At 42.3% G+C, this 125722-nt stretch overlaps 1 protein-coding gene across 1 annotated transcript; it reads right to left on the reverse strand.

The window, feature by feature from the left end:
- Positions 1–3517: 3517 nt before the first annotated feature.
- st6galnac5a (ST6 (alpha-N-acetyl-neuraminyl-2,3-beta-galactosyl-1,3)-N-acetylgalactosaminide alpha-2,6-sialyltransferase 5a) lies at positions 3518–77897 on the reverse strand. Its single transcript, XM_034104665.2, has 5 exons — positions 77533–77897; positions 76604–76831; positions 28969–29381; positions 9963–10070; positions 3518–6466 (listed from the first exon to the last, which is right to left on the reverse strand). Exons 1-5 carry the CDS (start codon positions 77545–77547, stop codon positions 6208–6210), a joined length of 1023 nt encoding a protein of 340 aa, XP_033960556.1. The 5' UTR covers positions 77548–77897; the 3' UTR covers positions 3518–6207.
- Positions 77898–125722: the final 47825 nt, after the last annotated feature.

Genomic DNA, 125722 nt, shown 5'->3' on the forward strand with positions numbered 1-125722 from the left:
TACCGTAGGCTACGGCTATTATCACGAAGCATGGAATGGATCATTTTATTTTATTTTCATTTGGGTATGAATTATAATGATATTCTGCAATCCCTTGCAGTTAAGCACAGTGTCATCCTTAGCCAAAGCCACTTGATTCGGCTACTGAAAATGCACGGTTTGAAACGTAGTTGAGTAAAGTTAGAACGATATTGGCAGATTCGGATTTCACGGATCAATAACTCATGAACAACACGTTATTCAGACACAAATTACGTCTCCTAGGTCCCGTGGTAAGGTTGACAACGAACTACAATCACATGTTGATCAAAAAAAGCCAATATGCGCCGTCCTCGCTCCGAGCTGGACACATTACATTGGTCTCTGTCTGCAGCCGGAGAAGAAACGAGTGCTCAGGGACCGTCTGCGAAGTGCAACTCCGAAAAAAGAGAATATAATAATATTCAATCACTTTTCAAAAGTATATTACTACCAAACTCATTACACACATCAATAGTCTTCTGTTGCTCATACTACATCAGAGAGTTTGGAATAATTGTGGTGAATATTTATACTGTATAATAGTAACGTTATTGAAGATGATGCCATATTTATTGAAGATTTTACACTATAAATATTCACCAAAATTATTCAAAAGCACATTCTTCCAAACTCTCTGCTGTAGTATGAGCAACATGAGACTATTGATGTGTGTAGTGAGTTTGGTAGAAATATACTGTAGAATAGTGAAGTGATTGAATATTATTGTATTCTCTTTTTTTGGAGTTGCACTTTGCAGACGGTCCCTGAGCACTCATTACTTCTCCGGCTGCAGATAGAGACCAATGTAATGTCTCCAGTTTGGAGGACAGCACGTATTGGCTTTTTTTTTTTTTATCAAAATGTGATTGTAGTTCGTTGTCAACCTTACCACGGTACTTAGGAGACGTAAATTGTGTCTGAACAACGTTTTGTTCATGAGTCATTGATATCGTTCCAACTTTACTCGACTTGTTGTCACTCAGTCATCAGTTTCTATAGACTATCTGGATTTAGTTATTGCGTAATAATTATTGTGTTCCCACGAATTACTAATGCGTGGGAACATAATAACTAATTCGTGTTAATATTTTTCTCACCAATGTCACCAGGGGGGCTCCGTAGGTTTCTCCAAAATGACCTACCCCACCTTTAAGGCATGCCCAGCTCAGTCTAAACTTATTTTAAATCACATATAAACTTAACATCTGTCAACTTTAAATTGACATACAGCTTGTAAATAATCCCCAGAGAGGCTTTTAAAATGTGGTTTTCTTTGTGTTGCAGTCTCGTATTTCACAAGACATTGGACCCCAGCCTCTATACACAATCTTAAACAATACGCTGGCAGCAGATGCAATAAATAAATTAGAGCTAACCTATCTCAGATGGATTGGTTGGTTCTTAAACCCACTTCAAAATCAACTCAATTTCCTCTGCGCCTCTCGTTGCTCCTTCAGCACTCGCAGACGGGATTGGATATATTCTCCTTTCAGCCCGGTGATGTATTCTCCTGTCTCCTCTGTCACTATAGATTCAAAATGCTAATAAAGATCTGTGTCTGTTTTCCTTCACACCTGATTTAGTTGGGAGAAAACCCAGTGACGGGACAATATCAGAGCAGCCATTTCCAAAGAGACGCAGAGACTGAGCAGTGGAAGCAGGATGCTCTGAATGTGTCACACAGGTTGTTCAAACGACAATCTCTATCACCAGTGAACACACACACACACACTGCTTGTTGTCTTTAATGCTGAACAACATTGACATTTCGTCCCATGTGGCAGCCTGCTATATTTAATGGTTCATGCACTAACACACAGAAGCACCCACGTGCTGGTGGGAGACGGTGTGCGCCTGACAGGTTGTTCAATTCACAGAACAACTCTGGATTTCAAACTGCTCTCCTGTCAGCCAGCCTTTGAAATGTCAATCATTCCCAGCAGTGATGATAGTAATTTCAGCAGTCAAAGATGCTCCTTCTCATCAGCAACAATAGCGGTGGCATATATAAAATGCTCCGTGGCTCTTCTATAGTGTGGGTTTGAATTTAAATATTTGCTTAGCTCAAACTTGAGAACAGAAATAAAGGAGAGAGTTCCACAGTTCGGTGAAGCCCGGATATGAACAGCTTTATGTTCCTAGTCCAGATTGCATTGTTTTATTTATGCAAACTCAATTTTACACCAAGAACAAAGCAAAGAAGATCCAGCTGACACAAACAAAATGCGTTTTTTTAAGCACACAGTAGGAAGTCATTTTGTTATGCTGGAAAGCCACGATGAATATTAAAATGCATGAGATCTAAAGTTTATGTTTGGCCTTGAAGGCAGTAGTTTTAGTAACGGTGCTCTATAGCAAAAATCTACGTTCAGTCTCAAATGGAAGATTTTATGATACGATTTAAAAGCTCCAGAACAACTTTTTACCTTAAGGTGAGTCAATTAACATTTTTTTATTTTATAGACTTTGCATGGCAAAACAAATCCTTTTTTTTCTTCAGTGAGATCTCATGGTCTTCATACACCTGTTGTCACATGACCAAAGTTCCATACTTACTAGCTGAAAACAGAAAAGCTGCCGTTCAAGACTGAGACCTGGTTAAAAGCTCCAGTGAGTGCACCGTGACTTAAATTGAAGATGTAAAAAATAAAACGCCTACATTTTCATCTCAGTCTTATGATACTTTATAATGAGAAATCAATCCTCCTTAATGCACGTTAAGCACATTTTATTGATCTGTCTCCCTATTGAATTGTTTATCCTCCTTTAACGCATACTTGTATTCCCTTTATCGTCCCCTGATGTTTGCTTGATCTATGTTACCCTCAGTTTATGAGGCTGTACTTTTCCAAACACAAAAGAGAGATGGTCCAGCGCTCGGCCATGAAGTCGGTCAGATGTTTTTAGCTCGTGGGAATAATGGCCTTGTAACGCCGCATGTCTTCCATTATAGTTTCAGTGTGACTGATGAGTCTGAGTCCGATGTCACGAGCAGACAGGGAGACAGAGATTGAAAAGTAAGAATCACAGCTGCCGTCAGTGGAGGGTGAAGGTGAGTCACTGGCCTCCCCTCCATGTTTCATCTTCATGTCTGAGGGCTAACACACACACACACACACACACACACACACACACACACACACACACACACACACACACACACACACACACACACACACACCCCATGTATACATCACTTCAGGGGACATTACATTGACTTGCATGCATTTCCTGGAGACTTATCCTAAACTTAACCATAACATGCCTAACCCTTACCCTTAACCTAACCCTTACCCTAATTCTAAACCTAACCAAGTCTTCACCCTAAAATTAATGATTCACCTTATGGGGACCTCCATTTTGTCCCCATAAGGGAGGTGAGTCCCCACACGTGACTGTGTAAACAGATGTAGGTCCCCACAAGTATAGTAATGCTAGGACACACACACACACACCTTGTTTTTGTTATCTATAGAAAAACTACTGAATGCGGGACTGTTGGTAAACATGTTTTATTGAGTGGAATGACACATTTCCATCATGTGCAAACAAATCCTATTAACAACATCAGAGCTAAGTTATTATCAATTAGTCCTTCAAAAGGAAATACATTTTTAACAGTTGAGTAACCCTTTGAAAGGCATGTTCGTCATTATGAGCAATGGGACTTCTTCTGAGAGTACAGACTGATACCACTGTCATGTCTGTACAGTACAGTACAGCTGAGTCTGCAGCTGGTTAGCTTAGCATAGAAACAGAAATGAGAGCCAGGCGGCGGAGGAAGACAGACTGAAATCCTATATCAGTTCAAATATAAATACCATAGTCCTAAAAACACTCAAATGTTCAGAATTCAAGATGTTACTTAACTAGTTTTATCAGCAACATCTACCTAAAGTATCAGAAGGAAAAGACAGCGACCTGCATGATGGCTCCTCTCAATGCGGTAGGATTTTATATAATTCTGTTTTTATAACATACAAATACACGTGACAGTATTTAAAGGATTCATCAATGAAGAGCCAAATTGAGATAAGCGTCGAATAACTTTTCCCTCCTTGGAATATAAGCAGAAAGTAATATAACAGAGGAATACTCTAGTACAATTTTGACATACTTGTACTTTACTTATGACAGCACTTAGTTAATATACTTGGTTATATATACACCACCATCCAAAGATCACTAGGTTGTACATTATATTTAAAGTTTTCTTCTATAAAACACAGGTTGATGTTTTATCTTTCGTGCTGTTTTTCTTGGCTGGGACTAAAAGTAGTCCCCGGTGTAAGCCCCCGGTAAAACCGCCAATGGGCTTGTCTTTCACTTTTCACTTCATGCTAAGCTACTGGAAGCATCTGCTGGCTTCAGCTCCATCTTTACTGTACAGATATGAGAGATACGTCAAACTGAATATCTGCACGAAGAGAGTAATACCAAACCTTATCCATGAAGCATTTGAAGTGCTCACTGGTGTCACCTTGTCGGTCGCGAGGCTCCGTTATACAGTTATACCAATTTAATATCTGTTGTTTGTACAAAAGCAGGAGTCTGAAAATGTCACCGTGGGCTCCGGGAAATGGTGACTAATTTCTGACATTTCAGAGAACAAACAATTAAACTAAAATGAAAATAGCTTGCAGCCCAAAAAGACAAACCGAGTGTGTGTATCACTCCGCCGAGGAACCCTGCCGTGCACTCAGATGAGTAAACCAACACATCTCTGTGTCTCTCCTCGAGCAGCAGGACTCAGTACAGTAGCATCACCCTGCAGCTCTTTGCGATGGATGCAAAGTAATCGCCGCGTCTACGATGTGTGAGCGCCTCCGTGTCCGACCCACGGCATTCCTCCTCTCGTTACTTACATTACAGAGATGAGGGGGAAATCAATACGGACGCGGGACCATTAAGATAAGCACAGGTCTCGTCGCTTTCTGCCGACACCCGATTCTTATTCATGGAGGAGAACATGGAGGATCTCAGATCGAGGAAGGGCTAGTCCACACTCCATCAAATGAGAGGAGAGTGCTACGCAACACAAGAGACGAGAAGACGGACACGTCACACACTCGTCAGTTTAACAAAAAACTGCAATTTTCCTGCGAGGAGATTGAGGCCGCAGACGAGCGCTGTGGAGCAGGATGGATGGCGCCGCTGCATCCCTGCTCTCCATTTTAATCTCCCACTTGTCTCGTGTGACATGGCTGTGTGTTTAAATCTGCCTTGTAGCTTTATAAATTGCTCGATTAGGTGCTGACAGGAGCCCACAAGGCCTTATGATACATACGTACGGGCCAGGAGGCACACACACACACACACACACACACACACACACGAGATAAAACCTTCCAGCATGTCACTCAGCCGGGGCGCGGTGCAAAGTTTGACACTTGAGTTTACAATGCGCACGTCTGAAAGGCAGTCCAAATGAAAGTCAGGGAAGGGATTCATACCGGATGTTTTGTTGCACGGCACAAAGAATCTGATCCAACTTGACCTCTTCACATTTTGAGTACAGCGAGAGAATTATGGTGATGAATCATACTTGGACTTTAACCACACTATTATAGTTATTCGTGTGGCACCGTCTCCAGCGCCACATCGTTAGATTAGGTACATTGCAATGGTGTTCTTTCAGAGCACTGTGAATTCTGCAAAGGTCCTTCATCCAGCGGGGGCTCTGTGGAGAGCCCAAACTCAAGTTAGTATCCGCTGCGATCCCTCAGGTACACACACACACACACACACACACACACACACACACACACACACACACACACACACACACACACACACACACACACACACACACACACACACACACACACACACACACACACACACACACACACACACACACACACACACACACACGAGGAGGATCCACAGTAAGACACTGCATGCATTGAGAGCGTGTAATGATGTTTCTCTTTGTATAAAATCACTTTACAAAGTTGTACGATGGATGTTCAACTTTGAACTCATGACACCGAACACACTGCTGGAGCTGGAGAAATGTTGGCACCAAACATCCAGCAGGACTCTTCTTCTGTGGTAACTATATCTTGCCTTCTTCATGTTTCATCCTTTGATAAGTGTCCAGCAGCCTTCAATGCAAACACTTCCCCGTCTGTAGTCTCTTTCCTAGATGAATCTCTAAAGTATGTTTCCCCCTCCCAACACAGGTCACGTCTTCTGGGGTACCAGGGGCGCCGCCGTGGCTGTGGCTTCTAGAGTCTGGTTGGCTGGGAGAGGAGGGGGTGTCCAGTCGGGCTGGTAGAAGTGGATGTCAAAAGTCCGAGCCCACTTGGCAAAGACCCTCTTCTCCGTGATGAAGCGGTGGTGGCTGCCCTTCCGCCCGCGCTCATGGGAGATGTACATGGCGCACTCGTCTGGACCCCGCGGCTCGTAGTAGTGGTACGGGACGGAGTGTTGCTGCGGCTCCCTGCGGAAAGACAGAATAATTATAATACGTTTATTTAGTGTTGGGGAAGTACTGAATGTACTCTCCCAATGGTAACAAAGGTATCCCAACTGTAGCTGAGTACATGACAGGGTGTCTGATTACCCAGAAGAGCATCAGGACTGTTTGAGGCATACGATAGCTATGGAGAGAGACATATGACAAGCATGCTCATTTCTGACGTGGGCCTTGGATAATACTTGTACCAAATGCTCTGTACTGTATGTGATGACTACTTCCAAGGATAATAAATACATGTATCCTGATTATTGAAGCTCAAGCTCAAGCTCAAGAAATGGATCAAAAAGAGAGAGAATCTTTGTTCCTGAAACTTTCAGAGTCTCTTTCCACAGAGGGGACACATGTTGATGTAGAAGAGACGTGAAGAAGAGGGGACACATGCTGATGTAGAAGAGACATGAAGAAGAGGGGACACATGTTGATGTAGAAGAGACATGAAGAAGAGGGGACACATGTTGATGTAGAAGAGGGGACACATGTTGATGTAGAAGAGACATGAAGAAGAGGGGACACGTGTTGATGTAGAAGAGACATGGAGAAGAGGGGACACATGTTGATGTAGAAGAGACGTGAAGAAGAGGGGACACATGCTGATGTAGAAGAGACATGAAGAAGAGGGGACACATGTTGATGTAGAAGAGACATGAAGAAGAGGGGACACATGTTGATGTAGAAGAGACATGAAGAAGAGGGGACACATGTTGATGTAGAAGAGACATGAAGAAGAGGGGACACATGGTGATGTAGAAGAGACATGAACAAGAGGGGACACATGTTGATGTAGAAGAGACATGAACAAGAGGGGACACATGGTGATGTAGAAGAGACATGAAGAAGAGGGGACACATGGTGATGTAGAAGAGACATGAACAAGAGGGGACACATGTTGATGTAGAAGAGACATGAAGAAGAGGGGACACATGGTGATGTAGAAGAGACATGAACAAGAGGGGACACATGTTGATGTAGAAGAGACATGAACAAGAGGGGACACATGGTGATGTAGAAGAGACATGAAGAAGAGGGGACACATGGTGATGTAGAAGAGACATGAACAAGAGGGGACACATGTTGATGTAGAAGAGACATGAAGAAGAGGGGACACATGGTGATGTAGAAGAGACATGAAGAAGAGGGGACACATGGTGATGTAGAAGAGACATGGAGAAGAGGGGACACATGGTGATGTAGAAGAGACATGAACAAGTGGATTTTGCATAACATGTCCCCTTTAAGGAATACTACAGTTTTTATTCTGTCTCGTTTGTTTTTCAGAATTTAACGACACACTGCATTTCGCTGTGCGACCCCGTGTTGCAGAATGACAGGAAATGATCCTTGTTGTACGAAAGTCGTGGTAGAGTATGTCATAAAGTAATGTAATTAAAATGTTATGCTGTAGTATGTCGTTAAAAGTCATGGTACATTAATAAAAAGACTTAGCAGAAAGTCACTGCATAGTTGTCTACCCTTCATTAAGAATTTAAATAATGTCGACAAAACACATTATCAGTTGGATCACATCCAGTCACATCTGCAGACTTCACTTGTAACGACTTATTGCCAAATATGAGCGTCGACAACCATTTGTTCAAAGAGACGAACCGACATCTCTCCTCATTATAAGATTGGACTTGTGCCTATACCAAAATGATTTAATCAATCAGCAGCGGGAACAAAGATATACCGAGCATTTTACAGTTTGTTCTTTTTTATTGAGAAATATAATAAGATTTGTTCCTTGTCCAATAAAATCCCTCAATTACAGCGTTGGCTGAGATGAGAGAGACGTGAGCTATTCAAACCATTAAACTCGGCTAATGAGATGCTTGTTGAGTTGTTGCTATAGGAGCAGGACAGTCCCCCTCAGCTATGTATCCCATAATGCTTTGCATGTGTGCTGAAGGGGAGCAGTGTCCTGGTCATGTTATTTTAACCTGCTCAGTGAAAAGAGAGGGAAATATTATTTTGTTCTGAGATTTATGAAAGGTAAAAAATGCCCTTTTCTTTTTTCAAAATACTCAGTGGGAAAAATATCAGCGGTTCTGACCTTGGATTATTTAACCTGGATTTTGGTTTTGTGTTCGCTCTGTTTTAAAGTAAGTTCCATTTTGTTTGTAATTGTCTGATTATTTCCATTTCCTCCACATGGCCCATACTAATATGTTTGGTATAATGGCCTCCCTGTAAAGATGGTGTCCTCTACCTCCAATAACAGACACACTAAAAGCTCCTTCATGAGTCAACAACTTCCCGTTCCGAGTGTTTTCCCTATAATCAAGTTGAAAAATATGAAAAAGGTATGTCAAAAAATCCAAATAAAAGTCGTTTTATTGACTGTTAAAAAAAGTCTTAGAATGTCGAAAAAAAAAAATGAAAAGTCATGAGATATTTTTTAAATGTTGAAAACCAAGTTGTAGTATAGCGTGTCGAAAAATACTTTGTTTAGTGTGTCCAACATTTTTGAAAGAAAGTCAGAGTATAGTGTGTCGAAATAAAGTCATACTGTAGTTAAGTATGTCAAAACGAAATGTCACCGTCTAGTATGTTGAAAAGCAAGTTACGGAATAGTACATATGTCAAGATTTAGAAAAAAAGTCATAGTACTGTATGTGGACAATTTTGAAGAAAAGTTATAGTTAGTATAGTTAGTATAGTTAAATGTCAAAAAAGTCTAAGTAGTCATAGTAGGACGAAGAATATGTTGAATTTTCTGTAAAATAATCATGTCAAATGTACTGCGAGCCGAATCTCTCTTGTGGCTAGAGGGAAGCCTGTCTGCACAGATATGACAGAACACGTCATTCTGCACAGCATGTTGAACAAAGCTTCTTCACACATTGCCATGATGTGGCCACACAGAGGAGCAGAGTGAGAGCCCCACTCTCTCTTTTATCTCACATGCACACAAATACTAAAACTCTGTGAGAATAATTATTCTTCATTTTTACTAATCTTCAGGCAATTTAAGCAATCAAAAATCACCTGCAGTCACAGTGACACTTTATCTATCAGCTGCCTGCATACATTTAGTTTCAATCTTTCTTATCAGGGCGATGTGCTGCTATGCATTTCTATACGCGAGCGACTGCATTTACACCTCTGCTCAGAGATGGCAAAAGTACAGACATCCTTTCCTCAAGTAGAAGTACAGATACACATGTTTAAAAATACTCTGGTAAAAGTAGAAGTATTGACTAAACTTCTTTACTCAAGTCAAAGTAGAGAGGGCTTTGAAATGTACTTCAGTAAAAAGTACCCATAACTAGCAGCTGTTTTAAAGAGTACCTGACCTCCCTTTATATTAATAGAACAATAATGTCATTGTTAGCTAATGAATGTTTCCATGCCGACCGACGGCAACAAGACAACGCTTCCATTGGTCCCTCTTCTTTAGAGAAGACCAGTGATGGAGTTAGAGAGCTGATGGTGTTTCACATGCAGCTCCACAGCTCACCTGCAGAAGTCGGGGGCCACCATGCCGTACACGTTGATCCGGTCGCACAGCTCCAGGGCGATGGTCATGGTGAACCAGCCGGTGCTCAGCCAGGAGTTAGAGACTCTTCTGCAGAGGAGAGAGGATCAGGCAGTTAGATGGATTTCATGCGTGGGAGATCACGAGGATTACAAATGGACCTCGTTGGATTTTTTTGGAATGTGATTAACTGGGATAGATATTTAGAAAATCTCACATTGGCATATTATGGCAGAATAAAGATTCATCTCGATCCAGAGGTCGATTTTTCTGACTGCAAGAACATTCCTCGCAGCTTCATTAAAAGACAAATCTATCCTACGTATCGATGGATACAAATGAACCCTGTGAAATAATCAAACCCTCAATCAGAGAGCAGTCGGGGTTTGCATGTGGTGCAGGAAGTAGAGAAGACAAAGCTGCAGAACCATCTGCTTCACACTGGAGAGTTTTCTGAGAAATGCTATTACGAAAGAAATATGAAATTATTTTGACATAGAAGTCTCTCTACATTTAAATGCCCGTCTCATAGGGTTCTGTCAGATGAAGTAACACAACAGCCTGACTATCACGCATGTTTCAAGAATCCCTTGTTGGTTTTGAATAGATTTAATGGGCTCCAGTCATAACACTTCCAACACCACTCCTAAAAGGACTAAAAAAACATCCAGTTCAAAGTAAAATACTCAAACTAACGCTAAACAAAATAACCAAAACTTTGATTTTGGGGATTTGAATGAATAAATAAGCCCGAATCAAAGTTCGCTGAAAAACGCAGAAATGAGAACATGTTGAAATATAAAAGCATACTGTTTATCAGAAGCTTCTGTTATTCAGGCTGTGGAATAAAAACATTTAAAGTCGCCTTTAGAGGGTTTTCAAGTTAAAGGGATAGTGGAAATTGAACCCCAAATAGTTTCGTTTTAACTTATATACAAGCATAATTACGTACCAAAACAATCACACCTGATTAAAAAAATATAATAATTGCCTTACGCATGTTAGAAGCACTTTATTGCAGCTTCCCCGAACTTTTTTAGAAACGAAATGATCGATTCAGCCAAACCGGAAGTGAGGAAAACTCAGGAAGACGAAACGATAACAAACCATGGCACCTATGCAGAATGAACGTGGAAGGGCAAATATACCAGACAAAGAAGAAGGATTGCACGAGGTATCCAGTGATGATAGCGAGTCAGAAACATCCTCTCGGCTTTCCTGCGAAAATGTAGTTTTAGGAACTGAATCTGAATCCGGTTCAGTAAGCGACGATGGTGAGAATATTGAGCCAGACGATGGACCATTACGTCCTTATTTGTTCGAGCCCGAGGAGATGGAGTTAGTTCACGGCATGGGCAATGGCGAGGATGACCAGGACCAGGCGCCAGATGATGCACCCCTACGCACAAATAATCTTGACTGGTAGGTCCCTAAGCATAGCTCACGCTAGGCGCTATATTATATATTGCAAAAGTTGGCATGCATGCACTGTAGGCCTATGGCTATGCCCGAGGATGACTGCATGTAGGGTACATTTCATAACATACCAGGGTCAGGTTCACATAAATTATCTTGTCACATTTATTATTGTATATGTAACAGCCTTATGGGCATTAATTACATGAATAAATGTAAATGAATTGTATACTAGCATGATATACAGCTAGAGCCAATCGGTCTTTTGACGTAGTATGGTCCTAATCCTAGGCTAGCCAGGCTGCCTGTCAAGTGTAGGCTGTACTCACAGTACTGTTAGTCTATCATGTCTATATGATGACTGTAGTGTACACTTCGACACTGTGTACCGGATTATCGGATGACGAGGCCTCCGGTCGCCTAATCGACAGGCAATAAATGGCGTTGTACACAATGGTACAGGCTAATGATGCATTAAATCAGCCAGAAAACATAATAAAATACTCGTTTCTTATGTATTCCACTTTCAATTTGAGCTAGAGACAGAGGAATCTCGAAACAATCGTCAGTAAAATGACGGGAGCACACGACTGCCGAAGTACTCGTCAGCTTCGGCTCCGTGAAGTTTGCCCGTGTTATCTGAACAAATTTCACCCACTGACGACGAATGGCTGGGTTTCTTGGAAACGCATGCGTCGAAACGCCATTCTCTGCATTTGCTGTCGCACTACAGCCTTACAAAACACATCTATTCACCATAATAAAGGTCGGCTATTCACATGAAAATTCTATTGAATGTCCGCCAATGTTTGTGCCCGTCTTCCTTACAGTTAATCACTGCAAGCGTTCTTCAATTAAATGCGACTTGTAATTGGAGTTAAAGTTGAACGCGTTCTGCAGAGTTGGGAGATCAGTGTCCCAAGATGCCTCCAAATATGTCAAAGTATGGCTGTAGCACGGGCAGAGATGGAGTACTCGAGTCCTGGACTCGGACTCGAGTCGGACTTGAGTGCCGATTTTCGGGACTCGTGACTCGACTCGGACTCGCGCACTGATTGACGCGACTCGGACTTGGACTCGTGAATTCTCGCACAGGATGACTCGGACTCGGACTCGTGAATTCCCCCCCCCCCACGATGACTCGGACTCGACTCGTACATTGACGCTCCGACTTGGACTCGGACTCGAGCACATTTTCTCTGGAGTCTGATGTCCTCTATCCTGTATGGCGAGTTCACGTACTGGGCCCCGCTGTTCCAGTCTAGAGATGTCTAGAGACACACCCCGCATCGTGCTGTATGCTTTCACACATTCTGCTTCCACATTGGAAAAGAGCAGCGCAAAATGCTCTTATGTGGAAACAATATAGAAGAGAAGGCTCCGTAACACATTACTCTAAGGATCGAGTTCAGACATATAGGCTGTCTTGAACACTATCATCAGAGTAACGTGATCTAATCAATAAATAAAGATTCAGCCGATAACGAAAGCACATACTTAACATGCAGAATGACGTCATTTTGCATGCTAAGTAGCCATGTGCTTTCTGGGGATAAATCTTTATCGGTAAACTGATTTAACCCGTAAAAGTTCCTTCAAAATAAGAGTCCCGATCTTATTACTATCAAAATAAAAGTGCAAAACGAAAACTTTACCATAGGAAAATATTGGCATACAAATATAATCACTTCTCTAAAAGGTAACTCATTTTAAATATAGTCTATTTATATATAATAATAATATTAATATTAGAAATAAGCTTTATATTTGTATAGCACCTATTACAAGAATTGTAGCCAAACTCGCTTCACAGCAGTTCAATAGACAGGATAACAGCAATGTAGAGGAGCAGCTACATTTCAAAACATATATCCACGAAGATTAATACATGAAGACTTGTGACTCGGACTTGACTTGGACTCTTCTTAAGTGACTCGGAATTGGACTCGGACTCGAACACAGGTAATGATGACTCGGACTCGGACTCGACTTGGACACTCCTTGGGTGACTCGGACTTGGACTCGGACTCGACTACGACTCTCCCTTGGTGACTCGGACTCGAAGAGCGGTGACTCGAGGGTGACTTGGACTCGTGAATTGGTGACTTGACTACAACACTGGCACGGGGTAGCAAACCATCCGCATGATGACCTATGAGCATGTTAGCATTTAGCTCAAAGCAGAGCATGGCATCTAGCTCCTGTCTCACAAAGCAGTTGGGAGGAAAACGTGATGCCGGTCGGCTCGAAGCCACGTCTGTAATCGCTGCCAAGCACAGTCATGCAGGAGGTTTAGCTGCTGTGCACTTTTGGAACCATCAGCATTCATTAAATACATTTATCATTTCCAAAAATGAATCACAACTGCTCTTGTTCTCTCGCCCACAGTGTGACATATTAAAAGTACGAGCTGATATAACGGCATTCAGCAGGGATGAGTTTGAGTCCTTCAGCTGAGTCCTTCAGCTGAGTCAGCCCAGCTGTGGTCCCGTCACGCTCAAACAAACCTCACTGGGACTCTGCCAGGGGACCAGTGGAGGTGTTCCGCTACCAGGTGTATTTTAAGATGGCCTCTTTGGAAACGTCCTTACAAAAACAAATATAAGTAAAGCCTGCAGCCTTTACTTGAAATGCTGCAATACAAGTTAAATAACAATGAAGGAGGAAGGAAATGTGTTCTACTTAAAGCACATCATTTATATTATGTGATCTTCCTCATCAAATATTTAAAGAGGGAGCAGGGCCAACTATAGCACACAGAGTCATTTATGAACGTAATTATAGGATTGGTACGATTTGTTCTAAATGTCATGGAGATCCGTCCAATAGATGTTACGCTTTTTCCATCAAGTGATGAACGAACAGAGAAAGTGTCAATCAAAAGTTATTTCCATCCTACCTTTGCTTTGAACCCTTTAAAGGTCCCATGTCATGGCCATTTCTACTGATCATAATTCCATTGTTGAGCTCTACTGTGTGACAACCCTGTGGTTGGCCACCAGGTGGTGCTGCTGTGACCGGTGTGTTTCTTGTAATCAGTGATGGGACCCACCTGTGGCGCTGATTCCAGGAGATAAGAGGGCTGCAGACAGTGTTGGGAAAGTTCACTTTCTAAATGAACTAGTTCAGTTCACAGTTCACACATTTGAAAATGAACTAGTTCAGTTCATAGTTCATAATTCAAAATGTTGAACTAAAGTTCATGGTTTCAAAAATGAACTAATTTATAGTTCATAGTTATTTTTTCAATACGTTGCTGCGAGCTATTATTTGTCTCCTGTACGATGTTAATGGGCCATTTCAATGTTTACAATATCCTCAGAGGGCCGTACAAGTTATTGACCTCTGCTTAAAAAAACTAAAATCACAGCCCATTCATTTCATTCTGTGCAAAGACAAAGCAACCTCTTGATCCAGATATCTCACCATGACTCGCGCATGCACGTGCACGTGCAGGGTGTGGCGTGACCACCAACACAGAAAGATATGGACACAAGATGTGTGCAAATGTATTTAGTTTCCTATCCATGTGAACATGATTTAAGTGGGGGGGACCTAACCTCCTCTAGGGGGGTCCGGGGAGCATGCTCCCCTGGGAAGATTTTATTTTAAATGTTGAAGTTAAAAGCATCAATCTGGTGCACTTTGAGAGCAACATTAGAGATCTATGGACACATCTCTCAACACCCAAACACAACTGTAAGCAGATTTTCTTTTAATTTATGGATATTTGACAAATCACTCCCCTTTCAAACTGTATTCTTCTTTATTAATAACTGTCATATAGTATTTTATACCTGTTTACTTTATTCTCTTGTTTTTTTTATAACTATAATGATCATATAAAGATGTGCCTTTACCTCACTGGTTGGAGAAAAAGCTTCTTATATTCGTTAGCATAGCTAGCTAACCAGATGCTAATGATAACAACACAGTTATTGACTGTCTGATCAGTATGACAGATGAGCAGATCGCCACTGGGCTTTCAGCTAAAGACACAGACACGCAGAAACTACGGCATGTGTATGGACTTATCGGTACTGCAACTTCTGAAGTGCTGGAGTGGCGTTCTGGTGCTCTCCGTCAGAACTGCACCCCTGCTGTCAGTCGAGACATATACCACGTGATGACACGTTAGGCTCGTGTTGTGTTCAAGGACCCTGACCTTGGCCAGGAAAAACAGGCACTTGCTTGTTTAATTTTTTTGCGGTCTAGATTTCTTTCATTTTTTGCGTGTGTTTATAAATTGTCTCGCGGGCCGTATACGGCCCGGAGGCCGGAGGTTCCCCACCCCTGCCGGAGACTCTGACTCTGAGCGAGTGCTGCTGCAGCTGCTCTCGGCTTCGTCCATACTAATTCATTCATTCATTCAATGCTCGCCGGTTCCGCGGTTCCACATTGTTTGTTGTGAGGAGTCTGATATATTTAGTATATTTATATTTTAGTGCGACAGCCAGGGGTGACAGGCGCGTACGCGTCTCAGGCAGCTTGCTGTTGCCAGATTGGGTGGTTTTCCGCATTATTTTGAAGCCTGTTTACGGTGTGTTTTAACTGGGTTTTCGGCTGAAAGGCATATGAAATCTGGCACACTTTTGAACGCCGTTATAATACAGTGCTGAGAATGAACGCACTTTTGAACGCCGTTATACAGCGCTGAGAATGAACGCGTTCTCAATTACGTTCATCTAGCGGAAATACAGTACGTTCAGTTCACGTTCGCCCAAAATATGAACGCGTTCATGAACGATCGTTCATTGAACGCGTTCAGGTACATCACTGGCTGCAGAACAGGCTCTCGCTCGCTCTCAGCTGCCCTGCTCGCTGCAGCAGGACACCGCTCCGCTGTTCTGGTTTAGTGTTGGTTGTAACCACTGTGTTGCATAAAATAAACGATTGTTTTGGGCAACTCCGGGGTGGAACTGTTGTCCTTATGTTGCAAGCAGAGCTAGCTTGTAACTACTAAAATAGATTTAAATTGTGCAATTTTCCAAAATCACATTGGTTTCTCTCTCTCTCTTTTACTTTTTGTCGCTGCTTTTAATTGAACTATTCACATCTTAAACTGCACTGTAACTTTTATCCATGTATTTTTTCTTTTAATGTTTATTTTATTAGCTTTTCTTTTTTAATACTTAATGTCTTTCATTTTTTGTAAAGCACTTTGAATTGCCTTGTGTTGAAAAGTGCTATATAAATAAACTTGCCTTGGTTTCTCAAACAGCATCTCTGAATAGTATGTGTATTCACTCTCTGTCCTACACCGCTTGTTGGAGCTCCTGCCCCCCCCCTCCCTGTGAGCCCAGTGTGCTCTGATTGGTCGGGACGTTGCGAGGCTCATTGCTGCGAGGAGCGGACAGGTTTCCTGGTCGGCGATACAGCGAGAACAAGCGAAACTCATCCTGAGCACACACAAACACTCACAGCCGAAGTAAAAACGATAAGTGTGGCTTGATATCGAGTAAGAAAAAGCTTTATAACGCCGTGAGAATGGGTCTGCGGAGAGAATTTCTCCGCCATCCCAACTCGTCTATTACCAGCGTTCAGGGAGCTATGCAAGTCAATGGGGACTCCCTATAGTTAGCCAAGGGATCCTGGTGTGTGAGGTGCTCCGCGGATTGGACCATTTGGGTCATGTGCTGTTGATGTGGGTGTTCACACGTCACAGAACCCAGGAAGCAAACAATGGAAAAAGAGAAATCTCCAACGAGGTGTTTTGGGGCAGCACAGACTGTGTTAGAGTTTTACTCGCTACAGGGTGTACTTTGAGGGTTTTGACTCTGCAGAACGTTCACATGCATAAAAACCTTCATAACAAACAAGGGGACGGGTACTAACCGGGAAAGCATGACACGGGCCCTTTAAACATGCGTTACAATAAGCTTTCCTGGTCATCATTTGTTTTTGACTGCCGTAAAGAGCAGCGAGGAGATGAAGTGCAGTTTGACAGATCTGCCGTTCTCTCGACCACCTCTGCTTTCACAGAGCTTGCTACCGCTCCTCCTCTGTCCCCACACACACTCTCCACACACACTCTCAGCATCCACAGCAACTCAGAGAAACGAAGCTCGGCTTGATAAGAAAAGTGTTGACAAGAACAACCAGGCAGCCTTCTCCTCACTCGGTTGATGAGGGTGACACATTCTGAGTGGAGGGTTAGCCAGGCTGCTTGTGAGCCGTTTCTCTTATTTCTCACAGAGGCAGCAGCGTAGGGGGGGCAGACAGACGGAAAGCTTTTAAATAGAAAGCCTGCTGAGCATTTGAATTCTGAGCATTTCCCCCTGCCGAAGGAGAGTGCAATAAAAACCACATCTTCCTGGGACACTTTAGAGGAGGTAAGGAAATGTTAAGAGCTTCTTTAAAAACAGATATAAAGAAGGACTTTGGTAACAGACATACTAACAGTCCACTACCTTTCCAGATATGATCTGAATGTGATACAGGACAGGTACACAGTATCATCTGAATGTGATACAGGACAGGTACACAGTATCATCTGAATGTGATACAGGACGGGTACACAGTATCATCTGAATGTGATACAGGACGGGTACACAGTATCCTCTGAATGTGATACAGGACGGGTACACAGTATCATCTGAATGTGATAGGACAGGTACACAGTATCATCTGAATGTGATAGGACAGGTACACAGTATCATCTGAATGTGATACAGGACGGGTACACAGTATCCTCTGAATGTGATAGGACAGGTACACAGTATCATCTGAATGTGATAGGACAGGTACACAGTATCATCTGAATGTGATAGGACAGGTACACAGTATCATCTGAATGTGATACAGGACGGGTACACAGTATCATCTGAATGTGATACAGGACGGGTACACAGTATCATCTGAATGTGATAGGACAGGTACACAGTATCATCTGAATGTGATACAGGACGGGTACACAGTATCATCTGAATGTGATACAGGACGGGTACACAGTATCATCTGAATGTGATACAGGACGGGTACACAGTATCCTCTGAATGTGATACAGGACGGGTACACAGTATCATCTGAATGTGATAGGACAGGTACACAGTATCATCTGAATGTGATAGGACAGGTACACAGTATCATCTGAATGTGATACAGGACGGGTACACAGTATCCTCTGAATGTGATAGGACAGGTACACAGTATCATCTGAATGTGATAGGACAGGTACACAGTATCATCTGAATGTGATAGGACAGGTACACAGTATCATCTGAATGTGATACAGGACGGGTACACAGTATCATCTGAATGTGATACAGGACGGGTACACAGTATCATCTGAATGTGATAGGACAGGTACACAGTATCATCTGAATGTGATACAGGACGGGTACACAGTATCATCTGAATGTGATACAGGACGGGTACACAGTATCATCTGAATGTGATAGGACAGGTACACAGTATCATCTGAATGTGATAGGACAGGTACACAGTATCATCTGAATGTGATAGGACAGGTACACAGTATCATCTGAATGTGATACAGGACGGGTACACAGTATCATCTGAATGTGATAGGACAGGTACACAGTATCATCTGAATGTGATAGGACGGGTACACAGTATCATCTGAATGTGATACAGGACGGGTACACAGTATCATCTGAATGTGATACAGGACAGGTACACAGTATCCTCTGTGAGGATGTTCTGAATAAAGCCTAAAACACATGATTTAGATGAGGGCTGTGTGGATATTAATTTGATTTCAAGAGCATTCTTTGAACTTGAACAAAGTGCATTCAGAATATGAAACTGAATGTGGCTCTTTAGCAACAGTTTGCAATAATGGAGTGAAGATCATAGAGATGCATAAAGACAGTCTAAACGTCTGGTGGGAAAGAAAGACAACTGCTTAAACATTAGGAAATACTTCATAATCAATATCCATCCATCTTCTCCCACTTATCCGTGGTCGGGTCTCGGGGGTAGCAGTTCCAGCAGAGAGCCCCAAACTTTCCTTTCCCTGGCCACATCAACCAGCTCTGACTGGGGGGTCCCAAGGCGCTCCCAGGCCAGCGAAGAGATATAATCCCTCCCCCTGGTCCTAGGTCTACCCCTTGGTCTCTTCCCAGCTGGACGTGCCTGGAACACCTCCCTAGGGAGGCGCCCAGGTGGCATCCTAACTAGGTGCCCGAACCACCTCAACTGGCTCCTTTCGACGCGAAGGAGGAGCGGCTCAACTCCGAGTCCCTCCCTGATGACCGAACTTCTCACCTTATCCCTAAGGGAGACGCCCGCCACCCTGCGGAGAAAACCCATCTCGACCGCTTGTATCCGCAATCTCGTTCTTTCGGTCATGACCATAATCAATATGTTGTTCCATATTTGCACATTGTGCATATACAGTATACAAGGTTGTGTCCAGTGGTGATATTACTGGTGTGAAAACGTAATCTTGATCAGAGTCTACACGGCTGCATAGAAAAGAGAAACTTAGTGAGAATATTGCCTTGTTAAAACTGGTATATTTTGTGTATGTTATTTCCAATACCTCTGTGCTTTCAAGTTAATAGTATTAGAGAAATGATGCTAAAAATTTTATTAAACATGTGTCCTACATTTGTATCACTGTTTAGCATAATATTTTAATAGATCATTTTAGGTTTTCACAACACAGTAGCTTTCATGTCATCGGGTCCAATTACTATGAATCAATGCAGCATTATAGAACTATACTGGACGAGTAGGACACAGCTCTTTAGTGGATTCTAAAGTCTCTTCTATTTTATATGGATTTTTTAATGTAAAATTCAGTAACAAGACCAGAGTGAATGTCAAATATCAGATAAGATAAGACTTTATTCACTAAAATGCAGCAAAAAGGGAAATTGAACATCCACAGACAACATGAAACGTAGAAACATAGATGGTCACACAATCAATGCAATTATTATTAGCAGTATTCAGTAGTTCGTAGTGCAACAATTAAAACGTAAAGCTAACCGATATGTTCCATTGTGGCAGTTGTTGAGGGAGTATTTAATCAGAATACATTTCTGAAACATTCGGACACTGAAATAACAAAGCCGATCGTGAATAGAGCGATTTGAGACACACCCTAAGTTTTGTTCTTTTTCAGCAGTGAAGCAAACAACAATCGTCTTCCTCTATCGCCCCACTCCGACCTTTAATACAACGACATTGTGTACAAAAAAATATCTCCAAATGGACACACCCTGCTGTTTTACCGTGTTGCCAAACAACACCAAAACCCTCTGAATCAATGTGTGCCCTGCACCGAGTGATGAATAGTGTCTGATATTCATCTTTATTAACGTCTGTGCCGGGGACACACATCAGCGTCTGACCGAAGCGACGCTATCGCTGCCCAAGCACAGACTTCTCATTTTCATTTCATTACGACAGGACCCAGGTTGTCTGGAACATGTTGATTTGTTTTGATATGCAAACACAACACACACACACACACACACACACACACACACACACACACACACACACACACACACACACACACACACACACACACACACACACACACACACACACACACACACACACACACACACACACACACACACACACACACACACACACACACACACACACACACACACACACACACACACACACACACACACACACACACACACACACACACCAAATTAGAAAACTTCAAAGTTCAAAGGGCAACATGTTGTCATCAAGCCGTCTTCGTGGATGCGCGGAGGTCTTAGTCAGGAGGCGTGCAGCAGCTAATCTCCCTTAAGAAGTCTTCCTCACTTCCTTGTTTATGAACATGCTGATGAATAATGTGGTGTGAAATGTCAAGCTCTTAGCTTCAATGGCTGTCTTTAAAGGACTGGAAGCTAGCTGTGAGTGGGAAGAAGGATGTATGCCGGCGAAGGAAAACGTCTCGTCGTGTTTACTCAGTTCTGAAAGTCTAGCAAAAGCACCCCGTTAATGAGTTTAACTGCAGTCTGACCCTCGGGTGCTCAAATCGTATTTCTATTCAAAGAGCGAGGAAAGAGTGCTCGTATCTAATAAAGGAGACGCTGTTTTCATAATATTGACGCTGAAGTTGATTTGCAACAACACCCAGCAGGCATGTTGTCATTTACTTTGAGAAAGATAATCTAACAGAATCAAATGAGTGAAGAAGTGTAAATCTTTCTAATTACGAAGCTGATGAGAGAAAGACACTCGTGCTGCTCTTTGGTTATTCTGTTGTTGTGTTGTGATCTTTTCTAAAGAGCAGGTGCACTTTACTATCATGGTGTTTATGTTACCGCTGAGGGGTGAAGGTCAAACCAAGGAGTTGGAGCTGAACACCCGTCGTCGTAGTAAATGCACCCCGGACACCGAGCTTAGGGCTAGTTTAGAAAAGCAGATTCTTTGTTGCGAAAGGTCGCATTAGAAGAAGGCACAGTTTACGCTCTAATGACTGCAGTGATTAGAGGCAGTTTGGTGTTGATACTGATTTATGGTACTTCCCTTCTGTCTCGACGTGACTCTCAGCTCCCGTTATGTTGCATTGCTCAGGCGTGAACGCGTCAAGAATAAAGCTTACATTTCTTTTGCTTTGCAATCACTTCTCACACAGTGTTTTTGTACTTCTTAGCCAATATAACCATATTTATTTGTATATGTTTTCTAATGTGTCTTGCTTTACTTCGCTGCAGACTTTCCTGCTCCTGGAATGCTTTGTTTTATTAAAATAAACATATATTACAGGCTACTTTTTGTTCTTTTCAAGTCTTTGCATGCTCTGCACCTGTGCTGAGAAGGTACATCCACACAGGTAACGTATATTCTTTGGGCTGATTAGATGTTTTTTTGTAGTAGTTTCCTTCAAATTGTAGCAAAATTCCAGAGCAGAATCTCCAATTTACTTTTATACTACTTTAATAAAAAAGAACGACCTTTAAAGGTTACTCTTACACTTTGTTGAAACAAGAAATTATGTCTTTTGAAAAATGAAGACTTTAGAAGATACCTACCGTACTTTTCGGACTATAAACCGCGACTTTTCCCCCCATTTTTTTTGTACAGCTAACGGCCACTAGGGAACCTCCTAAATCTATGGATTTCACAGGTAAAATTAACCACCTTTAATGCTATGGGCTCTATGACCGGTCCGCGCCCGCCACCTTTAAGGGCGGGCTCCAGCAGGAAAAGCTGGAGGCCGGAAAAGAGTGAGACAGGTCGCTCGCCAAAGTAAAAGTGGAACCGAGAGACAGAACGAGAGCAAGACAGACGGACAATTTAGCTGCTGCGGCTTATATGCAGGTGCGCGTTATAGTCCGAAAAGTACGGTAACCATAATTGACTCTGTAGAGTCTCCTCAGTTTAAGTAAAGAAGCCCTGTTCTACTTTTTGGGGTTGTTCCCTTCCCTGTAGTTTGTTAAATACGTTTGTGTGGATGGTCTACAAAGGCTACATTCCCTGTGTTCCCTCCAGAGGGACTTTCTCTCCCACACACTCCTCCGCTGCCTGAAACACCTCCATTGGACTCCTATGTTTACTTCTGCAACATAATGACATCACATGTTACACTCACGCTTCTATTGGCTAGCGTTACACATTAGAGGTTTCTCAATACTCAAATTTCCCCTCCTCGACTCCTCGGTCCTCCGGTAGTGACCCAGAAATGAATTTCAGCGCGCCATTTTGAAGGCCTTCTAATTTCTCTAAATGCACACCGAGGATCGAGCGTCGAGGAGGCTCTCTGGAGGAGCTCTAACCGAGGATACACTGATGGTTCCTCCGCGGATGCATTTCCGGGAACGGTGGAGGCGTGACGCACGGCCGGACTTATCTCAGCCAATCACAGCTCTGCATGCATCCCCTGGATATTATTTTAGAAACTGCTTTAATCGCGAAGCGATGTTTCCAGAGAGAACAGCTGTGAGGTCCGTGCAGAAAGCAGAGCAGTGTGTAGAATGTATATCACTCAGTATAACAGGCCTACATTATTCTCTTTATTTGCTTTAGTTTAGTAGAAATCTACAAACAAAGAGTCCATATTTTTCTAAGACCATTTAGTGCTTCACATAATAAAATACACAACGACTGTAGCCTGATTATGCTTTAGGAGCTGTAGGTGTGTGTGGTACAGTGTGTAGGTGTGTGTGGTACAGTGTGTAGGTGTGTGTGTGGTACAGTGTGTAGGTGTGTGTGGTACAGTGTGTTGGTGTGTGTGTGGTACAGTGTGTAGGTGTATGTGGTACAGTGTGTAGGTGTGTGTGGTACAGTGTGTTGGTGTGTGTGTGGTACAGTGTGTAGGTGTGTGTGGTACAGTGTGTAGGTGTGTGTGGTACAGTGTGTTGGTGTGTGTGTGGTACAGTGTGTAGGTGTGTGTGGTACAGTGTGTAGGTGTGTGTGTTGTACAGTGTGCAGATGCGGCGGACAGACAGGTCTCAGTTGGTTTGGTGTCCTCTGCTTACTTTTAATACTTTTAATACTTGTAAATACAACTTTTGGCCCGTAATTTCAATTCCCCATTTCAGCGACCAGAGAGAGAGGGGGGGGAGATATATCCAGTCTCTGATTGTGTTACGTTATTATGAGAGTGCTCTCATACTTGTTTGATTCTGAAATTGTATATATTTATATATATATATATGTGTGTCCCCGCATCTGTAGCCTGTTATTGTCTCATTACACCGCACTGTGAATGAATCAAAGTAAATATAGAAGTGGTCATGAACACATCTGTCCCTCAGACAGAGGGCTGCTGCCTCCTGTCATCATTAATGGACGTCTCTTTAAAATGACCGCTCAGAGGAGAGGAGTTCTCCTTTCTCTAACCGCCTGCTGCTTCCCCTCCTCTCTCCTCGGCTCCCCTCCTCTCTCCTCGGTTCCCCTCCTCTCTCCTCGGCTCCCCTCCTCTCTCCTCGGCTCCCCTCCTCAGTCCTCGGTTCCCCTCCTCTCTCCTCGGCTCCCCTCCTCTCTCCTCGGCTCCCCTCCTCTCTCCTCGGCTCCCCTCCTCTCTCCTCGGCTCCCCTCCTCTCTCCTCGGCTCCCCTCCTCAGTCCTCCGCTCGCATCTCCTGTGGGCGGGACTAAGTATCGAGGATAGGAGTCGAGGAGGGGAGTCAAGGATGGGACATTTAAGAATTGAGAAGCCTCTATTATACGTGATAGGCTTTTTGAAGCAAGGAGACATGTCAAAGTAGGGCACAGCATACACATATGAACCTGATTTGTAAATGTAAACTCCACAGTCTATTGTTCTCTGTTGAATACGAGGCCTTCTGTTTCTGCTCTCGTTCTCCTTTTGACCTTCAAAGTCACCCCAGTTTAGTTTTGCAGGACTGTCAGTGCTTTCAGCATTTAGGTTTACTTTGAAAACGGTCAAACTGTCCCTGAACTGAATGAACCCGACACGTCCACACTTTGTTCCAGCACTAAGCTACTTTCCCCAAATGAATCAAGTAGAAACCTAACAGTAAAACATAGTAAGACTGTAAGTGATTAGAACAAAGCATTATGGGAGGAGCATACAATCATGTATATAAAAAAAAGGGATAAAAAGTAATTAAAAAAGCTAATTTGCCTTTAATCATCGGTTGAGGCTCAATCAGGCAGTTGAACACGGAGGGACACCTGCTTTTCATTTCTCCTCTGCCCGCTTTATTAAAATGCGTGGATGTGACACCATCCCACACCGTCTTAATTACCTTTACTGAAACGGCATAACCCATAATTACAATTACTGGCTTGCAGGGTTGCCGATCGCACACTTGATTACCCAGAACCTCTGCTATTACTGCAGCTCACACAGCTTCACAGTCCTGGAATAAACTATAGGATTCATTCTATAAATGCGTTAAAATGTTATTTCATGCCAAAAGCTTCCTTTAAACTTGAAACCATCATTAAAAGGATGTGAAAGCACTGAGGCTTTCTTCCTCTCTCTCTTCCCACGCTCCACAGAACTGAAATGACCTCAAATAAGCCCCACGGATATTAATGCCAAATGCTATGAAAAAGATAACGGTACATCAGAAGCTCGCTGTAAACATTTAAACACTTAACATGAATGAAGACACGGATCCTGAAGGAGGTCTCGGCCATTCAACACATCCTCAACTTTTTCTCCCTGACATCGGTCTCAACGCTGGAGTCAGATTCAGTCTCCAGCAACACTCCGGACCAAAGGAGAGAGACTAACAGTGTGTGTGTGTGTGTGTGTGTGTGTGTGTGTGTGTGTGTGTGTGTGTGTGTGTGTGTGTGTGTGTGTGTGTGTGTGTTATAGCATTTTCATTAAGTGCTAATGGCCTCAAGACTCAGGACTCAGCTAGGACTCATTACATCTGAGCCCTCTAACACTGCTTGAGAAAAGACGCTGCAGAAACTCAAAAAGACTTTCATTTGTACGTCACACGTAAACAACACATTATTTCTTCTTTTCAGTATATTTTACATTTACTTTGAAACATTTCCCTCGGTGAAGTCCCAGCAGGAAACATGAACTCGATACACTTTCATTACCCAATGGTGCCTTTCTAGTTTGATTTTCAAAAACAAAAGACAGATGGTGATGCACCGGCGTGTTTCGCAGCACCTCTTTTCACCCTCTGTCTGAAACCAGGGCTGTTGTGATTGGTTATCTGCTTAGAGATGTCTCACCCTTTGTCTATCTCGTATAATGCGTTGGAGCGTTAGCCAATAGAAGCGCCAGTGTTACATAGTGATGTCATTATGTTGCAGATGTAAACAATGGAGCTGTTTCAGGCAGGGGGGGGGGGTGGAGAGAAACTCTGGGGTTTTAGTCTTTGCACCATGACATGCACAAACAGCTATACAACACACTACAGCAGGGGTTCCCAACCTTTATTGTGCCAAGGACCGGCAGATCCAATACAAAATAAATCGCGGACCGGTTGTCAATTTGAACTGATTTTAATATTTACTCACCACCAGCAGCAACAGAGGCTAATTGTATGTAACAGCCTGAACAAATACTAGAACAATATGCATCCAAAACATATTAACAACGTTTAAAAAAGAACCGGTGTCGTTTTTAGTTTTTTCAGAAAAACGGAAAACCAAAAAATCGACGTTTTGGTTTTGTTTGTATGATTTACGGATAATCCAGTGATGGGAAAACGAAGAGAAGGCGCATTATGAAGGACATGTCCGGTCGCCAGGGTGTGTGTGTGTGTGTGTGTGTGTGTCTGTGTGACACTGGCATTTGTTTTCAGAAGATATTATGATAGTGTCGTTCGTTCCGGTGCACTCCGACAGCATTTAGAACTACATCGAGATTAAGATTAAACTAACTTTTTATGGGAACACCCGCATATAGGCCACCTATGGAGTTAGCCAGATGTGTGTAAATTACTGTTCATGGTCATTTGAAAACAAATGCCGGTGTCGGACAGACGCAAACACACCGAACACACACATGCGCGCGCGCACACACACACACACAACACACACACACACACACACACAACACACACACACACACACACACACACACACACACACACACACACACACACACACACACACACACACACACACACACACACACACACACACACACACACACACACACACACACACACACACACACACACACACCACACACACACACACACACACACACACACACACACACACACACACACACACACACACACACACAGCTCTCGGCACGCTGGTGCTGCACTTCTCAGAGGCGGAGTTACACGTCCCGCTGCCTCCTGATGCTGCCTGCAGCCATTTCATGAAGTGAGGAGGCTTTCCTTCTGTCAAACAGCTGCGGGCAGCAGATACCGTGAGAGTCCCAGACATGAATTCTTAGATCAAGGCAGACTGGTTTACTCTCCTGTTTTGCCAATCCGGTGCTTAAACATATAGCTCTACACCCCTGGCCGACATGTCCTTAAAATGAAGTCCGAGTTTGAAATACATCTCAAATAATGTGTGCACTGCCCTTTCCCCACATAAACACCACAGTCTGCAATTAAACGGTTGTCTCCTGTGCGCTCCTCTTCCTACTTGGCGCACCGGTAACTTTCTCGTGCGCTCGAGAGGCTGAGCCGCCGAATCCCTCGGAACATCATAAAAGCCATTTCCAACGGTTTTCTGGTGGAAGACTAACTAGGCTACTGGATGAAATAATATGACTGGTATAGGTGCGAACATTAAACACTTTAAAAATATTATGATAAAATATTTTTATATATTTATAATTCTCAAATATTACGATAAACTCACAGCTATTTCGCGGCCCGGCAGTAACACCTCCGCGGACCGGGGATTGGGAACCCCTGCACTACAGGACATGGGACAACCCCACAAAGCAGAATAGGCCCTCTTGTGATCTAATGGCAGGACAGTATGTGTCTCCCTGATGTCAGGCGATGATTCGTTTGTCACATAATATCACTTGACACTGGTTTTAAATAGAAACCTATCCTTGCGTTCTATATGCGAAGCTGCCTCTAAAGCGTTATGTTAGCAGGCTTGCATGTTGCACTTTGAGTGTTTCTTCACCTTGGGCGAAAAGTGAAACCATTACATTCAAACCATGAAGACTGACCACTTCAAGAAATAGACTTCTGGAGCCCTGAGGAGAAACTCGTATCACGCAGCCTTCCAACTGGACTAATATCAACCGGCCTGTGAACCTCACGCTGCGGCACATGTCTGCCTCCTCTAGCAGGTTATCTGAGCAGGAGCTATTTGGCCAAATCATTTCCATAAATGCATCATAAAAGTAAGGTCATTTATTAAAGAATTGTGGCACTGAGAAATATTTACTGGTAACCAGATGGACAGAAATCTAACTGTGCTTCGAGCACTGATTATAAATATAATAGGCTTGAAAATGCTACACAACAAGATGCTCTTATACCCAAAAGCATTACCACCATATAACTGTCACTGTTATTCAAGTCTCCAAAGATTCAATTAATTATCAGTTCATGTGCGAAAATACTTTCAAGGTCACAATACTCCAATGCCATCTTGTCACTAAGTTTACTGAAATGACTGCGTATTATTTTTCGCCATGGTTATATATTTTATTACTGTGTGCTTTACTTTTTTATTATTTCACATTTCATTTCTTTTCTTTTCTTACCTGCTATTCAACTTTAGCTGAAACATGGCAAATGTCCTCGCTGTGCGACTAATAAAGGATTTCTGATTCAGCAGTTCTTTTATTTATTTTCAATTGATTGATTATTCAGTAAAGTAAAAAAACACCTTTTCCCAAAGCTCTAAGTGAAACATTTATTCCAAGGACTCCCAAATCACATTAGTCAAATAAAAGGCAGCAAAATCACACTTGAGAATCCTGTACGAACAGATGTTTGAAATATTTTCTTTACATGTTGCTTATCCTCTTACTTGGAAAATGAGGACTGATTTTCTGTCAATCGACGAATAGTGTAATCGAATCATTATTCAAACACGCTGTCCACAAAAACTGAATGCATTCCTGTATTTGACATATCACTTGAGCTCATCATGTTAATGTCGCAGTTTTAGCCTTAAAGGGTGATGTGCAATATGTGCAATATATATAGATATACCTGGCTGCTAATAAAGGTATTCTGATTCTGAACTCTCCCTCACCTGTCCTTGCCGGTCTCCTTCTTGAAGAGCTCGTCGAACTGCAGCATCTTCTGCCAGGAGATGATGTAGACTTTGAGTTTGGGCAGCACCTGGTTCATCAGCCTCAGGTTGTTGTACACCAGGCCCTTCCCGTCGCGCCGCATGTAGCTGCTGGGGCCCCAGAAGATGAACACGGTGTCCTGGCTGGCGTTCAGCAGCTCGTGGCGGCTCCTCAGGACGCGCTGCATGCTGGAGTGAGCGACCACGCGCAGGGACGTGCGCCGGCCCACGTCTCGGGCGAAACCCCGGGCGGTGGGAGCGTCGTTCATCCGGATGACACACTCCGATTGGTCGATCTCTTCCCCCCGACCTCCTCCAATCAGGTGACCCGAACTCGTCACCAGGGCGCAGGTCTTGCAGTGCATCCTGGGAGGCTGGGGAGGGAAGAAAAACAGAAAATAGATAAGATACGATAAGAATAAGATAAAGGGTACTTTATTGATCCCAATTTGGGACATGTTTGCGTTGCAGCAGCATACTGTAAAAAGACATGGCATTGTACGATAACAATTAAAAGAAGTATGTTTGGAAAATACTGAATGTACTCTTCCAATATCAGAGTACACATGATAACAAAGGCCCTACGTAGCTGTGGACATGACAGGATGTCTGATTACCTAGAAGAGCATCAGGACTGTTTTAGGCATACGATAGCTATGTGATGAACATGATGATTCAGCCTCTATGGAGAGAGACATATGACAAGCATGCTCATTTCTGACGTGGAGCTAATCTGAACTAAACTGCTTTGAACCGGTATTCCTCCATCTTGTGACTGTGTAACTCCCTCTCTTGTTTATCAGCATGTGGAGGACACTGTTCAGGAACTAGTTGTCCCAAATGTCTCTGTGTGTGATGACTACTACTTCTTGAGAGGATAATAACTACATGTATCCTGATTATTGAAGCTCAAGCCGGTGACGAGTGATATTTTTCTAACATTCCAAAATGTAAACATCTCAATAGAAATAAAATAGCATTAGAATAAAAAGTTGAAAATATACATGAAAAGTACAGTAATAGAACTTTCTTTTGCTAATATGATGTTCTGTGAATTGAAATGTGTGGCCTCTTTATTCCCGGTGAAAGCACTCGCAGCTGAACTTTCAGTTTGTTCTCCATATTTTCAGTTTTTCTTCCAGAAGTCACAATTGCTCTGAAATGTGTGTTTAGCCCCGGTTTATACAGGAATATGCAAAGCAGACAGGAAAGCACACCGAGGGGGTGTGGTAAAAAGCCTCGCTGTGTGTTTGAGGAAGAAAATGCTTTGTTGACAAATGGGTAGTGGCAGAGCCTCCTGGGGACGTGTAGCTTGTCATATTGCTTTTGCGATAGGTAGAAACCCCGGGGTCTTACAAAGGATTCACCTTACATCTTTCTCCCACTCACACACCACAGAGGAATGTGTGTTTACCTCAAAACAACAGGCCGGGTGCACAAAGCGCATGTTGCATTCTTATCAAATATCAACCTAAAGTACATATTATATGAAACTCAGCAGCTCTAGAGGAATACTGTGGAAGATGTTACGGATGATAACATCACATGATAATTATGTGAAGTTATGAACTGAATATCTTCTGGTTTCAGCGGCTTGTTAGCTAAGAAAGCAAGCATTTTAAATGTAGCATAATGTTTAATGTCCTGTCCCATTTGTTCTGGACTCCATCCACAAAAGATAACATCTGAACTATAACAAGATAGAAGTATTGAATTGTGGATATTATGACATGTTTCACTATTTCCTGACAACAAGAGTAAAGTTCGACCAATAATAAGAACAAAGTATCAGCCCATCATCAGAAGAGTCATTGTATTTGTTTTTTATAAGGACATCTTGAGCGTTTTGTTGGATTATATGACTATAAAGTATTACAACAATACAGTACAGTTATATGTCATCATGTTGTTGTTAAAGACCCAGCCACAGTACACTGGAAGTCGTGCTTCTGCACACACACATGTATTATTAAGAATGTGCCTTTTTCTCTCTGTGCATGAACATTAATCATGACCATAAATCTATGTATGTAAAGCTGCTCTACATGTTGTGTGTGTGTGTGTGTGTGTGTGTGTGTGTGTGTGTGTGTGTGTGTGTGTGGACTAGCATTACTATACTTGTGGGGACCTAAATCTGTTTACATAGTCACGTGTGGGGACTCGCCTCCCTTATGGGGACAAAATGGAGGTCCCCATAAGGGGATCATTAATTTTAGGGTGAAGACTTGGTTAGGATAAGGCATGTGTTGGTTATGGTTAAAGTTAGGATAAGTCTCTAGGAAATGCATGTAAGTCAATGTAATGTCCCCTGAAGTGATGTATACATGGTATGTGTGTGTGTGTTGTAATTCCTCATGTACTTTTTATGCATGTGGGTGCAGAGAGGAAGGTGTGAAAGAGCGTGAAGTAAAGCGATAAAGCGAAAAAAACAATATCCCCCCTTGCACTGAGCAGCAATGATATGCAAACCAGGCCCTGCAGAGCCCTTTAATGCGCCCTGCACTATCTCCCCAGCAGAAGTATGATGGTTATTTACATTCTAATAGCCATAACAAATTTACATTTCCATGGCATTAACAAGAACAAATGATCATAGCTGGATGCGAGTGTGAGTGGGAAGTGCGTCGTTATCACCCTCATCTGCTGACTTTGACTTAGTGTCAGATCACCAGACGAACGGCCTCATCTGGCTAATGAGGCCTGGAGGAGCGGCGGCACAGAGAGGAAGGTGTGAAAGAGCGTGAAGTAAAGCGATAAAAACAAAGAGAAAGAAAGTCTGGCTTAATAGAAACAGATATATGGAGGCAGTGAGAGCCACCCTGGTGCCGTAGTGTTTGATGAAACGTCGAGCTAATGAGGTCCTAGCGGTCTACACCATCGCCAGCAGCAGCATCCATCCATTCCTCCCATCCATTCCTCCCATCTTCCTCCTTCTCCCACCTGGCAGCCAATCTGGCCACAGAGCTGCGGCACCAGTGGAGCAGGTCAGAAATCCCATTTTCACCCGGGGGCTTTTAAGTGGCTCCGCAGACGCTATTCTCTCTTCCTCTGTCTCACGGAGAATTTAAGTGGGGCTTCGCTGGCCAGAATTGGCCTCTTCAGGGAGCTCCGCCAGGCTATTACTGAGAAATAGGCTGGATGTCTGGACTAGCCTCACTATTTTAGCCGGAATTACGTGACCCATCCAATATGGAGGATTGGTGTGAGGCGATTGAGTCGATGTAGTGTATCTCGTTGCCGGTGCACAAGAGAATACTAAAGATCGGATCAAATGTCTGTTCGAATACAAATCCAATCAAATATTATTTATAGAGCCCATTCTCACAAAACCCATCTCAGAGGGCTTTACAGAGCAACAAACATGAATGAAAATGTAAAATGATATGATAAAGTTACAAGATGGAATATAAAATACAAAAAACACAAACAGTCAAATAAAACACAATATTTAAGGCCCAGGAGGATTACATTTAGCTGACGCTTTTATCTAAAGCGACTTACAATAAGTGCATTCGACCAGGAAGACACAAACTTGAAGAAAACAGAATCATATAAGTAACAGGTTTCATAGAGCCAAGACATTTCAAGTGCTACTCAACTGGCTTTAGATAAGCCAGTCCTTTATTAGTTTATAAGTGCTTTGTTAGTAATTCTATCGCTCGAGGTGGAGTCGAGAGAGACGAGTTTTCAGTCCGGAAGGTGTGTAAGCTATCTGCTGTCCTGATGTCAATGGGGAGCTCATTCCACCATTTTGGAGCCAGGATAGCAAACCCACGTGTTTCTGCTGATGGGAACTTGGGTCCCCCTCGCAGCGAGGGTGCAGCGAGCCGTTTGGCTGATGCAGAGCGGAGTGCACGCGCTGGGGTGTACGGTTTAACCATGTCCTGGATGTAGGAAGGGCCAGATCCATTCGCAGCATGGTACCGATGTTAGTAGGTTGAAACCAGCCCTAACTACATGCTTTATTAAAAAGGAAGGTTTTTACCATTAAATAGCATCTTCATTCTTAATGATAATGAACGGTGTCTGTGTGTTCTGTGTGCGTACAGTTAATCTTGTTGTTTTTGGCTTGATGAAAACTGAAAGGATGATCATTTAGTTGTTTACTTCCGTACTTAATTGTTAATGACGATGAGCTGTTTAATTCTGTGTCGTGTGTTTATTGTGTGTAATAAATATGTGTTTGGGCGGCAGGTAGAATTGCCAATGCTAATGGTTGTTCATGCTAATGCTAATAGCTGGTGCTTATGGGGATTCTAATAAAGACATGCTGCCCATCGTTCCTAGAGACTGGACATGTCATTCAGATTGATTTCATCCTCGACAAAACAGCAATGAAATCTGTGCTCAATTATTCATGTGATAAATGGTTCATAATTCACATGTATCATTAATGTGTGTGTGTGAAATCGCTGGCTTTGTTCTTTCATTCACAACAAACTACCTTTGATCCTTTTTATGAGATTAAAAGTGCAGGTGTTTGGGTTTTCTTTTAAAGTGAAGGATATCAGTGTGCCGTTGATCGAAGCTGCAGGCAGCAACGTCACACAAATGAATATCCAATCAAAATTCATTCGGATTAACATTAGGCTATTTCCGTCTGACTGGAGGCATACAAATAGACATAAGAAAGAAGAAAACATTTTGTCAGCTTTGCACAAAAACAAACAAAGATTTATCAGTGATAAAAGCAAGTCAAAGTAGTTTAGCATCATCTCGTAAGTGGTTGCCATGACAGTACAACTAGACCTTTCAAGAAGCATAAATAATTCAGCATCGATGCATGTACGGCACAAATGTATAAGTCAACCGTGCCCTCGTGTGAGGCTGAGGCTCTCCTTCAGGGACGATCAATATCTATCTTTAATCTGATGCATTGTCGAGGAGCATGAAGATCAAATATCAGAACCAGAATCCGGTTTAAGTAGTCTAACGCATCCAAGGAACTTGATTTGGTGTGTCGCGGATACATGAATACAATAAGAGGAATTAAGTGGACAAATTAAAGAACAAATATTTTACTATCTTTGAAAAGCTTGTAAAAAAACTATTTAAATGTCAACAATGATAAAAAAAATGTTGACAAGAATAGAAATAAACAAAAAAGTGAGGAATGAAGGAAATGACAATTGAGCTGAAAAGAAAAATATGTCCAGTGTATCAGTTAATAATTTAAACAATATTTGATCGTTGTGAAGCTGCATGTGAAGTTTCATAATGAGTCTTCTTGCCTAATAGTGTAACCTTGTCCCACTTGGTGCAAACACCGGGAGCCTGCCCTGGTTTCAATAAACAGCACATCCATCCACCGCGTCCGAGTGAAGGTACAAAGACACCGACAGACAGTCACACGAGATACAGGGTCCCGCGATTCAATGAAGTCAGACTGAAGCACTCCTTCGTGCTCCAGTCAATCCTCACAGTAAGCACAGAGCTGAGTCCCAGGTCAAATGCACGCTGAAGGCTCCTTGAGCATGTTTTCTCTCACTGATTGTGCCGTTATGTTAAATGTTTGTTTTTCATGTATTGTGTCTTGACATCTGTCTATGTTGATGTTACACATGGAGCTGCTGTCAAATTTCAGACTTGATCTGACCATTAAAGTATTATCGTATCGTACATATCTCCGCTCCGCCCTCCTGTTTCCTCTTTCTGCCCGGCGACGCCTCGCTCACAGGGAAACGTCTCTGACCAGCCCGGCTCTCTCACCCGAGGAGAGCATGGCTGTCACAGCGGAGGGGATTAACCTTGAGAAGGGTGGAGGATGAGAGGACGGGAAAGAGAGAGAAAGCTCTGGTCCTGGACCACCTGGGGGACCAGAGACAATGTTCTGCTGCTTATTAAGCTCTGACCTCACATGTGTGTTTCCAGTGTTAATAGGTTTGTTCTGGAACGCGCTGCACCATTAATCAACAAAAAGTGACTTACTATTAGATAATACAAGAGGTGGGAGAACTATGCAGATCTTGTACTTAAGTAAAAGTAAAAGCACCAGAGTGTAGGAATACTCAAATGTTACTCAAGTAAAAGTATTGGCATCTAAATATACTTTGAGTACCAACAATTAAAAGAACTCATTCTGCAGATTTGAATGGCGCTCTCCCTTTCCCAGTGATGCATCAATAGTCATAATGAAGTCAATTGAAATTGGCCATTACGAGTATTTTACTTTATGCTACTTGTGTATTATTTGATGCCAATACTTTTGTACTTTTATCAAAGTAAGATTTTTAAATACAAGACGTTTACTTGTAACAGAGTCTTTATGAAAATGTAGTATTAAAGTCAAAAGGTGCTCAGGGCCCTTCGCTGCCCATGGGTAACACAGACAATAATTGGTGGTTAAAAGTCACTTGGGTCTTGAAGGGGCATGAAATCAGCTTTAATTCCTCACCCGAATCCCCCCCCCCTCTCTCCCCCAACTCAGCTGCGTCCCCAGAGGAAAAGACACACTTACACTGCAGTGAACCATTACGCTTGACGTGAGCCATACCCCCTCTGAGCGGAGAAATGGCATTGGAGTGTTGCTATTGATTTTGTGTTGGTGGATGCAGTGGGGAGGGGGATCGAGCGAGGGCTTAAAGGATGTGAAATGGAGGATATGGACGGTAAATGCTGGCGCTGAGAGGCGGCAATCATGCAGCCCAGCAGGACGCCGTCTGGCTGTCTCGTGTTCAGAGATACACAACAACAAAACAGAACATTCTCAGCCTCCTCAGGGCCCCCGGCCTGACCTTTAGGCTCCTCAAAGACGCCTCTGTTTCTGCTGCTCCCTCAGAGGAATGCCTTCAAACCCACAGTCAGAAAGTAATGCTGGCTGGAGGCAAACATGCTCTTGTAAGTTGAGAAAAAGAAAGCGAAAAGGGGGAAATTCTGAGCCGAATATACATATAGGAATCTGTTGTTGTAGGTCACGCTGCTCATGTGTTGCGGGGCGGTGGATGTCCTTCATGGCCCATGGGTTACATTCTCCAGTGTCGTATGTGTGACGAAAACAAAGAGAATACATGGAGAGGAAGGAAACAGCAGTACAACATGTTAGCACCACTCATAGAGCTTCCTGGATGAAGGGTCCCTATTACGCTTTCCCCTTTGCTGTAGTGATCTGTTGTCGGGCATGTAAGTGGTCTGCAGAGGGAGTTTCTCTCCCACACACACACAGTGCTTTTTGAAGAGCATGGAAACATGTCACTGGGGGCACAAAATACTTATATATTAATTAACAGATCAACCTTTTTGATAATCACTTGATCGTTTTTTAAAGCAACAAATGGCAGAAAAGGCTTTAGAGGCCAATTAAATATGGAGAAGTTGTGCTTCTTGTCTGCTTTATATTCCATCTGGTAGATGTTCTGCTATTTAAACTTGACAAATAAAAACTTGATGTTGAAATATTCCCAATAGACTGACCAACTATTCCCTCCCTGCAGCTACGGCTAACACTGCAGAGCAGCAAACAGCTGCATAAAAGAACCAATATGATGAAAGAAATCTTCAAACACCAACAAAGCGAAGGAGGACAGGCTGGTTGGGGAACATCACAACACTCTGAACATCCAGCTGTTCCTAACAGGGCGGTGAAGTTACAGCAAATCTCTCAGGGCTGGATCCAGCTGATATTTGCAATGCTAATGGGTTGTTTCATCATTCAGTAACGTTGCCTTTGAAAAGGGCCATAAAAAAGCTCTGGAAATCACATAAAATGGGACAAAAATGCCCTGAGTAATAAGCTAACTTCTAATTGGTTCCTGCTGTGAGAGCCAGTGCAATATGAGATGGTAAAAAGGAAGAGGGGGGAAACGGGAGGATAAAGAAAATAAATAGACGGTGTAGAGAATGAATGTAGAGATAACAAAACAGAGAAACAAAGCGGCATTTAGAGTTGGAAGCTGCGCAGGAGGAGCGGATGTGAGAAGGCGGGACGAGTGCAGTTACCAATTAGAGTCAAAACTGAACAGCTGGAGGCAAAAACTGAACAGCTGGAGGCAACAACAGAGCGGAGGAACAAGTGAGCAAAAGCAGCTTTATTTAGAGGGGCTGCAAGGCACGGGGAAGGCTGTGTGTCCGGCAGCACGCTGACCGCTCATTAGAGAGGGCTGAGAGAAGGGCGAGCGCTAGTGAGAACTAATGAACACGAAGAGGGGAGGAGAAAGAGGAGGGAGAGGAGGGGAGAGAAAGGGAGACATCGAAACAGGGGCAATTAGAGATCCAGTGATGGGCGGAGGAACTCCAGGCTGACAGCTCGACCCTCTGGTCTTAATTAGGGCAGAGCTTTTTGTGAGCACCTTCCAAAAGAAGACATCTTTGATGGAGGGCAATTATCTACTTCACTGTTTTTCTTTGCAGCATCTGGCCTAGAAAGAGAGCAATAGAAGTTCATAGATGGAGGTAGAGAGAGGTTTGATCATCTAAAGGGGAAGATAGTTGAAACGAGAGCTGAGTCCGTCCACAGCATTTGAAGAAGAGGAGAGATTGGCGGCCGAGCTCTGATCTTCAAAGCAAGCAAGAGCGTAAAGAGGGCTCTTCACTGAGTGGGGTGTGTGTGTGTGTGTGTGTGTGTGTGTGTGTGTGTGTGTGTGTGTGTGTGTGTGTGTGTGTGTGTGTGTGTACCTGTTTGTGATCAAAGTCAAAGTGTTCGGCCAACGGAAAGGGAAACAGTTTACAGAACATCAAACCGTCCCTGTCCCTCTGTCACACACACACACACACACACACACACACACTAAATTAACCACCTTTAACTCTATGGGCTCTAGGACCGGTCCGCGCCCGCCACCTTTAAGCGGCGGGCTCCAGCAGGAAAAGCTGGAGGCCGGAAAAGAGTGAGACAGGTCGCGCGCCAAAGTAAAAGTGGAACCGAGAGACAGAACGAGAGCAAGACAGACGGACAATTTAGCTGCTGCGGCTTCTATGCAGGTGCGCTTTATAGTCCCAAAAGTACGGTAACCATTTAAAATCCATCCTGGACAAACTAATGATACAACATTTCCTCTCGTGTGCTCTTTTATTGAGTAAAGATGACTATTTTTGGAAACGTTCGTAGCATTAGTAGTTTTCCTACAGGAAGAAGAAAGAAGAGACAACGTGTTGGACTGTATTCAAAGGAAATAGAATAATAGCTTTGAGAGTCTGGAAACTTCAGATCACGTGTTGAGGTCAACATGTTGTCGTCATGCACACAACAATTACATATGTGTTACGTTCAGGAGCAAAGATAAAGATAGTGCGAGTCCTTCCTCCAGCGACAGGAAGTGTCCTGGTTCCGTCTCATCACACCTGCCGGTATTCGCTCCATCTCTTATTCATTTTCACCGAGGCCCTTACAATGACAAATGCATTTTGAGAGGTCTCCGTGTCAGTATGATCTGTGGCAGACTTGCAAATCAGAGGTTGGCAGCCGCAACCCGGATGAATTGTGTTTGGAAGTTATTGTGTGTAACAACAACACTGCTTTGCACAATATCACTCAACGAGACAACGAGCTGCAGAATGGCTCTGATGCAATGTTTACAGTCGGTCGCTGTGCTCAACATTTATCTATTAGTCACAACAGAACCATAAAACCCGAGTGCGGGACTACTTCATCGGGAGAAAACCAATGTCACCAAACCAACTGTCCACGTTGGTTTGGTGAAGACAATGTTTACATGACCACACTTTCCTTCACTGGCTTCGTGAGCAGATTCCTGAGGTAAGAAACATAAAAACAGTTCTAATGCAAAACTTTAAAGAGGACATGCTGTGCTCATGTTCAGGTTTGCGACATGTCTCCATGCTTTAATGCTCAAAAAGATCTTTCGTTCAGCACCTCTAGCCACGTACAATGTGTTGGAGCACGAGCCAAGAGGCAAGTGGTACATTGATCTCACTATGTTCTCGAGGTAACCGGCCGTCTGTGGCTCAGTGGATAGTGTGCTGGACTTCAAATCAGGAGGTAGCAAGTTCGAGTCCCACTGCAGTCAGCATGTTGTTGTGTCCCTTCAGACACTTCACCCCAAATAGCTCCTGTGGGGATTGCCCACAGTACTGAGTATTAAACGTATCTTGTGGAAATGTCAATTGTATTGTGCACAACTTTGTAGAAATCTTACTTAAATCAAGAGCTCGCAAGAAGACATTCCTTCATACTAAGAGGTCAGACAATTGGGAACTGCAGTTGCCGGGTATAACAGGTAGGCAGTAGAATATAATACAAATCAAAGAACACCAAATATTATGTCGTCAACACTGACCACAAAGTTGTAGCATCATCTCTGTGCACTGTGTCAACAAGTGACCACAGTGCTTCCACTAGTTATACAGGTCTTACGAAAGTTAGGTCTTACTATTGCTGTGTCCGCCCACACTGAGGCCACGTCTTCGCTTCCTTCTCACAGTCTGCTCCCTAATGTAAAATGTATCTGAAGCCTCTGCAGGTCACGTGCAGCCCGACTCTGCCCTGAAGGCAACGATGTGTCATTAAACCTTAACTCTCCTCACCACCTTCGCAGGAAAGGTGAAGAGAAGAATGTTGCATCTCAGGTCTGCTCTCTCTGGATAAAACGTGATTCCTCCTCCTCCTCCTCTTCCTCTTCTTCACCTCGTCAGGTAAGGTAAACCCGGAGCTTGCTGTGAGTTTCTATTAGTCTGAGCTGCTGGAGAGTGTCGAGTCAGTGGGAGTGTGGAGACAATCGGGTTGCGCCTGGTTACAACACTCTCTCTTTCCCTTAATGGCCTCTGTATCAGCCTGGTGCAATCGGTACATTGCAGCCACTGCTTGTCTCTATAGCCTCCACGCAGAACGAGGGGCTTCTGTGAGGACCACCCACCCCTTCCCTGTAGGAATGATTGCCTGGGCATGAATACAAACGAATCTCCCTCCCTTGCCTCCTGTATTCTCACTCTGAAATTGCAGCAGGAGGAGAAGACGGAGGAGGGGAAAGCAAGTAGGGAAATGACAGAGGGACAGGGAGATGGGTGGAAAAGACAAAAAGCGAGAGGGAGGAGATGACAGACGGCGGCGGGCTGAGGAAAGGAGTGGCTTTGGAGACCAAGACATGTAGGGCAAGGCCTACGGAGCGATAAAAGCTTTCAGGGGCTTCCTTTGATGACGGAAAAGTAAGAAACGCACAGTCGTTGCTTCACAGCAGCGCCGCATGATGATATCTGATGAGGTCATGATGTGACTGTGAAACAGCCGACTCAGGAACTTCATTCAAACAAGAGCTGCACGACTTATTAAATGGTGTAATCTTTTTCTTTTAAAACATTATTCACATTATCATTTAAAATGTATTGAATTAAGCATTGGTTCATTTTTAGGAGGATCTGTACAAAATAAGAATTCCTTGTTGAGTCTGTAGAAGCGGCGTCTCTACGGCTCCACAGCAATGCATTGAGATGTCTTCCCATATGCTGCCTTTACAAAGCTCTTACTGACATGTGGATATTGCACAGGTCCATAACGCGATATCAATTCAATTACAAATCAGTGGAACCCCTCGTTAAAACATCTGCACGATCTCTCCTCCCAAGCGAGTCAGACAGTAAAGGTTCCAAGGACGGTTTCACAAGTGAGCTCGCCTTCATCAACACCACATCTAGTTTGATTATGAGAAAGTTAAACATTATGTTTATGATGAGGTATAGAAGGCTTGGGTGCTGCTTGCATTTAACCAAATACGGTTCACATTTGTCGGTTCTGCTTAAAGAATCGGGTTCTTATCGGTTCTCCTTTTTTTAAGGGTTCAAAACAAGGTTACATGCTTATTTCACATTAAAAAAAACATTTAGCCTACATAGCTGAACTTAAGACACTAAGTTAGGGAGAAAGGGGGACTATGAATGTATGTTTTTTTCTGTTTTTTATATACATGTATGTGTATGTAAATGTGTGGGGGTATGGTGTAGTTTATATATAATATGTGTGTATATACTGTACATATGTGAGTATATGGGTACATGTATTATTGTTATTATTATTATTTATTTCCTTATCTATTACATCTTTTTAATTATCTTTTACTATATAGTATGGGGGGGGGGGGGGGGGGGGGCAATATCGAATTTATGAAACCTTTACTCAAATTTATATTAATTTTCACAATTGACTCTAAACTGTGGTTTATGAAACTGAGTTGCATTCAGTTAATTTGGTTGCTGTTATTAAATAAAATGATTAAATAACAATCTTTTCATTATTTCTGCCATTCACAAGTTGATTTTGAATCTTCCTATAATGCCATGTTTAGGAACCAGAACACTGAAACAAGAATTTTCGGCCTTTTGGATTTCATTATGCCTTGGACCTGGTTATTGGTCCCAACCCCTCTGCGTGGGCTGATATGTTCCCATAATCCTCTCAGATCAGTTGCTAGGACTCGTCGTCATGGTTATCACTCGTAAACAATGGACTGAATCGATACTAGAAGATGATCTTATTAAGAGTTTGGCGAGAGGAATGATTCGGAGAGGTCTGAGCAAAAAGGTGCGAGACATTATTTCATATCACGTCCACTGCAAAAGACTAATTTCTAGAGGAGATGGAAATAAAACTGAAAGATAGAAGGTGCAGTATCTTTCTGGCTTAAAAAGGTGCATACATGTGTGTTAGGGACAGCGGGAGTGTGTTTAAATATGGAACCGTTAACCGTCAAAGTTTGTTATGAACAAGGGAAAACAGGCAATTTTCCACCAACTTCTTTCTCTTCCTTCCGGCTGTTAAATCTTGGAGTGCAAGTGTAATAAATCCCATTGATGGAAATCCCAAAGGAGCAATTATTGTTGTGTTCTCGCAATATAACAACAAGCCCAAGAAAAACAAAAATAAGACATCAATAAAACATTGCCAACACTACAGTCCTGTGGAGAAAAGATTGGCTTCCCCACAACACTTTAAGTACACAATATTCTAGTTGGAGTTTGTCCATTGTGTGCTGGAGCAGAAGATAATGAGAGACAGTTACCAAGAAGAAGGGTGTGTGTGTGTATATATGTTAAACACCAGCTGCCAGTGACAACACTCGTCAAGCAGAAAGAGTCTCCTGGGAGGCGACAGATTTCATATTTGCAAGCAGGACACGTGGGAGAGTCTTTCAACATCCACAGTGCAAAAAAAAAAAGTACATTTACTGAAGTACAATACTTAAGTACTATTTGACATAGTTACTTTACTGAGTATACAATCCATGGTACTTTACAAATGACTACATTTACATCACTACATTTTTCTCCCAGCTGTAGTACTGTAACTTTACCGATCAAGTCTTTATAAAAACATTACAAGCTTTAAGAAAACAATTCCACATTATAGATCGAGTCAGTGGTTTCTAAATCTTCTTAGAAAAAAGTAGTGCCTGATCAAGGTCCTTTTTCAGATGTGTGTATCCATCCACCTGTTTTTAGGTGCACTTACCATGCGTTGAAATGGAGGAAATCTGCAGTTCAACCTAAATAGTCAGACAAGAACTACTAGAGATAAGGAACAATGCAAGGATGAGAAAGTAAAGCCAAAGCACAGAAACGATGTTTAGTTCAAAGAGGGTTACTGCACTCAACATATAATTTAAAGACAGGGCAGAGGTTGAAGATATAAAGAGATTCCTGAAGAGCAGCGGTCGTATGTTTTAACGTGATCGTGGTGTGGTTGGGGATTCATTCCTATTTATCAGTCTTTCTTTTACACGAACAGTGACTTGAGGAATAATCTGTTCAACTATTTAGTTTGATAACCCTGATTTCTTTGGGTTGTCTGCTCATGTGGCCATCTTGGTTGTCGTTTTTTTTTGTCATTATAGTGTTTAAAAATAAGATAAGATACTAAAGGAAAAGAAAAGACGGAAAACTAATAAATTACTGTAATGCTGTCCTGTTAAATCTTTGTACTGATACTTTTACTTTAAAGGTAGGGTATGTAATTTTGGAGAAACCAGCCCGAGTGCGCTAGAATTTGAAAATACAACCGGAAAAATCTGCCACTTCCTTACAGAGCCCCTCCTCCAACACACACGAACGCGCACATGACCAATGAGGGCACGAGATAAGTTTGTGCACAGATGGAAGGCTGACAGGCAGGTAGGCCATCCAGTTACTTTAGCGGGCCGGCTCAGATGATTGGTCGTGCTTTTTACAGTACGCACGGCTTCCATAGATGAAATGTATGTATTTATTGTCAAAGCATTTAATATATTCATTGCTATCGGGATGTTAAGAGCATTCCATGGAATATAACAACAAGTGTTTCTGAAATAAATTACCCCACCTTTAAGTGAAAGGGACCTGAATACATCCTCCGTCGCTAAGAATGCAAATTACTATATAAATCAACATTATTATTAATTTATAATAACGCTCCCATCTGTATGATAAAACGTGAGGTCCCAATGTGACCGAGTGGAACTTATTTTATGTTGCAATCCCAGAGACTCAGTACTTTAACAGGAAAACACTGATATAATGAATCCCAACACTAAGGTTTATTGCCACGGTAATGCCTATTCATTTGCTTAATGGGTGCGCTCCTGAGATGTGATAATCGCCAAACTGGTGATGAGGAACTTGTCAAATGAGCGTCACACTCTCACATGTTCCTCACGTCAGTAAATGGCTGCGAGGAGGTAGTTTGCCTCAGTCTTTCAGCCCCATGATGATCCTCCCGCAGACACACACCGGGCTCGTTAGTCTAATCCTGAGTGGATTCTGCCTCGCAGGAATTCACAACAACACAAACAATGTGTGCATGTAAGCCTTCTGTCGGGAGCGGCTCCCACGACGTTTCATCTCCTAACGAGTCCTGATCAGCGCTCTCACGTTACTGCGCGCTGAAGGAAAGGTGAGCCTCGCACAGACGCAGAGCTCAGGTCCTTCCCTTCAGCAGAAGAACCAGAACAACAATATAACAAGACATGACCTCACCATGTAACACTCTCACTTTTCTATCGGCTAGCGCTCCGACACATTGTATGTAAGAGGCTAAGGGGCGGGACATCTCTAAGTGGTTGACCAATCACAACAGAGCCGGCCAGCTAACCAATCAGAGGAGACTGGGATCTGGTTTCAGACAGAGGGTGAAAAGAGGTGCTGCAGCACAGGCAGTATGAGAACAATAAAGAGCTGTTTGAACATTAAAGCATGGAGACATGTTCCAGTAGAGACACTACATACTCAGGGTTCATACACTTTTTCACCAATGACTTCTCAATGACCTTTACCTCATTTTCCATGACCAAAAAAAAATGACCACTGAAAATGGTTTATTTGAACATGGAACAGGAAAATAAGGTCTGCATATGAAACATGTTGTGCCTATCTAAAACAAATCAAATAGTAGGCTATAGCTTCTACACGCTAAAGCAACTGTAGTCAGGGATGCAAACTCATCAGGTATGAAAAAGGTGACAAGGATCCGACCCCACGGAATATCGGCTTTAAAACGAGGAATAACAGATGATGTTAGCAGTCAGAACAACTAAAGCAGCAGGTAATAACAGAAACGCCAAAGAGTCACATCTAATAGAAATATATAAAAGCATTTATTGTAATTGTGTAGCAGTCAGTTTATAATTCTGGCAGCACTGTTGAGCATTTTGAAAATGTGTTTTCATGCCTCTGTGCAAGGCTTAGTCTTTCTATCTGTAAAGCCACTGGTGTAACTAAGTTCATAAACTCAACAAGTACTATACGGGGGTACAGTTTTGAGATACTTGTACTTTATTAAGTTTTTCAATGTTTTGCTACTGTGTACTTCTACTACAGTTCAGAGGTACATGGTGTACTTCGACTCCACTACAGTTCAGAGGTACATGGTGTACTTCGACTCCACTACAGTTCAGAGGTACATGGTGTACTTCGACTCCACTACATGTATTTAATACCTTTAGTTACTTTACAGATGTGAATGAATGATGTGAAATATCAAGTGTTGAATCAGACTTTAGTTCCACCTGGAGTAAATCCACCAGCTACCCTGCAGTATACAAAGTCATTCAAACTAGCTGCACCTTCACCAGCTTTGAGAACACTTTGATGATCAATCATTATAAAACACATCATATATATTGTTCTGAAATGGACCAATCTGCACAACGACTACTTTTACTGTCGCTACTTTCACTATATTTTGATGAGAATACTTTTCTACTTTTACTTGAGGAACATTTTGAATGCAGGACTTTTACTGTAACAGAGTATTCCTACACTCTGGTACTTCTACTTGTACTCAAGTACAAGACCTGAGTACTTCTACTTTTACTCAAGTACAAGATCTGAGTACTTTTACTCAAGTACAAGACCTGAGTACTTCTACTTTTACTCAAGTACAAGATCTGAGTACTTCTACTTTTACTCAATTACAAGATCTGAGTACTTCTACTTTTACTCTTAGTAAATAGATACTTATACCACCTCTGTGTATAGCCTATGAAAACAACTATTAGAAAACGAAGGCTAAAGCTAACAGATAGTGACAATGTATGCTAGCTAGCTAGCTCAACGATTCCTTAAAAGGCTTAAATGATATTGCGACAGAAAAACTTTTCAGTTCACATCACGCTCTGCCGCTCTGCTCTGAACACCTGAACGGCCCGTTCTAACAGCTGTTCACCAGCGGCTCAGTCTGTGCCACAGTGACTCCGCACAGTTAGCGAACGCACCGTAGCTAATGTAGCTCACCCTCATCCCGGAGCAGCAGAGTTCAGCCGACAGGCAGGAAGACTCGAGCACACAGCTCGCGCTTCATATATTAAAAAATAACACCATGCGCGTCATGATGGCAATTAGATTAAATGTAAATTATATTTGACGCAACTTTAGTTACATTTCCATGACTTTTCCAAAACTTTGGGAAAAATATTGTCTTCCATAACTTTTTTTTTTTTAGTCAGTTTATTGAACATGTCAGAAACAAAAACATACAACAATATATATATATATATATATATATATATATATATTCTCTTTTTTTCTCACTTAAATGAATAATTATAACAAAGTACAAAAAAACAAATTAACAAAAAAAAACAACAACAATAATTCTCAGATAGTCTGTCATGTTCAACAAGAAGAAGCTTAAAACAACTTTTCTGGTCCTACCCCCTCTACCAGGGCCTGGAATTTGCATTTTGTACGTACGAACCCTGATGCTGATATGAACCTGACAATGAGCAGAAATGGGCTCCTTCAAAGTAAAGCACAAGTTACTCTCATGTTTAAAGCATTAAATGCTCGTATTAATGCACGTGCGGTCGCTACTCTTCCTCTCAGTTATTAGTCGAGCATCTAATGCTATTATCATCATCATCATCATCATCATCATCATCATCATCATCATCATCATGGCTTCTGCTGCATTATTAACTAGATAATGATGGAGGATGGAATTAACACCGTGATTATGAGCCGGGGAGATTGAGTCATCTTCGGCTCATAAACAGACATTGCATTTCTGAAACGAGCCTCTGCATCTGTTGAATGCGTTTATTTTCCGTAGCTGTAGCCAGCTGTCTTTACCTCATTCTTCATCACTGGAACAAAACAAAGTGTTTACAGTGTCAAACCTTTTCCCAGCGCAGTGTTGATCTTTAGAAACTTAGTTTGTGGAGTTTCAAAGCGTTAACAGTGTTCGTGGAGGAAATACAGGTGTTTAGGGAACGCCTATTAACCAAAGCAGAGCAAGGCTTCCATTGAAACACCGGAAGGATAAAAAGCGCTAAAGCAGCCTCTCTCGTCGTTCCAGCTTTTCATCTTGACTGCAAATAACTGCAGATTGAGAAAAGGCAACGTTTTAAGCTCCTTCATAAGTAAAAACTAAAACTCTGCTGCAAAGATCAGAACTAGACTATTTCAACATCTTCAATAAGGACTTTTTGATGAGATTGTTTGCATGTACTCAAACGATGCTTTATTCTATAACACAGTGTTTCTCAAACTTTTTCATACCAAGGACCACTTAACCAATAAAAAAAACACTCGCGGACCACCTAACTCCACAAATATCCCAAAACACATCGTTTTTCTAGAACAGATTATAAATCGCCTGAAAATGGTACAAACAAGTGGCAACATGTGTGACGAAGGTGTTGCCCTGGGCTATATCATGCAATAGAAAGTGAAACTTAAGCTCGTTCCATTGCGGAGATATTTCCGCGAGAGTGCGGAAAACTTAAATGTATTTATTTATTTCAAATGTGAAATGTTACCAATATACTCACGGACCACTAGGGGGCGCTCACGGACCACCAGTGGTCCGCGGACCACACTTTGAGAAGCACTGCTATAACACATAGGTTTGAGCAAGCTCTCTGATTGGTCAATAGGCGTGTTTGATTCCACGATCAAACAATGATCAAATAGCAAATAGAACGTGCCTAATCACAAGGTATTCAGTGGCCTACACACGCCACTAGCCTACCGAAACGACTTCCATGAGCCTACATCGTGTGTGGTTTCCATAGCGACACACAGCCGTTACACTGTTATACATTGTCTCTCGTTGGAAATCGGTAGCTACAAAATGTCAGATTTTAAAGTTAATTTGGATTTGTTGGGGGGCCTCAGTATTGATGAATGGTTGGACATGGACACAGACCACAAAACCAACGAAAGATTTGCGGCTGTTTCAACTGACGAGTTGAGTGCGTTGGAAAAAAGTGCGGAGCAACGCGCTTTTTGTCGGTCCGGGACACGCCATGAAACGGCCACTGGAGGAAAGCTCTTCCTATAACGTAGTCCTACCCGTGAACACCACAGCACCACCTGCAAAAAAGTCTGGCATGGAGTTCATGGAGAGCTGTTTCAAGAATTGCACTTTTAGTGGCAGCATGAACATCCACCTTCATTCTGAACCCAACATGTTTCCGCACCATGGACAGCCTGATTTGATTTGTTCCGCTAATCCCACACAGTGATTACTCAGATATTTAAATAGCCTAATTCAAGAATTGTTTTCAATAAATTGGTTAATAATATATTATTTACTATAATTATATCAATAACTGTAAGCGGGGTAGCAGGAGTGTTCGATTGATTGGCTATCATTACCATGGGAACTACTTTCTAGGAACTACTTTCTGACGGAGATTAACTCGAGCAGAAAGCGTAGGTTTGGGAGCAAATTAGCCCACATTATGAAATTATTTTACGATATTGTTGATTCAATGATAGTTTGTGTAATAGAATCGCAATCATACACGAGAGGCCGTTCTTGAACGTCATTATTACCAATGATTGCTTAATTAAAACATTGAGATGATCATATTCGAACTACAGTATGCCTTTTAAACATGTATCGTATAATTGTGGTGTTTATTTGTTATCATTTTATTATCTTTGCTTTGTAATGCCTGTTGTAAAATGCCATTATATAATGTGTTTTTACTGTATGTATTCCTAAAAAGTCTTTTAATTTGTTTTGTAAAGCACTTTGAATTGTCACGTACAGAAAAGTGCGAAATAAATAAACTTGCCTTGCCTTTAAAGAAGCTGTCGGGCTGTAATTTATTTGTTTGTTGTTGCATTGGTTATTTGTTCAGCGCAGGTTTATTTTGTTCTGCAAGAGCACAACAGAGGATAAAGAATCAGCGACAACACTTTTTCATTGGTCATACATTTTATTGCAGACATGAAATACCGGCTGAATGCAGATTATAATAAGAACCTCTGTTTTCTGATCTGTAAAGACGATACGTTTCACTATCATTTGATTAAGGGTTTGCCCTTTTTAGAGGGGTTTAGACATCGGACTTCTCCAAGTGCGCTGTGTTGAGTGTTTTTACCTTAGGTTGTGTGTGTGTGTGTGTGTGTGTGTGTGTGTGTGTGTGTGTGTGTGTGTGTGTGTGTGACTAGCATTACTATACTTGTGGGGACCTAAATCTGTTTACATCACGTGTGGGGACTCGCCTCCCTTATGGGGACAAAATGGAGGTCCCCATAAGGGGATCATTAATTTTAGGGTGAAGACTTGGTTAGGATAAGGCATGTGTTGGTTATGGTTAAAGTTAGGATAAGTCTCTAGGAAATGCATGTAAGTCAATGTAATGTCCCCTGAAGTGATGTATACATGGTATGTGTGTGTGGTTGTAATTCCTCATGTACTTTTTATGCATGTGGGTGCAGAGAGGAAGGTGTGAAAGAGCGTGAAGTAAAGCGATAAAGCGAAAAAAACAATATCCCCCCTTGCACTGAGCAGCAATGATATGCAAACCAGGCCCTGCAGAGCCCTTTAATGCGCCCTGCACTATCTCCCCAGCAGAAGTATGATGGTTATTTACATTCTAATAGCCATAACAAATTTACATTTCCATGGCATTAACAAGAACAAATGATCATAGCTGGATGCGAGTGTGAGTGGGAAGTGCGTCGTTATCACCCTCATCTGCTGACTTTGACTTAGTGTCAGATCACCAGACGAACGGCCTCATCTGGCTAATGAGGCCTGGAGGAGCGGCGGCACAGAGAGGAAGGTGTGAAAGAGCGTGAAGTAAAGCGATAAAAACAAAGAGAAAGAAAGTCTGGCTTAATAGAAAACAGATATATGGAGGCAGTGAGAGCCACCCTGGTGCCGTAGTGTTTTGATGAAACGTCGAGCTAATGAAGTCCTAGCGGTCTACACCATCGCCAGCAGCAGCATCCATCCATTCCTCCCATCCATTCCTCCCATCTTCCTCCTTCTCCCACCTGGCAGCCAATCTGGCCACAGAGCTGCGGCACCAGTGGAGCAGGTCAGAAATCCCATTTTCACCCGGGGGCTTTTAAGTGGCTCCGCAGACGCTATTCTCTCTTCCTCTGCTCCTCACGGAGAATTAAGTGGGGCTTCGCTGGCCAGAATTGGCCTCTTCAGGGAGCTCCGCCAGGCTATTACTGAGAAATAGGCTGGATGTCTGGACTAGCCTCACTATTTTAGCCGGAATTACGTGACCCCATCCAATATGGAGGATTGGTGTGAGGCGATTGAGTCGATGTAGTGTATCTCGTTGCCGGTGCACAATGAGAATACTAAAGATCGGATCAAATGTCTGTTCGAATACAAATCCAATCAAATATTATTTATAGAGCCCATTCTCACAAAAACCATCTCAGAGGGCTTTACAGAGCAACAAACATGAATGAAAAATGTAAAATGATATGATAAAGTTACAAGATGGAATATAAAATACAAAAAAACACAAACAGTCAAATAAAACACAATATTTAAGGCCCAGGAGGATTACATTTAGCTGACGCTTTTATCTAAAGCGACTTACAATAAGTGCATTCGACCAGGAAGACACAAACTTGAAGAAAACAGAATCATATAAGTAACAGGTTTCATAGAGCCAAGACATTTCAAGTGCTACTCAACTGGCTTTAGATAAGCCAGTCCTTTATTAGTTTATAAGTGCTTTGTTAGTAATTCTATCGCTCGAGGTGGAGTCGAGAGAGACGAGTTTTCAGTCCGGAAGGTGTGTAAGCTATCTGCTGTCCTGATGTCAATGGGGAGCTCATTCCACCATTTTTGGAGCCAGGATAGCAAACCCACGTGTTTCTGCTGATGGGAACTTGGGTCCCCCTCGCAGCGAGGGTGCAGCGAGCCGTTTGGCTGATGCAGAGCGGAGTGCACGCGCTGGGGTGTACGGTTTAACCATGTCCTGGATGTAGGAGGGCCAGATCCATTCGCAGCATGGTACCGATGTTAGTAGGTTGAAACCAGCCCTAACTACATGCTTTATTAAAAAGGAAGGTTTTTACCATTAAATAGCATCTTCATTCTTAATGATAATGAACGGTGTCTGTGTGTTCTGTGTGCGTACAGTTAATCTTGTTGTTTTTGGCTTGATGAAAACTGAAAGGATGATCATTTAGTTGTTTACTTCCGTACTTAATTGTTAATGACGATGAGCTGTTTAATTCTGTGTCGTGTGTTTATTGTGTGTAATAAATATGTGTTTGGGCGGCAGGTAGAATTGCCAATGCCTAATGGTTGTTCATGCTAATGCTAATAGCTGGTGCTTATGGGGATTCTAATAAAGACATGCTGCCCATCGTTCCTAGAGACTGGACATGTCATTCAGATTGATTTCATCCTCGACAAAACAGCAATGAAATCTGTGCTCAATTATTCATGTGATAAATGGTTCATAATTCATACATGTATCATTAATGTGTGTGTGTGAAATCGCTGGCTTTGTTTCTTTCATTCACAACAAACCTACCTTTGATCCTTTTTATGAGATTAAAAGTGGCAGGTGTTTGGGTTTTCTTTTAAAGTGAAGGATATCAGTGTGCCGTTGATCGAAGCTGCAGGCAGCAACGTCACACAAATGAATATCCAATCAAAATTCATTCGGATTAACATTAGGCTATTTCCGTCTGACTGGAGGCATACAAATAGACATAAGAAGAAAGAAAACATTTTGTCAGCTTTGCACAAAAACAAACAAAGATTTATCAGTGATAAAAGCAAGTCAAAGTAGTTTAGCATCATCTCGTAAGTGGTTGCCATGACAGTACAACTAGACCTTTCAAGAAGCATAAATAATTCAGCATCGATGCATGTACGGCACAAATGTATAAGTCAACCGTGCCCTCGTGTGAGGCTGAGGCTCTCCTTCAGGGACGATCAATATCTATCTTTAATCTGATGCATTGTCGAGGAGCATGAAGATCAAATATCAGAACCAGAATCCGGTTTAAGTAGTCTAACGCATCCAAGGAACTTGATTTGGTGTGTCGCGGATACATGAATACAATAAGAGGAATTAAGTGGACAAATTAAAGAACAAATATTTTACTATCTTTGAAAAGCTTGTAAAAAAACTATTTTAAATGTCAACAATGATAAAAAAAATGTTGACAAGAATAGAAATAAACAAAAAAGTGAGGAATGAAGGAAATGACAATTGAGCTGAAAAGAAAAATATGTCCAGTGTATCAGTTAATAATTTAAACAATATTTGATCGTTGTGAAGCTGCATGTGAAGTTTCATAATGAGTCTTCTTGCCTAATAGTGTAACCTTGTCCCACTTGGTGCAAACACCGGGAGCCTGCCCTGGTTTCAATAAACAGCACATCCATCCACCGCGTCCGAGTGAAGGTACAAAGACACCGACAGACAGTCACACGAGATACAGGGTCCCGCGATTCAATGAAGTCAGACTGAAGCACTCCTTCGTGCTCCAGTCAATCCTCACAGTAAGCACAGAGCTGAGTCCCAGGTCAAATGCACGCTGAAGGCTCCTTGAGCATGTTTTCTCTCACTGATTGTGCCGTTATGTTAAATGTTTGTTTTCATGTATTGTGTCTTGACATCTGTCTATGTTGATGTTACACACGGAGCTGCCGTCACATTTTAGACTTGATCTGACCATTAAAGTATTATCGTATCGTACATATCTCCGCTCCGCCCTCCTGTTTCCTCTTTCTGCCCGGCGACGCCTCGCTCACAGGGAAACGTCTCTGACCAGCCCGGCTCTCTCACCCGAGGAGAGCATGGCTGTCACAGCGGAGGGGATTAACCTTGAGAAGGGTGGAGGATGAGAGGACGGGAAAGAGAGAGAAAGCTCTGGTCCTGGACCACCTGGGGACCAGAGACAATGTTCTGCTGCTTATTAAGCTCTGACCTCACATGTGTGTTTCCAGTGTTAATAGGTTTGTTCTGGAACGCGCTGCACCATTAATCAACAAAAAGTGACTTACTATTAGATAATACAAGAGGTGGGAGAACTATGCAGATCTTGTACTTAAGTAAAAGTAAAAGCACCAGAGTGTAGGAATACTCAAATGTTACTCAAGTAAAAGTATTGGCATCTAAATATACTTTGAGTACCAACAATTAAAAGAACTCATTCTGCAGATTTGAATGGCGCTCTCCCTTTCCCAGTGATGCATCAATAGTCATAATGAAGTCAATTGAAATTGGCCATTACGAGTATTTTACTTTATGCTACTTGTGTATTATTTGATGCCAATACTTTTGTACTTTTATCAAAGTAAGATTTTTAAATACAAGACGTTTACTTGTAACAGAGTCTTTATGAAAATGTAGTATTAAAGTCAAAAGGTGCTCAGGGCCCTTCGCTGCCCATGGGTAACACAGACAATAATTGGTGGTTAAAGTCACTTGGGTCTTGAAGGGGCATGAAATCAGCTTTAATTCCTCACCCGAATCCCCCCCCCCTCTCTCCCCCAACTCAGCTGCGTCCCCAGAGGAAAAGACACACTTACACTGCAGTGAACCATTACGCTTGACGTGAGCCATACCCCCTCTGAGCGGAGAAATGGCATTGGAGTGTTGCTATTGATTTTGTTGTTGGTGGATGCAGTGGGGAGGGGGATCGAGCGAGGGCTTAAAGGATGTGAAATGGAGGATATGGACGGTAAATGCTGGCGCTGAGAGGCGGCAATCATGCAGCCCAGCAGGACGCCGTCTGGCTGTCTCGTGTTCAGAGATACACAACAACAAAACAGAACATTCTCAGCCTCCTCAGGGCCCCCGGCCTGACCTTTAGGCTCCTCAAAGACGCCTCGGTTTCTGCTGCTCCCTCAGAGGAATGCCTTCAAACCCACAGTCAGAAAGTAATGCTGGCTGGAGGCAAACATGCTCTTGTAAGTTGAGAAAAAGAAAGCGAAAAGGGGGGAAATTCTGAGCCGAATATACATATAGGAATCTGTTGTTGTAGGTCACGCTGCTCATGTGTTGCGGGGCGGTGGATGTCCTTCATGGCCCATGGGTTACATTCTCCAGTGTCGTATGTGTGACGAAAACAAAGAGAATACATGGAGAGGAAGGAAACAGCAGTACAACATGTTAGCACCACTCATAGAGCTTCCTGGATGAAGGGGTCCCTATTACGCTTTCCCCTTTGCTGTAGTGATCTGTTGTCGGGCATGTAAGTGGTCTGCAGAGGGAGTTTCTCTCCCACACACACACAGTGCTTTTTGAAGAGCATGGAAACATGTCACTGGGGGCACAAAATACTTATATATTAATAACAGATCAACCTTTTTGATAATCACTTGATCGTTTTTTAAAGCAACAAATGGCAGAAAAGGCTTTAGAGGCCAATTAAATATGGAGAAGTTGTGCTTCTTGTCTGCTTTATATTCCATCTGGTAGATGTTCTGCTATTTAAACTTGACAAATAAAAACTTGATGTTGAAATATTCCCAATAGACTGACCAACTATTCCCTCCCTGCAGCTACGGCTAACACTGCAGAGCAGCAAACAGCTGCATAAAAGAACCAATATGATGAAAGAAATCTTCAAACACCAACAAAGCGAAGGAGGACAGGCTGGTTGGGGAACATCACAACACTCTGAACATCCAGCTGTTCCTAACAGGGCGGTGAAGTTACAGCAAATCTCTCAGGGCTGGATCCAGCTGATATTTGCAATGCTAATGGGTTGTTTCATCATTCAGTAACGTTGCCTTTGAAAAGGGCCATAAAAAAGCTCTGGAAATCACATAAAATGGGACAAAAATGCCCTGAGTAATAAGCTAACTTCTAATTGGTTCCTGCTGTGAGAGCCAGTGCAATATGAGATGGTAAAAAGGAAGAGGGGGGAAACGGGAGGATAAAGAAAATAAATAGACGGTGTAGAGAATGAATGTAGAGATAACAAAACAGAGAAACAAAGCGGCATTTAGAGTTGGAAGCTGCGCAGGAGGAGCGGATGTGAGAAGGCGGGACGAGTGCAGTTACCAATTAGAGTCAAAACTGAACAGCTGGAGGCAAAAACTGAACAGCTGGAGGCAACAACAGAGCGGAGGAACAAGTGAGCAAAAGCAGCTTTATTTAGAGGGGCTGCAAGGCACGGGGAAGGCTGTGTGTCCGGCAGCACGCTGACCGCTCATTAGAGAGGGCTGAGAGAAGGGCGAGCGCTAGTGAGAACTAATGAACACGAAGAGGGGAGGAGAAAGAGGAGGGAGAGGAGGGGAGAGAAAGGGGAGACATCGAAACAGGGGCAATTAGAGATCCAGTGATGGGCGGAGGAACTCCAGGCTGACAAGCTCGACCCTCTGGTCTTAATTAGGGCAGAGCTTTTTGTGAGCACCTTCCAAAAGAAGACATCTTTGATGGAGGGCAATTATCTACTTCACTGTTTTTCTTTGCAGGCATCTGGCCTAGAAAGAGAGCAATAGAAGTTCATAGATGGAGGGTAGAGAGAGGTTTGATCATCTAAAGGGGAAGATAGTTGAAACGAGAGCTGAGTCCGTCCACAGCATTTGAAGAAGAGGAGAGATTGGCGGCCGAGCTCTGATCTTCAAAGCAAGCAAGAGCGTAAAGAGGGCTCTTCACTGAGTGGGGTGTGTTGTGTGTGTGTGTGTGTGTGTGTGTGTGTGTGTGTGTGTGTGTGTGTGTGTGTGTGTGTGTGGTACCTGTTTGTGATCAAAGTCAAAGTGTTCGGCCAACGGAAAGGGAAACAGTTTACAGAACATCAAACCGTCCCTGTCCCTCTGTCACACACACACACACACACACACACACACACTAAATTAACCACCTTTAACTCTATGGGCTCTAGGACCGGTCCGCGCCCGCCACCTTTAAGCGGCGGGCTCCAGCAGGAAAAGCTGGAGGCCGGAAAAGAGTGAGACAGGTCGCGCGCCAAAGTAAAAGTGGAACCGAGAGACAGAACGAGAGCAAGACAGACGGACCATTTAGCTGCTGCGGCTTCTATGCAGGTGCGCTTTATAGTCCCAAAAGTACGGTAACCATTTAAAATCCATCCTGGACAAACTAATGATACACATTTCCTCTCGTGTGCTCTTTTATTGAGTAAAGATGACTATTTTTGGAAACGTTCGTAGCATTAGTAGTTTTCCTACAGGAAGAAGAAAGAAGAGACAACGTGTTGGACTGTATTCAAAGGAATAGAATAATAGCTTTGAGAGTCTGGAAACTTCAGATCACGTGTTGAGGTCAACATGTTGTCGTCATGCACACAACAATTACATATGTGTTACGTTCAGGAGCAAAGATAAAGATAGTGCGAGTCCTTCCTCCAGCGACAGGAAGTGTCCCTGGTTCCGTCTCATCACACCTGCCGGTATTCGCTCCATCTCTTATCATTTTTCACCCGAGGCCCTTAACAATGACAAATGCATTTTGAGAGGTCTCCGTGTCAGTATGATCTGTGGCAGACTTGCAAATCAGAGGTTGGCAGCCGCAACCCGGATGAATTGTGTTTGGAAGTTATTGTGTGTAACAACAACACTGCTTTGCACAATATCACTCAACGAGACAACGAGCTGCAGAATGGCTCTGATGCAATGTTTACAGTCGGGTCGCTGTGCTCAACATTTATCTATTAGTCACAACAGAACCATAAAACCCGAGTGCGGACTACTTCATCGGGAGAAAACCATGTCACCAAACCACTGTCCACGTTGGTTTGGTGAAGACAATGTTTACATGACACACTTTCCTTCACTGGCTTCGTGAGCAGATTCCTGAGGTAAGAAACATAAAAACAGTTCTAATGCAAAACTTTAAGAGGACATTCTGTGCTCATGTTCAGGTTTGCGACATGTCTCCATGCTTTAATGCTCAAAAAGATCTTTCGTTCAGCACCTCTAGCCACGTACAATGTGTTGGAGCACGAGCCAAGAGGCAAGTGGTACATTGATCTCACTATGTTCTCGAGGTAACCGGCCGTCTGTGGCTCAGTGGATAGTGTGCTGGACTTCAAATCAGGAGGTAGCAAGTTCGAGTCCCACTGCAGTCAGCATGTTGTTGTGTCCCTTCAGACACTTCACCCCAAATAGCTCCTGTGGGGATTGCCCACAGTACTGAGTATTAAACGTATCTTGTGGAAATGTCAATTGTATTGTGCACAACTTTGTAGAAATCTTACTTAAATCAAGAGCTCGCAAGAAGACATTCCTTCATACTAAGAGGTCAGACAATTGGGAACTGCAGTTGCCGGGTATAACAGGTAGGCAGTAGAATATAATACAAATCAAAGAACACCAAATATTATGTCGTCAACACTGACCACAAAGTTGTAGCATCATCTCTGTGCACTGTGTCAACAAGTGACCACAGTGCTTCCACTAGTTATACAGGTCTTACGAAAGTTAGGTCTTACTATTGCTGTGTCCGCCCACACTGAGGCCACGTCTTCGCTTCCTTCTCACAGTCTGCTCCCTAATGTAAATGTATCTGAAGCCTCTGCAGGTCACGTGCAGCCCGACTCTGCCCTGAAGGCAACGATGTGTCATTAAACCTTAACTCTCCTCACCACCTTCGCAGGAAAGGTGAAGAGAAGAATGTTGCATCTCAGGTCTGCTCTCTCTGGATAAAACGTGATTCCTCCTCCTCCTCCTCTTCCTCTTCTTCACCTCGTCAGGTAAGGTAAACCCGGAGCTTGCTGTGAGTTTCTATTAGTCTGAGCTGCTGGAGAGTGTCGAGTCAGTGGGAGTGTGGAGACAATCGGGTTGCGCCTGGTTACAACACTCTCTCTTTCCCTTAATGGCCTCTGTATCAGCCTGGTGCAATCGGTACATTGCAGCCACTGCTTGTCTCTATAGCCTCCACGCAGAACGAGGGGCTTCTGTGAGGACCACCCACCCCTTCCCTGTAGGAATGATTGCCTGGGCATGAATACAAACGAATCTCCCTCCCTTGCCTCCTGTATTCTCACTCTGAAATTGCAGCAGGAGGAGAAGACGGAGGAGGGGAAAGCAAGTAGGGAAATGACAGAGGGACAGGGAGATGGGTGGAAAAGACAAAAAGCGAGAGGGAGGAGATGACAGACGGCGGCGGGCTGAGGAAAGGAGTGGCTTTGGAGACCAAGACATGTAGGGCAAGGCCTACGGAGCGATAAAAGAGCTTTCAGGGGCTTCCTTTGATGACGGAAAAGTAAGAAACGCACAGTCGTTGCTTCACAGCAGCGCCGCATGATGATATCTGATGAGGTCATGATGTGACTGTGAAACAGCCGACTCAGGAACTTCATTCAAACAAGAGCTGCACGACTTATTAAATGGTGTAATCTTTTTCTTTTAAAACATTATTCACATTATCATTTAAAATGTATTGAATTAAGCATTGGTTCATTTTTAGGAGGATCTGTACAAAATAAGGATTCCTTGTTGAGTCTGTATGAGCGGCGTCTCTACGGCTCCACAGCAATGCATTGAGATGTCTTCCCATATGCTGCCTTTACAAAGCTCTTACTGACATGTGGATATTGCACAGGTCCATAACGCGATATCAATTCAATTACAAATCAGTGGAACCCCTCGTTAAAACATCTGCACGATCTCTCCTCCCAAGCGAGTCAGACAGTAAAGGTTCCAAGGATGGTTTCACAAGTGAGCTCGCCTTCATCAACACCACATCTAGTTTGATTATGAGAAAGTTAAACATTATGTTTATGATGAGGTATAGAAGGCTTGGGTGCTGCTTGCATTTAACCAAATACGGTTCACATGTTCGGTTCTGCTTAAAGAATCGGGTTCTTATCGGTTCTCCTTTTTTTAAGGGTTCAAAACAAGTTACATGCTTATTTCACATTAAAAAAACATTTAGCCTACATAGCTGAACTTAAGACACTAAGTTAGGGAGAAAGGGGGGACTATGAATGTATGTTTTTTTCTGTTTTTTATATACATGTATATGTGTATGTAAATGTGTGGGTATGGGTGTAGTTATATATATATATATGTGTGTATATACTGTACATATGTGAGTATATGGGTACATGTATTATTGTTATTATTATTATTTATTTCCTTATCTATTACATCTTTTTAATTATCTTTTACTATATAGTATGGGGGGGGGGGGGGGGGGAGGACAAATATCGAATTTATGAAACCTTTACTCAAATTTATATTAATTTTCACAATTGACTCTAAACTGTGGTTTATGAAACTGAGTTGCATTCAGTTTAATTTGGTTGCTGTTATTAAATAAAATGATTAAATAACAATCTTTTCATTATTTCTGCATTCACAAGTTGATTTTGAATCTTCCTATAATGCCATGTTTAGGAACCAGAACACTGAAACAAGAATTTTCGGCCTTTTGGATTTCATTATTCCTTGGACCTGGTTATTGGGTCCCAACCCCTCTGCGGTGGGCTGATATGTTCCCATAATCCTCTCAGATCAGTTGCTAGGACTCGTCGTCATGGTTATCACTCGTAAACAATGGACTGAATCGATACTAGAAGATGATCTTATTAAGAGTTTGGCGAGAGGAATGATTCGGAGAGGTCTGAGCAAAAAGGTGCGAGACATTATTTCATATCACGTCCACTGCAAAAGACTAATTTCTAGAGGAGATGGAAATAAAACTGAAAGATAGAAGGTGCAGTATCTTTCTGGCTTAAAAAGGTGCATACATGTGTGTGTAGGGACAGCGGGAGTGTGTTTAAATATGGAACCGTTAACCGTCAAAGTTTGTTATGAACAAGGGAAAACAGGCAATTTTCCACCAACTTCTTTCTCTTCCTTCCGGCTGTTAAATCTTGGAGTGCAAGTGTAATAAATCCCATTGATGGAAATCCCAAAGGAGCAATTATTGTTGTGTTCTCGCAATATAACAACAAGCCCAAGAAAAACAAAAATAAGACATCAATAAAACATTGCCAACACTACAGTCCTGTGGAGAAAAGATTGGCTTCCCCTCGACAACACTTTAAGTACACAATATTCTAGTTGGAGTTTGTCCATTGTGTGCTGGAGCAGAAGATAATGAGAGACAGTTACCAAGAAGAAGGGTGTGTGTGTGTGTATATATGTTAAACACCAGCTGCCAGTGACAACACTCGTCAAGCAGAAAGAGTCTCCTGGGAGGCGACAGATTTCATATTTGCAAGCAGGACACGTGGGAGAGTCTTTCAACATCCACAGTGCAAAAAAAAAAAGTACATTTACTGAAGTACAATACTTAAGTACTATTTGACATAGTTATACTTTACTGAGTATACACAATCCATGGTACTTTACAAATGACTACATTTACATCACTACATTTTTCTCCCAGCTGTAGTACTGTAACTTTACCGATCAAGTCTTTATAAAAACATTACAAGCTTTAAGAAAACAATTCCACATTATAGATCGAGTCAGTGGTTTCTAAATCTTCTTAGAAAAAAGTAGTGCCTGATCAAGGTCCTTTTTCAGATGTGTGTATCCATCCACCTGTTTTTAGGTGCACTTACCATGCGTTGAAATGGAGGAAATCTGCAGTTCAACCTAAATATAGTCAGACAAGAACTACTAGAGATAAGGAACAATGCAAGGATGAGAAAGTAAAGCCAAAGCACAGAAACGATGTTTAGTTCAAAGAGGGTTACTGCACTCAACATATAATTTAAAGACAGGGCAGAGGTTGAAGATATAAAGAGATTCCTGAAGAGCAGCGGTCGTATGTTTTAACGTGATCGTGGTGTGGTTGGGGATTCATTCCTATTTATCAGTCTTTCTTTTACACGAACAGTGACTTGAAGAATAATCTGTTCAACTATTTAGTTTGATAACCCTGATTTCTTTGGGTTGTCTGCTCATGTGGCCATCTTGGTTGTCGTTTTTTTTTGTCATTATAGTGTTTAAAAATAAGATAAGATACTAAAGGAAAAGAAAAGACGGAAAACTAATAAATTACTGTAATGCTGTCCTGTTAAATCTTTGTACTGATACTTTTACTTTAAAGGTAGGGTATGTAATTTTGGAGAAACCAGCCCGAGTGCGCTAGAATTTGAAAATACACAACCGGAAAAAATCTGCCACTTCCTTACAGAGCCCCTCCTCCAACACACACGAACGCGCACATGACCAATGAGGGCACGAGATAAGTCTGTGCACAGATGGAAGGCTGACAGGCAGGTAGGCCATCCAGTTACTTTAGCCGGGCCGGCTCAGATGATTGGTCGTGCTTTTTACAGTACCACGGCTTCCATAGATGAAATGTATGTATTTATTGTCAAAGCATTTAATATATTCATTGCTATCGGGATGTTAAGAGCATTCCATGGAATATAACAACAAGTGTTTCTGAAATAAATTACCCCACCTTTAAGTGAAAGGGACCTGAATACATCCTCCGTCGCTAAGAATGCAAATTACTAATTAATATAAATCAACATTATTATTAATTTATAATAACGCTCCCATCTGTATGATAAAACGTGAGGTCCCAATGTGACCGAGTGGAACTTATTTTATGTTGCAATCCCAGAGACTCAGTACTTTAACAGGAAAACACTGATATAATGAATCCCAACACTAAGGTTTATTGCCACGGTAATGCCTATTCATTTGCTTAATGGGTGCGCTCCTGAGATGTGATAATCGCCAAACTGGTGATGAGGAACTTGTCAAATGAGCGTCACACTCTCACATGTTCCTCACGTCAGTAAATGGCTGCGAGGAGGTAGTTTGCCTCAGTCTTTCAGCCCCATGATGATCCTCCCGCAGACACACACCGGGCTCGTTAGTCTAATCCTGAGTGGATTCTGCCTCGCAGGAATTCACAACAACACAAACAATGTGTGCATGTAAGCCTTCTGTCGGGAGCGGCTCCCACGACGTTTCATCTCCTAACGAGTCCTGATCAGCGCTCTCACGTTACTGCGCGCTGAAGGAAAGGTGAGCCTCGCACAGACGCAGAGCTCAGGTCCTTCCCTTCAGCAGAAGAACCAGAACAACAATATAACAAGACATGACCTCACCATGTAACACTCTCACTTTTCTATCGGCTAGCGCTCCGACACATTGTATGTAAGAGGCTAAGGGGCGGGACATCTCTAAGTGGTTGACCAATCACAACAGAGCCGGCCAGCTAACCAATCAGAGGAGACTGGGATCTGGTTTCAGACAGAGGGTGAAAAGAGGTGCTGCAGCACAGGCAGTATGAGAACAATAAAGAGCTGTTTGAACATTAAAGCATGGAGACATGTTCCAGTAGAGACACTACATACTCAGGGTTCATACACTTTTTCACCAATGACTTCTCAATGACCTTTACCTCATTTTCCATGACCAAAAAAAAATGACCACTGAAAATGGTTTATTTGAACATGGAACAGGAAAATAAGGTCTGCATATGAAACATGTTGTGCCTATCTAAAACAAATCAAATAGTAGGCTATAGCTTCTACACGCTAAAGCAACTGTAGTCAGGGATGCAAACTCATCAGGTATGAAAAAGGTGACAAGGATCCGACCCCACGGAATATCGGCTTTAAAACGAGGAATAACAGATGATGTTAGCAGTCAGAACAACTAAAGCAGCAGGTAATAACAGAAACGCCAAAGAGTCACATCTAATAGAAATATATAAAAGCATTTATTGTAATTGTGTAGCAGTCAGTTTATAATTCTGGCAGCACTGTTGAGCATTTTGAAAATGTGTTTTCATGCCTCTGTGCAAGGCTTAGTCTTTCTATCTGTAAAGCCACTGGTGTAACTAAGTTCATAAACTCAACAAGTACTATACGGGGGTACAGTTTTGAGATACTTGTACTTTATTAAGTTTTTCAATGTTTTGCTACTGTGTACTTCTACTACAGTTCAGAGGTACATGGTGTACTTCGACTCCACTACAGTTCAGAGGTACATGGTGTACTTCGACTCCACTACAGTTCAGAGGTACATGGTGTACTTCGACTCCACTACATGTATTTAATACCTTTAGTTACTTTACAGATGTGAATGAATGATGTGAAATATAATCAAGTGTTGAATCAGACTTTAGTTCCACCTGGAGTAAATCCACCAGCTACCCTGCAGTATACAAAGTCATTCAAACTAGCTGCACCTTCACCAGCTTTGAGAACACTTTGATGATCAATCATTATAAAACACATCATATATATTGTTCTGAAATGGACCAATCTGCACAACGACTACTTTTACTGTCGCTACTTTCACTATATTTTGATGAGAATACTTTTCTACTTTTACTTGAGGAACATTTTGAATGCAGGACTTTTACTGTAACAGAGTATTCCTACACTCTGGTACTTCTACTTGTACTCAAGTACAAGACCTGAGTACTTCTACTTTTACTCAAGTACAAGATCTGAGTACTTTTACTCAAGTACAAGACCTGAGTACTTCTACTTTTACTCAAGTACAAGATCTGAGTACTTCTACTTTTACTCAATTACAAGATCTGAGTACTTCTACTTTTACTCTTAGTAAATATAGATACTTATACCACCTCTGTGTATAGCCTATGAAAACAACTATTAGAAAACGAAGGCTAAAGCTAACAGATAGTGACAATGTATGCTAGCTAGCTAGCTCAACGATTCCTTAAAAGGCTTAAATGATATTGCGACAGAAAAACTTTTCAGTTCACATCACGCTCTGCCGCTCTGCTCTGAACACCTGAACGGCCCGTTCTAACAGCTGTTCACCAGCGGCTCAGTCTGTGCCACAGTGACTCCGCACAGTTAGCGAACGCACCGTAGCTAATGTAGCTCACCCTCATCCCGGAGCAGCAGAGTTCAGCCGACAGGCAGGAAGACTCGAGCACACAGCTCGCGCTTCATATATTAAAAAATAACACCATGCGCGTCATGATGGCAATTAGATTAAATGTAAATTATATTTGACGCAACTTTAGTTACATTTCCATGACTTTTCCAAAACTTTGGGAAAAATATTGTCTTCCATAACTTTTTTTTTTTTAGTCAGTTTATTGAACATGTCAGAAACAAAAACATACAACAATAATATATATATATATATATATATATATATATATATTCTCTTTTTTTCTCACTTAAATGAATAATTATAACAAAGTACAAAAAAAACAAATTAACAAAAAAAAACAACAACAATAATTCTCAGATAGTCTGTCATGTTCAACAAGAAGAAGCTTAAAACAACTTTTCTGGTCCTACCCCCTCTACCAGGGCCTGGAATTTGCATTTTGTACGTACGAACCCTGATGCTGATATGAACCTGACAATGAGCAGAAATGGGCTCCTTCAAAGTAAAGCACAAGTTACTCTCATGTTTAAAGCATTAAATGCTCGTATTAATGCACGTGCGGTCGCTACTCTTCCTCTCAGTTATTAGTCGAGCATCTAATGCTATTATCATCATCATCATCATCATCATCATCATCATCATCATCATCATCATGGCTTCTGCTGCATTATTAACTAGATAATGATGGAGGATGGAATTAACACCGTGATTATGAGCCGGGGAGATTGAGTCATCTTCGGCTCATAAACAGACATTGCATTTCTGAAACGAGCCTCTGCATCTGTTGAATGCGTTTATTTTCCGTAGCTGTAGCCAGCTGTCTTTACCTCATTCTTCATCACTGGAACAAAACAAAGTGTTTACAGTGTCAAACCTTTTCCCAGCGCAGTGTTGATCTTTAGAAACTTAGTTTGTGGAGTTTCAAAGCGTTAACAGTGTTCGTGGAGGAAATACAGGTGTTTAGGGAACGCCTATTAACCAAAGCAGAGCAAGGCTTCCATTGAAACACCGGAAGGATAAAAAGCGCTAAAGCAGCCTCTCTCGTCGTTCCAGCTTTTCATCTTGACTGCAAATAACTGCAGATTGAGAAAAGGCAACGTTTTAAGCTCCTTCATAAGTAAAAACTAAAACTCTGCTGCAAAGATCAGAACTAGACTATTTCAACATCTTCAATAAGGACTTTTTGATGAGATTGTTTGCATGTACTCAAACGATGCTTTATTCTATAACACAGTGTTTCTCAAACTTTTTCATACCAAGGACCACTTAACCAATAAAAAAAACACTCGCGGACCACCTAACTCCACAAATATCCCAAAACACATCGTTTTTCTAGAACAGATTATAAATCGCCTGAAAATGGTACAAACAAGTGGCAACATGTGTGACGAAGGTGTTGCCCTGGGCTATATCATGCAATAGAAAGTGAAACTTAAGCTCGTTCCATTGCGGAGATATTTCCGCGAGAGTGCGGAAAACTTAAATGTATTTATTTATTTCAAATGTGAAATGTTACCAATATACTCACGGACCACTAGGGGGCGCTCACGGACCACCAGTGGTCCGCGGACCACACTTTGAGAAGCACTGCTATAACACATAGGTTTGAGCAAGCTCTCTGATTGGTCAATAGGCGTGTTTGATTCCACGATCAAACAATGATCAAATAGCAAATAGAACGTGCCTAATCACAAGGTATTCAGTGGCCTACACACGCCACTAGCCTACCGAAACGACTTCCATGAGCCTACATCGTGTGGTTTCCATAGCGACACACAGCCGTTACACTGTTATACATTGTCTCTCGTTGGAAATCGGTAGCTACAAAATGTCAGATTTTAAAGTTAATTTGGATTTGTTGGGGGGCCTCAGTATTGATGAATGGTTGGACATGGACACAGACCACAAAACCAACGAAAGATTTGCGGCTGTTTCAACTGACGAGTTGAGTGCGTTGGAAAAAAGTGCGGAGCAACGCGCTTTTTGTCGGTCCGGGACACGCCATGAAACGGCCACTGGAGGAAAGCTCTTCCTATAACGTAGTCCTACCCGTGAACACCACAGCACCACCTGCAAAAAAGTCTGGCATGGAGTTCATGGAGAGCTGTTTCAAGAATTGCACTTTTAGTGGCAGCATGAACATCCACCTTCATTCTGAACCCAACATGTTTCCGCACCATGGACAGCCTGATTTGATTTGTTCCGCTAATCCCACACAGTGATTACTCAGATATTTAAATAGCCTAATTCAAGAATTGTTTTCAATAAATTGGTTAATAATATATTATTTACTATAATTATATCAATAACTGTAAGCGGGGTAGCAGGAGTGTTCGATTGATTGGCTATCATTACCATGGGAACTACTTTCTAGGAACTACTTTCTGACGGAGATTAACTCGAGCAGAAAGCGTAGGTTTGGGAGCAAATTAGCCCACATTATGAAATTATTTTACGATATTGTTGATTCAATGATAGTTTGTGTAATAGAATCGCAATCATACACGAGAGGCCGTTCTTGAACGTCATTATTACCAATGATTGCTTAATTAAAACATTGAGATGATCATATTCGAACTACAGTATGCCTTTTAAACATGTATCGTATAATTGTGGTGTTTATTTGTTATCATTTTATTATCTTTGCTTTGTAATGCCTGTTGTAAAATGCCATTATATAATGTGTTTTTACTGTATGTATTCCTAAAAAGTCTTTTAATTTGTTTTGTAAAGCACTTTGAATTGTCACGTACAGAAAAGTGCGAAATAAATAAACTTGCCTTGCCTTTAAAGAAGCTGTCGGGCTGTAATTTATTTGTTTGTTGTTGCATTGGTTATTTGTTCAGCGCAGGTTTATTTTGTTCTGCAAGAGCACAACAGAGGATAAAGAATCAGCGACAACACTTTTTCATTGGTCATACATTTTATTGCAGACATGAAATACCGGCTGAATGCAGATTATAATAAGAACCTCTGTTTTCTGATCTGTAAAGACGATACGTTTCACTATCATTTGATTAAGGGTTTGCCCTTTTTAGAGGGGTTTAGACATCGGACTTCTCCAAGTGCCGCTGTGTTGAGTGTTTTTACCTTAGGGTTAAGCAGAACTTCAACTGTTGCTTTTAATATTGTGTTTTAGGGTAGAAACAAGAACCAGAACTGAGCAGAATATTGTTTGTAGTTACTGCATGTGTCCTCTGGCTGTGTCATAGCACTTCAGAGAAGAAGTGGATGCATCTGTGTTACTTTATCTCATTGTGTGTTTAATGCAACTTGGATTTTAGGAGATTTTCTGGTTTCTCTGATAAAACTTTGAACAAAGAAACAACGTTTAAAAAATGAACACGGCTTGACACCCTCCTTGTTGGATCATCGCTGCAAAAGACCAACCGCATAGAAACATATCTGGTTATTTGATAAAAAAGTTGTAGGTGAAAACATGGAAATGAGCCATCATTGTAGTTCTTTCCTGGTCTCAAAGGTAACGCCTGAAACAGGTCTGCAGTGAAGACAAGCTGAAGAGATGCACATTAGCCGCCTTAAGCCTAGCAGCGAAGTGGTGTGTTTAACGTTAGCTTTTTTCACTTCTGGCCATTGCATTTGCGCTTCAACTATTTTAAAAGTGGTGTTCATATGTGGAGATTATCCTGCTGAATAAAACCTGTAAGTCTCATCAACTTTTGTTTGGGAAAAATCCCATTGCATTTTGGTCGAGGGAGCTCTTGCCATGCTCACTTCCGACTCGGACTACAAAAATACGTCATCACTGAACCACTCTATTTTAGAAAGAAACAATGAAATAAGAATAACACATAATGGGAACAATAACCTCTGGGACCAGCCTTTTCTCCTTCTCCATTCTCTATTTTTTTGAGTGCAGGAAAATTGAGAGCTCTTTTAATGAGATTGTGTTGAGCCACCACAACGATACCCCCCGCCTCCCGCTTCCCCCCCTAAAATCTATTTAGTCGTACTGACAATCATAGACACTTCCTCTGTTGACCTACATGTCACTGTGACCCAATTGCATCTGCTGAGGCTTGTCGAAGATCTCAATGAAGTTCAAATCTGAGGCGAAAACACTGCGCTGCATACAAAACATCAAACCTCTAGGAGAACAGAGATGAGGTGAGAGGTGCTGTAACTGCAGGGTGACATGTATTCAGAAAACAAACAAACCACAACTCGCATGTACTTCCCACAGTGAGGACGCTGCAAATTATCTTCTTGTTTAATCCGTTGGTCTGTAAAATGCCAGGAAATAAAGAAATGCCTCCACCCCGGTTTCTCAAAGTACAAGGAGATGTGTTTTAATGTCTTGTCTTGTCAGTGGAAAACCGAAAGACATTCATGATAGATGTTCACTTACAGTATGTAATAAAATATGGAAAAGCGAGACACCTCCTAATTGGGAGGATGGAACAGTATTTTCTTTCATTTTTGCATGAAAATGATGATAAGGATCAATCCATCAAAACGCTTGTTGCTATTTTTCTGCTTTTATCGCCGCGGCTATATTGCACACCACACAAGGAGATGTTTAATTTATTCTGATGCCAGTTCATATATTTTGTACCAACGACTACTTGGGTTTTATCATCCCTCGCTCAATATGCTGACCAGCTCTTTGTTGCATTATCATAGCTGCTCTGCAAGCGGACACACAGGCATCAAGGAAGTGTTTTATTCTGCCATCAAGTCATGTCAGAGTTATCGTTATTACGAGATATGGACTTGTAAACAGTGTGAACGTCAACATCAACACACATTTACAAGGATTTCTCTGAAGGCTCCGATATATCCAATATTGCAGGTTATAGTACGGAAGTGTCTGACAAAAAAGAAGAAATGTTGATACCTAACATCTACTGTAGGATTGTGAGCAGATCACGAAAACACTAGAAGAAGAATAACTTGTGAGGTTTAGCATATCAAAAAAATGTGAATAATAACTCTTATTAGCGGAATACAGGCGAGACAAAAGGTTCTGAATGTCTTTACAGGCTTTCACTCGCACTCTTTACATAACCATACAACTCAGCAACAGGGGTTCACCTCTATTAAAAGCTTTCTTCTTCAATGGTGAGAACAATGGCTGATTGCAGTGCGCCGCAGCTGACATGATTACAGTGTCTGCAAGAGGCTTCCTGAAAACACGGCATCTTTTGTCTGTCCATTTATGTATCACTGCACATTTGCAAATGTGTCTCCGTGCTGACATTATCTCACTGGAGCCTCTGGAGCTAACTGGAGGAACTCTTCCTGCAACACATGTTGATGCAGAGCAACATGTCACGCTATAATCTCCCATGGGTGTTCAACTGGCTTGAGATCTGGTGACTTTGAAGGCCACAGCATATGAACCACAAATTCATTTTCATACTCATTAAACCATCCAGCGAGCCTCTTCTTTTCTTTCTGTGCACGCTTCTGCTTTACACTCATTTCTTCTGATTTCTGTCTTGAATTTTTTGCCGTTTGTTTGCAGCGGACGATGCATCCGCTGAAATAGCCCCGAGAGAGAATAAGGAGTATTTACGGTATCTGTTTTACACTATAGAGAGTCGTGGTCCCGTGAAAGACCCTGCCGTCGATGTAACTTGAATTCATGTGGAGTCCCTCGAGCAGTGCGGGAGGAAGAGGAGGCGGAAGAGGCTTTGTATAACGTCCAGGAAGAAATGCTTACTCCACTGGAGACCAAAATATCTTCAATGAGTAACCATGACAGGGTCTGCTCAATGAGGGGGGGGATATATATATCAAAGTCTTCCCTGTAATTGGGACTGTTTCTATTGAAGGCAGACATCGGGGTGCAGCGACTTAATGTCACATCAGCAAAACACTTCAACGCTACTTCTTCCTTTTAATGTTTCCTGCGTGCTTTCTTGTTTTACAAAAACGTTTCCATCCTCTTTACACAGCTCCTATGCGTTGGCAAAGAAACCAACCAACAAGCCCCAGGCCTCCGTAATTAATGACCTTGGTATCCAATATGTTTCTAATCTGGGGAGTTTCGGGGGACGCTCGCGGCATACAGAAAGCGATTACGTCAAAATAAAAGCAAGAGTTTGATCATCCCTCTCCCCCACCATGGAGGACACGCTCATTAATCACGTCTAAAGAGCTGAGTAATGTAGCCGTCGTAGGTCTGGGGAGCCAGAGGAAGGCAAAGCAAAGAAATTGGCTTTTATTGCCGAGCTTCCTGCCAGCCGTCTCTTTGCATTTGCCCTCGACGATGCAGAAGCCAGCGGCGGCTCATCATCTCTCTCCCGATGTTGTGCCAAACGGTATCATCCATTTATTAAAGTTTAACCTTTTCAGATCCTTTACAGGTCTCTCAGGGGCCAAATGAGGAGAGAGCCACCAAAAGGTTAAAACACGCAGAAGCTTGAAATCACCATTCAGCTCATGACACACGTCTCAGGAAATCTCCCTCCACTTCTTTTATGTTGAAAAATGTACGACTTCACCAGCGACTCCCAAACCACACGAGGCCAAAAGGCATCAAGTGTGAGATTACTCCGTCGAGGGAATGCTTATCGAGACGTGCCCCCCTCCCCCTCCACCCTCCCACTCCTCATTCAGAATTGCTTTCCAAGCCAGCATTGGAAAGACCCTGAAGCCTTGTTATGTTTAGCGGGAGCAGAATGCACTGGAGATACGTTGAAATCCAAGACTGTGGTCCAATTGGGAGCATTTTTATTATTCTAACAAAGCTCTGAAAGGTAGAAAACACAAGACAGACCACACACACACACACACACTTCTCAAAGTGTTAGTTTGCATAAAGGGACGGCGCAGTCCTTGGCCATAACAGCATAATTGGAGTTTTCTTTCTCGCTGTCCAGCTGGCACATTGCACGGGAACATCCTGATGAACGGTGAAAAATGACTTTGTTGCGTGGAGAAAACAGAAGATGTGTCTGCCTGAGATGAAATATTGAACATCTCCCTCCTCCAGCTGTCACCAAAGCAGTGGTCGGGAGAGGGATGCCTTGTCGTGTCTTCATTGGCACAGATGGCTTTGTTCTCCGTTGGCTCGGAGGGAAGCAGGTCGTAAAAGACGGTCCAGAGTTCGGGCAGAAAAACCTGCTTTGTAAATCTTTGTTGTCGTCATTTTGCTCCAACTCCACAAACTCTCCTGGAGCTGGACCACTTTTTATGGCAATATCTCAAAAACTATAGGATGGATTGTTACTGAAATGTAGGGGAAACATTCATTGTTCCCAGAGTATACATCATGCTTTTTTTGGTGATTTTTTTTTATCAGCACGTTTCACGCATTTCACATTTGTTGAAAAATCTCAAGATACACTAAACGAGTTTGACATTTGAAATTTGGTTCAAACTTTCACCGTCCTCACGGAGTAAGTCCTCAAGACACTCCTGATCCACGGACTTCTCAATTTGGTTGTGTGTCAAATATATCATAGATGAATAGCCATAACATTTTGCACAGATATATTCAGTATATAAACCTACTTGCTTCACATCCGCATGTAAGAATTGACAATATCGAAGACTTGGAACAAAAAGAGAAAAACGTTAGTCTTTTTTGTAACTATCCATCGTGATCGTGACATTGTTAGAGGAGAGCGATAAGTCTTCCCGGTACTCTCTTAAGCAGACTCTTTAGCCGCGTTCACACCGCAGTACTCTTCCCACTTTAGTTCCGAAATGTCGCGTTCACACCAAAAAGATCAGAACCTTTTTTACCCCCTTTTCCGACCTTTTTCTGATTGGCTGGGCGGAATGCAAACCACGGCCGGTAAAACTCCAAAAAAATGTTTTGTGAAGCCGCTGGGAGTCCCAGCAGCTTCTACTGAAGCCAGTCCCCAACTCCGGGGACTTCCGGCCGGAGACTTCGGGTGGCAGTATACGCCGTGAAGTTGTTTGCGGCCCGCCAGTAAACCCAAAGCAGAAGAAGAAGAAGTGACGTCAGCGGCTTCATTTGACTAATCCTTCCCCAGGAACTTATTCTGGTGTGAAGGTTCATGAGAACTTTGTGGGGAAAGTACTGCGGTGTGAATGCGCCTTTTGTCTTGTTTGTCAGGAAGCCGAAGAGTTTGACTTTAAATCATATGAAACCATCTTGTGTCTGCTAGCAGGAAGAGTCGGCCTGGTTCTCCCCGTCCCCCCGTGACATCAGGGCGTCCCTCGTGTTTGATAAGACTCCTCGTCTGCACCAGAATCTCCTCCATTACTTCTCCCCCGTCTGACAGGATATCAGCTGGAGAATCTGCATGATAGTGGTTTCAGAGAGGCAATCAGAGGGAGGCGTAACGCTGCCTTGTCCTCCCATCTCCCACAAGAGACGGGCAAGACTGGTTTCCTGTTGTCCTCCTCCTCCTCCTCCTCCTCCTCGTCCTCGTCCTCGTCGTCGTCGTCGTCGTCGTCGTCGTCGTCCTCCTCCTCCTCCTCCTCCTCCTCACTGACTGAATCAAATGTAAGATACTGCTAGAAGAAAGGAAACCCCTCGGGATCTTTCTATCGTTCGCTCTCGGTTTCTGCCTCCTTCACTCACTTGTCTTTTTCTCGTAGGCTGAACCTTTCCCGGCTCCTATATTCTCTTTTATCAATCTCCACTCTTTCTTACTTTTGTCTTCTTCTCTTCTTCTCTTGGACCTTAGTCTTCAAGAGTCATTTCCTTCTTATTTCCTTCCCAACTTCCTTTCTTTGCTTCCTTGTTCCTTCCGTCCGTATCCTCAATGCAAACGGTCTGCCAACCAATGACACTAAATCCCATCAGCATTACAACATACTGGTACACAGGGTTTGAATGGATTTCTGTTGCATAAATAGTGTCTGTAAGATACAAAGAAATATCTGTCATAAGTATCGTTTCCCAAAAAAGAAAGATTTGCAATGTTCTTCAAATGTTTAGAAATCTTGGCAAGAAAGTGAACAGAAAACGTAAAAGCTTCAAGTTGTGTTTTCTCAGGGTTGTGATGAGTTTGGTACTCTGGTGGAAGATAAAGTGAAATGGCCAAAGGCTGGCTGGTATGCACCGAGCGCATGCCTGCTGGTATCTTGGAGAGATCAATACGGCAGAGAGGTCAGCAAGCAAAGATGAAGAAGACACATGTTCATGTCAGAGGAGTTTTTCCAAACACCGCTCATTCAGCAGGGCGGAAGAACTAATGTGAGGCGAGGTCAATCATTTCTTAAATTCTCCATATGTACAGCGAAAGCTCGTCTGTGAAGTCAAACCGCCGGCAGGACAAAAGGTCTCGAGAAACTGAACGAAATGTGTTTGAAAGTTGGCCACTTCCACATGCTGTAGTAGCATTTGAATCAGAGTATTGATTGCAGCTTGCAGTGGAACAATGTGAAGGGTGATATAATAGCAGCTTTAGGAAAAAGCATGAATGATGTTCAGTGGCGCCTTGGCCCTAATTGATGTCCCTTGTCGCTAAAATGTCAATACGTTTATTGCCAAGAGAACAAAATAAATTGCCAGTTTACTTAGGATGCTCGGCTGCTCCCGTCAGAGCGGGAAAATCAATTCCCATCCAAAGCTGGGTTTACTGACGCATTACAAGCAAATCCTCATCAAATCAAAACCAACACTGCCACTGAATATTGGCGTTTCAGGCCTTGAGGAAAAAAGAAAAAATCTGTCAGCACTCGTTATATTCATTTTGAATTCAAGACCAAACACTAATACAGCCTCTGGCATATTGACCACAACACATATTAACTGGATTCTAATGCCCAGTCTCACAGCACGTCCATCATCCACATCCCACTTATAAACAGAGTCACAACATTAAAACGTTTACACACTTTAATGAAGATTCTAAAAACAAGTTAAAGCACTACGATCTCAAGGAAGCAACTGAACTAAACACAGTTTGAGTCCTTAAATACATCTTTAGGGACAAACGGGGTGTGCAAAAAAACATCAGCTTTAACCAAATAATCTAAAGTGAAAGATGAATGCCTGTGAAAAGTTATTCAGAATTGTCCATTCAATGAAACAAAATGTCTTCCGAGGACCATATGGAGCAGATATCCTCAACAACGGACACAGAAACAGACAGCTGAGGTTCATGTATGTTTTGCTTAAAGAAACCCCACTCAAATTGTTGGGGTTTTCCCTTCCTTGTAGTGTTCCTGTTATGGGATGTGAATGGTCTGCGAAGGCTAAAATCTCGCAGTTCCATCCGGCGGGAGTTTCTCTCCCACTCCACCCCAATCACAACGGACCTTTTTGAACATTGAAACATGTCGCAGAGTACAAAATACAAACATGAACCTGATATATATCCCCTTTCAACTCCCTTGGATATCTGCCCGAGGAGCCATGCTCCCACATCATTGTTGGCATGGTGATTAATGTCATGCTGTGTGAGAGGCGGCCCATGTAGACGTTCAGCTTTCTGCCTCACCCAAACTAAACTACAAAAGTAAGACATAATTAAATAGAGTCGTGGTGCTTATTTATATTTGGCTCAAAGCACCAACCGTGAAACACAACGTCCTCGATATAAAGGCTGAAATGCGTGTAAGAAAATTATATATTTTGTCCATTATATAAGGAGGTCAAAGTTCTGAAATAGAAGCTCACAAACAGCATTTGCTCTGCTTTTTTGTCACATTTGCAACACTACAGACAACCTTAAATATGTTTCAGGCTGCGAGGGCTACTTCCTTTTCTTTCAGTATCCATTAACGAACTTTTGTAAAGCTTACAGTACAAAGACGAAAATACGTTTCGGTACATTTAGACATACAGAGAGATGCTTCCTGTAGTCTTTGGACACCCAGACAGACAGATATAGAGATTGAATAACCCTCACTGAGTCACAGGAGAATGCATCCCATTAATACAATATGGATATTTGAATTTCATTGTAACCCTTTGAAAAGGTTCCTTAGAAATAGGTTGAAGATGGTTGCCTCATTCTGCTCACATAGATATTAAGTCACCATGACTACACGCAGTTGGGCACAGTATGTCATACATAAGTGAACTGTGAATTCACGGTTCACACCATCTCCAGCGTGCATTCCCTGCAGAGCCGAGTGACTCAAAGGGGAATTTTAAGTATTCAGACGGGCAGCATTTCTCCCGAGAAAACTCTGCCAGCGGAACCTTTCACGGCCATCGAAATTAGAGGCTTCTGCACTTGTTGGTCTCCGCACCAATGGGATTTATTTGAATGAATAATAGTTCCACCTTCTGTTGCCAACCTGCAGTGCTTTTTCACAAGATTAAGTGACTCTTCAGAAGTTCATTTCCCGACCAGGCTACTTTTTCTGACATTTACGAACAATGTGTTTACTTCCAAATCTGTCCGGCTGATACATGTACACGCTGCCTATTTGAGCAACAGCCTCTTCTGAGAGCAGAGGGGAGGCTGTGCAATTACTCATATGCAAATCAACCTGCGACATAAATCTGATCTAAAGCAGTTTTGCAGCAGCCAACATTTTCTTTAGAGAACGACGGCAACACTAATTAGCTCTGTCACTCAAAGTGTCACCCATCCTGCCGCGGAGAGACACTCCCGGACACAGGCCCTCGGGGCTCTGGTCGGAGTGACTATTAACCTTTATTGGTGGAAAGTCAATCAAATCGACAACAAAGACACACAAACTTCTACAGGGAGGGAAAACAAATACAACTAGAGACCATGTTGTAATGGGATCACTCAAGCCATGACAATCAATCATGTCAGAAGAGTAAAGCAGGGAGATCAAGTGCTCCCTTCTGCCACCCCTGTCAGGCTGCATGATCTTCTTTTGTTATCAACTACACACCTGTAAAGTTTAGTGTCTGGGTCTTGCACTGTTGCAGCTCGATCACCGTGACAACATCTGCTCACATCCGTGTAGACATCAGACACCTGGCATAAGGCTCTGTTGTAGTTCCAACCACAAGGCATTTTGCAAGAAATGCTCATGAGCTGAAAACAATACCTGACAAAGAACCCCGAATTGAATACAATCATGCGAAGAAACTACAAAGAAAGGCACAAAGACTCCATCAAAGATGCCAAAAGACTACAGAGATAGGACACAACTACAAAAACAATTACAGAGAGACAAAAACGATGTCTGCGTGTTTTTCATTGTCAAAACGTTCCATTCTCTAAATCTAGCATCTTGAATCCAAACGGGTTGCAGAACAGTTGCATAGATAGATCAGTACTCTCAGAGTTGCACACCGCCCACCATCAACCACATTGCCTGCAGAGAAGCTGCCGTGTATGTTGCTTAAAAAAGAGAAAGCCTTTACAAGGTGATTAGGTCTGCTTAACTTCGCTCCCAGGTACTCACACTGATTGTTTTCTCCTGGCTTGGTAAATAGGTGGAAGTCAATACACACTCCTGCTGTGACGTCAGGGTTCACCTCGCTGCAGGTCTCCTGGGTTTACCAATTAGAGGGCAAGAATGCAGCCAAGAATTCCATTTGTAGCCTAAGCTGTTATTAGTAACGACAGGTGGGTATCGAGTGTGGCGCTGCACTGTGCGGGAGGAAATTGTGATAAATGACAGAGGGGTGAGGCGTTCGTTCTCTAAAGAGCTGTGCGGATAGATGACTGCTGGCCATTAGACAGGGGGATGGGGTTGTGTGTGTGTGTGTGTGTGTGTGTGTGTGTGTGTGTGTGTGTGTGTGTGTGGGAAGTAAGTAGACATTAGTAAGTACATTGACAAGTGTTGTACACATTTGAGGTACTTTGACCAAGTATTTTCATCTTATACAATTTTATACTTCTACTCTACTACAATTTGGAAGTCAATTTTGTACTTTTTTCTCCACTACATTTATTTTGCATACCAGTTACTTTATAAATTCAGATTTTGACACACAATAGGAAACATGGGTGGGTCAACAGAAAATGAAGTGGCAGCATTTCTTCAGCAATGAAAATGTGTACTACTAAAACTTTAAGTACATCACATTTGACTTAATTAAGATTCTTGCTGCAGAACTTTTACTTGAAATTGAGTATTTTTACAGTATGGTACTTTTACTCAAGTAAATAATCTGACATCTTTGTCCACCTCTGTGGACACACACACGCACACGCAGCGCGCACACACACACACACACACACACACACACACACACACACACACACACACACACACACACACACACACACACACACACACACACACACACACACACACACACACACACACACACACACACACACACACCCCCTTGTTTACCTTATGGTCGATGATGCCACTGTATCCCTGGAGGATGGGGGGGTGAGGCCTGGCCCTGGGGGGGGCTTCAGTGGGCCGCCGCAGCTGCTCATTCTGCCGGGTGTGTGTGTGGATGTTTGTGTGGGTGTCGTTAGCGTCCCTGGAAGAAGTGCCGTTGAAGCTTCCGTTGTACACGAGGAACAAGCTCGCGCACAGGAGGACCACGAGGAGCACAGCTATCCCATGGCGCTGAGGCAAAGACACAAACAGATACAGATTATTCCTGTTGCACCGGACTGACTGTAAACTGCTCCTGCACCCTCATCTTCCTCATCTTCCTCCCTCACTCACTGTCAACACGAACACAACTTCCTGGAAGTCGTGTCACGTGTGAACACAACTTTAAAAAAACAGCTTTTATCGACTTAACTTAAGGGCACAGTCAGAATCATGACATTGACAAGATGCCAGTTGTTGATGAAAATCTTTACTTAGTTTGCATGCATGAATTGTAAAGCACAGGTGCACATCTGCACGGGAATTTACAATAAGCCATAAAGTAAAAAAAAGAAGTTAACACACATTGGCGTTGTAAATCAAAGGGTGCATACAGAAATCCCACTTGCCCATAAGCAGATTTTTGTGTTGATAATGTGCATCTTTTTTTATTTCACTGCGTGCATTAGGACAATACATAGAGAGAATACAAAAAGCACTTTTAAGATTAATGCATCTGCTTTAAAAACCCTGAAACCCATGCTGTCTAGTGTTTTTAGGCAAAATCCGGAGCTTAGTGGCACAAAGCGCACAGCTGGATCCCCATTGTTCAGATCCTAATCTTTTGATCCGACAGAGTGCACACAGCCGCGTTATGGCAATCGGAGCGCACTTCACTGAACAATGCTGGGTGTAAAAAGCCCAAACAGTTGCAGCATGGCAGAAAGCTTTACCATAGGTGTCTTCATTTTGCGGAGCTCCGTCTTATCCCTGCAGCTCAGTGCGTCCGGCTCTACTTTCTCTCATCGTCCATCTGCTCTCGTCCCGGTTCCTCTCCTCTCCTCCTGCCGCCGCTGACTGTCTCCAGACCGGAGCTCACCGCATTCATAGTGAGGAGACGAGGCGACAGATGTTCACTGTGGCACCTCTGCCGGGTCTTAAAGCCCCCCGAGTTACAGCGGCTGGGAGAGTAGGCGCAGTTAATTAAAGAGACTATCTGCGAGAGGGTGATAAGGCCGTTTTGTTTAATGGTTATTTCCTGCTGAGCAGTATTCGATGGAAATCTCTACTGGAGTACAGTGAACCCACTCCGTGTCATCTCCTTCTTCCGCTGCACTGAGTATGAGGGGGATTATGAATGCAAGATAAGTTAAACAGCTGCGATGATATTTTGGAGAGCAACCAAACACTGAGTCATTGTTAATCAGAGAGGTATTTGTACTCAAGTACTGCAGTTCTCAACTCATTTGAGGTATTTTAACTTTATCTTAGTATTTATGCCACGTATATCTACTAACACATAACGAACCTTATGCAAGGAGTTACACATTTAACTTCCCACTTTAATTAACAATAAACATAGTAGCCTATAATAGTCTATCGATCTATCCATCTATTTATCTATCTATCTCTCTATCTGTCTGTCTGTCTGTCTGTCTGTCTATCTATCTATCTATCTCTCTATCGATCGGTCCGTCCGTCCGTCCGTCCGTCCGTCTGTCTGTCTATCTATCTATCTATCTATCTATCCATCTACCAATCTATCTCTCTATCTATCTATCTATCTATCTATCTATCTATCTATCTATCTATCTATCTATCTATCTATCTATCTATCTCTCTATCGATCTATCTATCTATCCATCTACCCATCTATCTATCTATCCAGTGTTCTCTTTATTCAGTGCATTGCACACCTTATTCTCTTGTTTCTTTCTTATTGAATGAAAGGTGCTATTATAAATCAGTTTGCTTGGAAGTCAGTATTCAAATATAAGCACACCTAATCATGTTCACTGTACATCAACATTATCGCAGCATGCAGCCTGGTGCTGAATTTTCACCGCTCCTGTTTAAGTGTTGATTTATGCATTTCCCTGTTGAGCAGAAGCCACTGTGTAACGCTTCCCATATGTGCACATATAGATATACAAATATGCGTGTAGATATTTATACATTCAGTGCACGACCAAATATGCACATGCAGTACATGTACGTACATTATATACATATAGATTTAAAAGGTTGGTACGTAATAGAGTTAAATAGTTACCACTAAGAAACTGAGAGAAGAAGACACATCATTCAAAACCATGTTTTTAAAACACTGATTGGATTTAATTTGAGATGTTTGCTATATGTTCAGCAGAAGACTTGAAAGGTGGTCAAAGAAATGTTCAAAAATGATGATTTAAAATCAACGAGGTAGGAGGAGGCTGTGGCTCAGTGGGGTAGTGCGCTGAACTTTGAATCAGGGGATAGCAAGTTCGAGTCCCACTGCAGTCAGCATGTCGTTGTGTCTCTGGGCGAGACACTTCACCCCAAATTGCTCCTGTGGGGATTGTCCACAGTGCGGACTGTATGTAAGTCGCTTTGGATAAAAGCGTCTAACAAGTGACATGTAATGTAAAAGAAATACAGTCAGGTCGTAGATTTAGTTTGAAGTCTTGTTGCTGCAGTTCCACAAAATGTAGAGAGAAGAGGGAATTTTCAATCAGGCAGAAATACAGAGAATTAATCTTTTTTTAAAAGAGATGATATTAAAGCATGTATTTTGGGAATATACATCTCGATCGTAGAGGAAAACATGAGTAAAACTAAAGGCTAATTGCTCTTTACCCGTTGGATATTTAAAAAAGCAACTTCTCCGCTAACACCTTTCCCCTTTCAACTTTACAATGTGATAATGTGCCAGTTCGGTGATTAAAGCTGTTTCTGCTGACCCCAAGTGGCCACAAAAATGCATACAAATATATTATTAGTCCATTTTTATACAGATGCTAATGATTCCCTTAAACAGCTGGTTACTTTAGTTATCATAGCAAATGTTAAAAAACGATATTCATTTGATGCTCTCGTGTACGTTACCAAAACAGTGCGCGTCAACTGCATTGCTGGACCGGAACAATGATAGTGGTTAATTCTGCTAAATCTCTGATTACAAGTACAGTGTTTGAAGAGCCACTACTTCCTTTAATGACTGATCGTTTATTTGGCAGGGACAATGCACAGGAATGATGAACACTTAAAACATTCAAATGTGTCAAGCGTAACAGTGCCAGATTTAGCTTTAAGCTCATTTCCATCCGCAGTCCGTCACATAAAACATTTCAGAAAATTACATTTTACGAACATACGTAGCAAAACCAAAATACATGATATGTGGGGTATTAGGTACAGATTTGTTCAAACTAGATGTCATGCTCAGGGATACTATGTCGGATTGACTTTGTGATCTTTGAAAGGAAGGAACATGTCACCCAGTGCGACAACAATGGCGCTACGTGGCCCACAGAACTAGCTGTACCCCTAAAAGCAACATGACATGTCTCCAGATTAATCCTTTAAATAGTTTATATAATGACCTCATCTCCACGTATCGCCTTGTGTCGCCATGACTGCACATTAATCCACAATGGACAGTTAAACCCACACATAACAGTGCATGAAAGCTGTGGGGCAGCTGCATGTTTCACCCACATCTGCCTGTGACTCTGCACAATCTGCTTAAAACAAATTAGCCCCTCACGGGAGATGCATGAGCGTCTTCACAGAAGCAGTAATCCCCATCAGTGTTGCCATCGTGGTCACGGGGGAATAATGTGCTGAAACACAACAACAATAACAACAACAAACGCAGCACATCAGAAAAACAGTTTCAAAGAGAGGCCGTCTTTGAAGTGTGCTTCTACTGAGGGCAGGGAGAGGGCATGTGGATCTCTGCGTTTAAATGGGGATATTCAAGGAATTTTAGAGATAACTGTCAAAGGTCTTAATGTGTTGGTGCACAGTATGGGAGGTATTCAGACCCGTTACACAATTGGTAAGAAAAAACTGTTACTACGAGAAAATAAATCCTGCACTTAAAGAGGCCCTATTATGCTTTGTTGTGGTTTTCCATTTCCTGTGGTGCGATGTATAGATTTGTGTGCCTCCCCCCCCCCTTGCCTGAATCGCATCCATTGGACTCCTTTCTTTACGTCTGCAACATTATGACATCACACTGTAACACCTGTGCTTCTATTAGCTAGCGCTCCAACACATTGTACGTGATAGGCTAAGGGGTGAGACATCTCTAAGCGGTTGACCAATCACAACAGAGCCGGCCAGCTAACCAATCAGAGCAGACTGGGCTCTGGTTTCAGACAGAGGGTGAAAAGAGGGGCTGCAGCACAGGCAGTATGAGACAAATAAAGAGGTTTTTTTAGAACATTAAATCATTGAGACGTGTCGCACAGAATACAAATATCAACCTCAAACTTAAGCATAATATGTCCTCTTTAAAAATTGTAATCAAGTCAAATAAAATTGAGCAGGATTTACTTAAAGCTTGGGAATGTAACATTGGGAAGCCAGCAAGAGTAAGGTTGATTTTTAAACTGGAAAACCAGCCCTGTGTGACCAGCTCGTTTCCAGCGTTAGCACCAACTCTAAAAGCTGATTAATCTAGTGATAAAGATGCATCACTTTGCTGATGACAGGATCTGCTTGTGTCCTCAGGATCTGCTTGTGTCCTTCTACCGCTGCGCCGTGGAAAGCATCCTCACCTACTACATCTGCGTGTGGTTCCTCAGCTGCACAGCCGCAGAGAGGGGTGCGCTCCAAAGGGTCATCAACTCGGCCCAGAAGATCATCGGTTGCCCCCTCCCCTCCCTGGAGGTACTGTGCAGCTCTCGTTGCCTTAAGAAGGCAGTCAAAATCCTCAAGGACCCACACCACCCGGGAAACGAGCACTTCGTACGGCTGCGCTCAGGCAGGCGCTTCCGTAACATGTCTTCCCGGACAAACAGACTCAAATGCAGTTTCTTTCCCAGGGCCATATGTGCACTAAACGCTGCTAATATTTAAGTTATATAAACCTTCCGTGCAATACGAGGGGAATCGTGCAATTTAATTTATCTATTATTTATTTATGTACATATTCCCTTTTTTTAAGTCCCATTTATTGTTTTTATAGTGTCTTGTTGTTTTTATAGTGTCTTGTTGTTTTTATATTGTCTTGTTGTTTTTATATTGTCTTGTTGTTGCGTGTTGGCACCTTGAGTCTGTTGTAATTTCGTTGTACTTGTACAATGACAAATAAAGTTTTATCTATCTATCTATCTACGTTCAGTCTTTCCAGGGGCCTATACTACGAAGCTGGTTCAACCTAACCTGGATATGTTTGAGTTAGCCGGTTGGCCTAATCCAAAACAAACGCGCTCTCGCTAAACTGTCCTACGACGCGGGTTATCAAGTGGATCGCTCAAGCCAGCCGTGTCCTATCTAGTTAGGTGCGCGTTCACATGAAAGGGGTGGTATCTGGAGCATTCGACCAATCACAAACATGGAGAAGCGCACTGACAGCGCAGCGTCATACTTCCTGAATGAAAAGTGAACTTTAATACTAGTCAAAAATGAAGAAGTTAAACTTTAAACATCCATGACTTAAACACTTGATCCAGGATCAAAGCCACAGAGCTGCAGCTGCAAGGTGAATACAGCTGGTAAAAGAAAAAGTGTTTGAATGCGTACATTAACAGGTTTATGATATCACTGCCCCGTCTAAAACACGATCTGACTTCAATTACATTTGTCTCGAGTGTTTCGTCAACTTATGTGTTGCTTAAAATAATACTTCTGCATACAGTATGTGACACTGTGAGTGTTGCACGGCCAGATACGGCTCAGCTGACTCAGATCAGGAGATATATGATACATTATGAAGTGATATGCCGCGGACTGTACTTAATGTACTCTGATCCGGTTACTTATGTTGTGGCCGATATTTAAGTAAGATTTCTTAACGCTAATGTTATAATAGTCAGATTGCTCTGAAGATGGAGGTGATATTCTATTCATGTTCACGTTCACACAGTCGGTGATTTTTGCCGGCCGTCTTTCCTGCGACGGCAGCTTTTCTGTATTTCCTTTCTCCTGTAATATGACTTGATCGCTTTAAACTCCGCACACTGAGCTCTGATTGGTCAGCAGGCGGTGCTTTCACTGAGTTGAGCTCTTAGCCTGCAACCTAACCTGGTCCCGACCAGGTTAGCTGCTTAGCATATATTACCATGGAGATCTAGCCTGCTAAAAAGAGAACCAGCTTCGGATGACCGGAAAGCCGGAGTTTTCCCTGAATTTAGCCGGCTAAGCGAAAATCCTGCTTCGCAGTATACCCCCCTGGTACCGACCAGGTTAGCTGCTTAGCATATATTACCATGGAGATCTAGCCTGCTAAAAAGAGAACCAGCTTCGTAGGACCGGAAAGCCGGAGTTTTCCCTGAATTTAGCCGGCTAAGCGAAAATCCTGCTTCGCAGTATACCCCCCAGGCCTACCTAAAAGGCCAGTACCACAAAATGATCATTAAGGACTCAGATATATTATAATGAACATAAACAACAAACATCGCTATGGTACAGTATTTTCACAGCTGCCAGGCTATAGAGTGTTGAACGACTGCTGATACACAATGGTAGCACAGAGTGTGGATTGCAGACAGAAATAGAAAACCAATTCCTTTCCATTTTTTGGTAAGAGCATTTTATGTATTAATGGCTAGTTTGAAATGTTCCCTGGTGCTGCATCTATGCTGCATTTTCTTGGTTTCAATGTTTAAAGTTGTGCTTTAATATTGTTGGGTAGCAATGCATCATTCTGAAAGATAATCATGAGTTTTTTCACCCACATCCTCTGAGACCCACTTATCTCTAAAAAGTCAACTTTTCACAAGCTCTGATAAACAGCTCTGTTTTCAGCTTGGTGACAAGGCATTTCCTGCTTATCCTCGAGGGGTTTAAAACTGTTTATTTAGCTCAAGAAATAAAAATTATGTTCTCGACACAGAAAGAAACATTTAATTGTTCGGTTTATGACGAACGTTCAACACCTCTTGAGATGCATAGTTTTCAGTGCACAAGAAGGAATGACAAAAATCTGTAGAGTAACTAAAGTCATATAAATAAAGAAGAGTAGAAGTATGATGTTGCATAAAAACCAGCATACTTCAGTTAAGTACAAGTACCTGAAATGTGTACGTTAGTGTAGTTATATTCCACCACTGTTTACTGCATGCATTACGTTTATGGCCATTTTCACTGCAGTTGTGTTTTACCCTGTAGAGTGAAGAAGCTTAGATCCTATTTCTTACATAAAACTGTAATAATCCCCGGATAGACAATGAGCGAAATATCGAGTGCAGCTTTAAAGGAGAGCATTGTATATGTGCATACTTACTTCCTCTTAGAAAAAAGGAGGAAAGTGTACCAAAAGTTCAACAAGCCCTTAGCAGTAAACATTACATTACAAATAATTTGTTAGACGCTTTTATCCAAAGCGACTTACATAGATTCAGTCCTGTGGACAATCCCCACAGGAGCAATGTGGGGTGAAGTGTCTCGCCCAGGGACACAACGACATGCTGACTGCAGTAGGACTCGAACTTGCTACCCCCTGATTCGAAGTCCAGCACACCACACACTGAGCCACAGCCACCTGAACAGGACTTATATATGGAAACACCTGCACTCAAATTCATCGAGATTTTATAAACTGCTGCTACAGTCCCGCAACATGAGTTACAAATACATTGAAAATTAGAAAACGAGGACACATTTTCAATAGGAAATGAACATGAAGTGGCCTAATGCGACTGAATGCTTCTATTTCGATGATTCCGGCGCAGACTGAAAACTCATCTCTTTCGACTCCACCTCGAGCGATAGAATTACTAACAAAGAACTGCTAACAGAGCACTTATATACTAATAAAGGACTGGCTTATCTAAAGCCAGTTGAGTAGCACTTGAAATGTTTGGCTCTATGAAACCTGATGTACTTTATGATTCTGTTTTCTTCAAGGTTGTGTCTTCCTGGTCGAATGCACTTATTGTAAGTCGCTTTGGATAAAAGCGTCAGCTAAATGCAATGTAATGTAATGTAATGATTAGCAGGGGTTTATTGTGGTATACTTAAAAAAGGATTTAAATGAAAGGAAATACTAAATGGTATGCTAGTGTTTATGCATTATTCATGATTCTCTAGTAAGATAAAAGGATCAAACATCTGTTGTGTCCTTGGGCAAGACACTTCACCTGAACTTGCTCCTGTGGGTATTGTCCACAGTGACCATTGCATGTATAAAAAATATGTGTAATGTGTAAAGCGCTTTGAGCACTGGAAAAGCACTATAATAAATGTAAGGAATTATTATTATTATCCAGTGTGAGTTTGTAGCAACTGTTTTGAAGAGAAAGAAGTTAGAGGAGAGCTATTTTGTTTTCCATGTGCTGTTAAAAGTCTGTGCTGGTAATTCTGCTGGAGTGATCTCTCTGCTTTTCAAGAGAGGAGGAGGAGGAAGAAGCATTCAGTAAGAGAAATGTGCACTATCTCTTAAAATAACAACAGTTTTAGTGAACTTTAACTCAAGTCGTTTTACAACAAGCTTCACTGAGAGTATTCATGAGGGGCCAGTGTGTTGGCGGCTCGGCCATGACGATCCCTGAGCAGCCAGACACATTTTAAATGCAATCAACATGCAACATGCCGGCAGCAGCAGCAGCGTGTTGATCGATGTTAATGTTGCTCGTAACACTGAGGTCACTGCTCTCAGAGAGAAGCCATTGATGGTCCGGTTCACTGCAGGGGCGGTTCTAGGGGAGGGCCAACAGGGGCAAGTGCCCCCGTAACATTGACCAGGGACCCCCCCTGTGGCCCCCCTAACAACAAAAAAAAGGTTACAATATTACGATGTATTGGAACTAAATCAAATCAGAGACCCGGATGTACAGTGGAGATTTTATTGTGCCCCTCTAATAACTGCCCCCCCCCCCCCCAGTAAAATTGGTCTAGAACCACCACTGGGTACTGTGAAACATGGCCGCTGCAGAAGAGAATGTGCATGGGCCGTGGTGGAAGAAGTACTCAGATAATGTCAAAGTAGCATTACTAAACATACTACAAGTAGAAGTGCTGCATTCAGAACTTGACGCATCACTAGGGCCAAAAGGGTGGGTGGAGGGGTCTGGAGGACGGGCCTTGGCTGACAGCCCAGGGGCACGGCAGAGGACCAGGAAGGGGTCTCGGGCGGACGGCCTGGGGGCAAGGCAGAGAACATGGAGGGGGTCTCGGGCTCGGGCGAAGCAGGCGGCGACGGAACAACTCCGGAGGACGGGCAGGAAGGCGCTGATGGAGACAGCTCCGGAGGCCGGGCAGGACCCGGTGTCGGCCGGACAGGACCGGAGCCGGTGGGACAGGCTTCGGCAGGATCCCCCACGGAAGAGGACCAGGAGTTGGCAGGACCCCCGGCGAGACAGGTGACGGCGGGACCTCCAACAGAACAAGACATGGGATTGGCAGGACTCTCAGCGGGACCTCCAACGGAACAGGACATTGAGTTGGCAGGACCTCTGGCAGAAGAGTTGTCGGCGGGACCTCCAACAGCACAGGACATAGGGTTGGCAGGACCCTCAGCGGGACCTCCAACGGAACAGGACATGGAGTTGGCAGGACCCCCGGCAGAAGAGTTGTCGGCGGGACCTCCAATGGCACAGGACATAGGGTTGGCAGGACCCTCAGCGGGACCTCCAACGGCACAGGACATAGGGTTGGCAGGACCCCCGGCAGAAGAGTAGTCGACGGGACCCCCAACGGGACAGGACATGGAGCTGGCAGGACCCCCAGCGGAACCTCCAACGGAACAGGACATGGAGTTGGCAGGACCCCCGGCAGAAGAGTTGTCGGCGAGACCCCCAACGGGACAGGACATGGAGTTGGCAGGACCCCCAGCGGAACCTCCAACGTCACTTCAGTAGGGACTTGAGTAGGAACTCGAGAGAGAACTCGAGAGGGAACTTGAGAGGGAGCTTGAGAGGGAACTCGAGAGGTGACTAGAAAGGGGACTCGAGAGGTGACTAGAGAGGGGACTCGAGAGGTGACTCGAGAAGGGACTAGAGAAGGGAATTGAGTTGTGACTAGAGGAGGGACCATGGCTGCTGGGGCCGGAACCAGGGCCGGAACCATGGCTGCTGGGACCAGAACTGGGTCTGGAACAATGGCTGCTGGGACCAGAACTGGGGCTGGAACCATGGCTGCTGAGGCCAGAACTGGGGCTGGAACAATGGCTGCTGGGGCCAGAACTGGGGCTGGAACAATGGCTGCTGGGGCCAGAACAGGGGCTGGAACCATGGCTACTGGGGCCAGAACAGGGGCCGGAACCATGGCTCTTGGGGCTCGGGCTGCTAGCCTGGACTTGCGACTCCTTCTCTTAGGAGCCTTTTGGAGGCTCCGTGGACCTCCGAAAGCCAGATGAGTTCCCAAGAACGGCTCCTGAACAGGAGCAGGAACTGGGGCAGAAGCAAGGGTTGACTCCAGACGGAACACACCTAGGCGTATGGTGTCAGGTTGGGAATTGGGAGGCAGGGAGCTAGCATCCCTGGGGCTAGCAGGCCGGGAATCACACACCGAGAGGAAATTCAAAATCCAGCCAGGTAAGAATTTCACCAAGCCTGGTTTCTCCGTAGCCATCTGGCGCGCCTCTGCCAGAACAGCCTCTCACTGCTGAACACCGGACGCTCCCCTCCATCGATCAGAGCAGTAAGCCAAAGAAAAGGAAAAATCCAATAATTCCTGCTAAAATGGATCTGCTGGGCCCATCCTTGGTTGGTTGGTTCTGTTGCGGTGAGTGAAGCAAGCAGGACCCAAATACAGATAACACTGATATCACCTTTATTTCAAGGATAATAATATAACTCGGACAAACAGAACACTCCCCGGTGAACTCAGTCACCAACAAAAGACGAACCAACACTGAACACAAGAGACTAAATACAGGGAGGGGTAATCACGAGACGAGAAACAGCCGGGCAGGGGAGGAGAAACACAAGGGCAACAGGTGAACACAATCAGACAATTAGACACACCAGGGAAACTAACGACAGGGAGGAAAAACACAGAGAGAGGGACCAGACAATACACAAGGAGGAAAACATGACAGGGAGAACCGAACACCAAAATAAACCCAAACCGAGACATACAAAACTAAAAACGTGACATAACATAAGAATCGTGACACTTAAAGTACCAAAAGTAAAAGGGACTCGTTGTGTGTAATGGCTCATTTCATAATCATATGTTTAATAACTTGATAGGGTTATTAATGCATTAAAGAGGACATGTTATGCTCTTTTCAGGTTCATATTTGTATTTAGCTCATCTACTGTGACATGTTTCAATGCTTCAATGTTGAAAAAGCTCTTAGTTGTTCGCATGTGCTGCAGCAGGCAGGATGTTGACCTATAATTATATAGTAATCTTCTTGTATGTGTTATTTATTTTATATTTGCTTTTAATCTGAATAAAGTATAAATCTAACTGTGCAGTTAAAAGTAAGTTACTTTTTATAATGATTATTGTTTCATCACAGCTAAAGAAAGAGCTAATTGTAATTACTTTAATATTGCTTTATACTGCTATTTATTAGTTAATTAATATTTTCTATCAGTTAATATTATACATCTATAAAGTAATGTTGTAGCTTGTTATGTTGAGCCAATTTAAGATACACTATAAAATACTTGGTTGCTAAATATTACAGTTCTGCATCACAGGGACGTGCACAGGTACGAGGATCTCATTATTTGACCTTAAGGGATATAGGCCTACACTGCGGCCCTAAAGCAACTGCTCCATTATCTGTATCAAATGCAGACATTGATGCCACCAAATGTCACAATACAAATAGAAAGTACTACAAATAAACTGGAATTCATTTACATCTTAAATTATGAATATATATACACAAAAAAAGGTTTACAAATATCCAACCTTCAAATTGCTTTTTTAAATCAACACTGCTCTGCACACTTGCTAAAGAACAGTTGTGTGGAAATCTCAATTCATTTGTAGGGCTGCGTGAGTATGGCCAAAAGTATGGGAGTAAATCTCACTGTAAACTATTTAATCATCACCAAAAAGTGTTATTATGACCGATCATAACTCAGCTTTATGCAGACATACATTTAGCATGGTGTACAGGGCCGGTTTTTGGCATAGGCGGTTGCCTAGGGTGCCAGATTTGCGGGGGGGGGCGCTGCGCTGGCAGCTCTGGGAGGGAAAAAAATATTTTGACTGTTTGCGCTCATCCTAATTTTCGGCCTTGATGTAACAACATTCATAATTAAGTCAAGGTAACACCCTTTTCACCCCGGTTACACTTTTCATTTGCCCCGTACGATGGGCCCTGTAAGTGATGAAAGTGGGGGGTGTTGGCTTATCAGGCGTCCGCAGCTCACAGCCAAAGTGGGTGTGGGATCGAGCGAGAGAGATAAATGCAATTTATGTAAACAAATATTTCCAAGGCACTCTTTTATAATTATTGGGATAAACAGGTTTGAAATCATTTCAATGTATACTATAGGACAGTAAACCAAAAATATCATTTCAAACTTGAGAGATACAAAAATATGCATAAATAAATGTTAACTAGGTAAAATAAGATATGAATGAACAACAAAAGTAAAATAAGTTGCATTTATTTGCTATTGGCTATGGTAGGTTATTGGTTATGTTCACATACTTATTTGATTATTAAAATGTAAACCAATCTTTTTCATATGGGTGTTTAGAGTTGTACCCCCTACAGTAGGTCAGGTCTCTAGTAATGTGTGCTCAAAGTGCACCCGATTGAAGCATTTTACTTTAAATGTTCAAACATTTCTTCCTGGGGGGGCATACCCCCGGACCCCCCTAGAGGATGTGACGTCCACACCGCAATTCAAACATGTTCATACAATACCGAATACATTTGAAGCCTTTTTGATGTACATTACCAACATGTCAATACGTTTCTGTTTTTGTAGTATATTGGTTTTTTGTAGAGATTTTTCATTTATTCTTTATATATTCTATTGTGTATTCCTTGGGTACTTTTATCTTTTCTATTGTACGATTGAAGTAAATGTGGGAAGCGTTTAACAACAGCCATTTACTTCAAAGATTGTTCTCAATGTTATTCTTATTTTTGTTAATCCTGGAAGAATGCCAGAAAAAAATACATTCTCTTCAAGAATAAAAAAACACATGACATTAGTAATTGTGAAAACAAATTAAATAAGTTGTTAGGTTAAGTCAGGGACGGTTTTTGGCATAGGCGACATAGGCGGTTGCCTAGGGCGCCAGATTTTGGGGGGGGCGCTGCGCTGACAGCTCTGGGAGGGAAAAAAACATTTTGACTGTTTGCGCTCATCCTAATTTTCGGCCTTGACAACATTCACACACACACACACACACACACACACACACACACACACACACACGCACGCACGCACGCACGCACGCACGCACGCACGCACGCACGCACGCACGCACACACACACACACACACACCACACACACACACACACACACACACACACACACACACACACACACACACACACACACACACACACACACACCGCTACAGACTCTCTGCACGAAGGAGCCACGGTGCTGCAGCTCCTGATCGGAGCAGAGACACACGTTCACTAAGCGGAAAAACTATATCCTGTCACAGAGATCTGCTATTAAATTATATATATATTTTAAAGTCAACACATATCAACCCTAAATAAAGTCTATATTAAGAACGAGAGATGTTTTGATATTATGGCTTAAACAAATGACAAATGAGCGAGGGCGATGACGTCAGAGCACCGTCCTATGTGCCGGGGCTGAGCCCCGGACAGCCAATTCAACCCCTGGTTAGAGGCCCTATTTTATCAGTATGTCTGGACTGCACAGCAGTTACAATGGTCAAACTACATTAGAACAGAATTGTCCCAATTTTGTCTTTAATAGTTACTAACATTAGATATATTTTAATGAGATATGGACCGCAAAACAAAACATTTCCCTGATTTTCATTTTTGAAATTAAGTCACCGAATGCAAGTAGTCGCCTTAGCTTATTTTGTTATGAGATGTGAATTACTGTTCAATTTAGTTGATGTAATAATCATTTGGTTTCTTTTACATTTAAATGTTTTTTTTCGGGGGGAGGCCCTTTTTCCAGTTTAGAGCAATAGCCCCTCCAAATGTCTGTGCACGTCCCTGCTGCTGCATCATCATCATCACCACGTACAGTACAGTATAAGTATATCATGTGTTTCAAATGTAAAAAGTAGCTATTAGATTTGAGGGTTAAATACTTTTAGTGCTGTAAAAAAGTAAAATATTGGTTCCAAAATGTAGTGGATAAGAAGTAATAGGCAGCAAAAACAAAAAATACTCAGGTAAAGTAGAAATATCTCTACAATTCCCTTTGAGTAATTGTACTTCACTTGATGCCACCACAGTGTTTACGATGCCTGTAACAGGAAGGAGGGCCTGCTACTTATTTCCTGTCGTCGGCCGTTACATGGTTGATTGTCTGGAGTCCGCATGGTGCTATATTTCTCTGTTTTATGTTCTCTCTAATCCTCCGCAGATCTGATTTATGAGTGAGAGCTGCCTCCCACGGAGCTGCAGGAGGAGGACCTTGACGAGAGAATCTGACCGGCTTTTTGTCCTTTCCATAATTAGAGAGTACATCCAATTCACCCCGTTCATTACCCCTGGGTCCTCTGACAAATGATGAGCTGTTTAAGCACTCGCTGGCTGTCCTGTTCAGGTGCACGAGCAACAGTGAATACCAGAGGAGGGGAGACCCAATCCTAAGGGGGTTTGGTGTATAAATGTATGTGTGTATCTCATATTGAATTATATTGACCCCTCCGTTTGTACACAAGCTCTTAATATCTGCACAGCTTTCCACTTTTCATAACAATACTGCACGTATAGTATTTTGTCATGGTATACTTTACGTAGCTTTTTGGTATATCTTTATTTCATGTAAATCATTTTCTGTATTCACTTTTTTTTATCATTTTCTTATAATAGATTTCATTTTTTGGTGGTTTTTCTTACAATTTATCTTCTTTAACTGTGTTTATGTCAAAGTCAAAGTCAACTTTATTGTCATCTCAAAATATGTTTGTACACACGGAAAGATCCAAATGCTGTTTCCCACAGTCCCGAGGTATAAAATAACACATACAAGAACACTCAATAATTACAAAGAACCACAAAATAACCGTTTACTTCAAGTAAGCAGGATATAAAAAAAAGGTGATGTACATAGTCCAAATGAGAGTGCACCATATACACCCAGGCAAAATTCCTGGTATGTGTAGACAGGGCCGGTCTTTGGCATAGGCAAAGGCGGTCGCCTAGGGCGCCAGATCTGGGGGGGCGCTGGAAGCTCTGGGAGGGAAAAAAACATTTTTGACCGTTGCTGCTCATCCTAATTTTCAGCCTTGATGTAACAACATTCATAATTAAGTGAAGGTATCACCCCGGTTACACTTTTCATTTGCCCTGTATGATGGGCGTTGTAAGTGATGAAAGTGGGGGATGTTGACTTATCAGGCGCCCGCAACTCACAGCCAAAGTGCGAGCGAGCCTCCGAGCGAGCAAGAGAGATAGAGAGAGGGCGCGCATCGGTACCGCAGATTGTTGTTGGATTGAGGCTGATAACTACAGCTCAGTGAGGTAAAGGACTGAGTGTTTAGATAGTTCACTTTAGTCTAAGTTATCTCAGTGGGTCTCAAACGGTTTGGTAAACAAATATTTCCAAGGCACACCTTTATAATTATTAGGATAAATAAAAACAGGTTTGAAATCATTCCAATGTATACTATAAACTAAAAATATCATTTAAAACTGGAGATATTACAAAAAATGCATGAACAAATTAACTAGGTAAAATAAGATATAGATGAACAACAAAAATAAAATATGTTACATTTATTTGTTATTGGCTATGGTAGGTTATTGGTTATGTTCACATACTTATTTGGTTATTAAAATGTAAACCGATCTTTTTCATACACTGTATGGGTGTTTTAGAGTTGTACCCCCTAGATCTAGTCTCTAGTAATTGGGCGCTCAAAGTGCACCAGATTGAAGCATTTTACTTTAAAATGTTAAAAAAAATCGACATCCACCCGCCAATTAAAACATGTTTATACAATAATGAATAATAAATAATTTCTCTGTCTGTATGAAGCAACCTCTCTGCGAACTTCACTTCAGTGCGTACACAATTGTGCCATTTTGAACAATTGCTTAAGTTCAATGAAAGTTGCCACGGTAATAACAGCAGCTGCATATCGTAAAACAGTACAGTTATATAGTATTTGTTACATTTCTGATAAATTAGAAGACCTACTGTCAAATGGATTAATTACTGTGCTCATTTGCAGGTTCATATTTGTATTTTATTTGCCATCAGTCTGCACTTACACCTGCATAAGCACACAAAGAAAGATGTCATTCTCACACAATGACGGTGACAAATTAAACTAATGTAAAAGGTTTTATTGTTGCCTAATTGATTTTCACATTGTGACAAAATGAATTTAAACAATGGACATGATGGTAGATTAAAATGGATTAACGTGCTTCCAAAAGGTGACTAATGAAGTAAAGTTTATGACATTGGGGCTTCAGCCAGTTAAAATGAAAATGATGATGTCTATATTGTAGCTGTATTGATAAACTCTATTATTCTAACATCTACTAAACTCAATATCTGTTAAAACGGGGTACAAAAATACTGGACTCAAATGCGACGGCTCAGATTTTAATGAAAAACTAAAACAAAGTTTTAACAAAAAAATCACTCAAGCGAGGACAAAACAAAACTTCTCGATTTTAAACAAAACTCTTCTCTCTGGTTTTAACGCTGGGTCTCTGGACATGGAAGCACACTGAAACAAGACGAACTGGCACAAGACAAAGGGAGACAAGGACTATTTATACATGAGGGAATAGGGACCAGGTGGGAACAATCAGGGGCGGGGCAGACGCTGACGAGGACGGAAAATCACCCAAAGTGAGGAATTAAAAGGACCTGAAAGGAAAGAGGTAAGTACAAGATAAAACAGGAAATGGGAAAACGAGACATGACATGAAAAAGACAGACAAGACATGAAGTAACAAGAAAACGTGACTCTACATAGAAACCTTACTAGACTTGGAATTACATACCTGACTAAACATGAAGTGACAGACATAAAACAAACACGACTAACACAATTGACGAGACACCACAGTACCCCCCCCCTCTAGGGACTGCTCCGGAAGTCCCAGACCCTCCTGGATGATCCTGATAAAAGTCAGTGATCAAACTCCGATCTACAATGAAGCTTGCAGGGACCCATTGTCTTTCTTCGGGACCGTAACCAACCCAGTCCACGAGGAATTGTTTCCCTCGACCACGGTTACGGACTCCAAGCAGTTTCTTAACAGTGTAGACAGGACCACCATCAACCATCCGGGGAGGCGGTGGGGGCTTAGAGGCGGGCACCAGAGGACTCTCTCTTACAGGCTTGACCTTCCCCACATGAAACGTAGGATGGACTTTGAGCGACCTGGGTAGACGTAAGCGCACAGACACTGGGTTAATCACCTTAGACACCTGGAAAGGACCCACGAACCTTGGGGCTAGCTTTCTGGACATGACATGAAGGGGTAAGTCTTTGGTAGCCAGCCAAACGCTTTGTCCAGGCCTATAGGATGGAGCAGGTCTGCGATGCAGATCCACCACCTTCTTCATCTGGCTGGCACTGCGCAGGAGAGCACGACGAGCACCTGCCCAGATCCGGCGGCACCGACGGACCATGGCGTGTGCCGACGGGACCGTGACCTCACCTTCATTGGCAGGGAACAAGGGTGGCTGATAACCATAAACACACTGGAAAGGAGTAAGTCTAGTAGCTGCGGTGGGCAGTGTGTTGTGAGCATACTCGACCCACACCAGGTGCTTGCTCCACGATGCCTGGTTCTGGGAAACGAGACACCGCAAACAGGTCTCCAGCTCCTGGTTGATCCGCTCTGATTGGCCATTGGACTGCGGGTGGTAACCCGAAGACAAGCTGACGGTGGCAACCAGGAGATGGCAGAACTCCTTCCAAAAACCTGAGATGAACTGGGGGCTTCGGTCCGATACGATATCCCTGGGAAAACCATGAATGCGGAAAACTTCACGTAACATGACCTCTGCCATTTCTTTGGCAGAGGGGAGCTTGGGTAATGCAATGAAATGTGCCATCTTACTGAATCTGTCCACCACCGTCAGGACGGTGGTGTTTCCCTCGGAAACGGGTAATCCAGTGACGAAGTCCATGGAGAGGTGTGACCATGGACGATGTGGAACAGGAAGAGGCTGCAGCAGACCCATCTGAGCTTGTTTGGAGGTCTTGTTTCTGGCACAAACGGTGCAGGCTGCCACATACTCTGCCACCTGTTTCTCCATAGCCGGCCACCAGAAACGTTGCTTTATCATAAAGATTGTGCGTTTAACCCCCGGATGACAGGTGAGCAAAGACGTGTGAGCCCAGTGAATTACCTGTGAGCGAACAGAAACAGGTACAAACAACCTATTTTGCGGGCAACCACTAGGAGCCGGGCTCTCACCATGTGCTTGCTTCACCACAGATTCTATTGGCCATGAAACTGCCCCAACCACACAATGAAGTGGAAGGATGCTTTCAGGTTTTTTGGCAGCAGGTTCAGGCTCGTACATGCGTGACAAAGCATCTGGTTTCACATTTTGAGAGCCTGGTCTGTATGACAAGGTGAAGTTAAAGCGACTAAAAAACAATGACCATCTAGCCTGGCGTGGGTTTAGTCTTTTGGATTTTCTAATGAATTCCAGGTTCTTGTGATCAGTCCATACTATAAATGGTTGTTCCGCCCCCTCTAACCAATGACGCCAGTCTTCTAAGGCTATTTTTACTGCCAAAAGTTCCTTGTTCCCCACATCGTAATTCCTCTCTGCGTCTGTCAACTTCCGTGACAAGAAAGCACAAGGATGGAGCTTGTTGTCCTGAGCAGACCTTTGGGAGAGCACCGCTCCGACGCCTTCGTTCGAGGCATCCACCTCCACAATGAATTGTCTCTGCGGGTCAGGCACTGTGAGGATTGGAGCGGTTGTGAACAACGTCTTAAGTCTTTGAAAGGCTTTCTCCGCCTCAGTGTTCCACTTAAAAACAACATGAGAAGAGGTTAGTGCATGTAATGGCGCCGCAATGGTGCTAAAGTTTCTTATGAACCTTCTGTAGAAATTGGCAAAGCCTAAGAATTGTTGGATCTGTTTCCTGTTTGTGGGAGTTGGCCAATCTTCCACAGCACTAACCTTTACTGGATCCATCTGAACATGGTTAGCGGTGACGATATAACCCAGGAAGGAGACCGTCTTGACATGAAACTCACATTTCTCAGCTTTGCAGTACAGTTGATTCTCCAACAGTTTCTGGAGTACTTGGCGGACATGTTGAATGTGAGTTTCCTCATTCGGTGAGAAAATTAAGATGTCGTCAAGGTAGACGAAGACAAACTTGTTGAGAAAGTTCCTCAACACATCATTGATCATACCCTGAAAAACACCTGGAGCATTGCATAAACCAAAAGGCATAACAAGATATTCGTAGTGGCCACTCGGAGTGTTGAACCCTGTTTTCCACTCATCCCCCTCCCGAATTCTGACGAGTTGATAGGCGTTTCTGAGGTCCAGTTTGGTGAATACTTGGGCATCCTGCAACAGTTCAAACGCTGTAGACATTAGTGGAAGGGGGTATTTATTCTTGACAGTTATTCCATTGAGTGGACTATAGTCTATGCATGGACGGAGGGAACCATCTTTCTTGCCCACAAAGAAAAAGCCTGCAGCCGCAGGTGATGACGACGGTCTAATGAGTCCAGACTTAAGGGAAGAGTCAATATACGTCTTCATGGCCCCTCTTTCTGGTGCAGAGATGGAGTAAAGCCGACCTCTAGGGATCGGAGCTCCAGGCAAAAGGTCAATAGGGCAGTCATAAGGTCGATGAGGTGGTAGCGAAGTAGCCTTAGTCTTGTCAAAAACCTCTTTTAAGTCCAGATAACATGCAGGCACTCTGGACAGGTCAGTATACTCTGACTTGATGTCAGTGGTAACTCTATTGGGGATGTCTGTCTGATTAACAGACTGTCTGGAGTTCCCAGGGGAGGCTAAGCAGGTTACTTTACAATCAGAGCCCCAGTTCATAATGTTTCCCGACCGCCAGTCAATATTCGGATTGTGCCTGAGGAGCCATGGAAGTCCCAAAACTATAGGGTGAAGTGCAGAGTCAAATAAGTGGAATCTTAATGTTTCTGTGTGAATGTCATCTATGGTTACTTGAACGGGTTCAGTTATATGGGTTACTCTGAATAACAGCTTGCCATCTAAGGCACTGGCATCTACAGGAGAAGTCAAAGGAACAGTAGTAATACCCAGTCTTTTAACAAGACCCCAGTCCATCAGACTTTCGTCTGCCCCTGAATCCACTAGTACCCCCTGAGTCATGGTGTGGTCACGTAACTGTAATTTTACCTTGGTCAATGAACGTGGAGGAAAGTCAGCTGCAGAAAATCGGCTCACCAGCGCCCTCCGTCGCGCCGATGAGCCTGTCCTTTAACGGGCAGGAAGATGCAGCATGGCCATGTTGTCCACAGTAGAAGCAGCATCCTTCACGGAAACGGCGCTGTCGCTCCTCTGCCGTGATCCTGGCTCCGCCCAGCTGCATTGGTTCCTCGGATGATGTTGTCAGAGGTGTATTGTTTATCCATGGGCGTTGTGGGGCAGATGGGCGCACGCTGGTCCTTAACCTTTCACTGTTCCTTTCATTAAGTCTAATATCAATGCGGGTAGACATTGCAATGATAGAGTTAAGATCTGTTGGTAGCTCCAGGGGTGCTAATTGATCCTTAATAGAATCCTTTAATCCATTCATAAAGGCATCAATAAGGGCTGGGGTGTTCCACCCGCTATCTGCTGCTAAAGTGCGAAATTGTATGGCATAATCTGCCACTCTTCTGGGTCCCTGTTTAATCTGCATTAACACTCGGCTGGCCTCTCTGGCTGGTGAAGAGTGATCAAAAACATGCCTTAGAGTCTGAGAACATGTTCACTGACTGGCTCACTGGAGAATTAGAGGACCATTCGGCCGTAGCCCAGGCAGCAGCTCGCCCGGTTAAATGGGACAGCATAAAGGCTACTCTAGCTTGGTCTGAGATAAAGGCTGAGGGGTTATGGGTGAAATGCAGTTCACACTGTACCAGAAAGGGGCGACAGTCCCCAGAGTCCCCGGAAAACTTTTCTGGAGATGCAAGGCGAAGCGACGTTCCAGAAGAGGGAATGTGGTCTGCAGCAGCACCAGCGGATGCAACGGATGGGCTTGGCATAGTAGGAGACCGTGTAGATGATCCAGCCTCGAGCTGGGCAAGAGCTCTGTGCACTTGAACCGCCAGGTGATTAACTTGATCCGTTACAGCCTCCTGGAATTCTGCTTGGCGATCAGTGAGGTTACCAACTCCTCTGTTAATGGAGACCAGCTGTGCAGCATGGTGAGCAAGCTCTGCTCTCTGTTCTTCGACATCCACTTTAATTTTTTCTGAGTCGGCTGAGTCCATGTTGGCCAGTTCGTTCTGTTAAAACGGGGTACAAAAATACTGGACTCAAATGCGACGGCTCAGATTTTAATGAAAAACTAAAACAAAGTTTTAACAAAAAAATCACTCAAGCGAGGACAAAACAAAACTTCTCGATTTTAAACAAAACTCTTCTCTCTGGTTTTAACGCTGGGTCTCTGGACATGGAAGCACACTGAAACAAGACGAACTGGCACAAGACAAAGGGAGACAAGGACTATTTATACATGAGGGAATAGGGACCAGGTGGGAACAATCAGGGGCGGGGCAGACGCTGACGAGGACGGAAAATCACCCAAAGTGAGGAATTAAAAGGACCTGAAAGGAAAGAGGTAAGTACAAGATAAAACAGGAAATGGGAAAACGAGACCTGACATGAAAAAGACAGACAAGACATGAAGTAACAAGAAAACGTGACTCTACATAGAAACCTTACTAGACTTGGAATTACATACCTGACTAAACATGAAGTGACAGACATAAAACAAACACGACTAACACAATTGACGAGACACCACAATATCTCAATGTTATTCAACGGACTTTTTCCTCTTACAGTATAGTATTGTATCCACTTTCAGAAAAAGTCAGAATAATAACAGGTTGTTGTTGTTGTTGTTGTTGTTGTTGGCATATTTACCCCTGTCTGTTTTAAATGATGATTTCTGGCATCAGATGTGAACGTCCTCCATGTGCTTCCCATCGTGGGACCTCGAGTTGAGATTAATCTACAAAGAAATATAGAATAAAATGCTCTTCAATGTTCAAATATTATTTAAACAACTCAGCAATCAGGTATGTTTTCATTCAATAAAAAAAAAGTAAAATCACTTTTATGGAGCTAAAAACCTCCAGGCCGCTCTTTAACTGTTGAACGCAGTGTGTATTGAAGCAGAGGAAACATGGACTTCAAGTGGAAGTGAGGTTTGGCTCTTTGTGAGATAAACACATTGTTAACATGATAATAACAGCTGACAGGTAATTATAGCAGACATTAATGGATTATATTACCAGATGGAGCATAAAAATGAAGCCCATTCAGGTTGTACCAAATTGGAAAACAGAGGGACCGGATTCAATTAAATAACGTCAATCATCGGGACCATTCTCATGAAAATAACTCAAAATATATTCAATCCTGCCCCTAACCCGGAGAATTACAGTCACTACCCCACCGTCTGTTCACTCGCGGTGTATTTATAGTTAGTGTAGCAGAGCAGGGACATTGTCCACAGGAGGATTTATTCACTCTCCATGTTTGTTGACTGTGGAGTCGTCAAGAATAGGGTGATGGGTGTCCTTTGCTCGGAGCTGGCTTTTAATTAAATTGTTCCATCAGGCATGATGGAAGAGGGAATCTAGTTTCAGGGGTGACTGGACCACGAGTAGAGAGGGAGACCCGAGCTCTGCAGGGTCGAGTCTGAGTCAAGAGAAAGAAATCACAAGATGGAGAAACACCAACGTCTCCACTAAACCACTTGGGAGGGTATTAGGCTGTAGCAAAATCAAAGTTATCTTTTAAATCTCTTGTTAAACTAAACTTTTCTTAACGTGTTCTTCATGGCATCTCTGTTTATTGGTGTGTTTCGTTGTTCAAACTGTATATTTCCTTTGTTATCGTTGCTGCTTATAGGTTTTTCTGTATGTCAAGCACTTTATTTCAAAATGGAGGCTGTTGAGATAGTCACAGATTGGTCAAAACACTTAAGGTAGTGCTAACGTATATTTGTAGGTCGAACCAGAAGTTAGCATCACACTGCTTTTGTCAGAAAATAAGCTGAGTGGCAAACACACGTTAAGACATTTTACACGTTTTGTTCAGTATGATCATCATTACTCAACATATTTTGAATGACTTTTGAAGACTTAATGCAATCTTCAGAAGTAAAAAGCTAACGTTAGGCTATAAACGAACTACATCACGTCACATGACTTCATGTCACCATAAGCTAAAGGCGGCATAGGCGTTTGTTGTGTCGTAGATTAAAATGTGAACATTGCTTAAGCTTGTGTTAATCACACTTTTTGAAGGCATTTAACCAAAAACACGTTTTAAAAAATCGTATTGTCAAGGCAAGGAAACCAGAAGTGGTCAAATGCTAATTAATTCCAAGGTTTTATGAATCGTTCCTCTTCCTTATTTTACATAACATCAGATCAAGGGGGCGTTGGGGAACTCCAGTCCGAAACCCGCCTCCGCTGCCACTGCGTCAGGCCGTTGTGTCCTTGGGCACATATATATATATATATACATTATATTATACATTATATATTATTATATATACAGTCTATGGGCAAGACACTTCACCTGAATTTTCTCCTGTGGGTATTGTCCACAGTACATGACCATTACATGTATGATGTGTACTGTATGTGTAATGTGTATTTGTAAAGCGCTTTGAGAGTCATTGAAAAAGCGCTATAATAAATATAAGGATTATTATTATTATTATTATTTATTACATGGCCACGTCTTTCTCTCTATCGCCATATTCTCAAGAAGCTCAGTTTTTAGTTTTTACAGTATATACAGTCTATGGTATTTATCTATATTTTTTTTACTTTCACATTGATAGTGATTTTGAATTGTTCAGTATATGTTGAAGTATTGAGATAGTGTGTATTTGCAGTGGGCCTTGTAAACTAAAACGTGCTGTAAATGCTGAAATATTTAACATTGTTACATGACATGTTCTTGTCCCTATAAAAACATGTATGGATTCTGCTGCATTTTGCCGTCTGATAAATGCTTAATGGTGCTTTTATTATTCATTTCAGCTATAGGGCATAACGATTTTCTGCAATTTCTACCCAATTCAGCCGAAGAACTGCATTATTCCACCTCTCTTTTACAGCAAATCTTGGTGTAATGCAACACTTCACAAAACATGCTCGCTGCCATTAGAGTGTCCATCCTCCACTCCAGCTAATGGAAATTCACATTTGGTGTACCTAAGTGCCTCTCACAAAGTGCCGCTCTCATGTCCCATTCTCAGCCCCTTCCATTTGAATCTTTATTGAAAGTCACGCTCAAATCCAAGGAAAATTCCCCGCTTGTTGGGAGGCAGATTGCAGTTGGTGTCCAAGGTCATTTCACCAAATGACTAATTTCACCCTGAAAAGAAAAACATGGTCCCCTCTGCCAAAGCCAAGAGATGTGGGGCCCCTCTCTCTGTTTATACCCGTCTGAGGAGCCGGCCAGGAGCCCGCCTCCCTCTTTGGCTCAAACACTTTGGCTGAATGAGCAATGGCTAATTAACTTCTGAATATAACTGTTTATCTGACTTTATGATCTGACTGTGAACCAGTTAGAGGGTCAGTCTGTGTGCACGTGTGGCTCCTGATGTGAGCTCAGACCCACCAGATACCAGAGGTGGGAGAAACACTCAGATCTTGTACTTGAGTAAAAGTAGAAGTAGAGTGTAGGAATACTCTGTTACAAGCAAAAGTCATACATTCAAAAGTTACTCAAGTAAAAGTACAAAAGTATTAGCATCAAAATACACTTAAAGCACCAAAAGTAGAAATAGTCATTGTGCAGATTGGTCCATTTCAGAATAATATATATGTGAAGGAAATATTTTTGTTTATGTGTTTGTACCAAAAAGCATTTTGTGTTTCACATAGGTCTGCTATAACTTAGAGCAGGGGTTTAAGAGGTTAAAGGTTAAAGGGTTAAAGGTTCCGCTTTCCTGTTGGGGGACTGTGACTAACTGCCAGAGGACTTTAACAGACTGTCTTTGTCTCTGAATCCAGGTTCTTGTGATTATCGATCAGAAGACGCGCGAAATAGAGGCTCCTCCTTGATTATCTGTGTAGATTTGCGCTGTGTTTCTGTGTAATCTTCAGTGTTGGCTGGGGAATCACATGATGAAGACGTGTGAGAACCCTGCCAATGCTCCCGGCCGTTGGCTCTCATTAAACTCAGTGTTTGATATAAAGCGGACTCCAGCCTCCAGTCCTTCCATCTACATTGCTGAAAAAGAAAATCTCTCTCACAATATATGATATGTTTTATAATGATTGATCATGAAAGTGTTCTCAAAGCTGGTAAAGGTGCAGCTAGTTTGAATGACTTTGCATACTGCAGGGTAGCTTGTGAATTTACTCCAGGTGGAACTAAAGTCTGATTTAAGACTTGATTATATTTCACATCATTCATCCACATCTGCAGTAAGTAAATAAAGGTGTTAAATAAACATAATGGAGTAAAAACACAACCGCCAACAAGAAATAATAAAGAAAATACATAGCATGACAGGAATAACATACTGAATGACATACATACTGTAGTCATATTGGGAAAGAACATACAAAATAGTATATATAATACAAATAAATAAATAAACTTAAAGGGTGCAAATGAGCCACAGTACTTCAGTAAATCTACTTAGTTCCTTCCCTCTGCCAGATGTTCTGCTCCGTGCCTCAGCTCTGGCAGAGAGCCCTGCTGCTGCTCATCATCCGGCCCGCAGGGAAACACACTCTTACGGCCCGACATGCTCACTCTCGTGGGGGGGGGTTGGCAGATGCTATGTGGCGAGGGAGCTGTTGGAGGTCAGGAGTGAAGGACTGCATCATTTGTAATGCTGACTGGGAATAAAAGCAACCAAGTCAGTGCTGGTTTTTTTCAATTAGAGATATATGTAGTACTGTAATTCCATTAAACATCTTACTTTGTGAAATTCACTCAGTGATTTGTTTTGAATTGATAAGGTTAATATAAGGTTCATCCCACAGAAATCCTGCAAATGGTTTCAGGAAATAAACACCACAAAACATTGCTCCCCTTGACTTATGAATGTATATATATGAGAATACCTTACATTGGGTTATATTGAGTAAACACATACAGTACATCTGTCTGTATGAAGTAGCCTCTCTGCAAACTTCACTTCAGCGCGCACATAATTGAGTTATTTGGAACAACTGCTTAATTTCCAGAAAAGTTGTGAACCCAAACTGCAGATAGTAAAACAGTTCAGTTATATAACTATTGTTGAAGTCTGATTAATTAAAGGCACACTGTCTAAAGAATCAATAACAGAAAATGATGTAGGTTATGTAATATCTGTGTGAACTAATGGATTCTGGTTGTTCTTGCAAGTCGATCAGCAACACGTCGATCTCAGAGTCTCTTGTCTCCAGTCTCTTTCTGCAGTTGTCCATTATTTATACAGTTCATTAAAACACTGAGTTGGTTTAGAGGACACACCAGACGAGGAATCAGACTTATTTGAAAAAGGTAAATCGTGTGCACTCGTTTTAAATATTGTATTGCCCGGATTAAAGTTGACTTTTGATTTATTAAAGTTAGACAAGAAAAATGAAGCTTTGTGCTGCTGGAACTATCTGTGAAAGAAAATGTTTTTAATGAGAAATGTCTGTCTGTGTGTCGGAGAAATTGTAACACTGTTCCTGTAAAAAATGCTGCAGTTGAAATGTACTGTCTGCAACATTTAACTTTGTATAATTGTGCTCATATTAAAAATGGGAACCATTGATGATGTTTAGAGTTGGCAGTGTAGTGAGTTTGAAATTAAGCAAATAAATAAATACATGAATACATGAATAAATAAATGAATGAATAAGTAATTTATACTGCCATAGAAATGTATACAGAATTGTATTTGGTGATTATTCCATTCGCAGATTTTTTTATAGTCATTATTTCCTCCATGGCTCCAAAACGTTTAAAGCTGTATCTCTAAACAAAGCACGATCTCTTAAAAACCAACGCATGTCTACAAACCATAACTTGGGCTATGAACTAAACGTGAAACAATAACATGATTAACATGACATGAATAATTTAGCAGACATGACGGGATGTTACAGTGTGAGAATCCCCAGAGAGAGAGACAGCATGCACGCTGTGTTTCTGAGGCAGGATTGATCACTGTACTCGTGAAATGTTTGGTTAGGAGCAGAACAAAGGCTGTGTGAGGCTGTTCAGCAATTTTACTTTTCTTCAGCGGAACACAAAAATCTGCTGAAGTTGGTGGCACATTTCCAGCAGAGTAGGTATTCATCAAACTGTCAATGTATTCTAACATTTCGCCAAGTTGGCACGCAGAGTCAGTGAATGTTTTCATGCCTTCAACTGCCTGGCATGGCTGCAAACGCGCTGTGAACATGTCCTCTCGCTGCCTGTGAAGTCGTACTTATCACTCAGATGATGAGGCAGTTTAAAAAGAGCCCTGACTGGCTGGAGAATAATGGCAAGAAAAACTGCTCTGTGAAGCTGGATCGCTGCCAGTGAATATATTCATATGTAATAAAAAATGGTCTTCACTGCCTCAAAAATTACTGCTGAGGTGCCAAGACCATAACAACTCAAGGCAATGGTACAACAAAAGTATTTAGATTAGATTTAAAAGTTCCTACATTCAGTATAGAAAGCTAAACGGGACAGATGTTTGACTTCTTCAGTGTGCAGAAGCTTCAAGCTCGCGCATTTTTAATCAATTTATCAGCAGCAGTAGCAAGTGGCTCCCTTGCCTTATGTCCCTCATGTCCTCATATAACATATATTGGTGAAGGACATGTGTTCATATAATCCGGGTGTAGTGTTGTTTTGTCCATCTGTGCATTCTCTTCACTTCAAGATATGAAATGCAGGCTTGGGGAGTAACGGATTCCATGTAACAGGATTTTTTAAAACTGTGTTCCCTAAAAGTTACATAAAAAAACCATGTAATCAGATTGCTGTAACATTTTTAAAACTTGGGGATTACTAGCAGGATTCCAATGTTACACAAAAGCAAAAAAGAGCAAATTGTGTTTGTTGTAAAAGGACCACGTTTTATTTCTTCTTGTAAGCTGCTCTGTTCTGTAGGCTAATATTTAAGTGTGAATAAACGTATACGCCTACTACTGTACATGTACGCATGTAAAGATGTCACAGGAGTAGAGGCACAACAAACTATTATGAAACCTGAAATGGGCAGAAGGGCTACTTTAATGTTTTTCATTTTCTTTGTTAGGCCCTTTGGATTGCTTTGTTATGAAATGTGCTTTACACTGTAAATAATCTCGCCCAGCCTTGCCTTCAATTTTGAGCTCAGATAAAGACTACAAGTTAAAAGAAGTGGAGATGCCGTTGACTGGCTGCTCATATTCCTGACAAATGAAACACCAGAGCGTCCTGAAATTCTCATCTCTTACTTTTAGTTTTTGCCTGCAGTTCACAGACGGCCTCAGTTGTTGTTCCAGCGTCGACGTTATACTGTAAACGCTCGCCAGAGTGTAAATCAGGGCCAGGCACTCTTCATCGGACAGGCTGAGCACAAAGTGGAATTTAAACAGTTCATCAAATGCAGCTGGGGAGCTGGTTTCCCTGGCAGAGGTGGGCTGTTTGTCCACTCCGATGTAATACATGTCAGAGCGGCTCTCTGTTCTCTGACGGCGAGGGGCTGCTGACCCTCAGGTCATCATGGAGGCTGCAGAGCACAGAGTATCACAACCAGGCAGTAATGAGACCATTACAATGAGCTGGAGCATGACAGCGTACATGGTTTTATGTTCAGTGATGCATAGATTCAAAGTATTAAGCAGCATTAAAAATATCTTATCATTTCATGTTGGATCAGTGTTAACAATGAGTCCCAATAGTGCAGATATAAAAAGCTGCAGGAGGAGCGGAGAGAAGAAGAAATAAATACAGGAAACACACAGGTTAAAGATCATCAGTGATAATGAGCTAATAACTGTTAAGACATCTATCACATGTAACTGGTTGAATTATCTGCACTATGCAAATGTTTAAAGTTACCGTTTGACTAATGAAACTAGGCAAGGCAAGGCAATCTTATTTATATAGCCCTTTTCAACACAAGGCAATTCAAAGTGCTTTACAAAAAATGAAAGACATTAAGCATTAAAAAAGAAAAGCTAATAAAATAAACATTAAAAGAAAAAAAGACATGGAGAAAAGTTACAGTGCAGTCTAAAATATGAATAGTTCAATTAAAAGCAGCGACAAAAAGAAAAGTCTTCAGCCTGGATTTAAAAGTAGTCAGAGTTGCAGCGGACCTGCAGGTTTCTGGGAGTTTGTTCCAGATATTTGGAGCATAATAACTGAACGCTGCTTCTCCATGTTTAGTTCTGACTCTGGGGACAGAAAGCTGACCAGTCCCTGAGGACCTGAGAGATCTGGATGGTTCATAGTTTAGCAGGAGGTCAGAAATGTATTCTGGGCCTAAACCATTCAGTGCTTTATAAACCAGCAGCAGTATTTTGAAATCTATTCTTTGACACACAGGAAGCCAGTGTAAAGACTTCAGAGCAGGAGTGATGTGATCCACTTTCTTAGTGTCAGTGAGGACTCGAGCAGCGGCGTTCTGAATCAGTGTAGTCCAATTAGCTCATTTGGAAGGACAAGCTTTCAGATGCAGCCTTAGCAAGGAGTTTTTCTGCTGGACAAAAGGTTTTGGTTATGCTTCCCACACAAGACAACAAACTCCTTGCAAAATGGCAAGGGCCTTATGAGGTAAAGGAAAAAATAGGTGCAACCACATATGTGATTGCAACCCCTGGCGAAGCACGCTCCTAGAGAACTTTGCATGTTAACCTATTAAAAGAATGGTTTCCCAGGTCCAACAAAAAGGAAGTGTTGTTGATTAGACATGTGGAAGAAGAGGATGACGAAGATGCGCAGTACCTTCCTCTACCTGTCACTGCTTTGCCTGATCTCAACCACCTAACAGCTGATGAACAAACCCAGGTCAGTGCCCTCTGTGTCCCAGAAGTTTTTAAAGAAAATCCTGGTTGTACAAACGTTATTGACCACAACATTGTGCTAAAGAGGAATGCTTCTGTGCGAAGATTGAGCTACAGAATCCCCGAGCGCCTCCTGGTGTCCCTTAAAGAGGAAGTGGATCTGATGATATCCCTGGGAATCATTGAGGTATCAAGAAGTGAGTGGTGCAACCCCATTGTATTGGTACCAAAGAAGGATGGCACCATACGGTTTTGCATAGACTTCCGTTATCTGAATGCAATTTCTGAGTTTGATTCCTATCCAGTACCTCGCATTGATTAACTCATAGATCGGTTGGGCAAAGCAAAGTTTCTAACCACGATTGATCTATGCAAAGGCTACTGGCAGGTTCCGCTGACTCCACAGTCCCGTGAGTTAACAGCCTTCCGTACACCATGGGGTCTGTACCAGTTCTCCGTAATGCCGTTTGGACTGCATGGCGCACCAGCTACGTTCCAAAGATTAATGGACCAGGTATTGTTGGAATTGTCAGATTTTGCTGCAGCATATCTTGATGATATTGTCATTCACAGTGCTACATGGGAGGATCATTTGGACCATCTGAAAGCCGTCATTGGACGTCTAAAGGAGGCTGGATTGACTGTCAACCACTCAAAGTGCCAGTTTTGCAGGACTGAGACAGAATATATTGGTTATATTATTGGCAATGGAGTTATCAAACCCCAGACCCACAAACTACAAGCCATCCAGTTCTGTCAGCCTCCGCAGACAAAGACCCAGCTGAAGTAATTCCTGGGAATGTCAGATTGGTACCGTCGGTTTGTGCCCAACTACTCCTCTCGTGCTGCTGTTCTAACAGATGTGACTAAGCGGATGGGCCCAACTTTGCTGCAGTGGAGTGAGGAGGCGGAGTCTAGTTTTAACGACCTCAAGGATGCACTGAGTAAGAACCCTGTTTTGCGTAGTCCTGATTTTGCTAAAGACTTCATATTGCAAACGGATGCTTCAGACAGAGGTTTGGGAGCGGTGCTTTTGCAGGGAGAGCCTAATGACCTTCACCCCGTGGCCTATATCAGCAGGAAGCTGTTCCCAAGCTGCTACAAGCCTCACAAACGAACACACATCGTAAAGGTTATGATTTTGTTTACATTACAGAGATTAAAGTATCTATTGTGATTTGTGTTGTGTGTAATCCTATTGTCAGTGTCTTACAGCTCACCTTGCTCCTGGCAAAAGGCTGAGCTGATGGAAAACACCTGCCTTTATAGACGTGTCAGCTAATTGGACTACACCATTCCTCTCAAACCCTGAGGGGTGTTTGAAGAGGCCACCCCTTTTTAGAGCCTCTTTCCCCTGCATGCAATAATGGACTGACCAGTAGTGCTATCAATTCCTGCAGTGTGGAGATGGGGGATGGGGGGGGGGTGGTATGTGGGTTGCTCTTGGACAGAAGAGCATAGAGGATGTCACCCATTTTTGTGACGTTCTGCTTATGCGTGTACATGCTAGATTGTGTCTGTTTATATCTACACCTTTTTGTTTAAACCTAATTGATTTTATTACCCATCTTAAAACTGTACATATATTGGGTCAATAAAATCCGTATTTTTGCACCTCAACCTGCACTCCTGTTTTTTCTGTACCCTGGTCCTTCACACAGCTGCAGCTTCCTAATAGATTTTTTAATGAGACCTGTGAAGACACCATTGCAGTAGTCGAGTCTACTGAAGATAAAGGCATGGACAAGTTTTTCCAAATCCTGCTGTGACATTAGTCTTTTAATCCTAGATATATTCTTTAGGTGATAGTAGGCTGATTTAGTAACTGTCTAGCTTTCTGGCTTTATCTTTTGTTTTGAACATTGCAGGCTGAAGCTCAGCGCTAACTTTTATACGTTCTGACTTGGCTCCAAAAACCATTACCTCAGTTTTATCTTTGTTTAATTGGAGAAAGTTCTGACACATCCAGTCATTGATTTGTTCAATGCACTTACTCAGTGTTTGAATTGGAGCATAGTCTCCTGGTGAAATTGTTACGTAAATGTGTGTGTCATCCGCATAGCTATGGTAACTTATTTTGTTGTTCTTCATTATCTGAGCCAGTGGTAGCATGTAGATGTTAAAGAGAAGAGGCCCCAAGATGGAGCCTTGAGGTACCCCACATGTCATTTGTCAACTCAGATGTGTATTTACCTATAGAAACAAAGTTGTTTCTATCCTTTAAGTAGGATTTAAACCAATTTAGAACTGTTTCCGAAAGTCCCACCCAGTTTTCCAGTCGGTCTAGTAATATGCTGTGGTCAACAGTATCAAACGCAGCACTGAGATCTAATAATACTAACACTGACGTTCTGCCACTGTCTGTGTTTAAGTGGATGTCTTTAAAAACCTTTACAAGAGCAGTCTCAGTGCTGTGGTTTGGACGAAAGCCTGACTGGAACACATCGAAACAACTATTTAAATGCAAGAAATTACTTAACTGTTGAAAAACAACTTTTTCAATGATTTTACCTAGAAATGGCAGGTTTGATATGGGCCTGTAATTGTTCATTACTGAAGCATCTAGATTATTCTTTTTTAAGAGCGGTTTAATGACTGCAGTTTTCAGGGCCTGTGGAAAAATACCTGAGTGAAGAGATTTGTTTACTATATGAAGTAGATCTGAGGCCATGCAAGGCAAAACATCTTTGAAAAATCCTGTTGGAATAATATCAAGGCAGCAGGAGGAGGACTTCAGAAGTTGAATAATGTCCTCTTGGTTTTTATCATTAATCTGATGGAATTGTGTCATGATGTCTGAATTGATGTTAAGTGGACACAGAGACAACACATTTGCTGTTCCTGATGCAGAGGCACTGATTGCTTGTCTGATTTTCTGAATTTTGTCAGTGAAAAAGGCAAAATCATTGAACGCCCTGGTGGATAGAAATTCAGAGGCTACTGACACTGGGGGGTTAGTTAGTCTGTCGACGGGAGCAAACAAGGCACGTGCGTTGTTTTTGTTTTTGGTAATGATGTCAGAGAAGAACGATTGTCGTGCGTTTTTCAATTCCAAATTATAAAGGCCAAGTCTCTCTTTATAAATGTCAAAGTGAACCTGGAGATTTGTTTTTCGCCACCTGCGTTCAGCTTTTCAACATTCTCTTTTTTCTGTTTTCACGGTCATGGCTTTTCTCCATGGAGATATTTTCTTCCCAGTCACTTCCTTTAATTTTTTAATTAAAATGATGGACTAGCTCATTTACTGAGGTGTTAGCAGGGGCAAGTGTGGAAGAAAAATTCTGAGTAAACATTTCCCTAGTATATTCAGTTAAATATCGCTTTGTGGTTACCTCTTTTTGAACACTTGTGTGAACAGAAATAGAGCTCTCAAAGAAAACACAGGAATGGTCAGAGAGTGCAACATCAGTCACCACAACCTTAGAGATGTTCAGACCCTTTGAGATAATTAAGTCCAGAGTGTGCCCCTTATTGTGCGTGGGCTCCGTCACATGCTGAGTCAGTCCATAGCTATCAAGAACACAAAACAGTTCTTTAGCCCCTCTGTCCTGGGGGTTGTCAACATGGATGTTAAAATCACCAACAATGACTAGACGGTCAAAGTCAATACACACTATAGACAGCAGTTCGGTAAAATCATCAAAAAAGCTTGCACAGTATTTGGGTGGTCTGTAGATATTTAGGAACAGAGCTCGAGAGGAGCATTTCAGCTGAAGGGCCACATCTTTAAAAGAAGCAAAGTTCCCATAAGATGTCTTCCTGCATTGAAGGGAATCATTGAACAGAATAGCAACTCCACCCCCTTTCTTATGCATTCTTTCCTGACTCATAAAACTAAAGTTGGGAGGGGTTGATTCGATAAGAACAGCTGCACTGTTATTTTGTTCAATCCAAGTTTCTGTTAAAAACATAAAATCGAGATTGTGCTCAGTGATAAAATCATTGATTAAAAACGTTTTTCCTGCCAAAGACCTGATATTTAATAAAGCTAGTTTAAGTTTGTTAAACACACTATCAGTCAGGTTTTTTGTAACAAGCTGTGGCTGACATGGAATCACTGCTAAATTAGATAAACTCACACAAACGTTTGAGCGCTTCCTGTTTCTAAGATGATTCACCACTCTTAATCTATTACCTATCAACACAGATATCGGCAAAGCTACAGGCAGCCAGGGCCCCGGCATGTACTAGATAGATATTTAAATTGTATTTGTGTCTGCTGTTGTTTCTATCTAAGTGTGAAGCATCCATTTAATTCTTGTTAGCCTAGCAAGCGAATAAGGGTTCCTTGAGTTAGCATATGCTTAACATTGTGAATGAGGTTTGTAATAAATGAATCAATATCACTCAGGCACTTACCTGATAAAAATAAGAGCCAAAGCTCCAGATGCACCTGCAATAACCAGAGTGGATCCTGCAAAGAGTGGAAGTTAAATAAACTCTGAACGAGCCAATCAACAACAACACCAACTCAGAGCAGTGTATCCTCCTGGTCACCATGGACACTGTGTTGTCTGTGTATTTGCAAACTGTGTATATGTTCATAAGTCGTGTGTAAATATGTTGTTTTTGTTACATCTTTTGTGGAACTGCAAGGCGGAGTCCAGAACACATTTTCTTACAGGGACAATAAAGTATTATTCTGATATTATTTGTGCATTCTCCTACAAATGTCCAGCAACACAAACGATCAACCAAAGCATCTGCAGTGAAAAACACTTATTATAGACAACAAAACTGCTTGGTTAAGCTTAGGAAAATACTTAGTTTTGTGTTCAAATAACTAACCTACGTATGTGACTCAACTTAAGGTGGCCCTAGTTAAGTAAATAAGTTACGTAACAAAATTAAGTTAAAGTAATTAGTATTTTGGTTTCACACAACAGAGGCATCCAAGGTGAAAGCCCTGATCTAACCATCCACCCAAATGTCTGCCTTTCACAGACTTCCCACACTCGGCATGTCCTTGCTCACGATGAAAGGCATTACTTCTCATATAGGAACTGAGAGTGAGACTAGTCTGCTTGGTTGCCAATACACCCAAAACCTGACACCATGTAACACTGGTTTTCTGTTTGCTGGTGAACTCACACGGGAAGCTGTGTGTGCATCTGAATGGATGAGAAGCAGCGTTTAATTCCCAGGAAACGTCCCCATTCCCAGAGTGCTCTCCTCTCGATCCTGATGAACCTTGAAAGCAACTGACACTTCCCAGAAGAGTATTTGACGGAGCGCTCAATCACATCCGTCAGCTGTCACACAAACCAGGACGTCATCGGCATAAAGCTGAAAATGAATAAAGAACACCTGTGGCTGATGCATTCAGGGGAATATAAATAGGCATCATAGTCGGGTGATTGATTGTGATGAGCAAAGGGAGGCTTTTCACAGATAAGACCTTTTAGAGCAATTCAATTACCTCCAGGCCCACAGGACATGTGGGATGTTATAAACTTTGATTACATCAAGGTTGATGAAAGGATGCGAAGGGACGGCTGTAAACAGACATTAACTGAAACATTATTTTGCTTGTGGTTATTTAGTATAATACACAAACCAAGTCGATGCAAAACACTTATTTCTCGTTATTAAAACGCTTAAATTGTGTCAAGGATTTCCAATGAGTACAAATCCAGACTGTAGCTTTGCACAACACAGAGATTTAGTTTGTCAGAGCGGCTCATTAGTCACAGTTGAATGTTTTCTGTTGCCGCAGATAATCTGAAAATTGTTGACATGTGGTGCCAGCCCGTACACTTTATCCTGTGCACGCGGCTGATTCCTGACAGGCTCGATATGCTCCGAGAAACTGGAGAAGGAAGGATGAGCAACTACTGGAGGAGGTGCATGCAATCAATATAAACATGAGGCAATTAGTGTAGCGCTCATATTTCTTTAGGGAGGTGGGTGTAAAATGGTGCCGATCAAAGTGATGTCTGCTCCATGAAAGTCATTAATGATGAGGCACCCGAGTGACTACAAGCAGGTATTGTTAGAGAGCCTATAAGAAGCCTGCATGGAATTCATTAAAACACAACGCACTCCTCCATCTTTCATGCACTTTTCACATATTATAGATAATTGAAAGAGTTAGCAGACGGGCTGCTCACTCCCACATGTATCTCACTCCCACATGTATCTCACCTGTATCTCACTCCCACATGTATCTCACTCCCACATGTATCTCACCTGTATCTCACTCCCACCTGCATCTCACTCCCACATGCATCTCACTCCCACATGTATCTCACTCCCACATGTATCTCACTCCCACAGGTATCTCACTCCCACATGTATCTCACCTGTATCTCACTCCCACCTGTATCTCACTCCCACATGTAACTCACTCCCACATGTATCTCACTCCCACATGTATCTCACTCCCACCTGTATCTCACTCCCACATGTATCTCACTCCCACATGTATCTCACCTGAATCTCGCTCCCACATGTATCTCCCTCCCACATGTATCTCACTCCCACATGTATCTCACTCCCACATGTATCTCACCTGTATCTCACTCCCACATGTATCTCACCTGTATCTCACTCCCACCTGTATCTCACTCCCACATGTAACTCACTCCCACATGTATCTCACTCCCACATGTATCTCACTCCCACATGTATCTCACCTGTATCTCTCTCCCACATGTATCTCACCTGTATCTCTCTCCCACATGTATCTCACCTGTATCTCACTCCCACATGTATCTCACCTGTATCTCACTCCCACATGTAATTCACTCCCACATGTATCTCACTCCCACATGTATCTCACTCCCACATGTATCTCGCTCCCACATGTATCTCACTCCCACATGTATCTCACCTGTATCTCACTCCCACCTGCATCTCACTCCCACATGCATCTCACTCCCACATGTATCTCACTCCCACATGTATCTCACTCCCACAGGTATCTCACTCCCACATGTATCTCACCTGTATCTCACTCCCACCTGTATCTCACTCCCACATGTAACTCACTCCCACATGTATCTCACTCCCACATGTATCTCACTCCCACCTGTATCTCACTCCCACATGTATCTCACTCCCACATGTATCTCACCTGAATCTCGCTCCCACATGTATCTCCCTCCCACATGTATCTCACTCCCACATGTATCTCACTCCCACATGTATCTCACCTGTATCTCACTCCCACATGTATCTCACCTGTATCTCACTCCCACCTGTATCTCACTCCCACATGTAACTCACTCCCACATGTATCTCACTCCCACATGTATCTCACTCCCACATGTATCTCACCTGTATCTCTCTCCCACATGTATCTCACCTGTATCTCTCTCCCACATGTATCTCACCTGTATCTCACTCCCACATGTATCTCACCTGTATCTCACTCCCACATGTAATTCACTCCCACATGTATCTCACTCCCACATGTATCTCACTCCCACATGTATCTCGCTCCCACATGTATCTCACTCCCACATGTATCTCACCTGAATCTCACTCCCACATGTATCTCACTCCCACATGTATCTCACTCCCACATGTATCTCGCTCCCACATGTATCTCGCTCCCACATGTATCTCACTCCCACATGTATATCACTCCCACATGTATCTCACTCCCACATGTATCTCACTCCCACATGTATCTCGCTCCCACATGTATCTCACTCCCACATGTATCTCACCTGTATCTCACTCCCACCTGCATCTCACTCCCACATGCATCTCACTCCCACATGTATCTCACTCCCACATGTATCTCACTCCCACAGGTATCTCACTCCCACATGTATCTCACCTGTATCTCACTCCCACCTGTATCTCACTCCCACATGTAACTCACTCCCACATGTATCTCACTCCCACATGTATCTCACTCCCACCTGTATCTCACTCCCACATGTATCTCACTCCCACATGTATCTCACCTGAATCTCGCTCCCCACATGTATCTCCCTCCCACATGTATCTCACTCCCACATGTATCTCACTCCCACATGTATCTCACCTGTATCTCACTCCCACATGTATCTCACCTGTATCTCACTCCCACCTGTATCTCACTCCCACATGTAACTCACTCCCACATGTATCTCACTCCCACATGTATCTCACTCCCACATGTATCTCACCTGTATCTCTCTCCCACATGTATCTCACTCCCACATGTATCTCACCTGTATCTCACTCCCACATGTATCTCACCTGTATCTCACTCCCACATGTAATTCACTCCCACATGTATCTCACTCCCACATGTATCTCACTCCCACATGTATCTCGCTCCCACATGTATCTCACTCCCACATGTATCTCACCTGAATCTCGCTCCCACATGTAATCTCACTCCCACATGTATCTCACTCCCACATGTATCTCGCTCCCACATGATCTTCGCTCCCACATGTATCTCACTCCCACATGTATATCACTCCACACTGTATCTTCACTCCCACATGTATCTCACCTGTATCTCACTCCCACATGTAATTCCTCCCACATGTATCTCACCCCACATGTATCTCACCCCACACATGTATCTCTGCGCTCCCACATGTATCTCACTCCCACATGTATCTCACCTGAATCTCGCTCCCACATGTATCTCCCTCCCACATGTATCTCACTCCCCCATGTATCTCACTCCCACATGTATCACTCACTCCCACAGTATCTCTCACCTGTATCTCACTCCCACATGTATCTCACCTGTATCTCACTCCCACATTAACTCACTCCCACATGTATCTCACTCCCACATGTATCTCACTCCCACATGTATCTCACCTGTATCTCTCGTCCCACATGTATCTCACCTTATCTCTCTCCCACATGTATCTCACCTGTATCTCACTCTCCCATGCTCACCTGTATCTCTCTCCCACATGTATCTCACCTGTATCTCACTCCCACATGTATCTCACCTGTATCTCACTCCCACATGTATCACTCCACTCCCACATGTATCTCACATCCACATGTATCTCACCTGTATCTCACTCCCACATGTAACTCACTCCACAGGTATCTCACTCCCACATGTTCTCACTCCCACATGTATCTCACATCCACATGTATCTCACCTGTATCTCACCCCCATGTATCTCACCTGTATCTCACTCCCACATGTATCTCACTCCCACATGTATCTCATTCCCACATGTATCTCTCACGTATCTCACTCCCACATGTAACTCCTCCCACATGTATCTCACTCCCACATGTATCTCCCTCCCACTGTATCTCACTCCCATGTATCATCTCACTGTATCCACTCCCACATGTATCTCACTCCACTCCCATATCTCACTCCCACATGTATCTCGTGTATTTCTGCTACAAAACTGAATACAATATCTGGACTGGTCAGCCACTTTGAAAGTAGTGAAATACACCAATTAACCAATTAAGGATCTGGCAACACAAGTGGACAGGAAGAGTCCAACATGCATGATGTCAGAGCTCGTTTCCATTCACAGTCCTCATTAAACATGCAAATAAGCAGAAACTCAGGGATGCAAACAATACAAGGGCGCAAACAAACAAACAAACAAACAGTTTGACGTCGTACAGCTGCAGATCATTGCTCCGGGGAAAGTGATGTGATGTGTTTGGACTTGATGAATCCCACACACCTGACTAATTGGCTCCATCTGACAACAAACAGCAGAACAGATTAGTGCAACAGATGAGTAAAACATGTGGGAGACACAAGAGGTGTTTTGTTTGGAAGAGCGGAAGGGCTGAATGCAATGTTGGAAAGAGGGATAATTATGTTCAATCAATTACTTGAAAAACAACTTTCAAGGTCAGAAAAAAAAGTCATGCAAATGGAGAGATATCATTGAGATACCTGTGGCAATAATGTGAAACTACATTTTAAACTGCATAGAAGGAATATTAAACAGATTTTCAAGTTCTTGATCTGCACTGGTTTGTAGCATTTAACTAATACTTTCAATACATCAATGAACTGTGGGACAATATATTTATTCACCATCTTGCTGCAAATTACTTGAGAAAAATGTCTTTATGTATGACGCTAGCTATTAGCAAAATGACTGGAAGTAGGCATAAGCTAGCTTGACTCATTCTTAAAATAAAATGTCAACAACGATCAACTAATGAAGACAAACAAGAAATGTAAAAACAATGTGGTTTTAGAGAAAGATGTCACTATTTCTTGACTAAATGAAAGGTCCAAAAGCTATTGTTTGTCAAAGATAAGCTGCAGCACCTATAAGCGCCCATACATTATTGTTTTTACAGGTGTAACATGTTTAGCATCTTTTGTTACTTTAGAGAGCTAGGCTAGCTGTTTTCCCATGCTTACAATCGGAGCTTGCTAGCAAAACTAAGCTACGCTTTAGCTTAGTTTAAAACCTTTAACTACAATTTAAATGTATGGAATAGGATAATGTTGGTTATAAAACATTTTTCCAACGCTTTGGCAGCCACATTGTGAGCTTTTGAATGCATGAACCCATTAGCATGCATGGTTACAGGTCTCACGGCATTTCGTGTTATAGTCACAACATTAATTTAATCTATTGATTTGTGTCACACAGAACGATTTTAAAAGCAATGTATTTCTATTGGTACAGTAGTAGGCTATGTTTCGTGCCTGCACCACCTCTTTTTGTCCGGTCGGGTCTTCGAAGACCGGAAGCTGTGTGGTTCATAAAAACATTGTCTTCCTCAATATCTTATCCTAAGCCTAACCCTATTCCTTTTATTTTAAATGGCATAATGTCGGAGTTTTTTTGCCGTCCACGAGGAAAATAAATGGGACTCAGAGCCTCAGAATACTGAAATCTGTATTGTTTGCCATCTTGTTTTCCTTCTAATTTGTTATTATTTGGTGCAGGCACGAAACACACTACCATTTAGAAATACATTGCTTCTAAAATCGTTCTGTGTCAGAATACTGAAATCTGTATTTTTTATATCTATTTTTCCTTCTAATTTGTTATTATTTACATTGCTTTTAAAATCGTTCTGTGTGACATGAAAAAAATGGCGAAATCGTGTTGCTGAACACGAATCAATAGATTAATTTCGTGACTATAACACGAAATGCCGTGAGATTGTGTTGCAACATTAACACCGACAAACTCACCAATTTAGGAAGAAGTGAAACAGCACCTTTCTTGTCATGCAAAGAAAAAAGTACTTGCGTTACATTTGTTGACTATAAAGAGAGCAAAAGATGGATGTAACAACTTCATTCCCCCTCGGAAAGGGCTGTTCTAAATATAGCGAACACTATAACTGATATTGATTTTGTGGCTGAAATACGCTTTCCTGCTTCCCTCGTACACAACAGTACAGATACAACAGATAAAACCAACCTGATCTCACCAGAATGCGTGACTCCACCACGACTCCTTAACACCACAATGCGTGGTGGAGTCACGAACTTTGTTACATTTGCGTGTCGGCACCACGCAAACAAGCCCATGTAAGTGAATGAGGCTCCTTTGTCGTGGTGCACACGCATTTCTACAACGTCCCGCAGTGAGCTTTTATTCTATAAACGTTTTTTAAATCTACTTTATATCTTGTAGTAACTCACGGAGGCTTCTTTATTTTATTTGTATTCATAATTATTTTTTATTTTTCGTCAGAATGTAAATTACATTAGTTACGAATTTGTGTTCTCAAAAAACAGGCATTGTGTGTAATGCAACTGTGATTTTTTATTAAATTAGTTAGTTTTTAAGGAAGGCCAGAGCTTCAGCTGTGTCCAATAGATTGTTCCCTTTAGTTAACGTTATTTAAAGATAATGATCATGTCCCCTGTATTGTATTACGAGCGTCCATTCCCAGTGGATAACGGAGAATTTTACACCCGGAAGTAAGTATTCTTCTTACTGTCGATTGATTTTACAGTGATATCTGCACTACTCATCGACTGACTAAAAAACACCAGATTATCCTTGTTGATTACACACATTGATTGGTTTGAATTGTGTGCAATGCTTTTGTATTTCCCCCCTTCAATTAGGAGAAACAAAGATTTTTTCGGAGTTTTTGGACGGCAGAAGACACTACACTACCCAGAATCCTCAGCTATCGTTTGGGACTACACCATGTGCTTAGCTTGACAAACCCCGTGATCAGTCCTCAAGCTCTGTGATTGGTTGACCTCCAACTGCATTCCATATGAAAAAAAAGGTTTCGTAAAAGAGAAAATCATACTTTATTCAGCAGTGCTTGCTTTACCTTTGAAAGTCATCACATGAAAGCATTGTAATAAATGGTTTGGCTGCATTAAATATTACACATCTGTCATAGTTCTTTATTTATCTACAGAGATCGGGCTCAGAATAGACCGGAAACTATTCTTTTACCGTTCTGTTTTAATTTCACATAAAGTTAGTAGTCATATTTGTTTTGATATTATTGTTTTTATTAACTACTCATGTTAAGACCATCTTTTCTGTGTTGCTGTGGGGTTTTTCCATCGCTTTTGTGTTACAAATATCAAAACAATAACAAGATAATATTCGTCGTAAACTAAACCGGAAACAGCAGTATTTTATGTTGTTAACACTGTAAACTTGACAGCCTTTTAACCCAAACCACCTACTGGTTAAAGCACGTTATTGCACGTTTAGAGTAATTGCAATGCAGGAAGATTGTGTTGCTTTTTAATGACTGTTTAAATGCCTTTTTCTTAATGTCTTTCATGTTGTAAAGCACTTTTGAATGTGTATATTTTATGAAAACATTTAAATATTAAGAGTACATACAAAATAGTGGGAAAGTAGAAGGTCAATGATATAAATAGAGAATAGAAAATATCAAGAAGATACTCAAATGATATCTAGAATAAACTTTCCTGCAATGTAACTATGTTGAAGCACTTATTTTAACTGATATTATACACATTAATTATAATCTTATGTATGTAGATAGTATAAGAAATGTGCAGAATACGACAGTGTAATGGTGGAAGTATACACACACATTGATAGATGTCTTGTAATGCACTGTTGAGGAACCTGTGACCCAAGTTTTTCATTCATTGCATAACTACACTGTTGTGTATATGATATGTCAATAAACCTTTAAAATCTTGAAATCTTGAAAGGGATGTGCAAAATAGCAATTATATACAGTCTTTAATTAACTATAGGGGCGGTGGTGGCGAAGTCGATAGGGACTTGGCTTGGCAACTGGAAGGTCACCAGTTCAAGTCCCGGCAAGACCAAGTGCTACCGAGGTGTCCCTGAGCAAGGCACCGTTCCCCACACTGCTCCCCGGGCGCTGTTCAAAAATGGCAGCCCACTGCTCCTAACACTAGGATGGGTCAAATGCAGAGAAACAATTTCCCCACGGGATTAATAACGTATATCCAATCCATCCAATCTAAACTATTAGAGAATAACGAATAATGAATATACTTTAAACGGATCTGCAGATAAATATGTAGTCTTCTCAAGCACCAACTATCAAATATCTCGCCTGATTGTTGGCACTTGACAATCACCTTCACTGAATTTCATTCAGGTGTAACTAAAGTCTGATTTAAGGGTTGTTTATATTTCACATCATTAATCCAAATCTGTAAAGTAACTCAAATAAATGTAGTGGAGTAAAAATACCAGGTTAACCTTAAAGAAAGCCCTCAGGATTATAAAAGACCACCATCACCCCAGCCACAAACTGTTCTGTCTGCTGCCGTCTGGCAGGCGGTACCACAGCATCCGGACTAAAACCACCAGACACAGAGACAGCTTCATCCCACAGGCCAGAAGACTATTAAACACCTGAATTAGAACAAATCCATAACATTCATCTGGCTGCTACTTAGAAATATTTATCTAATATATCATATTCCAATCACTTGTATAAGACTCTTATTGCACTATTTCACTATTTTTTTGTGTAGGTATCTGTTTTATTGCGTAGCACTGTTGGAGGAGCCTGTGACCTAAGGGGGGGGGGGGGGGGGGGGGGGGGGGGGGGGTGGGGGGGGGGGGGGGGTAGGACACGTTCGATTCCTGTTTTGAATAGTGTGCCGTCGATGGGTTTCATTCCATTTCAAAGTCCTTTTTGACGCTCTGTGTAAACTTCGCACACGCCACTCCAACATCCAATCACAGAGGTTGAGGACTGATCACGGGTTTGTCAAGCTAAGCACATGGTGTAGTCCCAAACGATAGCTGAGGATTCTGGGTAGTGTAGTGTCTTCGGCCATCCTAAAACTCGAAAAAAATTTGTTTCTCCGAATCGAAGGGGGAAAATACAAAAGCATTTACACAATTCAAACCAATCAATGTTGTGTAATTAACAAGGATAATTGGTTTTTTTAGTCGATGAGTAGTGCAGATATCACTGTAAAATCAATCGACAGTAAGGGAATACTTACTTCCGGTGTACAATTCTCCGTTATCCAATGGGAATGGACGCTCGTAATACAATACAGGGGACATGATCATTATCTTTTAAATAACGTTAACTAAAGGGAACAATCTATTTGACACAGCTGAAGCTCTGGCCTTCCTTAAAAACTAACTAATTTAAAAAAAATCACAGTTGCATTACACACAATGCACTGTTTTTGAGAACACAAATTCGTAACTAATGTAAGTTTTACATTCTGACGATTTTTGAGTGAGTTACTACAAGCTATAAAGTAGATTTAAAAAAATGTTTTATAGAATAAAAGCTCACTGCTGGACGTTGTAGAAATGCGTGTGTGCACCACGACAAAGGAGCCTCATTCACTTTACATTGGGGGTTGTTTGCGTGGTGCCGACACGTAAATGTAACAAAGTTCGTGACTCCACCACGCATTGTGGTGTTAAGGAGTCGTGGGGAGTCACGCATTCTGGTGAGATCAGGTTGGATAAAACCCTCATACAGCCCCTCTTCAATCAAGCACAACTATTACTATTCCTTTTACTATTGATCTTAAAGGCAACAGAAGTGTGCTTCAAACAGGAGATCGTACAGAAAGCAAAGCATTTCTTTATTATCCCTTTTTTTTTTCTTTTTCACTTACATTTTATGATTAGACTCCCAAATAAGCGTCCCTGAGCTCGAGGAATGCTACACGTTGTACCATCTGGCCCTGGAGAGCACATCCTTCTGCAAAGGCGTTTATGAGGTCAAAAGCTCTGCAAGAACATATTTGCAAACACTAAAATTGAAAAGATTCCAGTCGTCTCGTTGACCTTGCACAGTTAAGCTGTCCACAAAACAGAAAACACTAATGCACGCCAGCTGCTAGCGAAACAAAATTAAAAGGCTGACAGAAAAAAAAAACGTAAATATGTGGCCGGGCTGGAACGTAACCCAGGTCTAACAGAGTCAAGGTAACCGAAGTAGAAATAGAGGATTCAAGGTCAGGTGAACTGAAAAATGCCGTGTATACTTTTTCCATTGACCCTCTTTTGTAAACTCTGTAAGCTTTGCAAATATCATGTGTATTGCTCACTTTGCTCCCAACTCGCTGTACGGCTCCACCCAGCAGCTATTTACAAATCTTAATCTGTAAACTTTAGCAGATTAATTTGTTCACATTTTGAATATAAATGTACAGCTTTTTACTTTAAGAAACGGTTATTCTGTGCATTTTTTGTATCTTCGCTGTTTGCTACTGTAGTGCCGGTGTTGTGTCAAATTATGCACCCCCATCGTGAAATGCACCCCTTGACACGGGAACGCGCATTTGAACGTATAGTCCGCTATTCTATGTTGTCTTTTTGATGGTTGGGTGGTCGAATCCTGGATCTTGCATTCATTCGTCACTTATTTTTCAGTTATTTTTTTATTTAAAGTGGACCTATCATGCTATATTTGAAACATATATTGTAGGCCATACCTATATAAACATGTCTGTGAAGTGTTTTTTCAAAATACCAAACAGATCATGCATTTTAGCCATGCCTCATTTCACTCTATTTGCTCTATTCCAGCCCTGTCTTCACAAGGGCTGATTCTGTGGCAAATGAGCTGCAGCTGACCACGCCCCCCTGCAAAGGAGGGGGGGCGAAGCACGAGCGCACATGTTACCATGCTGTTACCATGCTGTACCATGCTGTTACCATGCTGTTACCATGCCACGCAACCTCTCATTCCCCTGATTGGTGGAGAGTTGCTCATATAGACGGAGCACCCCGTTTCTGACGTCAGAACAATTTCAAATCTGTATCAGATCCGTTGCAGCCCCGTTTTTAGAGATTTGGGTATGGAGGAAAAGAGAGAGGGTTGTGTTTTCTGACACTTGGTGAGTTCCCATGACGCACCGGGGACACATATTCATGTATAAAAGATGTACAAAGTGCATTTTGCATGATAGGTCACCTTTAATATCTGTTTTTATTTAATTGTGACATCCTGTCTACTTGTGCTTGTACTTGTGCTTTACAATGTATTGTTTATTTTTACACCAAGTGCTTGAGGGTGGGATTAATAGAAACATTTTATTTTGGGGGGTGCTTTTTATGGTTGCCACGATATGCACCCTTGCTATCTCTGACAATAAACGTGTCACATACATGAAACTTGCTTCATTTATTGATACTAGTCCTACAACTATACCCTCCAAAGTGCTTGAGGGTGGGATTAATAGAAGTATCTTTTTGTGGGGGGTGCTTTTTTACGGCAGGCCAGGGGCTGCATTTCACGACAGGGGTAAATAAACACCGGCTTTGATCTGCTATTGTCTCTTACAATAACAACTTTTAGTCTAATTCCTTCAACTAAAAGTGACAAACTACTTGGCAGGACACCCGTTTCAGATTCTGGTTGAGAAGAGCCAGTTGATTTAATGTCATCAACTCATATGGTTTGTTAACTTATCAAATACAGAGTAGATAGTATGCAGAGCTGAATAAAGCAAATGTTAATTTAGACTGACGTGGCGGCTGCTTGGACTGAACACTCAGTCGTTGATCTGATGTTGGTCAGCTCCGGCAGAAAGAAACTAAATCTGTCAATTCAATTTAGGCCAAAAGGAGGGGTGGGTTTATAGCAACATTATTCAAAGCTGACTTCGCGATGAGGTAAATGTGGATCGATAGCACAAAAAGCAAGACTTGGCATCATGTTAGGAACAGCATGACAGTACGAGATTCGTATTTTTCTAAATGAGAGCGAGTGATTTCCTAATTAACTTTCCAGCTCATACTTAAAAGGGAATATCAACTTCTTTACACATGAAGGTAATCATGTGCAGTATATTCCATCTTTAAAACAGTCTAACATTTCCTCTTGTCAAAGAGAAACCTTGACTCCTAAATATTCCATGTTATAATGTTATTTGTGCATGAATGATATTGACTGATTGACATGAGTTTTCTATTGTTTAATAAGTGTGCACTTTTTGCACCATAGATTAAATCCAAGGTTTTGACACAGGAAATTGAAATATTCCTGTTTAAATACATTTAGAAAAGTATTTGACAGAAATAAATTGTGGTTTAGGGTTAAGATTGAAAAAATCTCGTTACCTTTTTCCCTAATTTGAACGAAGAGCTCTGAGTTGAACCTACATATAAATATAAGAGCCTTAATCTTATTTAAATTGCAAATAGTATAGGGATAACAAATAAAATGGGTTGTGTGTAAATGTTTGCAGACACATTGGGGAGAAAAAGGGCGATTTAGGAGATATATTAATAATCTCTTTAAAGGGGACCTATCATGCAAAATGCACTTTTTGATGTCTTTTATGCATAAATATGTGTCCCCGGTGTGTCAGGGAACTCACGCAGTGTCAGAAAATAAACCCTCTCTCTTTTCCTCCATACCCAAATCTCTAAAAACGGTGCTACAACGGAGCTGATCCAGATTTGCGTCCGATATGACGTAATATCGGAAATGTAGGCTGGCTGTACACCCACGGGCCAATCAGAAACGTTGCTATCAGAAACAATGCCCGACTGTTTTGGACATAATATGGTCGGTGTTTACATTAGCATCGCTAACACTCAGCGCTAACCTGTACTGGAGAGCATGTGTGTGAAGAAGCAGGAAGTAGAAAGGAACTCACCTTGTGGTATAACCGGCAATAGAGAAAGCCTTGAGCTCCATACTGTTTCAGAAATAATCCTTGATAATCCATGATATGGCGTTTCATCACGGCAGTATTTAGTTTAGGACAGTAGCTGCCGGGTCCCGCATGAGCTCAGACCCCTCCTTTTTATTTTCAATTTTTTTTTTTTTTAAAGCGTTATACCCAAATCAGCACTTTTGAAACGGGAAGTGAAACAGAGGGATATGAGGCTAGAATGGGTGATCTGTTTGGTATTTTGAGCAAAACACTTCATACATGTTTTATATTTTTATATATCTGAGACCTATGCTATTGCTTAAAAATAGCATGATACAGTAGGTGCACTTTAAATAAATAAATAATATAATCCAGTCAGCATTAAGTCTGTTGCAAAAGAGTAGTGCAAAAAGACATTTTAAGAGGCTACAGTTGTATAACTATGAGCCTGAGTTACAAATAAGTAGCATAGAGTTTCAAAGACATTATCTTTCACAAGACAGGGGGAAGAAATGTGTTTGAAGGATTTTCAGAACTCAAAAGTCAGAATATATCAACCACCTGCTTGAATAAGGACCATTACCGTTTCAATCTCTCTCCTAAATGTTTTATTTTTATACTTTATTCATTACTGTAGCATCAAAACCACGACTGTGAGCATTATTATTTAAAACGTGCGCTCTTTATTTATGCAGAGGAGAC

The sequence above is a fragment of the Pseudochaenichthys georgianus genome, chromosome 17 (assembly GCF_902827115.2).
Source record: "Pseudochaenichthys georgianus chromosome 17, fPseGeo1.2, whole genome shotgun sequence".
NCBI lineage: Eukaryota > Metazoa > Chordata > Actinopteri > Perciformes > Channichthyidae > Pseudochaenichthys > Pseudochaenichthys georgianus.

Coding starts and splice junctions, on each gene's coding strand:
- st6galnac5a (XM_034104665.2), bottom strand. Junction 29,382..76,603: donor GTGGCATCATCGACCATAAG/GTAAACAAGGGG, acceptor TTCCCTCCCCAG/CCTCCCAGGATGCACTGCAA. Junction 10,071..28,968: donor AAGGAGACCGGCAAGGACAG/GTGAGGGAGAGT, acceptor TCTCCTCTGCAG/AAGAGTCTCTAACTCCTGGC.